Source organism: Diorhabda carinulata, chromosome 9 (assembly GCF_026250575.1).
Source record: "Diorhabda carinulata isolate Delta chromosome 9, icDioCari1.1, whole genome shotgun sequence".
Taxonomy (NCBI): domain Eukaryota; kingdom Metazoa; phylum Arthropoda; class Insecta; order Coleoptera; family Chrysomelidae; genus Diorhabda; species Diorhabda carinulata.
In genome coordinates this window covers 23,616,416-23,755,811 of record NC_079468.1, presented here as the reverse complement: position 1 = coordinate 23,755,811, position 139,396 = coordinate 23,616,416, and the positions used below count along the sequence as shown (strand labels likewise).

Below are 139,396 nucleotides of genomic sequence, written 5' to 3'. Positions count from 1 at the left end.
ATCGTATGTATTCGTATAAGTCAATTTTTGACACTGTTCTGAGATATGCGTTCGCTGGAGTTGATTTTTGACAGTTTTGAAAGAACTTTGGTAAGGTGCGTTCGTTTATATTGATTTTTTTTATGTAATTCGATCAGATGCGTTCGCATAAGTTGTCTTTTGACACCTACTGTGATATACGTTTGTTTATGCTGATTATTTCATTCATTATTTCCGTAACATACCTACCTCCTTTTATGATTTTTTTTAAATAATTTCGTTGAGGTGCTAATTTTTTACTTCTTTTGTAAGATACTGCTGTTTATTGTAGTGTTTGAAGGAACTTAGGGAGAGGTGCTTTCGTTTATAACTAATCTTAAATAAATTTGGTGAGGTGCGTTCGTATATAACTATTTTTTAGAGAGCTTTGTTGAGGTGCGTTCTTCAGTCGGTCAGACGCGTTTGCTTGACATAATTTTTTACACCTACTGCAATATACGTTCGCTCGAGTTAGTTTTTGACATTTGTTGTGACGTGCGTTCGTTCGTACTGTTTTTTTTTCCATTATACAAGATATTTTCGTTCATGAGGATTATTTAAAGAACTTTAGTTCGGTGGGACGTTTGTTTATGACATTCCTTTAGTCAGATACGTTCGTTTATGCTGCTTTTTCTGATCTAATTTACTCACACGCGTTCGCTCGAGTTAGTTTTTGACATTTGTTGTGACGTGCGTTCGTTCATACTGTTTTTTTTTCCATTATATAAGATATTTTCGTCCATGAGGATTATTTAAAGAACTTTAGTTCGGTGGGACGTTCGTTTATGACATTCCTTCAGTCAGATACGTTCGTTTATGCTACTTTTTCTGATCTAATTTAGTCAGACGCGTTCGCTCGAGTTACTTTTTGACATTTGTTGTGACGTGCGTTCGTTTATACTGTTTTTTTTTTCCATTATATAAGATATTTTCGTTCATGAGGATTATTTAAAGAACTTTAGTTCGGTGGGACGTTCGTTTATGACATTCCTTCAGTCAGATACGTTCGTTTATGCTACTTTCCTGATCTAATTTAGTCAGACGCGTTCGCTCGAGTTAGTTTTTGATATTTGTTGTGACGTGCGTTCGTTTATACAGTTTTTTTCCATTATATAAGATATTTTCGTCCACGAGGATTATTTAAAGAACTTTAGTTCGATGGGACGTTTGTTTATGACATTCCTTCAGTCAGATACGTTCGTTTATGCTACTTTTCCTGATTTAATTTACTCGGACGCGTTCGCTCGAGTTGATTTTTGACATCTACTGTGTTCTGCGTCCGTTTATTTCTGACATAAGCGTTCGTTCGTGTCGATTTTCGAAAAAATATTGTTCATATGCGTTCGTTATTAGGAAAAACGTTGAAACTAAGCGCCGAAGTTAGCACTAAAAGATCCAAGACCGAAAAAAGCTCGCATAAGAAAGCGAAAACTCCTCAATTACTTTTTCGACAGTTTCTGGGCGTATTATAAAAAGAAAACGCTCAGAAATCGCGAGCTGTGCGCGTTGAGTATAAATCAGAGTTTTTATCTTCTAGAAAGACATTAGTTTCAACGTATTCGCCGGATCTATAACCTTGCGATTTCTTTCTTTGTGTAAAGAATAGATTTTTGAATAGATCGAGGTCATTCGAATAGTTTACTCAGTCGAATGGATGAAAATAAATATTTTAGGAATTTCGATGAAAGTTTTTCGGTTGACACAACGTATATAAAAGTTTTCTATTGGCGCTGAAAGAATCAGTTTGTTTCGAATGGTAATAACAATGATCAAAAGATAAATTTAAACATTAGTGGGGATTACCGAAACGGCGTTTGAGGATCACTGTATCAACGAAAATCTCGTCCGCCCCTCTATATATACTATATGTTTATAAAAGCTTTACATAAAGGCGACGTCTTTAAATACACTTGCCATCTTGGTTACAACGTCGAAATTTTTTTCCAAAATGGACCGACCTCAGTTGTACGCCAAATTTCAAGACTTGCAAAAAACCGACAACGTCTTCGTTTTGGAAAAGTTTTTCGATATTTCCCGATGGAAAATCGAGGGGGAAAACGCTTTGGATATAGGTTGCGGGGACGGTAGATTTTTATTCGAACATTTGATACCGAAATTACCGAAACATTTCGGGAAAATCGTCGCCGGTGATTGTTCTCAAAATATGTTAGAGTTTGCGAAAAGTAGATATCGCACGCCGAAAGTCGATTTCGTCGAAATCGATATCGGCTCCGAAAATATTCCCGAAGAATTCGAAAATCACTTCCACCACATCTATTCTTTCTACACGTTGCATTGGGTGAAAAAACAAAGGTAAGTCGTTTCATTAAATTCATATAATTCCATTATAAACATTTTTTTTTATCAAAATTTCGATTTTTATATACCAATTCCACGTCGAAAGTGTTTTTGATACAAATCTGATAGATCCGTTTATAACGTCGATTTTGTTTCGAAAAATTAGGATACATCGAAGTAAATAGAGAAAAAAATGTCAAAACTATACAGTGGGAAACATCAAACAAAAATAATTTCGTTAATAAATCGAAAAAAAAATCGATTTGTATTTTTAAATCGATACCAAATTTTTTATTTTAAACACAATCACTTGTATACCATTTATTTTTTTAATTATTCGGTAAACTCCAGATATACAGGGCGATTCCTCGTATGAAATTATTTAAAACAAAATTTCCCCGGCCGAAATATCAATTTTGGTGATGAATCACAGTTTTTTTATCGGTTTTTCAATTTAACTCGTGATATGACGCTGTTTATACAAGGTCTTCATTGATTTGCATTCCGAAATTTCGCTTATAACTCAATAAATCGCGTGACTCACACACAGATGGAGCTGTCATTGTCAAATTTATATGACGTTTACGGAGTACCAACTTTTGAAAGTGACAGCCATTAAAGTGAAACTATTTATGTTAATTTCTTGACGAAAACAATAAAATACTGTACAAGCTCAGCAATGGCTTCAAAAGTGTTAGTTATCCATCGATTTATTATTAATTTGCTGGATTTAAACGTGGTCGTACAGACACCGATGATTAGAAACGTTTTGGTCGTCGAATTGAGGTGGTTAAATGAAGAAGAAATTGCTGAAGCAGAAGAAATTTTGACTTAACATCGTTGTCTGATTTAAACGGAACCAATAGAACCAAAAGAACAATCAAAATAATGGGAGAGTCAGCTCCAAAGAAGTCAAAGATCGTTCCATCAGCAAGCGTCGATTTTTTGGGATTCCCGTGAGATAATTTTCATCCATCGCGTTGAAAAAGGAAAAACTATCAACATCGAGTTATATTGCAACGTTTGAGCGAAGAAATCAAGCAGAAACAACCGTATTTGACCAAAAAGAAAATGTTGTTTCGTCAGAACTAAATTAAAGTTTGAATCGCTATCTAATGCACCATATTCGGCAGATTTAGTCCCCTGGGATTATTTTCTGTTCCCTGACTCAAAAAAACGACTCATCGGACGATGATTTTCCGAAGAAAGTACATTTTTTATGACTCCTTTGTTGAACCAGGTATTTCTGAGACAACGTGTCCGAATCTTTCGTCATAGAATTAGTATTTTTCGAAAGTTTTAGCCGAATATATGAAAAGCACTTTTTTTTTCAGGAGAGCCTTTCAAAATATCTTCAACATGTTGAAACCAGGAGGGGACATATTAATGTCGTTCATAGCAAAATCTAACTTATACGATATCTACGAAAACATGTCCAAACATAAAAAATGGCAACACTATTCAACGAAAGAATATATATCACCGTATCATACACTAAAAAACCCAGAGAAATATCTGAGGAATCTTTTAAGAAAAATCGGATTCGATATAAAAGTATGTAAAATGGTCCAGAGATCATTTTTGTTTCCAAACTTGGAAGTTTTCAAAAGTAAGTCATCTAATAATTCAGTCAACAAAACAACAATAATCGAAAAATCCTCCAGAATAACTCTATTAATAATAATAATTTTATATTACAGCACGTTTTAGTTTTATATCTAACTCAAAGAAAATAAAAAAAACTTGGCAACTATGTAACTCATTCTAATAATAATGTACACGAGAGATTTTTTTTTAAGGTTAAGTTAGTATTGGCGGGAATTCGTTAATATTTTTATTCGACAATCATATTTATACATTAATTATCTATCTATCAAGTTTAATATAAATCACATTATGTTATTTTAAATGGGATCGTTTTATTTTAACAAAGATCAAAATATAATTTTCAATGATTCATCGTCATAATATATTGGTATTTTTTTGGGCAAATTGAAATCGTTTAAATTGGATTAACATATGCGCCCTATTAACATTCCATAGAATGCATTCACCTTTCTAATCATATCGGCCCCTAGTTTGAATTCGTAGAAAAAATAATAACAAAATATTTATTGTGTAAACTTGTCACGTGTTAAAACAACCGCGAATCTAAACCACGAAAGGTGTTCCTTCCAAATAGATAAATCATAATGAATAAATAGACAAAATAAAATTACAATTATTTCATAATAAAACATAAATAATCCCTAAACTTATATTTTTAATCGTTTACTGTAAACAGTCATATTTCAATACAGTGATGCCAAGCTTCAAAGTTTTAATAGGAAAACTAACAAGTATTATTACAACATAAATTAATAATTATAGTTAATTCAACAGTTTAAATCATCTTGTAATTTTTGCAAATTGAGAGTGAATAATGTATAAATAATTAATACCGTTATGATTGATTTGTTACAAAAGTTATCGCAAGCGCCATCTATGAGCCATTAGAAAAATCAAAGTATTCGATTCATTCAATTACCTCACGCGGTTATACAAAGTTTTACAATGTTACCGGGGGACATAAAAAATTTTTATATTTTAATATAGTTATTGATGTCGTTTCGGTATTTGGTTTTAGATACAATCAGCGCTGTGAATCCTATTATACCGAAATTACCTCCAGATGACGTAGAAACTTATTTAGAAGACTTTATAACGGAAGTGGAGAATCTGAAATGTGTAACTATAAAAAATTTAAATAATAACGGAGAAAAAACGATTCGTGAATTCCACAAGATATTCATCGTAGTCGCTTCTAAACCTTTATAAGGAAATTATTACAATTAGAAATTTACCGAAGGAGGATGTACGAGGCTGTACTAAAAAAAAATAAAGTGAATAGCACAAAAATCGTAGTTGGTGTCAGCAGACATTGATAGATGTCATTGATGATGCGTATGAATATTTGAACAGCAAGTCATTTTTTATCGGCTTGTTACAAACATAATTTAATGATTTATTATAATTGTAGAATGAAGTTTAGGAGTTTAATTTTTCAAATAAATCACCTAACTTAACCTGGCTTTTTTATTGGAGGGGAAATCTAACCTAATCGGTATAATTTTTATGTACGAGACGTGTTTTGAAGTACTAGTTATTTTCTGTATATTTTCTGCTCAAAATTGGAAAAATGTTAGCACGAATTTTTATTTCATGCTAATTCATAAAATAAAAACGAATATTAATCATATCCGGTTTTCACCGCTTCCATTTCAATAGGTAAAATAATATTTTGATATGGCAACGTCGCTTTAGGAACGATCCTTTTTTTTTTCATAAAATGCTTCAATTTATAGGAAGTGTTTTGTTTATGTTGCTAGGTTTTTTTCATGAGAAACCTAATATATAATGACCCAAAATTGCATAAAAATCTTTATCTTTAACTTCTAAGTTGATGTAAAAAATTTTCCGTAGCACAAAACTACTTTTATTGTACATAGATAATTATTTCGAGCAAAACGATTATTTAAAAAAAATAGATTGACATTGACAAATTAATTCCCGATAGAGGTTTATCAATTAAAAGTTGTTAGTAATTTAAATAATCATAAAATGATAATTTTACCAATATAATATCGATACATAATACTAATGTTACTCAGAAACACATATAAAGTTATTATTGATGAAGATTTTATGATTTTTGTAGTCATTGTAAGTATTTTCAATGTTCGTACACTGATCATTTTACCAACACACTTCCTTAGAAACATAGACAAACGTGTATTTAATAGAGGTTCATTAATTTCAACTTCATAACCTCATCAAAGTAACATAAGGGTAATTATACATAATTTTTTTACATAATATGGTAGTGGCGTTATATTAAAACGGATCTTTTGGATAGTTTCAATATTCGTGATCATATTACTAACATAATATTCATAGATAAATTTTAAACTGATAGAGGTTTATGACTTGAAAGCTGTAGATAATTTAAATATTCGTAGACATTATTGGTGAGTTCCAATTAAAACCCCCAACAACAAACAATTTGGTGTTTTTGTGAAAATAAATATGTTCCATAGTCTGCGTGTAATTTAATTTAACGTTCAGTGGAACGTACTTTATATCAAATTATTTAGGAACAAAGACAAATTGTAATAATAGAGGTACAGGAATTTCGAGCTGTGTGTAAATTAAATACTCGTGGATTGAATGATATAATTCCATTAGATTCAAGCTAAAAGTAATATCAATATTTGTAGCTTTAATAAAACAACACAATATTCTTGGTAAATTTTATTTCATATTAATTAATATACTTAAAAATAATTCATAAGCTGCTAAGCTGCGTAGTATTTTCGTTGAGAGCTGCAATTCATTTAAAATATCAAATATAATCGTAACCGTAATCGTCATCGTAATCTTCGGGCGTACAAAAAAAGAATTCGATTAAATTCAGTATTGGACCCCTCGAAAATGGATTCAGATAACGTCCTCTCTTATCCCTCAAATAAGGGTATCTCTTGTAATTGAACATTTCGTTAGTTGTTAAATTCATACAAGCATGAAGTATCTAAAATAGGAAGATACAGTTTTGATAATACGAGGGATATTGAGAAAATTCGAGGACTAGGAATGAAAATAAGATACGAGGGGTACGGATAAAAATAATGCCAGGGTTGTCACTAAAATTTATAGGAAATTATGGTTGGAACTAAGATCGGAATAATACGAGGGGCGTTGAGAAAATTTGTGGAATGAAATCCAGATAAGAGTATTGAAAAAAATAGTACGAGGGGAGTTTGTGAAATTTCGGTTCAATACTAGATGGAAATGATACGGGGGGTGAGGGTAAAATTTATAGAAAATATGGAATGAAACTTAGATGAGGGTAATACAGGGGGTGTTAATGAAAAATGTGAAAATCTTTAGAATGAAATCTAAATAATACGAGGGGTGTTGTCAAATTTATGTGAAAAGAAATATATATGAACATAATACCGGTGATATTGGTAAAGTTTATACGAAACGTGGAATGAGATCTAGACACGGATGATACGAGGGATGTCGATAAAATTTGTAGAAACTTCAGAATGAAATCTAGATAAGAATAATACGAGTGGTATTTGTAAAATTGATAAAAAATGCGTAATGGGAATTAGAAGAGGATAATACGAGGGATATTGGTGAACTTACCGATGTGCAAGTAAGTATCCATCCCAATCCCGAAAAAATGAAGGCCTCTAACAATCCGAGTATATACAAAATTCCAAAACCCTCTAATGCTATACAGTACATCGCAAAATAAATAGTAAAAGAACAATTTACCGCTATACTCATTACGAACAAAAAAAACCATGTCCGGTTTCTTAGACCAACGCAATTATATATAAAAGGACAGTGATGATCGAAATATGACACGCATCTATTACATATTCTACAATGTTTCGCTCGTAAAGGCCTAAGGCACCTGAAACAAAGTCCCATTTAACTATTCAAATTAACCAAAAAACCGAAACGTCGTCCGTCCTCTGTTGATAATAACCTAATTTACTAATTTGTTAGGTTAGAAACTTTTCTGATGACACTCGTTTTTTGACATTACATAAATAAAATTAATTAACGGTTTCCTTTAATTTTTTTGTTTTCTTATTTGTATAATCGAATGAAATTTGCGAAATAATCGTACCTGCAAGTATGACACAATCGATTCAAAATCGAATGTCTCTTTTTCCATTTATCGAACATCGGTATTTGTTTTATAGATCTATGGTACGACTCCGAATTCATCGGTATGTAACCGGGATTCTTTCTGTTAGCTACCACCCAACATATCCACATTACAACGTTCCAATATATGAAACAATAATGGGAACCACGTAATATATTCCAAGTTATCGGTATACACTGAAAAAATCATATGAAATTTATAATTTAGGAAGATTTTATTGTATGGTTTTGAAGAACGCGAATTGAAGTAAAAATTTGTAATAGTGGCAACACCGCGTAGATCGAGTAGAGACTAGAATTCCATGCGCTAACAATAAGACAGTTGCCGCTTAACCGCCATTAAAGAATCGGTCATTTTTTTAACAATTTTTGGTAATCAATTTATGAGTATTAAAACAAAACTATTTTCGATTATTTTTCTTTGTGAATTTGTGTAATAGTGTAAAGTTTCTAATGAAAGTGTAGTAGTGAACCGTGTTCTTCGTTAAAGAGTTGAAAAAATACTTATAATAGGTTTTGCTTGTGATTAGTTTACATCATATTTATGCGAAGGAACATTGGAAATAAACGAGGGAAATAATGAAATGAAGAAAATATAATTATTTAAGGTAAGTTTACATTTTTTTACTGTTTAAAATCGCGTTCTAAGTGAATAACAGATTGAAAAACCAAAAGTAGTTGTAAGGAATTAATAGTGACGAATACTGGGTGATATCGATGGAAATTCTCACCTTAATTCATCGTTCTTTAAGAAAAATTTTATTATTAGACACTAATCTAATTATAATAAAAAAAAAATATAAAAATCAATCTATTCGATATTAAAAAAAAGTTTTATTACCCTAATTACATACATGGGATATCCCCATAACAAAACCGAGCTCATGAAAAATATAAGGGGAGCTTTGGAGTTTCCCGCTTTGCCGAAAAGGAGACCCCACACTTCGTTTAATGGGGGAAACCAGCTCGAGCGACGTTTTTTCTCAGCACGAAGTAATTCTACTATATCGTTGTGTCTATGACTTTGAGCAAGCATTAAAGGCGTTTTGTCGTTTTTATCCAATGGTTCCAAATTAATATTACTCTAAAAAACCAAACTACGTTGTAATAAATAAACAATTTACGAAAAAATCGATCGGAAACTTGAGAAAAAAACTCACTTTTTCGCATAGGAGTTTTACGCAAATCAAATTTCCAGACAAACAGGCTAAATGCAAAGGCGTCGAACCGAAATGATCGGGTTTTTGTAAATTACTTCCCGAGTACATTAACAGACGTATCAAATCGGCGTGCCCTTTATAAGCTGCCCAATGAAGGGCGGTATCACCATTGATATCCATCAGATCGTTCGAAGCTCCCATTCCCAATAAGAAAGCCGCCGTTGCCGTTCTACCAAACATGCAAGCCGTCATCAACGGCGTTAAACCTTTGAAATCGGCAGCGTTGACAGCCACGCCGGCTTGTAAAAGAACTTGAACCAGTGCGGCGTGGCCTACAAATCAATATTAAGTTGGTTAAAGAATTTCTGGAACTGAATACACTGTTTACACCACGGGCGTAGCCAGAATTTGGGGGGGGGGGAGTGCGTCCACGTTCAGTATTAGTTAAGGGCTCAATACTTTACAATTGAAAAAAATGCACAATCATTTACCAATTGAAATCAAATCTATAACATATTTTCCCTCATTTCTAAAGTTTTTTTTTTATTTATTAACTGATTACTGACCTTTCCGGCAAGCCCAATGAATAGGTCTCGGTCCTTGCGTGCCGAGACAAGGTAAATCTATGGGAGCACCTTTATCCACGATGTAACGCATAATTTCAACGTTTCCATCGAGAGCCGCCCAATGAGCGGGTGTATATCCCCACTCGTCTCTAGCCCGAAGAACTTCGCATCCCGATTTTTCTACGTATTCAGCGATTTCTGAAAATTCTCTGTAAATAATTCTCAATAAACTTCGATATACTTGAGATTTTAATGTTATTTTAACTATAAAACAGAAATAAATGTCATATGGAAATTTTTGAAGCGCCCCCTGTATATCATGTTAAACATATCGTCGCCCATATTTAATACTACGAAAAATAATTCTATTTGATTGTATTTTTTTGAACACCCTCGTATCAACTAATGTCATAATTAAATTTGACAACTGAACTTCTTCTACTTTTATTTCGGATTTTTAGGGACCGCAGCTTTTCAATACACTCCAAAAAATTATTACAACTAATGACATTCAAATAAGTCATTTTTATTTATTCTTGCGCGTTTATTGACACTCACCCGGATTTGACGAGATCAAATATACTCTTGGAAGAATATTCGTTGAGGTTTGTTTCTGATCCGTCTTTTTCGTGGTTGGCCGTAACCGTAGTGGGGTGATCGGTATCGGCCACCATATTGCAGGAGGCCGTTTGCGGAAGGGCCCATACACTACGGGCTATGCCCGGACTAGGAAACACCTTGCACAGCGTACTGACGTCCGTTAAAATAACACCCCTCGTAAGTTTTTCCTATACGGAAGTCGATTGATTACTTTGCGGATATTGTTACTTTTTCACTTTACTAAATTTAAAATGTAGATTATAATAAACATCTAGGAAGAAAATATCGATTTTCTTGAACTTGCGCAGAAATATTTATGTTGGTACGCGTGTATCATTAAACAGAACCGGATTTATTTAGATGTATGATGAGAGAAATAAATATTTTATTTCGAAAGTATGACGTAAAATCATAGATATGAAAGTCTCCGAGTTATGATTTTAGTTGAAAACATAAACGTAGAAAACAAATATGGCGTCGATATATGACGTCAACGCTCTAACTAATATGGAAGACATTTCATTAAATAATTATCATTATTGGTTATTTCGGATTATAATCAAAAAAATATTTTCTCTTCAATTATCATAATGTGAAACTATAAAATATATTTAAAATAAATTTTACGTTTATCGTTTTACTTGATATATATATTCAGTAGTACTAGTGCCATCTATTAGCGATGTTTTGAACATCGAGCGAGCTATACTAAAATAAATTATAACTATTTAATTTTCATTATTCGTTGTAGATAATTCTTTTCAACCGATAGAATATTTTTAAAAAAAGTGTTTTTGTATATTATTAGATTGATATAATTAGGTTTAGAATGCAAAATTTTTATGTTAAATTAAACTGTTGGCGATAGTGATAAAATAATTAGGTTAAGTTTATAATGTTATGTCATTGAGGTGCTTTATTTTTATATATATATATATTTGTTATTTTATGATTTATTAAATAGATCTAATGACTGATATACAAATTATTACGGAAAGAATCTGTTGAAAATTTTATTTATCCCATAAACGAGAAATAAGTGCATTTAAAGTATAAATACGTTTGAACAAAATGCGATTAATTATTTTGGATTCAGCTGATAAAGTAAGCGAATGGGCGGCAACGTATGTAATGAAAAGGATAAATGATTTCGCCCCATCTCCGGATAAATATTTCGTTCTTGGATTGCCAACGGGTAAACCAATTTTTAAACAATTGTTATTACTTCGTTCGTTATTGCAATCATACAACTTTTTTCAGGGGGCACTCCGTTAGGCATGTATAAAAAATTAATAGAATTTCATAGAGCGGGAAAGATATCTTTTAGGTACGTTAAGACTTTCAATATGGACGAATATGTAGATCTACCTAAAGATCATCCTGAAAGCTACCACTATTACATGTGGAACAATTTTTTCAAACATATAGATATTAATCCAAAAAATGTTCATATATTAGATGGAAATGCACCAAATTTATTCGCCGAATGTTCGTATTACGAACAAGAAATAGTCGAAGCAGGAGGAGTTGAATTATTTATCGGAGGTTTGTATTAATATTTTTCAAAAATTCTCATTATACGATCGAAATTTTTTTATTCACGTAGCGCTTTTTCGAAGGTATTGGACCAGATGGACACATAGCGTTCAACGAACCAGGCTCTTCATTAGTTTCTAGAACCAGGGTAAAAACCTTAGCCAGAGATACTTTAATTGCAAACGCACGTTTCTTCGATAATAATGTAGAGAAAGTGCCCAAACAAGCACTTACTGTTGGCGTGGGAACAGTAATGGATGCTAGAGAGGTACAAAAGTGTTTCAGTTATTAAATTTGGATTCTTGAAAGTGATTTAGTACTAAAGGATTAATATTTATGGGAATCTACATATATTTTCCATCTTTTTTAAAACTTATGAGAAAAGTGAAAATATGTATGATAATCAGCAAAATAAAATTGAGTTTTGAAACCCAAGTGAAATGGGTTGTTAGATGGTTTCGATTTAAAAAAATCTAAAGAGAAAAAAAATTCAATCCTATATCCTGGAGTTTGAACAATAAGATTGAGTGGGAATAAACACAACATCAGTTATGTGAATCCAGTAGGAAGTGGACAAAACAATCAGTTAAAAGAACAAGTTGACGAGGAGTAGTTCAAATGTCACATGTACATATAAACAGTCAAAAGAACAAGCTGATAAGCAGTAGTTCAAATGTCACATGTACATAAACAACTATTAGCTTGAAACAACTGGTAAAAGAAATAAGAAAATACAAGATAGACATAAACTCCACTAAATCAAATTTAGTTTTGAAACCAAGTGAAATTGATTGTTGAGAATTGGTTGCGAAGTAAAAAAAACTGAAGAAAAGAAAAGAATTCAATCCTATATCAGATGGAATTTGAACCATAAGATCTATTGGGATTAAACAAAACATCATTCATGTTAGTCCAGTAGAAATTGGACAAAACAATCAATTGAACAGAACAAGTCGACGAGAAGTAGTTCAAAAGTCACATGTACATATTCAACAGTTAGCATAAAACAACTGGTAAAAAAATAAGAAAATTCAAGTTGTACATAGTGATAAACTCATAATTAGTGAAAAATAGTGAACCTAAACAAATTTTTAATCATTTATTATATTGTCACATGATTGTTTGATTGCCAAGGATTTAGTCTGTAAATTACATGCAGAAGAAATTACTACCACTAGTTTATAAATTCAGTTTCTATGAAACAAACTATTTTTTTTCCCATTTTTTAAGGTAATGATACTTATTACTGGCACCCAAAAGGCTTTCGCTTTGTATAAAGCCGTAGAAGAAGGCGTTAATCACATGTGGACGGTATCGGCTTTCCAACAACATCCTAATACTTTAATGATATGCGACGAGGATGCCACTTTGGAATTACGAGTAAAGACTGTTAAATATTTTAAAGTAAGTTGTTTGTTTCCATCGTTTTTCCAACAGATATTTTTGATTATTTGAAAAATTTGTATATTGAATACACTTTTGTGACTTAATAGGTATGTATATAGGATTTCAATTTTTTACAGATAATTTTGTGCGTTACAAACTCGATATAATTACTTATTATTAACCTAATTATTTTACAGGTTTCATATACTGGAAATTCGGTCAATGAAATTAAAAATATTATCGATAAAAGTGAAAGAGAAAAAATAAAACAATTCGAGACTGTTCCCAGTGCAGAAAAACGAACGCAGCCTATAGAAGATTCAGATTCAGAATATGTTGAAAAAATAATTGAAATAATACAACCAAAACTACAAGATTCAGTTGAAGCTGTAGCTGTTACAGAAGATATCGATGCAAAAGAATCGAAAGTCACTGAAGAGTCAAGTTATACAATATTAAAAAAACACAAATTAGAAGATGAGTCAGAAATAACGACTTTTATGTTAAAATCTACACAAGAACCCAAATTAGAAGATTCTCTCATGCCCTGTACAATCTCATATGATACAAGAATGAAATTTGATCCAGAATCAAAACTAGAAGAAATACCGACCGTTGCTGTGGTTCAAGAATCTGTTCAAGAACCCAAATTAGAAGATTCAGTTATACTCGGAACAATTTCATTTGATACAAGAATGGAATTTGTTTCAGAACCGAAATTAGAGAAAGTTGGGTCAAAATTAACGACGGTGGTACCCAGAAATATGTTAGAATCTGTTAAAGAACCCAAATTAAAAGATTCGAATGAACCTCAAGCAATTCCAGCTGATACAAAGATGAAATTTGTTGCAGAACCAACTGTTAAAGAACCCAAATTAGAAGATTCATATGAGCCTCAGACAATACCACTAGATGCAACTATGAAATTTGTTATAGAACCAAAATTAGGAGAAGTTAAACCAGAATCAACGGCGAGTGTTGCTGAACCTATTAATACAACGTTAAAATCTGCACATGAACCCAAATTAGAAGATTCAATTAAGTCTCGGATAACACCCATTGATACAGGGATTAAATTAGAAGAAATTGGGTCAAAAATATCGACTGATGTTATGGTACCCGGTAATAAAATGTTAAAAGCTGATGAAGAACCCAAATTAAAAGATTCGAATCTACCTCAAGCAGTACCAACTGATACAAGTAAGAAATTTGTTTCACAAACAAAATCAAGAGAAGATAGGCCAAAAATATTGGCCATTGCTGCAGAACCAACTGATACGACGATGAAAGCAGCTGAAGAACCCAAATTAGAAGATTCGAATGAACCTCGAGCAGCACCATTTGGTACAATACCTAAATTAGGAGAACTTAAGCCTAAAGTATTGGATGTAGCTGCAGCACCAACTGGTACAATGTTAAAGACTGTACAAGAACCCAAATTAGAAGATTCAAATGAACCTCGAGCAGCACCATTTGGTACAATACCTAAATTAGGGGAAGTTAAGCCTAAAGTATTGGATGTAGCTGCAGTACCAACTGGTACAATGTTAAAGACTGTACAGGAACCCAAATTAGAAGATTCAAATGAACCTCGAGCAGCACCATTTGGTACAATACCTAAATTAGGGGAAGTTAAGCCTAAAGTATTGGATGTAGCTGCAGAACCTACTGGTACAATGCTAAAGACTGTACAGGAACCCAAATTAGAAGATTCAAATGAACCTCGAGCAGCACAATTTGGTACAAAGATGAAATTTGGAGGAGTGGAACCAAAATTAACGGCAATTGCTGCAGAACCAACTGGTACAATGTTAAAGAGTGTACAGGAACCCAAATTAGAAGATTCAAATGAACCTCAAGCAGCACAATTTGGTGCAAAGATGAAATTTGGAGGAGTGGAACCAAAATTAACGGCAATTGCTGCAGAACCAACCGGTACAATGCTAAAGAGTGTACAAGAACCCAAATTAGAAGATTCAAATGAACCTCAAGCAGCACAATTTGGTGCAAAGATGAAATTTGGAGGGGTGGAACCAAAATTAACGGCAATTGCTGCAGAACCAACCGGTACAATGCTAAAGACTGTACAGGAACCCAAATTAGAAGATTCAAATGAACCTCAAACAGCACAATTTGGTACAAAGATGAAATTTGGAGGGGTGGAACCAAAATTAACGGCAATTGCTGCAGAACCAACTGGTGCAATGCTAAAGACTGTACAGGAACCCAAATTAGAAGATTCAAATGAACCTCAAGCAGCACAATTTGGTGCAAAGATGAAATTTGGAGGGGTGGAACCAAAATTAACGGCAATTGCTGCAGAACCAACCGGTACAATGCTAAAGACTGTACAGGAACCCAAATTAGAAGATTCAAATGAACCTCAAGCAGCACAATTTGGTACAAAGATGAAATTTGGAGGGGTGGAACCAAAATTAACGGCAATTGCTGCAGAACCAACTGGTGCAATGCTAAAGACTGTACGGGAACCTAAATTAGAAGATTCAAATGAACCTCAAGCAGCACAATTTGGTACAAAGATGAAATTTGGAGGGGTGGAACCAAAATTAACGGCAATTGCTGCAGAACCAACCGGTACAATGCTAAAGACTGTACAGGAACCCAAATTAGAAGATTCAAATGAACCTCAAGCAGCACAATTTGGTACAAAGATGAAATTTGGAGGGGTGGAACCAAAATTAACGGCAATTGCTGCAGAACCAACTGGTGCAATGCTAAAGACTGTACGGGAACCTAAATTAGAAGATTCAAATGAACCTCAAGCAGCACAATTTGGTACAAAGATGAAATTTGGAGGGGTGGAACCAAAATTAACGGCAATTGCTGCAGAACCAACCGGTACAATGCTAAAGACTGTACAGGAACCCAAATTAGAAGATTCAAATGAACCTCAAGCAGCACAATTTGGTACAAAGATGAAATTTGGAGGGGTGGAACCAAAATTAACGGCAATTGCTGCAGAACCAACTGGTGCAATGCTAAAGACTGTACGGGAACCTAAATTAGAAGATTCAAATGAACCTCAAGCAGCACAATTTGGTACAAAGATGAAATTTGGAGGGGTGGAACCAAAATTAACGGCAATTGCTGCAGAACCAACTGGTGCAATGCTAAAGACTGTACGGGAACCTAAATTAGAAGATTCAAATGAACCTCAAGCAGCACAATTTGGTACAAAGATGAAATTTGGAGGGGTGGAACCAAAATTAACGGCAATTGCTGCAGAACCAACTGGTGCAATGCTAAAGACTGTACAGGAACCCAAATTAGAAGATTCGAATGAACCTCAAGCAGCACAATTTGGTACAAAGATGAAATTTGAAGGAGTGGAACCAAAATTAACGGCAATTGCTGCAGAACCAACTGGTACAATGTTAAAGACTGTACAGGAACCTAAATTAGAAGATTTGAATGAACCTCAAGCAGCACAATTTGGTACAAAGATGAAGTTTGGAGGAGTGGATCCAAAATTAACGGCAATTGCTGCAGAACCAACTGGTACAATGTTAAAGACTGTACAGGAACCTAAATTAGAAGATTTGAATGAACCTCAAGCAGCACAATTTGGTACAAAGATGAAGTTTGGAGGAGTGGATCCAAAATTAACGGCAATTGCTGCAGAACCAACTGGTACAATGTTAAAGACTGTACAGGAACCCAAATTAGAAGATTCAAATGAACCTAGAGCAGCACAATTTGGTACAAAGATGAAAATTGAAGGAGTGGAACCAAAATTAACGGCAATTGCTGCAGAACCAACTGGTGCAATGGTAAAGACTGTACGGGAACCTAAATTAGAAGAATCATTTGAGCCTAAAACATTTGCTTCTATTTCAGAACCTTCTATCGCACTGTCGAGTTTCGTTAAAGAATCCAAAACAAATTCCATTGTTGGGGAACCAACTGCAACAGCATTGAGATGTAGAGAACCAAAAGCAGACGAAAAATTCGAATCTAATGACAAATCATCCGAATATATCGAAAAAATCAAAAGTAGCAAATCGGTGACTTTCAAAGAACCCGAAACAGAAAAAATTTCATTACCCGATAAAAACGTGGAAATAAAGCGAATTTCCGATAAAACGACGCAACATACGGAAAACGTCGTATCCGCCACACAAACGCGACCGATAAAAACGCATAAAGAAGAATCGGAATCATTAGAAAAGACAATAGACAATAGACAAATCGAATCAACGGTAATAATCGATAGAGAGGAACCACTTCTCGCCGAAAAACATCTAGAGGCAATTAAATCCAGTAGGAGTATTCAAGTGCCGCACGAGAAACCTCCGGAATCGATGAAAACTAACAGATCGATCCAAGTATCTGACGAACCCGAAGCGAAACATTTCGAACCGATTTTATCGAGTAGGAGCGTCCAAGTATCCGGTTCCATACAAATTGGATTCGAAGACGAAACGGTTTCTAGTAGATCGAATATCGATAAACGATTAGAAACTAATCGATCTACTGAAACGTGTCGATTTATGAAAAAAATTAGTACGACGGTACCGAGTTTTAGTGTCGATTCGTCGATTATTAAATCCGGAGGATGTTCCGGTAAAATAACCGCCACCAGGAATCAGTCTCAATGTTCTATTAAGTTGAAGTGTATCGAATCGTTCGCCGCCGTTCAACGGTCTAATAAAAATCGAGACGGAAAATCGAAAAGTGAATCGGCGGAAAAATAATTTTTTTTTTATATATATACATATATATATAAATATGTACCTCTATGACGTTTAAATTTATTTGTTTTGGTATAAAATATTTTTTAAATCTAACAAATTAAATATGAAATTAGCCAGCTGCGGTATCGGTGTATAAAAACAATTTCGTGAAAAAATTTTCCTCCTTTTTAGCCAGGTCAACACTACCCCGGCCCTGCAGAGGGGCAACTCCTATATGAGGACCTATTCTAATTCGTCTTCCTTCTATAAAAAAAAAATCGTGCAACGAATCTCTCCCATTTTTTTTTGAGTGTCTAGTTTTTATTTTTAATTGAAAAATTTTCTAAACAACCCTCGTATAGATTGAATGAAATTGTGTACTTATTAATTGGTTGGAAATGTAATGAAAAATGTGGAGATTTGAAATTTTTGTACTGATTGAATGCAAGGTGTATGATACGGAGGTATTTCGAAAAGTAGTACTAAATCTATTTTTTTGGTTTTGATATGTCTTTTTTTTGTCATTTTGACATTAAAAAAATATGAAAAACTTGCTATAAATACTTTTTTAAATGTAATTGATTATGTTACAAGAAGTTTGAACCGTTTTTTCTTATTGAATATACGAGGATACTTCGAAAAGTAGTATTCAATCTATTTGACGGTTAAAATATACTTTACTTGTCATTTTGACATTAAAAAAATATGAAAAACTTGCTAAAAATACTTTTTTAAATGTAATTGATTATATATCAAAAAGTTTGAACCGTTTTTTTTATTTAATATACGAGGATACTTCGAAAAGTAGTAATAAATTTATTTGACGGTTAAAATATACTTTACTTGTCATTTTGACATTAAATTAATATGGGAAAATTGCCGAAAATGCGATTTTAAGTGCAATTGATTGTATAACAAGAAGTTTGAACCGTTTTATTTCTTTAATATACGAGGATACCTCGAAAAGTACTACTAAATTCATTTGACGGTTAAAATGTACTTTACTTGTCATTTTGACATCAAATGATTATGCCAAAATTGCGATTTCAAGTGCAATTAATTGTATAACAAGAAGTTTGAACCGTTTTTTTTTATTTAATATACGAGGATACTTCGAAAAGTAGTATAAAATCTATTTAATGCTTCAAATATACTTTAATTGTCATTTTGACATTAAATGAATATGAAAAAATTGCTAAAAATGCTTTTTCAATAACAATTAAATTAATGCAAATGGAATTATACTGTTTTTTTTTTGTTATTTTATATACAAAGGCACTTCTAAAAGTAGTCATGACTAATAAATAATATTTGCTCATTAAAAATTATCTAATTTCACATAAATACGTAGTTACGACGTTAAAATTCAATAGAAATAACAAGTAAGTACAGTTTAGATGTATACAGGTTGTCTCAATAACAGTAGTAACATTTATTTTGTTATTTGTTCATATTTTCGCAAACCCTATATTGAAAACATACACTAATTGTATACTTTTTTACGTTACATAATTGTTTTTATATTTTTTTTCCCTAAATTCCCAACGTCTCCAAGTATTTTTCCATTTTCTTTTACCAATGTTCCCTTTTACGACCCGTATAGTTTTATTTGATAAATATCGTGTTTTTATATTAAATTTTCATTAAAAATCTTCCCCTAAACGTTTCATATATATTTTCGCCTTTTTTATTGTGACTAACAATTTTTTTTTTCAATTTTATTTTCGTTTCTTTTTTATAACAAATTATATTTCACTTTGTATTGATTATATTTATCTTACAGGCACTAAGTGACCATCACACCAACCAAATGTTGGCTTCTGAAACTGAACAATTCCAGACATACCATTAAACTACATACCGAATGCTTTTATTCACTAAAATATTCAGTTTAATGTATCAAGGTTACGGGTGGGTTAGATAAGACAATAAATACATATATTCATATAAAAACGTTGTTTATTTATTATAATTTAACATTTACGTACCCCAATCCTCCCTGCTACCCGCCATATTACCCCTTCTTAGCAGCGTTTTCCTCAACAGTACTTTCTATTTGCCCCTCGTATTTTAATTAAATTTTATTATATATTTATCCGTCGTGTCTTGATGGGACATTCTGTATTGAGTTTCATATTAAATAAATAAAAAAAAAAACTCAAATTTGAGGTGGTTCTAAATCAAATTAAATTCTTATTTGAAAATTTATTCACTTAATGTCTATAATATTTATTTAAATAACACAAAAATGTAATTTATTCAATTAATGAAACCATTTACTAATTTAAATTATACGGGGGCTTAACTAATCGATGAAAGACATTTTAGTCACTGACTTTTTGATGGGGTGTTGAATATAATCGAAGCAAATTATTTTTTTTTTCAGGATTTAAGCGACCACCACGCCGCGTTGCTGCAATCAACAGGCGATGGTAAAGAAAGGGGGCGCTTCAAAAAAGTTTCTTGAAAATATATATACTCCGTTATTTCGCTTTACCTGTGCCCGAAAAATTAGCTCGGATAAAGGAATAAATTAAATAAAACTTTAAATAACAATTCGTTTTATTTATAATCCAGTACCTGGAGCAGTTCACGACACAAGTTTGTAAATTTGTGTTAAATTTTTAAATAAATATCTTTAAATGAAAACGACAATTTAAATTTAAACATATTTTTATTAAAATTTCAAGATTTAATAGACAGATACATTTTTCCTTTCAAAGTTTGCTTCACCGGATTGATTTTCTTCAAAATTTGTGTCATAATATTGACAAGTTGTTCGCTGGATAAACCGGTTTTTTTCGATTTGAATTTTTGCAATAATTCCGTTGTGGTCATCGGTTTTCTCATTAAATACTTTCTTACAGCATCTTCCGTGATACCGGATTCGTTGGAACCGGCAATGAACGTGGGCAGATCTAATTTCACCTTTTTTGGACTGGGACCGGCTAGAACGTCGTTTATAAGTTTTCTTTTATTATCCGTAGGAGTTGCAGAACGTGAACTATTCTCACTACTTACTTCCTTTTCCTCTTTCTTTACTTTCTTCACTTCCTCTTTTTTATTTTTCTTAGTTTCCTCATCAGAACTACTATCTGAACTGAAATCATTATCATCGATTTTAGCATCTTTCTTTAGATCCTTCTTAACATCCTTCTTGGTCTTTTTCTTCTTTTTCTTTTTATCCTTTTCGTCTGTTTCTTCTTTCTTTTCAGTTTCCTTTTCCTTATCGTCATCTTCGTTGCTCTGTTCTTTTTCTGATTTTTCACTATCTTCATCGGACTCCTCATCTGAATTCAACAATTTCCTGAGCGCCTTTTCTTCTGCTACACCATCTAAATTGACATTTTCAGGTTCACTATCGCTACTGTCACTAATATAATCGAGTTCTCTTCCTTCTCCATCACCATCATCAGAATCCTCAAAAGCTTCAGCATCTGTATCCCGTTTTTTCTTTTTTGGAACCGCTTTCTTTCCCTTTTTCTTCTTATCATTTTCGTCTGGATCTTCTTTTTCTTCCTCTACAGAAGAATCCTCATCTGAACTATCCATCCATTCGTCCATTTCTGATATTTTGAGATCCTTTTCTTTTTTTGAAGTAGATTTTTTACTTTTTTCTTCACCTGTAGAATTAAATACATATCAGATATAACTTTTTAATGAGATAATAAATAATATTAATACCTTCATCTAAGTCTGCCTCTTCTTCGCCTTTCAATCTCTTCCTCAACATCAAAGAGAAGTAGTTCAAATGTTTATTTCTTTTGCTAAACTCCATTTCTGCTTCTTCTGCTGATAATGCCTTATACCTTTGGATCGGTTGGAATTTATACCATTCTTGTAATGGAAATGCTTCAATTGCACCATCTTCAGCGTGTGTAAAGACATAATAAGCTGTATTATTTGAAACACCACCTAACGGAAGAAAATTTCTATTATTGATGCTAAAACAAACATTTCCTTATTTAAAACTGATCAACCGCGTTGAACTAGACACCAACCTTCTCTGATTCCTTTAAATTTTTTAACTGTACTACCCATAGATTTCAAAATCCACGGTTGATCCTCTACTTTGTATTTCCTAGCGACGATCCCCAACTTTTTACGCCTGGCCTCTTCCTTTGCTTCTCTACCAAATTCAGAACCGGCCCCAAATTTCGGTAGTTCTTCATCTGCTCCTTTATATTCCTTCATATTATTTTCTCGCTCCATACTTACTTTGGTCCATTTTCCAAAATCTACGTCTAAAGTTCCGTTAAATCTCATTACGTGATATCTTTTTTGAACATGTTTAGGAACACGTATAGAAAATTCTTGAACGTTTACGGGTGGAGATTGAGATCCCGAAGCAATAGGGGAAGTCATATCTCTTAAACTACCCCACTAACTTTTAAAACAGATGTTCAAATATGTTAAAATCAAAATGTCTTTGGTGTAACTAAAGCAAATAATGATTTTGACATTGACAAGCTACATAGCGTACTCTACACTACACTAACATTTTATTACTGGCGAATCGCTTCTTCGTTAATAGTATTTAAGAATAAAATATTGTTAATTCATAGATTAGAATATAAATAATCGCGAAAAAAACGTTAATATCTCACTAGATCGTTAAAATTTTGTATACAGTATTGATAATATAATTTTATAGAAGCGATATCTTGTAGAAAAGCGCATTGTAATGTTTTTTATATTACACTATTGGACCGGCCGTATTATGTCTTTTCATTATTATTATTAAATTATAACATTTGCCATTATCTTAGTATAATAATTTCTTCTTCTATTGGTTAAAATATATGCCACAGAATTATTAGTATTAATTCTGTGACTATGCTTTAGTCAAAACACAAATATTCGGTGGTCAACTCAGTTTCGCTGTTGCCAGTTGTTGGTTGAAATTTTTATAAAAATTTAATACTCATTATTTGTTAAATTCGCGCTGTTAAATTAAATAGGTACATTATAAGCTAGTTAATATATGGAAATATATTTTTAGTTTCTATGATATATGAGAGAATATAATTAAAGTGTAGTTTGAATATAAATCAGATGTTTCAATAGTAAAACTGAGCATTTCATTATAAATAATAAATATTTACAACATGGCAAAAAGTTCTGTGGCTGCGTCTGCGCCAGAAAATATTTCTTTGTTGTCTTTTCTTGGTTCTGTTTTCGTTTTTCGTTCGAGGTCAGATTTGCCAGCTGTTTCTAGACAGTTCAGCTGATGTTTGTTTTTGGGTGTTACATTTTGATGTGACACACATTTTATAAAACGTGCGACCACAAACATATTACTACAACTATAAATAAATTAGAATGCTTCTCAAATAATTTGTATGAATTCGTTTTGGCCTAATAAAAAGTATCGTTAATGACGTAATAGATGTATTCGTGAGACAAAGAGCTTAAATATTTATATTTGTTTCAAAGATAACACAAATCTGGAAAGCAAGGGGATCAAGCGAATTTCAAAAATAAGTCTGGATAGTGATTCATCCGGGGACGACGGTGGTGAACCGCCGCGTAAAAAAACCCGAAAGAGTACAATAAACGAGACGATGCAATCGACTAACGGGATGGTCCAAAATGGGGCACCATCATGTAGTAACGGATCAACAGAAAATGGACACGGCGATGCCGAAAATGGTTTTTTCCTCAATCATCCAAACCAAGAAATCGTCAGATTAATCGGACAATTCCTTAAAAATGAAGGCTTGACGTAAGTTAATGACCTCTAAAATCAATGTATTTTGTTGTTTGTTATTTGCATTTCTAAATATAAATATACAGTGAATACTTTAAATTTTTTTTTAATCTTAATTTGCAAGTCATTATATTTTCTTTAAGGAAAAAAATGAATCTAAAATTTAAATGAAAGATTAAGGACTAGAAATATTTTTAGTAGGTGTAGTATTTGTGTCACAACCTTTAAAGAAATTATCGTTTTCAAGGTTAAAACATTGATTATACATGTAAAAGAATAATAATTTTATCAATAAATTTTTGATTCTCAAATTTTAAATTAATAATAAATTTTTTCTATTTGTCATCTTACTAAGGCATATCTTGAAATTATTATGAATCTAATCACTCTTATGTACAAAATATTCTTCAATTCTCAATATATTATTACCATTCATCGTCATAAACATCATAAGCAGCCTATTCGTACAAAATTTATGTATTGGTTCTTCATTTGAGCCCATTGAAGTCTACCATTGGTAAATCAGCCCCAAGTTGTTCCTGCTGGCTTCTTTATATCATGGTCCCTTAGTTTAGGTCTTCTCCTGGGTCTTTTGATGTCTTGTATTGTAATTTTGTGGTCTATCTATTATCAGTCCTTTTTACCAAGTGTTCTGCTCATAGCCATTTGAGGGATTTGATTCTGTGGCCGAAGTCCATTACCTGGGTCTTTTGCAGTATCCATTCTATTGGAGCTTATCAGTAGTTCTAGTTTTGACTATTGATGAGTTTCTATTCCATTCGACAGAACGTTATCTATACTTAGACCTTTTTTGTACCTTTCTAATTTACAGAATATTTTGACAGGGTTTACATACATGATTCAATAATTTAACTGCTTATTTGATTGTCGATAGATAAAGTAACAATTATTTTTATTAAATCACAGTAAAACATGTGAATCTTTGATGGATGAATCTGGATGTCGACTCGATCATCCTGCAGCTGAGAAATTTCGCCAGCATGTAATGGACGGTGATTGGTCTAAAGCGGATCATGATCTACAAGAATTACGTCCACTTTTGGGACAAGATACTAATATTTTGGTGAGTTATATCAAGATTTTACTGTACATTTTTCAATTGGAATTTCTTGTGTTTAGATATATAATTAATTTGCTTATTTCTCATTATTTATTTATTACTATGTACGTGTGTTATCTCAGTGTTTTGGATTTGAATAGGGATTTAAAAAAAAAATAAATTTAGATGTATGTGTTTTAGGAGATGAAATTTTTAATTCTCGAACAAAAGTATCTGGAATTTCTAGAAGAAGGTCGAGTTTTGGACGCTTTGCACGTTCTAAGAAACGAATTGACGCCTTTACAACATAACACTGCTAGGGTACATCAATTATCAAGTTTTATGATGTGTTCTAATACCGATGAATTGCTCGAACGCACAAATTGGTGAGTGTTAAATATTCGAATTTACTAAATGATTTCTGAATACACCGTTTACACTACCACTACACAGATACTCACAATACACAATAAAATTCAAATATTTCGTCAAGTTATTAATTTTTAGTTGTTTTTCTGCAGTTTCGTTTGAAAATCTACCCTGAATAATTCTGTTTATACTCTAGTTTTTTTTGTATATTGTATTTATATACTTTATTTGCTTATTTTTTATTTCTGACTCATTTAAATCAGTAGCAAGTCAAAATACTTCTTAAAATTATTTATTTTTGTTGTTTTTTTTGTGGAAATCTACCCCTAATCAATCTGTTTATATTCTATCTTTATTTTTTCATCTTTATCCATTAGTTTGTTTTATATATTCTTCTCTTATATTACCATTTCTTCTTCTCTTCCTTTCTTGTTTTTTTTTTTAATTATTAAATTAAATTGTTTACAATTATTTCAATGTTTCGATATTCATTTTGTGCCTTTTGATAATATTTCATTAGTTTTTGACATTTTAACCGCAGTTTTCTTTCTTTTTTTTTAGGGAAGGCAAAGGTATACAGTCTCGAATGGTTCTAATGAATAAATTACAATCGTACCTACCTCCTACGATAATGTTACCCCCTAATAGATTACAAGAATTACTTAATCAAGCGTTAGAACTTCAAGTTTTAAGGTGCAGCCACCACAATACCACTCGGGGTGTTTCTTTATCGGAAGCTTCTCTATTGGTGGATCACGTCTGTTTGAAATCCTCTTTTCCCATTTACACGATACAGGTGAGTCGTCGATAACGTTTATATAATCATATAAAAAATAAAATAATTTGTTTTTTAGGTGTTGAATGATCATTGTGACGAGGTGTGGTTCTGTAGTTTCTCACCGGACGGTACCAAACTAGCCACCGGTTCCAAAGACCAGAACGTGATTATATGGGATGTGGATCCGGAAACTTGTACCTTATCTTTGAAAAAAGTATTGGAAGGTCATAATACAGGCGTCGCTTATATATCGTGGAATCCCGATTCGACGCATTTAATCGCCTGCGGACCCGACGAAAGTCCAGAAGTTTGGTTGTGGAATATCGAGACTGAAGTTTTTCTCAAAGTTACCCAGTCGGCGGACGATGCGCTCGTCTGTTGCGCTTGGCATAAAGACGGTACCAAATTTGTAGTAAGTTGTTGATTAAAAATTAAATTTTGTATTAAAATCAAAAATACTAATCAACCAAACTTAATCTAACCTAATTTAACTCAAACTACACTAGTCAGAATCAAACTAAACCTAACCTAATTTGTCCTTATCAAACTGAACTCGACCTAACCTCAATCTAACTAGATAGAATCGATCTAACCTAATTTAACTCAAACTACACTAGTCAGAATCAAACTAAACCTAACCTAATTTGTCCTTATCTAACTGAACTTCGACCTAACCTCAATCTAACCAGATAGAATCGATCTAACCTAATCTGTATCAAATTCAACTCGATCTAATATGATTTATGAATTTTCTCAATGATGTTTGTAGGTTGGTGGTGTGCGAGGTCACTTTTATCAATGCGACTTGAAGGGCAACGTCTTGGATTCGTGGGAAGGTGTAAGGGTGAACGGATTATGGTGTCGACAAGACGGCAAAACGGTTTTGGCTTCTGATACTCATCACAGAATCAGAGGATATATTTTCGAAGAAGTTGCCGATCAACAAATGTTAGTATAATTATTTAGATTCGATCAAACTTTCATTCGATCGATATTCCTTTCCTTGGATCGGGCTAGTACTCGCCGGAAACTAGATCTGGAGAATAAGGTGGTTAGGGAAGCTCGATTTCTTCAAGATCACCACCATTGTTATCAATTTGTGTTGTTTTATTCCTTGATAAATCCGAAAACAGTTCCGATTAAAACATAAATACTCGAAATAGGGCAGGACCATGCGAATAAATGGGAAACAGTTCCAATTAAACCAACAAGGATCTCGATTAAAGCAGGAACAATCTTTAATGATTCAAAATAATGAAAAGGGATCAATCCTAATTGGAGTAAATATATTTTGAAGGAGACAGAAAGAGTCCTAAATGAAAGATATTCGAAATAAATCGGAATCCGTCCCCATCAAAGCCGAATGATCCTAAATAAAGCGGATATATTTGTAAATGAATCTGGAAAAGCTCATATTAAACTTAAAATAGTCTAAATAAAGCAGGAACAGTCCTAAATAAATCGGGAACAGTCCGAAGTTGATCCGGATCAGTTCCTAGGAGTCTAATTAAAACAGAAACAGTCTTAAATAAATCAGGTCGGTTCCGACAGTCTAAATAAAAGAGAAACAGTCCTAAATAAAACAGGAACAGTCCTAAGTTGATCCGGATCAGTTCCCAAGAATCTAATCAAAACAGAAACAGTCTTAAATATATCGGGTCAGTTCCGACAGTCCCAAATAAAAGAGAAACAGTCCTAAATAAAAGAGAAACAGTCCTAAATAAAACAGGAACAGTCCTAAGTTGATCCGGATCAGTTCCCAAGAGTCTAATCAAAACAGAAACAGTCCTAAATAGATCGGGTCAGTTCCGACAGTCCTAAATAAAAGAGAAACAGTCCTAAATAAAACAGGAACAGTCCTAAGTTGATCCGGATCAGTTCCCAAGAGTCTTATCAAAACAGAAACAGTCTTAAATAGATCGGGTCGGTTCCGACAGTCTAAATAAAAGAGAAACAGTCCTAAATAAAACAGGAACAGTCCTAAGTTGATCCGGATCAGTTCCCAAGAATCTAATCAAAACAGAAACAGTCTTAAATATATCGGGTCAGTTCCGACAGTCCTAAATAAAAGAGAAACAGTCCTAAATAAAACAGGAACAGTCCTAAGTTGATCCGGATCAGTTCCCAAGAATCTAATCAAAACAGAAACAGTCTTAAATAGATTGGGTCGGTTCCGACAGTCTAAATAAAAGAGAAACAGTCCTAAATAAAACAGGAACAGTCCTAAGTTGATCCGGATCAGTTCCCAAGAGTCTAATCAAAACAGAAACAGTCCTAAATAGATCGGGTCAGTTCCGACAGTCCTAAATAAAAGAGAAACAGTCCTAAATAAAACAGGAACAGTCCTAAGTTGATCCGGATCAGTTCCCAAGAGTCTTATCAAAACAGAAACAGTCTTAAATAGATCGGGTCGGTTCCGACAGTCTAAATAAAAGAGAAACAGTCCTAAATAAAACAGGAACAGTCCTAAGTTGATCCGGATCAGTTCCCAAGAATCTAATCAAAACAGAAACAGTCTTAAATATATCGGGTCAGTTCCGACAGTCCTAAATAAAACAGGAACAGTCCTAAATAAAACAGGAACAGTCCTAAATTAATCTGGATGAGTCCTAGAGGTCTAATCAAAACAGAAATTGTTTTAAATAAATAAGGAACAGTGCCAGAAGTCTAAATAAAGCAGAAACATTCATAGATAAATGAGGATCAGTCCTTAGGGTATAAATAACATAGAAACAGTAGTAAATTAATCAAGAACAGTCGAAATCTAAGACAAATAATTCATATTAAGACAGGAACGGCCAAAGGTGTCCAAAATAAATTAGAATCGACTTAAAGGTGGCTAAATAAAACAGGAACAGTCCTAAACAATCGGCTCAAAATTTGACAGGTGTCAGTTGACAAAAATTTTTTATGCTTTATTCGATAAACTTCTTCTTCTTTTTTTTTGTACGGCGTTTAAAACGATTTTCGTTGTTTATAGTATCCAAGAAGATCATCCGATAATGTCATTTACGGTGGATAAAAAAGATCGTTTGGCCTTATTGAATGTAGCCACTCAAGGTGTCCACCTTTGGGATATAAAAGACAAATGCTTAGTGAGAAAATATCAAGGGGTTACCCAGGGTCATTTCACCATACATTCCACCTTCGGTGGGGTGAATCAAGATTTCATTGCCAGCGGTAGCGAAGATAATCAAGTAAGTACATCGATATACCGTATAGATTGTTTTAAAATACTTCCTTATCCATCCGGTACATAAGGAAAAACAACACAAACACGGTAATTTTGCGTTTTCTGGGTCGCAGAATCCGTTTATTAATAAATATTCATATTAACAACATGAAGAGATTTGGAGAACAATTATTTTAGAATTTTTCTTTACTGCAGATATTTTTAAGGCCCCCAAAAATGGAACCTTTCAAAATACTAATCTGGCGCGTCGATAAATGGATTCTACGATTTAGAAAACGCTAAACTAACGTGTTGTTAAGGTGTTAAATCGCGCAGTACATCATACAATAATCTTATTCTATTTTAGGTGTACATATGGCATATACGTAACGAACAACCGATAGCTACGTTACAAGGACACACGCGTACCGTAAATTGCGTATCCTGGAACCCGGTATACCATCATATGTTGGTATCGGTATCGGATGATTGCACGATTCGAGTATGGGGACCAAAAGATAAAATGCCCAAACCGACGGGCGTCGCCAGCTGAAAAAATCCGCTTGTAAAATTGATTTTTTTTTATTACTGTGTTTATGAAAAAAAAAATCGAATCAACGCGTGGTTTAATACCAAAAAAATTGAAGTAAATATTTTTTTTTTTTTTTGGAAAAAATATCGTTACGATTTAATTATTTTTTATATATATTTGTGTTTATTTAATTTTGTTTATCGATGGGTTTAGGTTTTTTTTTTTTTGATAAAACAATTAAAATATTTAGAAAATTTTTTGTTTTTTATTGAAAAATTAACGAAATTTTATAATTTTTTTTTTAATTTCGTTGACTAAAATGATAGTGGATCCCCAGTAAAATAATAAAACTTAAATTATTTGATTATTGGCAAAACTATTATTTTGATGATAATTTTCGACTTTCCCGATATAAACTGAGAGTCAATTTCTTTTCGAGGGTATTTGAAGCACCGTTACAACTTTTGATGTACCTTTGGGCTTGAGACGTACCAGACTATTTTAAGGATTGTATTATCCTGGCGTATAAATCGAAATTTGCATTTTTTTGACACTTGTAAATAAATTGAAAAAAAAAAATTAAAAATATATAAAATAATAATCTTGAATTAGTACTAGATATTTACAATAAATATTTTAGGTTATATATCGACATTATTTTTATATTATAAACTAGATTGTAGCGTTCGTTATCTGTACTGTAACTTTTTTTCCATAAAAAACTTGATCTTATACAGGGGATTGTTGTTTTTGTATTAATCGAATACTATATTCGACAAAGAAACTTAAAATGTTTACTATCAACGATCAATTTGAAAAATAAAATTCAAAAAATGGTGATTTACAATTTTTTTAATGGATATAATCAATAAAAATGAAAGGTAGTCCTAATCGAAACTAGAAGTTCCTGAATACAAACAAATAAATCATTAATAGTACTAATAGAAGAAGAAATATAAGAAAAATGAATCAAGGGCAGTTCTAATCGAAGTTAAAGGATACTAAATAAACTAGAAACAGTCCTAAATAAAAGTAGGAGCACTTTGAATAAAACAGGAATGATTTAGACGAACTAAAAAGTTATTTTAGTGAAGCAGGAAAGTTCTAAATGAATTAAAAACAGTCCTAAGTAAAGCAAAAGCGTTCTGAATAAAGCAGGAACACTCCTAAGCACTTCCAATAAAACAGGAACGATTTAGAGGAACTAAAAAGTTACTTTAGTGAAGCAGGAACGTTCTAAATTAATTGAGAGCAGTCCTAACTAAAGCAAAAGCTTTCTGAATAAAGCAGGAACACACCTAAGCACTTCCAATAAAACAGGAACGATTTAGAGGAACTAAAAAGTTACTTTAGTGAAGCAGGAACGTTCTAAATTAATTGAGAGCAGTCCTAACTAAAGCAAAAGCGTTCTGAATAAAGCAGGAACACTCCTAAGCACTTCCAATAAAACAGGAACGATTTAGAGGAACTAAAAAGTTACTTTAGTGAAGCAGGAACGTTCTAAATGAGTTGAGAGCAGTCTTAAGTAAAGCAAAAGCGTTCTGAATAAAGCAGCAACACTCCTAAGCACTTCCAATAAAACAGGAACGATTTAGAGGAACTAAAAAGTTACTTTAGTGAAGCAGGAACGTTCTAAATTAATTGAGAGCAGTCCTAACTAAAGCAAAAGCTTTCTGAATAAAGCAGGAACACACCTAAGCACTTCCAATAAAACAGGAACGATTTATACGAACTAAAAAGTTACTTTAGTGAAGCAGGAACGTTCTAAATTAATTGAGAGCAGTCCTAACTAAAGCAAAAGCTTTCTGAATAAAGCAGGAACACACCTAAGCACTTCCAATAAAACAGGAACGATTTATACGAACTAAAAAGTTACTTTAGTGAAGCAGGAACGTTCTAAATTAATTGAGAGCAGTCCTAACTAAAGCAAAAGCTTTCTGAATAAAGCAGGAACACACCTAAGCACTTCCAATAAAACAGGAACGATTTATACGAACTAAAAAGTTACTTTAGTGAAGCAGGAACGTTCTAAATTAATTGAGAGCAGTCCTAACTAAAGCAAAAGCTTTCTGAATAAAGCAGGAACACACCTAAGCACTTCCAATAAAACAGGAACGATTTAGACGAACTAAAAAGTTATTTTAGTGAAGCAGGAACGTTCTAAATGAGTTGAGAGCAGTCTTAAGTAAAGCAAAAGCGTTCTGAATAAAGCAGGAACACACCTAAGCACTTCCAAGAATCCAGGAACGATTTAGACGAACTAAAAAGTTTTTTTAGTGAAACAGGAACGTTCTAAATGAATTGAGATCGGTCCTAACTAAAGCAAAAGCTTTCTGAATAAAGCAGGAACACTCCTAAGCACTTCCAATAAAACAGGAACGATTTAGACGAACTAAAAAGTTATTTTAGTGAAGCAGGAACGTTCTAAATGAGTTGAGAGCAGTCTTAAGTAAAGCAAAAGCGTTCTGAATAAAGCAGGAACACACCTAAGCACTTCCAATAAAACAGGAACGATTTATACGAACTAAAAAGTTACTTTAGTGAAGCAGGAACGTTCTAAATTAATTGAGAGCAGTCTTAAGTAAAGCAAAAGCGTTCTGAATAAAGCAGGAACACACCTAAGCACTTCCAAGAATCCAGGAACGATTTAGACGAACTAAAAAGTTACTTTAGTGAAGCAGGAACGTTCTAAATTAATTGAGAGCAGTCCTAACTAAAGCAAAAGCTTTCTGAATAAAGCAGGAACACACCTAAGCACTTCCAATAAAACAGGAACGATTTAGACGAACTAAAAAGTTATTTTAGTGAAGCAGGAACGTTCTAAATTAATTGAGAGCAGTCCTAACTAAAGCAAAAGCTTTCTGAATAAAGCAGGAACACACCTAAGCACTTCCAATAAAACAGGAACGATTTAGACGAACTAAAAAGTTATTTTAGTGAAGCAGGAACGTTCTAAATTAATTGAGAGCAGTCCTAACTAAAGCAAAAGCTTTCTGAATAAAGCAGGAACACTCCTAAGCACTTCCAATAAAACAGGAACGATTTATACGAACTAAAAAGTTACTTTAGTGAAGCAGGAACGTTCTAAATTAATTGAGAGCAGTCCTAACTAAAGCAAAAGCTTTCTGAATAAAGCAGGAACACACCTAAGCACTTCCAATAAAACAGGAACGATTTAGACGAACTAAAAAGTTATTTTAGTGAAGCAGGAACGTTCTAAATGAGTTGAGAGCAGTCTTAAGTAAAGCAAAAGCGTTCTGAATAAAGCAGGAACACACCTAAGCACTTCCAATAAAACAGGAACGATTTAGACGAACTAAAAAGTTATTTTAGTGAAGCAGGAACGTTCTAAATGAGTTGAGAGCAGTCTTAAGTAAAGCAAAAGCGTTCTGAATAAAGCAGGAACACACCTAAGCACTTCCAATAAAACAGGAACGATTTAGACGAACTAAAAAGTTATTTTAGTGAAGCAGGAACGTTCTAAATGAGTTGAGAGCAGTCTTAAGTAAAGCAAAAGCGTTCTGAATAAAGCAGGAACACACCTAAGCACTTCCAAGAATCCAGGAACGATTTAGACGAACTATAAAGTTACTTTAGTGAAGCAGGAACGTTCTAAATTAATTGAGAGCAGTCCTAACTAAAGCAAAAGCGTTCTGAATAAGTTAGGGAGAGTCCTAATAAAAGTAGGAACATTCGAAAGTAGTCCTAACCAAAGTAAACATGGGGATGAATGTAGACTAGATACTTTTGGAACAAATCTCGTGTACCATTATTTTTATTTAGATTTTTGTTAAAAAAAAAAAAATTATGGAGACTGTTTATATAGGAACCATACTAAAATTTAGGTTATAGAGAGGAAGATAATATTTGCGCTTGAAATGGAAAAAAAATCCAATGTGGTATCGAAGCCGTTTCTTGTAAATAATTATTTCATTTAAAAATTTGTAATATTTTCAAAAATTTCTATTAACAAAGAAAATTTATTTAGCGATTTATGATGTTTAAAGTGGTGAGCTTATGTTTCTGTCGTGTAGCAATAAACAATATTTTTCATTTAATAAATTTCAACACATTTTGTTTTATTTACTACCACTCACTACCCTTCGGAATCAATAAACAAACAAAGATAAAAAAAAAAAGGAAACGATACGGAGAAAACAAGTCGTGTGGCTAAGACACAGATGGCGCTACCATTGACAAATGACGTTTATGAATTACCAACTTTCAAAAGACTATATGTCAAATTTAATGACATTTCTATTAGTCAGTAAAAAGTGACATCCACCTAAGTGGAGCTATCAATGGAGCACTAATCAATGCATACATATTCGATACGTGGCGTGGGGTGGCGTAACGTGTCGCGGCCTTAACCCCCGATTTCGATGGAATTTTTGCGATTAAAATCGATTTGTTTCGGCATTTTTTACAAATTCGAACATACAGACATTCTACATATATATATATATATATATATATATATATATATATATATATATATATATATATATTAATAGTTTGAGGGAGTTTATGTAGAGCGAATAACAAATATTAAATTATGTAATTAGGTCCTACAGCTACGGCATTTGTGCGTTATGGGAAAATTGATAACAAGGATGAAAAAAATTTTTATTAGAGGAAAACTGTACACGTACATTTTGCCTGATTTAACAATTTATCATTTTTTTTATCTTTATCAGATTTTCGAAATTTGATTATAAAAATAAAACTCCCATCGGTAAGTTCATGAAGTTTCACTGGCGTTGATCCTTAAAACAACCGGGACACTTGTACAAGGCAAAATAGCGATTTCGGTAACAACAGCCGTAACTAAATCCGGAGGAGTGACATCGTACAAAATATTCAAAGGTGTCAATTTTTGTATATCCTTCCATTTCGACAACGAAGTAGGCTTTTCGTTCACGTGAGTTACACTCAATTTATCCGGATCACCTGAAAATCAACGAACATTATTAAAAAAAAAAAAAAAGTACCACAAGTTAACGAAATGGCTCCCCCTAAGCCGGCCCTGTCCAAGTACAATCGAAATACTTGGTATTATAAATTTAGTTGGATGTTTTATAGCAGGCGGATTATTTACATTGTTTCTTTGGAATAATTTCTAAAAAGATCTATTTAATTATTTGTTTTCTTTCTTTATTTTCGACCTTAACCCCCCAATTTCGATTGATTCAATCACTTACCGATTTCGTTGTACACAAACGAATCTGTTTGCACCCTTTCGCTAAATTTGTAGGTTTCGCAACAAACTAGCACGGGTTTATTGTATTCCCTGGCGACTAGAGCCACTTGCGCAGTACCTATCCGGGACATAACGTAACCGTTCGTCAAAATAGCGTGCGCTCCTAAAATAACTTTAGTCACCGTATTCATAACGTAGCTAATTGCGTTTATGAGAACGTAGCTGCAATCCAATCCGGCTACGACTAATCTTCTCAATAATTCCCTGCCTTCTAGAAGCGGTCGACCGTCTACTATTATCACTTTGAATTTTTTACCATCGTTTTTGGCTTCCAATAAAATTTTCGTAATCAACGAAGAACTGGAATAAATAATTAATTAATATATTGACGAAGTAGATGGTGTTTATTACCATCCGTATGTTAAAATGACATCTCCGTTGCTAATTTTCTCTCTAACTTTCATACTTATAGCGTCGCTCGCTTTACGGATATCGTCGTGGATATAAGTATCGATTATTTCTTGTAATTTAATTTTCTTTTCGGTATCGTTTAGATTGGTGTCAATCTGCGTCAGCTGTAATTTGAAGTATCTCAAAGCATTCGTCATTGACACTGCTAAAGGTCTACAAGAATGTAGATGTGCCGCCGAGGTCTGGAGTACGCTTTCTAAATATCTACAAAATTCTTGTTTCGGGGGAGATTTAAGATCTGCTATTACGTATTTGAGAGCAACTAGTAGCGCTAAACATCTAGCGTTCGAACCAAGTACTATTTGTTTACTATATTGCACACCTGTAGGAACAAAATCTATTAATTAATAACGTGGTGGGTATACGGATAATAAGTGGGGTTTAAGTTTGGAAAAAATTATTTATTCGTTTATTTTACTAGTAACCTTTGGGGTAAGCGCGCTTGTTAGGCCTTTTTTTGGTCTATACGAGTCAAAATGTCCCTACTGGGATAATCGACCATTAATTTTGATATAGTTACTTTATACCAATATTTATCCACATGTGAGTGATTCGGCATCACCATTGACTTGATTTTGTGCTTCCTGTACTATTTCTAGTCAGAATACAACATGTTCAAGCCACTTAATGCACCAACAACATCATCGGTTTCTAAACATGAAGATAGCAAACTCAAAATATAAAAAACTTAATGTATTATCAAGTTTTTTATATTTTAATAAATAATTGTTATTTTTACTTACCTAATTTGATGAACACCGGATGAATTTCTGGATGCACTGCTAGTATTTTATTTTCAACTTTTAACAGTTTTTCGTTATACAAATGCTGCACCAGCTGCACTTTATGAGAATCATTCACTTTCCTACTTTCCTTTTTCGGTATAAACTTTTTTTGAGGAGATTTATTACTAATTTCCTGTTTCTGTACTAATTCAGGTTTAGTTGTGCTACTTTCTTTCGCTGGTGATAATTTCGTAGCAACTAGTTCGCTTTTTTTTTGTCTTTGCGCTTCTTGTTGTTCCCGTCTTTTAGCTTTCAGCTCAGCTTTACTCATATTTTTTTCATTTTCCTTTGCGTTTTGTTCTTTTAGTTTTTTTGCCCATTCAAGTCTTCTCAGTTCTTTTTCTGTCATAACTTTAGTTGAACTTTCCTTATTATCACTTATATCGGGCGAAGTTGTACTTTGTGCTGTTAATTTTTCATTATTACTTTGATTTTGCCGCGCGTTCACTTTTTGGGCCCTTCTTTCTTTTTTTGTTAAACCATCAGCTCCAACTTTTTCTTCTATAATACGATTAAAAAATAAAATAAAATATTTAGAAAATATTTTAATAGCTTACTTTTATTTTCATTTTGTAGGTTTTCCATTATTTTTTTTATATTTTGAATGAACATATGAAAATCTTAACCTAAAAATTAAATGTCATATAAATATGTCACTTGCAATCACAAAGCAATAAACAATTTTTTTTTACAAAAGTGCTATTGACTCGGAGCGGTTATCGAGCACTAGATCACAAAATTATATGTCTCAAAAATGATTAAATCAAAATTTTATGAGCTTTTTAAACTCTAATTTAATGCCTTATACCGCCATAATCCATTTAAAACTTTCAAACTTCGAATATAAACCAAATTTTAGAGTTTTCGTTGATGAAACTGCTCTATCGTTCTTTTACTGTGTTCCGAAATAAATAATAATCAGTATACAGCGATTTGTTTAGACTTTATATAAATTGTAATTAATAAAAAAAGATATTAAAATATTTAGCCTAAGACCTAATTATTTTCTTTAATAGTATACATATTAAGAGTTGTAAAGTAGAAGTGAGGTTTGAAGCATTTCAAAATATATTAAAAACATTTGAAAAGTGTAAAAACATGTATCAAGTAAGTAAAGGTTAAATTAGTCATATTTTTACTAAACTAATTCACATAAAGGAACCTTTGTTGAATCGTTTTTAACTTACGTTAAATAACTTTTAATGAATAACTACTGGTAAATTGCTTCTTATAACTTGTCATTTATTCAAAATATAGCAAAATATTAAATACACTCGTCATTTATTATTTTTACGTATCAATTTACTCATAACTTCATATAAATATAAATTTTGAACAGTTCTATCTATTTATAGAATCCAGGAGGATACGGAGGTTATAATCAAGGAGGATTCGCCCCTAGAGGATACACTCCTCAACCACAAGGAGGTAGCTTTACACCTCCAGCTGGTTATGCTCCTCCAGCACAAGCAGGCTATGGACAAGCCCCCCAGGTACATCCGGATGTACAATCTTGGTTTCAAGCTGTAGATAAAGATCGTTCCGGTCAAATTACATGGGAAGAACTCCAATCTGCCTTGATAAACGGACAAGGGGAACGATTTTCACCGACAGCTTGTAAACTCATGATTTCCATGTTTGATTCGGACCGTAACGGTACCATCGGCGTTAACGAGTTTCAGTCGCTTTATAATTATATTAATCAGTGGTTGGCGGTGTTTAAGAATTACGATAGGGATCAATCGGGTAGTATAGACGAGCCTGAACTCGCCCAAGCATTCCAGCAAATGGGTTTCAGATTTTCACCCGACTTTATTAAATTTTTAATCGCAAAGAGTGATATAAAAACGCGCAGCAGAATGTCAGTGGATCAATTCATCGTAATATGCATTCAAATCCAGCAGTTTACAGAGGCCTTCAAAAAACGCGACACCGAAATGAAAGGGGTTGTGACATTGGGTTTCGAAGATTTTTTGAGTATTGCTTTGAGTTGTTCACCGTAATTTTCATAAATTTAATTTGAAATGTCGAAATTATATTAAACTTTAATATTTTTGCCAATTTTTTTATTGAATCTTATTATTTATACACAACAGGAAAAATATTTCAACGTGGCAACAGTGTAAAACATCTGTCATATGTGAATGTTTACATTTTATGAATCTATGTATTTAGTATGAAATTGAGATTAAATAAAGTATATTTACATATTGTTTTTTTTTAATAAAAATTATATTAATCTAAATAAATGATATGAATAAAAATTAAGAAAATATAAATACTAGTGTTTGTTTTCGATTCACCAGTCATTTGTGTTACTAGAGATGGAAGAAAACGTTCCTAAATAACGTCGCTATTTTAAATTCGTACACATTTACTTACTAATAAATATAGAGCATAGAACAAACTGTGTATATGAAAAGTGTCCATTAAACAAGGGTGGCGTCCCATTTTTTATTTAGTTCTATTAACATTATTTTGTACAACACAAGTCATTGAAATTTTTACTGCGTTCGGCTGTGTAAATCTGAGGACTCTGACTGTTCGATATCGTTCGGCAATCCACTTATTTCGATCTTACTGTTCGGTTCGTGTTTGGTTATATACATTTTTGAACACTCTGCTCTGAATATTGAGAGAGATCTCTCCATTTGCAAGGTCCCAACTCTAACCTTCAATTATTCGCTATTTCGCTCTTTATACCTAGATAGGTTTATAGTTCCAACTAGGTGTGGAGATTCTTTCCAAAAAAGATCGATTTTTAAACCGATTCGAATCGTAACCTCATGAATGTTGGATCAAGTTTTCTTCGTTATTCGTTTACTTACTGTTCGGCAATTATCACGATCATTTCGTTCAACCTATGATCACATGATATAAACCGTTCTCTGTTCCGCGAACAAATTAACGAACGCAATTATTCAATAACTAAGAAATATAACGAATTGTCAAAATCAGCTGGTGCCCATTTAAAAATGGTCGCCGTGGGGTAAGCAATTGCTTTTGCAGTAATTTTTTGTGTATTGTGAAGGGTCACATCAAAAGCTTCAAGATTCGGCTGCCACTAGGTTATCATTTTACATCCTTAAAAAGTACTAATTCATTCGATAAAATTGAACGTAGGAATGGAAAACAATCTCCAAAAATGGAGTGTTTTAAATTTCGTGTTTTGCTTGTAACCCTATAAAAGCAGCAAAAATACTCGGTTTCATCTGTATTAGTTTCAATGAAAGAGATCTAAAAAGTATCAACTAAGTCCTGTTAGCATTATTAAAACAAAAAAGCAATACACTACCAACAAAAAAAAACTTAAGAAAAACTACACGGGTACATACAAAAAATTTATTGTTTACCCCACGACCGCCATTCTATGTAGATCAGCTATTTTTTTAGATTGCCTAATGAACTGATATTAAATTTTATAACTTAAACATGTAGGGTACGTAGTCTCAATTCGCTGTTGCCAGGCAACTGTAGTATTTTTTATTCAATTCCACGGAAAATTTTAACTCTTATCAGTTTCATTTAATTATTTTCACCTAATTTATATTTATTAATAATATTTTAATGATGGTCAGACGTCTTAATCAATTATCTAATATCTTATGTCGATTAGAAATATTTGAAGGTCATAATATATGAAATTTCTAATAAAATACTTTTACCAAACACCAGAAAATTATTTTATTGTGACAACTGACAATTGAAATATATCTATTTGACAACAATGTACATCACAATTTAGTATAAAAATAAACACGTACGTAATATTTAACTAGTAATGTGGTAAACTAATGGAATTAAGAATATTTATTATAATTGTGTTAATAAAATTTGTGGCTGTTAAATGTTGAGTGCCTTGTGTGTTGCCTACAGTAAATATTGTGTTAAGATATACAACGAAAGTTGTATATATAGTTCCTCATTAATATATAAATTCCTTGTTCAGTGATTGTTTGCGTTGCTAAAAATCTAATACGATTATTTGATATAATATCGTCGATTTAGATAATAAAAATATAAATTGTACATGTTATGCAGCATCATCTGAGATTGGTAAGTACCTAAAGCATATTAATTTTTCTAAATCATGTTTATTAATAAATAATAATCACATTACATCACATCACATATTTATAATAGAAAATGGAAATATCAAGTTTGATTAACAATAAATTGTTTTTTACTGTTTATAACCTCAAAGTTAATTTATTTGCTATTTTTGATATAGAATAACATTAACGTGAACATGGAAAAGTTTTTAAAAACAATGCTTATTTTGCAATTGAAATAGATTTGATTTATAAATATTGTTAATTAAGAATTATATTGAGTAGGTTACTGATCATATTAACATTAAATTTATGTATGTACAGGGATATTCGAAATTTGAATAGGGGAAATTGGGGCGATTGAAGGTGAAACTTAATAAAACGAAGAATTAAAATCAGTGGTTAGTAAACGAGGAATAATTGCGATAATAATTTAGTTTATTTAACGGTACCGATAAATGTAGACTTTATGACAAAAAGATCCTTTTGGACCCGTTGACAATGTTAATTGAAATTTTTTTGTATACCACCCGCACATACTAAAATTGTTTACATACGAAATACCTTAAACATAATATCTAATAAAACAATAAAAATAATCTACAGTAAACCCAATTTGATTGTATTCTCCCAATAACAAAAAAAAATATAATTTAAGTATATTTCATAAAGCAAATAAATCATAAAGTAAAAATTTTTGGAAATTAAAGGTTAATGGGGTTTTAGTGCGTAGTCTTAAATAAGGGACACTTTGAATCATTTAACTATACGATCAACAAATTTAATAGTACCCATAAGGGCAGATAATTCGGGATTACTAACCACAAAATTAATTATTTTTATCGTGACAAAGGGTATATCAATTTAGTTCTCAAAATTCTTCAACATATCTTCAAAATAAGATTAGATAAAGTAATACAGAGACATAGTTTATAATCTGTTATGCTATATAATAAAAACAGTTATTAAAATCCATGTAACTGTTTGTGATATCTAGAAAGTTTGAATCTTGAAGTGGACCTTGATTTATCTATTTGATATTGAAATGGTCTGATGTATTTGTCACTTTCACGTGTTCTATCTCGAGGAGAAAGTAATAAAAATAAAATTTTTTAATATAATAATAACATAAATAATAGTATTTAGAGGTGCCCACGGCTAATCCAGACAAAGAGAGGTCACCGATTGATAAAACTGGAAAACAATAACAAACCAATGGACGAAATATACAGTATGTTCGATAAACATATCCATTATAATTAATTACTGTCAATAAAGATTATCTGGAAGCCCGAAATGTATCCGTCTGGTATACAGATGGTTTGAAGCTAGCATAAGGAGTTGGATTAGACTTTTTGGACTCTCCATACCACTATAAAAATCATTTTTCAATTACCACCAATAAACAAAAGTGCTTGATTAGAAACCTATCTAGAAAAAACATCCACAATCGATAGTCAAGTGGAGTTGAAGGCTATTCGGTGCTCATCGAAACTATCATGGGGGTGAAAACAAAGTAACCCCAATGTGGATACCAGGCAATGAGAAAGCAGACAGTTGGATAAAGCCTCCATGGAAGTGGAGCATGTAAAATCCCCCAGAAAAACTATATTTTGTTTTTGTTCGACTTAATATATGAAATGTCAAAATCAGGTGGTACAAGCCTCGTATTATACAAGGTCAAAAGGTTATTGGATGATCTGCAAACGCATTATGACTAATATGTTTTGTTAATGATAAAAATGATTCGTAATAAATGAAGTTTACATTGATTCCTATGAATAAAATTAGTTTTTAATTTTAGAATTGAAATATGGGTATCTGTAGATGTCATTGTACGCCAAAATGTAAAAAATGGACGACGTTCGGATTTGCGATTGCGTTTATATTATTAGGTTTATTTTTTTCCGTTTTCTGGACTATGATTTTTGACAAGATTTTAAAATTTGTAAGTATTCACGTGCTTTTACACATAATACATAATTACAATAAAAATTAATTCAGTCAATAAACTCGTATACCTCGTATATTTATGTAATAATGTCTTTTATATCGATTAATCCCATATTTTCACCCATATCTATCCAACTAATATATTAATGACTTGCATACCACCCTGTATGACATATTACGATTGTTTTATATCCCCCACACTAGTTAAACTAATACTTTTTTGACAACAAATGTATCAACCCTGTATAATCTTTCATACCAACGGTTTTAATCCAGGCGTCTTTTTGACTTTGCAAACTACCCTGTATGATATTTCACCATTTTATATCCCATACACTAAATCGACTTATACCTTTTCGAACTATCAACCCTGTATAATATTTTTCGTCAATTGTTTTAACCCAGGCTGCGTCTTTTCGACTTTGCAAATTACCCTGTATGATATTTCATCATTTTATATCCCATACACTAAATTGACTTATACCTTTTCGAAAGTATCAACCCTGTATAATATTTTTCGTCAATTGTTTTAACCCAGGCTGCGTCTTTTCGACTTTGCAAATTACCCTGTATGATATTTCACCATTTTATATCCTCCAAACTAAATCGACTAAAACCCTGTATAATATTTTACAACAACCGTTTTGCAAATTACCCTGTATATTTTACGACACCTCCAATTTAATGGACTCTAGCCACGTTACCCGAAATGGCTTTTTGATGAGATCATAGAACATATGACATATAAAACATGGCTGAAGATAGGTGACATATGACATTTGACATCATTTCCGTTACATTAATGGCTTTGATAATACATATAATAATTATTGTATTAATATTATTGGCAGTATATTAAATATGTAAATATTCATACCCTATTTTTTTGCTACAATTTCTTGACGTTTATCTCCGTTGTGATGTCTACGTAGGCGTGTATTATAATGAAAAAGTAGATTCGTTTATAAATTTTAGCAATACCCTCGTATAGTCAATTATAATGAAACTATTATTTGTTTCAATCTCATCAGATACGTATTTTATCTCCTTTTCCGTATATTAATATTCAAAATAACATGTTTTTTTTAAACTGTTGTTGAATGTCAAGTTTATTCAATGCTTTGTTTTTTGTTCGATATTCAATTACATTTACGCTGATAAAAATTAATCTCCCGACGAGATGATTCGATATGATTCATATATTGCTGGTAGAAAATCTTTGGAACTGTAATTTAGTTTAAAATAAAATATCTAGTTCAAAGTTTATTAAAGATAACTTATAAAACTATAAATAGTTATTATTTATCTCTGAGTTTTGCTGGACTTTAACCTACTTATGACTTATTATATCTTTCAGTTTTTATTGTGAATTACAGCTAAAGAATATAACGATTTTATTATTATATAAAAAAAATATTTTTCTTATCTAATTTAGACTACGATTGGAATTCAATTTTATTGTTAAACAGCACAACCTAGCGGATGGTTATTGCTTTAATTATTTTATAGGGTTGTTCCAACTTGCTAATCTGAATCGTTCTCGGAACGGTTATTGGAAGTGTTTATAGATATTTTCTGCGCAATCTCCGGCTATGTAAAGTTCTTGTAACAGTACTTGCTATCAATCAAGTATCAAAAACGATTCACAAAAAATACGCAAAACAGAATTGTTTGTATAACAGTAATTTTTTGACGGGTTGGAACGAACCTTACAAGTCTAAATATTGGAACAGCTGTTTCAAACGAAAATGGCCGCTGACATTTGATGTTATTTGAAAATTTCCCGCTGTTACATTAGTCAAACCTTAGTACCAAAACGTTATTAACTTTAACCTTTATAATAATAAATACATTTCAAGAATTTCATTTAATTTTTCGTAGGAATTAAGTATATATAGTACAAATTCCGTAAGTTACCAAATGTGGAAAGAAACCCCTATACCAATTTACATATCGTTTTATCTTTTCAATTGGACAAATTCAGAAGAAGTTATAAAAAATTCGACGATAAAACCAATATTTGTAGAATGTGGACCTTATACGTATTACGAACATCACGTTAGAGACAATGTCACTTTTAATGATAACGGAACTGTTTCGTTTTATACGAGAAGGACGTGGAAATATTTACCAGAAAAATCAGTTGGAGACCTCACTGATAAAATTACGACCTTCAATCCCATTTTGGCGGTAGGTACTCGTCTTCATAATATTTATAATAAAACAATAACATATCGCTCCATTTTATACAAGATGATGAAAAACTTGTGACAAAGTTCGTTTTATTTATACAGGGTTTTCTAGAATTAATGTTATTTGTATGGTATGGTTTGATTGATTTTATAATAGCAATTCAAATATAGAGGTATGTGTTTTTCTAGACTGTGGGGGATCTAATTAAATACAAACACGTTATAGTACAATTGGGCGTTAATTTTTTTTTGGAAGAAAAAAGGGTACAATTAGCCATTACTAAAACGGTAGACGAATACATTTTTAAAGGTTACGACGATCCTTTACTAGATTTAGTTCGTAAATTGAATATAACCGCTTTTCAAATACCTTATGGGAAATTTGGTTGGTTCGTAAATGTAAGTAATCCACGGTATATATGCTCCTAAAGGTTATTCTACTAACTTATTACTTCATAGAGGAACGATAGTGCCGAATACGATGGATTTTACAACATGATCGATGGGGCTGACGGTATTAATAATTTAGGTATTATCAAAAATTGGAATTATCAAAGTCGTTTACCGTATTATGAAGGCGAATGCGGAATAGTGAACGGAAGTCAAGGAGAACTCTGGTATCCACCACACGATCAACAAAGGATTAAAATTTTCTCCAGTGATTTGTGCAGGTGATAATTTTTTAAAATTTTCCTTTTCTACATATTCCATTTGCCAAAATTTGCAACTTTGATAGCGGTTAATTAACTTGCTCTTTTCGATTTGTATTATTCGTTAAGGTTAATACAAAAGGGCATACATCTGACAAGTATGGAAGCTGTTACTCAATTTATGCCCTTTTTTACCATTTGTTAATGTTAAATAACAAGCAAGGGAAGAAGAGTTGTGAATAAGGAAACGGCTGCTCAATTTCTAGCTTTTTATTTGTCTTTTTTGTAAAGTCACTATAGCCATGACAAAAATCAAACATTCCAGTATAAAAGTCGTTAATTAATTGTGTCTTTCAATTTTTACTATTAATTCAGGATATAAAAACCAAAGGTTACTTCTTTGGCTTTGTTAATTGGTTTACAGCTCTGCGAAGGAAAATATTTGTAGTTGTGAAAGATGTTGAAGCAAAAATGATGGATTCCTACTATGGAGACTTTATATGGGGTAGTCGAGAGGAATTTTTTTTTTATTTTTACAACTAATAGATTTTGCCGGTTTGGGATATTTGTTAAGAAAACATTTGTGTCTTTTAGCTCATTAGATTTAGATAGGAGTGAAGAATTTACACAGTTCGGACTTAAGGGATACAAATATGTGGGAACAGAAAGGAATTTCGATAACGGAACAAATTATCTGGAATCTCGTTGTTTCATAAGCAAAGATTTCGTCGGTGAACAATATTCTGGGGTGAGAAATGTATCGTTGTGCAAGTGAGTAATGTATATATAAATAAATCTCGTGGTTTATTCCGATTTATGTATATTTGCAGGTTCAGAGCCCCAGCGCTGGTTTCGTATCCTCATTTTTATCTAGCGGATCCTTCTTATTTGGAAAATATCGAAGGATTGAAACCTGATAAGGAGAAACATGAGATGTATTTGTCTTTGCAACCGGATACAGGTTTACCTCTGTCGGTTAGAGCGAAAATACAAATAAATCTTAAAATGGAGCGGCTCAAACACATAAAGTGAGTTCGAATAATTTATTAGCCTTGGATTTTTTAATTTAAGTTTATTTCAACATAAATTTGAATGGTTCAATAGTTTAAAAGTATTTTATATCATTTGGGGGGTCAAAAATAATTAAAAATCATCAAAAAAATATTTTTTCTTAGGAAATATTTAAAAATATATAAAATTGAAATTTCCTACAAAGTATTTACTACAAAGTTATGAGATATCATACAGGGAATTTAAAAAGTTATAACTAAAATTTAATAAAACGATTTCAACGCCCTGTATAAAGAAAAATAAGCACATGAGTATAGATATATTGTGGGTACAGCTTCTAATAATTGAAAAAAAATAATTGGTATGGTTAATATTTGTTAAAATTAATACAGGGTGAGTCGAACCATTTCTTTTTTATTTTTCATCGGATCACCCTGTACTATATTTCAAAATTAAAATTTCAATCACTCCTCCTCCATTATTATGATAATATGAATATTAATAATTAACTTGTATAATATAATGTTATAATATACAGGGTATTAAGAATTTTTAACGAAAATCGCCCCCTGTATATGATTAAAAATATGTGATAGAATATTTTTCTGAACATATAATTTTAAATCCTTGTCGAAATTTCAAAAAAAAGAAAATATTTCGTTAATATCTGTTGAATATAATACAGGGTGAGTCAAAATACTAATAGAATTTGTTTTATTATATTTAAATGGATCACTCTGTACTTTATTTCAAATTTATATTTCCATTCACTTGTTTTCGTATAATAATAAATATTTGTAATAAATTATACAGGGTATTCAAAGTTATATGATGGAAATTTCAACTATTTCATTTACACCCTGTATATTTAAACAGATATACAAGCGAAATAATCTATTGTGCCTATAGTTTCGTAAGATTGTCAAAATTGAATAAAAATCAGTAACTTTGTCAATATTTGTTATATCTAATACAGGGCGAGTCAAAATATAAATAACGATTATTTTTTTACTTGTTTTAAAGTAATCACCATGTATATCGTTCGAAATTGTAAACTTTTAATCACTTCCTGAGAATTCTAGTCACTAATTTTTCACTATAAAGGAAAGTTGTAATATATTATACGGGGTATTTCAAGTTATTAGACAAAAATCATAACTATTTCGTTTACACCCTGTATATTCAAATAGATATACAAGCGAAATGATCTATTGTGCCTATAGTTTCGAAAAATTGTCAAAATCGAATAAAAATCAGTAACTTTGTTAATATTCGTTATATCTAATACAGGGCGAGTCAAAATATAAATAACGATTATTTTTTTACTTGTTTTAAAGTAATCACCATGTATATCGATCGAAATTGTAAACTTTTAATCACTTCCTGAGAATTCTAGTCACTAATTTTTCACTATAAAGGAAAGTTGTAATATATTATACGGGGTATTTCAAGTTATTAGACAAAAATCATAACTATTTCGTTTACACCCTGTATATTCAAATAGATATACAAGCGAAATGATCTATTGTGCCTATAGTTTCGAAAAATTGTCAAAATCGAATAAAAATCAGTAACTTTGTTAATATTCGTTATATCTAATACAGGGCGAGTCAAAATATAAATAACGATTATTTTTTTACTTGTTTTAAAGTAATCACCATGTATATCGATCGAAATTGTAAACTTTTAATCACTTCCTGAGAATTCTAGTCACTAATTTTTCACTATAAAGGAAAGTTGTAATATATTATACGGGGTATTTCAAGTTATTAGACAAAAATCATAACTATTTCGTTTACACCCTGTATATTCAAATAGATATACAAGCGAAATGATCTATTGTGCCTATAGTTTCGAAAAATTGTCAAAATCGAATAAAAATCAGTAACTTTGTTAATATTCGTTATATCTAATACAGGGCGAGTCAAAATATAAATAACTATTATTTTTTTACTTGTTTTAAAGTAATCACCATGTATATCGATCGAAATTGTAAACTTTTAATCACTTCCTGAGAATTCTAGTCACTAATTTTTCACAATAAAGGAAAGTTGTAATATATTATACAGGGTATTTGGAATTTTTAGACAAAAATCATAACTATTTCGTTTACACCCTGTATATTTAAACAGATATACAAGCGAAATAATCTATTGTGCCTATAGTTTCGTAAGATTGTCAAAATTGAATAAAAATCAGTAACTTTGTTAATATTCGTTATATCTAATACAGGGCGAGTCAAAATATAAATAACGATTATTTTTTTACTTGTTTTAAAGTAATCACCATGTATATCGATCGAAATTAAAAACTTAAAATCACTTCCTGAGAATTCTAGTCACTAATTTTTCACAATAAAAGAAAGTTGTAATATATTATACAGGGTATTTGGAATTTTTAGACAAAAATCATAACTATTTCGTTTACACCCTGTATATTTAAACAGATATACAAGCGAAATAATCTATTGTGCCTATAGTTTCGTAAGATTGTCAAAATTGAATAAAAATCAGTAACTTTGTTAATATTCGTTATATCTAATACAGGGCGAGTCAAAATATAAATAACGATTATTTTTTTACTTGTTTTAAAGTAATCACCATGTATATCGATCGAAATTAAAAACTTAAAATCACTTCCTGAGAATTCTAGTCACTAATTTTTCACAATAAAGGAAAGTTGTAATATATTATACAGGGTATTTGGAATTTTTAGACAAAAATCATAACTATTTCGTTTACACCCTGTATATTTAAACAGATATACAAGCGAAATAATCTATTGTGTCTATAGTTTCGTAAGATTGTCAAAATTGAATAAAAATCAGTAACTTTGTTAATATTCGTTATATCTAATACAGGGCGAGTCAAAATATAAATAACGATTATTTTTTTACTTGTTTTAAAGTAATCACCATGTATATCGATCGAAATTAAAAACTTAAAATCACTTCCTGAGAATTCTAGTCACTAATTTTTAACAATAAAGGAAAGTTGTAATATATTATACAGGGTATTTGGAATTTTTAGACAAAAATCATAACTATTTCGTTTACACCCTGTATATTTAAACAGATATACAAGCGAAATGATCCATAGTGCCTATAGTTTCGTAATATTGTTAAAATATAAAATGATTTTGTTAATATTCGTTATATACATATACATTATACGGATTGTCCCATATTTCAGATTACTGTCCAACGTCCAAACGAGAGTGATGCCTTCTTTTTGGTTTTCCCAACAAGTCGATTTGACGGAAAACTTGGCAACCCCCGTTAAAACATTATTAGTACTACCTTCGGCTGGACAATATACCGGTTTCAGTTTACTAGGATTGGGCGCCGTAATAGCCATTATTGGGTTTACGGTAACTTACAGAAGAGGATGGCACGATAGTGAGGAAGAACAATTATTAGATCAGAACGCAATTTAACCTTTAATCAATATATTGTTTCAGCAAATAAAGTTAGAGGAGTGGATAGCTGGTAAACTAAAAAAAAATAAATTTTTTACATATTCTTATAATCTGTTTAAGTACTGTTTTCATTTTATTACCGTATCGTGTGAACCGGGCTTAAATTTTCTCAATTCACGTCGTTATTTCGACGTATGAAGGAAAGCATCAATCTTAGTTGCATTTTTTTTACGACCTCGTGTGTGCCACCCTTAATTCCATCAATTATTCGTCTATAATCCATTCAAAATCGACTGTTTCCGTTTTAACCCAACTTAATTTCCTTATTATTCCATAGCCTTATAAATTATAAACAGAATCGTTGTATCGACTTTTGAAAAGAGCGGCAGTCGTAGTTTCATTTGTTTCACCGTCTCGTGTGAACCATACTTAATTAATTTTTCCACAGTATATTAAACCGGACCGTAATCTTTTTTATTTTGACTTTTTTTATAAATTGGAATCAAATTATTTGATTAAATTTGTTCAAATAACAACATTCAGAAACTACCCTGAAGCACCATTTTATATAAATTGTTGTAAATATTAATTTATCCAAAGTAATAAAATATTATGCCAAAATTCCTCAAAGTACATTGATATTTAGCAGATTCATTCAAAATTAATATTAAAATACTCACTCATACGATTTATTGTTACAAATAGACGGACAATAATCTAAAGGCCGGGTCACACGTGACGGCACCGCGCGGTATTTCCTACTGTGATACGTATTACATTTGATCAGTTGTAAAAATTCGCTTTTGCCCGTACAATGTTCGTCAAGAAACTAAATTGAATATTTTTATAACCAAATTTATTATTTAAAATCATTATTTAGTAATAAAACTAGTTTCCCGTTCAAATTCTTAGTACCGCAAAAGTTAATTTATTAATTGTTCAACAATTATTGAAATTTTTATATAAATTCGAGCGAATTTTTCGCCAACTAGTCTATGAACGTTATTATTGTGGGATTGAGGCGATGAAACACCAAAAAAATAACAATAGATATTTAATTATCGAATTTAATATTTCGTAAAAAAAATTCTAGAACATTCGGTGGTATTCATACTGAACACGCGTTTCGATAACCAAATTACCGTCGTCAGAGACCCTTTAATTGTATAAACAATCCTAGGAGGTTTTCCCGCTGGAATTAATTTTCGTTTATAGGCGGGAAAATTCAGTATTGAACAGGTCAAGTCAAGTTAGTAGGTTTTAATTTAATTTCGGTCTCTGAAGACGATAACTTGGTTATCGAAACGCGCCTCAGACAGAGTAATTGTGAGTGTTAGTTATTTGAAAGCTTGATTTACATATTAATTGGTGTTCCATTGCCACAATCCCACAATAACAACGTTTTTATGTATATACAGGCTTAGAAACTATAAAAGTGATCGGATTCGGATGCGGTACTGTTACGTGTGACTCAATAAATTGTTGATGTACGTTTTTTTTGAAAAAAAAAATTAAATTTATCAATTTTCGATTAAATAAAATTTGTTGTACTTTGTGTGATAAAACGTATATTAATACTGTGATATTGTTATTCTATAAAATGGGTGCTATGACCATTAGATTGATTTAATTTGATATTTTTAGTTGCCATTTTGAAAATTTTCTAATTAGTACTTATAATTATTATTATAGATATCGTTGACTTTATATAAAAATAAATATTTTTTTGTTATTTGAAATAAAATACATATATTCTACAGGGAGTTTCAAGTTCCATTATTCACGTTTACCGTTGACGTTCGCGGATGACGTTTACCGTTGACGTTCGCTGATGACGTTTACCGTTGACGTTCGAGAGTGACGTTTGACGTCTATCGACTCTATACATAAACTTGAAACTAAAAATTTTGACGTGTGTACTGCCATTTTGTTTCGTGACATTTCTTTGTGTGTGATACCATGATTAGGTCTAAACGTGGAAGATGCAGTAGGTTCCGAAAGATCCTGGTATCTGATTTGGCACGAAATGGAGACTTTATCAATAGTAGGAATCATTTTTGTTAATAACTTTTTCATTTTTGATTTTACAGTAAAAAGTCATTGAAACAAAATTGTAGACAAAGCGATTTACTACAATTTATGCCTTAACAAATTTTTCGTGTGGTTGGTAGTTTCGAAGTTACATCAAAAAGAGTTTCCATCCCTTTTTCTAATATGGGACAAGGGTTGCGACTCCAGAAACTCGTTGTTAAGCTCCTAGTGACCTAGGGGAAGATCTTGAAGGATCCCAGTATTCGATTTGGTACGAAATGTAGTCGAATTGACTTCGACTACAACGGAGACTTCATCCGTAACAGGGAATTGGTTGTAGCGATTAATGATTGAGGAAAGTTGTTGTTGGTAAAAGGAATAACAATTTTCAATTATGTTTTTCGTTTTATATATAAAAAATTCATTTTTTGTTAATACACAAATAAAAAAAAGAACGTTTAAAATTTCATATGTACACAATTAAATCGAAATCCTTATATACAAGTCTGATTAATATTAAATAATATACAACCAATTTGATACTGGATTTACTAGTTTATCACTACAATAATTTAATTATCGACACTTTGTACAATTTTAGGGTAAAATCGATGAAAATTTTAGCTTCACTCGCCTTCTTGTGTAGGGAGAGTTATTTCGGATATCTTTTCCGATGAAATGGTTGAAGTTTGGGCAGTAGATTTCACTGCGTTCGGATTGACGACGTGAGCTAATACTTGCCTACTCTGGATACCTGAAAACACACAATTTTAATTTTTTTAAACGAATCAATACGAAGATTCTAGAATGTGATGATAATATATAAAAGAAGGCTCTAATAGCCGGAGGAAGTCAGTGAACTCATTTAGTTTAGTGACAAGTAAACTAAATGGTACTTTCAAATAAATTAGTGTTAGTGAATAGTGTAAGTGTTGGTGTATAAGTGTAAAGTAAGTTTATTTATTTTCAAATAACAGATATTTTTTTAAAAATAAAATTTAACTATCACATTCGAAATATTTATGAAAAAAAAATAATAAAATTAATTATTCCTGCGATTTACCTTTATTTTGTCCCGTAGTTTGAGTGATCGGTATCACTTTGACCCCTTGAAGTGCCTTAATATTAATGGCAGTGCCTTGAAAACCCGCTGGTAGTAAAATTTGCTGAGCTAGTATTTGTCCGCCTTGTCCTTGACTCGCCAAAACGACCCTTTGCGTATTAGCGGCGTTACTCGTCTGTAACCTGACGGGGTGACCCCCGATCATTATGTGTCCCTGAGATACGGTTTGAGTTTGACCAACTTGACCGCTTTTCGTAGACGTAAACATCACTTGTTGAGGAGATTGCACTTTCACTTGGGGACTAAAAACATAAAATTGAAAAAAATTAGATGATGGATATTATTTTACCCGAAACTATGCACATAATAGATAATTTAATGAAACGAGTGTTATCAGTCGTTCAAATGTACTCAGAAATTGAGATGAAATTAGATATCAAATTCTATTTAGACGAAAAAATTATAAACACAATATTTTAGAAAAACATTAATTGTCGTAGCCAGTCCGGCCCTGCTGTTTTTTAACATTTCTAAGTCAATCGAATTAATCCCTACTTTGGTATGTCATATATTATTGTCAATTAGGCAACGTTGCCGAGACATTACTATGAAAATATGAATAAAATAATTAATAACAATAAAGTGAAATTTATTAATCCCAATCTAGATAATATTTTTTGGAAAAAAAAAAGAAAAAACTAAACCAATTAATAATCAACTCAAATTTGACGTTAAAATAATGAAATATTGTAAAAATATGTCGGAAGACACAAAATCAATGCGTTTATTAAATTTTTAAAATTTGTCGCGTTCGAACCAATCCGGTCCTGCTGTTTGTTTACATTGCCCAACTAGTAAAACCGCAACGTTGCCAAGACAATTTTTTGTATGAAAGTAACACGGAAATGTTAAGGTAAGTATTGAAAATCAAATCTGAAAAAATTTATGAAAGTTAATATAAAATTTAAATTAATAATAAAAAATTGGAAGTTATAAAATATAGTGAAAGTATAAAAACAAAAAGTGAATTTGATTTAATTATTATTCATATTATTGTTCCGGTCCAAGCCACACCGGTCCTGACTAATGACAACTATGTAACGTCACATTACCAATATGAATAACGCAACATTGCCAAGTCATTTTAATTGTACGGATATTTAGAAATAAATTTAATAAATATCAACTAACCGTTAAATGAAATTGACTGATCCAAAATAAGATGGAATTTGGGTAAAGTCGAATTATATAAAGAAAATTAACGATAATGATAAAAAATTGAAAAAAAAATAAGAAAGACAAATGTTATTATCGCATCCTTAACCAGTCCGGTCCTGCGGTTTATTTACTTATCCCCTACCGATTTCATTCATTTACATTAACGATATAAATAACGCAACGTTGCCAAGTCATTTTAGTTGTAGGAAAATATAAAGATGAATTTTTTTATTTTAAAATATAACTTTGGAAAAAAAGTAAACCTTAAAGTATTGATAAAAAGTGCCAAAAACATAAAAATCCGAATCTATAGAAATGTAATACAATTAACGATAAAAAATTCTAAAAAAAAAAAAATAACAAAGACAAATGTTATTATCGCATCCTTAACCAGTCCGGTCCTGCGGTTTGTTTACTTATCCCTTACCGATTTCATTCATTCATTTACATTAACGATATAAATAACGCGACGTTGCCAAGTCATTTTAGTTGTAGGAAAATATAAAGATGAATTTTTTTATTTTAAAATATAACTTTGGAAAAAAAGTAAACCTTAAAGTATTGATAAAAAGTGCCAAAAACATAAAAATTCGAATCTATAGAAATGTAATACAATTAACGATAAAAAATTCTAAAAAAAAAAAATAACAAAGACAAATGTTATTATCGCATCCTTAACCAGTCCGGTCCTGCGGTTTGTTTACTTATCCCCTACCGATTTCATTCATTCATTTACATTAACGATATAAATAACGCAACGTTGCCAAGTCATTTTAGTTGTAGGAAAATATAAAGATAAATTTTTTATTTTACAATATAATCACACCCAAACGGGATTAAATTAATTATAAAATCGAATTAAATACGTACATACCTGAAAACAATGTTGGGTTGATTAATAATATTAATATTATTACCAACCGATTGTTGACCGCCGACGTTATTTCCAGTACTCTTCAAAGCGTTCTGCAGTACTAACGAACGCGCCGAACTACCAGACTGAGTTTGCAAAATAACGTTCTGTCCTTGTATATTCTGAATGGCGCCGCCCTTGCTGCTGGCCAATAGAATCGGTTTACCACCCAAATGTCCCAAATTGAGGTTAGCCGCGTTCACCATCCTAATGGTGTTGGTATTCCCGGTAACGTTCAAAGTTAGAGACTTGGGGGTATTCTTCCCGGCGGGTATCCGTATTTGATTCGATTGGCCCACCAACAGTTTCGGGTGAACGGTCTTTTGACCGTCGATTCCTTGGATTAATTTGGCGTTTATCAACTGTTGGTTGGTTTTCGTGTTGATTTTCGTCAGGGTTTGAGTTTTGTTGATCGATCGCGAGGAACTTTTCGTAACCGTGGCGGATGATGTCGAAGTCGTACTCTGGGATGCCACGACGAATTTCGGTTGGGTCGTTAATGTCAGTATATTATTTTGAGATCCTACGGTTAATTGATTCAAGGCGTTCGATTTCGAAGAACCGGTTAAATGGATCAAATTTTGTTGACCCGATTTCGAACCTGATACTCTTAGAGTAGTACCTGTAGGATAATTGAGGAAAAAAAATTTTTTTAAAATCACTTATATTCGAAAAATGTCATTAAAAAATACAAATCTACTACCATAACGAAAAATTGACATTATGTTATTTTTCTCATAAAACTAGAACCAACAAAAATCGGTAAAGCCTCAAAATTAATGAAAAAACGCTAAAAATGTTTCAAAAAGCGAATTTTAATTTCAATTATTATTATAACATCCAAGTCGGTCCGGTCCTGTAGTTTGTTTACATTCTGATTCATTAGGAAATACGTCACATTAAGAATACGAGTAACGCAACGTTGCCAAGTCAATTTTAATTTAGGGAAAAAAGTGACAAATAACAAAAAACGAAGGAAATTGCAAAAAGCTGGAAAAAATGGAGATTAAATAAGAATTAAATTCACAAAAAGCTAGATGAACCAATTGAGAACTGATAGAACTATAAAAAAATTGGAATTATGGGAAAAAGTCTCAGAAACTAATAAATTGAATCAATTGCGCATATTCCAAAATTAAATTTGATTAAGCTTTTATTTATTATTGAAATTATCATTTTTCAAGTTATACTCGCTTTGAAGTCAGTCCGATCCTGTTGTTTGTTTACATTATCGTTGTAACATGATTCGTTAAGAAATACGTCACAATAATACAAGTAACGCAACGTTGCCAAGTCAATTTTAATTTAGGTAAATATTATTAAAAGTTAACTTTTAACAAAAAAGGTAACAAATTACACAAAAAAACGAAGGAAATTGCAAAAAGCTGGAAAAAATGGAGATTAAATAAGAATTAAATTCACAAAAAACTAGATGAATCAATTGAGAGCTGATAGAACTATAAAAAAAAATTGGAATTATGAGAAAAAGTCTCAGAAACTAATAAATTGAATCACTTGCGCATATTCCAAAATTAAATTTGATTAAGATTATATTTTTTGTTGAAATTATCATTTTTCAAGTTACGGTCGCTTTTAAGTCAGTCCGGTCCTGCAGTTTGTTTACATTACCGAAGTAACGTGACCCATTAGGAATTTCGGTAACGCAACGTTGCCAAGTCAATTTAAATTTAGAGAAATGTTATGAAAGCCAGTTTTAAACAAAAAAAAGTGACATAACAAAAAACCAAGGGAATATTTGAAAAGAATCTCGACGAAGCAACGTGGCCAAGCAAATTATTTAACCGATAAGTTGAAAATTTAAAATAAATTGATATTTATTTACCTTGACTTAAAACACTCGTTTGTTTCTGTTGAGGCAATAAACTTTCCACCGATATAACTTGTCCTGCGGCGTTAGTCAATACTTTAGCCACTACGGGCGTTTGAGCGGAATTGCCAGATTTCGTCAAATCTGAAATTAAACATTAACAACAACAACAATAATAAATTTTAAATAAATAAAATAATCGAGTACCTGCTGTAATTTTTTGATGGGCGACGACGTGCGTACTGACCGGCACCATTCCAGATTTTTGCACATTAATCAATCCCGTCTTCTGCTTCAATATGATCTGTTGCGGATTAGCCAACAAACCGGAATTCGGCAAAAGTTTCTGTTTTATAGTTTGCAGGATTTGTTGTTGTTGCGCTTGACTCAAATTACTTTGCGATTTGATCTGCAAACTCGGTTGACCGACTATCTGATCCGATTTGGTCACCGATACGGTCACTATGTTGGTCTGATCGACGCCCGGATCCCCCGGAGCGCCGGTTAGGGGACTCAGACCGACGTTACTCGTCGGCGAGGCCCTCAACAGAGTCACGTTCTTCACGTTCTGTAATTGCAGGATCTGTTGTTGGACGCTGACCGGTACTTTCATTTTCTCCTGTTGGTTTTCCGATGATTCTCCTTGGTTCTGCTTTTGGACCAGGAGTTGCTTCTGTTGAGCGGCGATCGTTTGGAGAAACTGTTGGGTTACCACTTGACCTATTTGTTTATTTGGGGCGGTACGTTGATCTTGGATTTGTTTTATCAACTGCGCGTTCGTGGTTGGTATTATAAGGGACTTTCCGTGGGACGGAGATAGGATTTTAACTAAACTTTTACCTAGAATTAAAAAAAAAAACGTTATGATTAAGTAATAGTCCGGGAGACCTAAGCTATTGTTGGAAATACCTCAAAAAATAAAATTGATTGATAGAGGACCAAATTTTAAGCAAAAAAAAATGTTTTTTTGAAAAATTGATAATTTTTTAGATGAAAACTTGAATTTTCTTGAAAATATTTTATCAAAAAAGTGTAAGAAACAAAAATGAGGCTTATAAAAAAGCAAAGAAATTGATTTATTTTAAATTTAGGTATAACACAAACAGAATTATGATTTGAATATTTTTATCGAACGAATATTTTTTTAAAATTCAAATAAAAGAAAATCGGTCAACTTTTCGAGGTATTTGCATATAATCTTTTTCAAAGTACTTTTAAAAAGCTTGAAAATGAGAGTTATTAGAACTCCCTAGCATTAAAACGTACCCTAACGAATGACCGATACAATTTTCGAACCCTTTAAAAGTTGCCCCTCACAAAATAGAGGGCTAAAAAAATTTATAAACTTATAGGTTATAAAATTCCCTATAAATCTACGTTTTGAGCGACTAATTTGCTTGAAAATTAATCGAGATAAGGCCAAAAAACTAGATAAAACGCTTTTCCGGATCCTTTCTAACCTCTTTTGATACTCGAAGTAATTTTTCCATCATCATTTATATTTTTAAGGACTTTTCATTGTTTTCATTTCATTATCCTTCTGTAATAATCACCAATTGGAAATATCCATGCTGTCATTAATTTTTTTTGTCTTTTCCTTCCATTCTTCCATTTTATTCACTTCTGACTCTCTTTTTTCACTTTTTTTTTCTTTGAACTTGTCCGTTCAAATACATTAACCACATTTACATAGTTTTCCATCCAGTAAGTGATTTTTCTTATTAATAATCCTCTAGGATCTTTCTCTATCGGTACAACCTATCCTCAACACTTTTCCGGTTCCTTTCTAACCTCATTTGATACTCTCGAAGTAATTTTTCCATCATCATCTATATTTTTAAGGACTTTTCATTGTTTTCATTTCATTATCCTTCTGTAATCATCAACAATTGAAAATATCAAAGCTGTCATTATTTTTATTTTTTCTTTTCCTTCCTTTTTGCTTTTTCTTTCTTTGAACTTATCCGTTCAAATACATTAACCACATTTACATAGTTTTCCATCCAGTAAGTGATTTTTCATTATTGAAAGACCCATTATCCTTCTCCAGCGGTCACCAATTGGAAATATCAATGCGGTCAATATATCTGTTCACTATTTCTCATTATTCACTTCCATTTTGTTTCTAATTGATTATAAATCGTTTCATTACTTTTACAATTTCCACTTACTACCATCAAACTTCTTCTTTATCTAAAATAAATTGTATATTTACCACTTTTCAATGTCGGACTTGCCACCCTATTCTGGATAATTGTCTGGAAAGTCTTGTTGATATCCGTATCTTCTTTGGTCTGTTTCAAAGTGATATTCGAAGCTGCTGCAAGCGGTGGTGGTTCGTCTGATATCACAGGTTTAGATTGCAGGACACTTTCTTGAATATGAACTTGAGTTTTGGGTAAATTATTGCTTAACAACAAACTCGTACCTAAAAAATAAATTATAATAACTAGATTTAATGTAATACGTAATTAACTTACCCTTCTGGGGTGCTGTAACGGTTATTAAATTTGGCAGTGGAGGATTTTGAACTTGCGCCGTTGTCATTGTGACGCTAGTTCGTCTTTGGGTAGTTTCTTGCAAAGGTGGTGGTTGTAGGGGAGCTGGAGGTGCAGTCGGGGTTGTTTCTGATTTTACTGTTTTTACAGGTTTCTCCGGACTCTGTTTTCCTTTAGATTTCGAACTAGGTTTCTTATGTACTTTCTTATTCGTTTTATTAACTCCTGAAAATAAAATATTAATTTATTCATATATACGGGGTAGATAAAAATATCTAACTGACAAACAAGTTACTCACTCTGTATATACCGTAATCTAATAATAAAAATTACCTTGATATTGTTGATGTATTCTTTCGAAATCTTCTTCTGTTCTATTTCTATGTAAATAAATCCAAATTTTTTTCTTTGGATCATATTTAACGCAAGGATCCCATTGAGTGTGCATCCTGTCTAATGCTCCGGATACGACTGATTGTAGAACGTTATCCGGTGCGGTGCTGGAAATATACTGAGAGGATTTTAATAATTCACAAATTTCCGCTCTGGTGCCTTCGCCGTTTGGAAGTCTTGCAGCCGCGTCTCTAACTAATGACAAAATAGTTACGAAATTTGGTCTATCGGCAGATAACATGGTATGTCCTCTGGCTTTACTGTTACCCACCGCAGGATTATATATGCCTTTAATTGGTCCTACCACTGATTCATAGTTGTTACAACGATATGTGAATGCCTTGTGAGGGTTGTCGTATCTAATAATAAAAAATAATAATATGTAATATGTATTTTACAAATTTATCATCCTGTATCTCAGAAACTAACAGGATGAAAAAAATTGTTTTTTTGTAAAAGTAAAATACTACAATACACGAACCTATATACATATCATGTATTTTTTAAAAACTTGGAGAAATAACAAAAAATCACTATGGTACATTTGAACTACTGATTATTATGTTTCAAGTTAAGCATAAAAAAATAAATTAAAAAAAAATTGGTGATGATGAAATGAAATATTTGATGATCTCTAAACTAATACACAGTTAAAATTATGAAGATAACAAAGATTCTAAGACTCTAGAAGCAAGATAATCGAAGATAGTGCTATACTCAACTCGGTTTTGATTAAAATGAAAATGTAGGTGAAAGCGGAAACAGAAAAATATATTTTACAAGATTCAACAATTGAAATGTTCCCTAATGCAAAAAATAAAAGGATCTATAGATGAGAATGCAAAGAAAAAATGTAGAAAGAGAACCAGTTCTGGATCTATAAGAACCAATATACCAATACATGAATAAAATAATGATTTTGAACGAAATGAAGAACGATATATAAGAAAATTAATTCAAAAGAAAAATGGAAGAGGAAAAATTGATTTGATAGGACGAAATATTTATAAAAAGAAATAAAACTCACCTTCTCCGTTCTTGTTCCCTGAAAGTTTTAATTTCCTCCGGCGTAGCCTTCCTAACTGTCCAAGTTGTGGGGTACCTCGGCGGCGGTGGACTGCTAGATCTATCAGTTATATCCACGTCTAATTCTTCTTTATTCGACGACAAATATTTACCGTCAGATTTATGTTCCAACCAAAAACTACACAAACAACTCAACAGATTATCGGAATCCCTTCCGGCCCCTATCCATTGATAAACGTCCAAATTGGATTTGTATTCCATGTAAGGAACGAAATCGTCAGGTTGTTCGGAAGCGTTACCGCACAAAAAAGTTATCGCCGACGGTAGTATCCCGATCCAATTGTCGGTGCTGCTGTACCAATCGTTCAGAGGACTTATGGGGTTTTCCTGCCAAGTTTTTAGTCTTTCCTGTAACGTGTACATGTTCATTCTGTGATCGCAAGTCGAACATATCACGTCTCTAATTAACGAAAAGAAATTGGCGTGCGTATCTTGCATCAATTCCGGTTTATTATTCAATTCCAATATATCTATATCGGAATTATCTAAATCTATTGGTATATTCATAACGTCGATTCCGTCTAGATCTTCCACGCAAGCCGGGGTGATTTTACCGTATTGAGTAATACTGTTTATAGGTTGGAGTACGTTTGAACTACTGGGCATCGATTCGTTGTTATTAGTAGTTGCAGTTTCTTTTTTGATATCGGTTTTGGTGTGTTTCAATTTGATTTTGTGTTTTGTTTTAGATACGGTATTATCCATAATAGAGTCGGAATCCGAATCTGAATTAGAACTGTGATCATCGTAATTCGATTTAAATTTATTGTTAATACTGTACGACGAATGTTCCGATGGTTTCCTCGATTCCTTTTTGATTTTTTTCCTGTTGATCGATTTCGATTCCGGTAAGTGTTTAGTAATCATCGGCATATTTTTATTATAAGGTAATTGTGTCCTATTGATTATATCCGTTAACGTAAATCCTTTTATGTTCAATTCGGGATCGTCAGGAGAGTTCAATTTCCTTTTTTTGTGTTGGTAAATCATGTTTTTATAAGATTCGTCATTTATATAAAACGGATTGAAATTGGGGGTGATGTATCTTTCTAAATCTACTTGTGAACCATTCAATTTCGTAAACATGGTGGAACAATGGAATTCTTCCTTCGAATTATTCAAACTATTCCTAATACTATTGAGATGCCTTTTTTGTTTCCTGGATAACGATGTAGGCGGTCCTTCTGGATAATTTTCGTCCGAAGAACAACCTGTATCGTCTGTTTTAGATTTAATCGATTGCAAAGTTTGAAAATAGCGCCTCTTCGTTCTATACGAAACGTAGTCTACGTTAATCTTTCTCTTTTCTTGCTTGGGATCCACTCCCGGTGGTAAATTTCTTACTTGAGAAAGAAGTTTATCTCGAGATTCTATTATGTCATCTTTTAGCTGCTTCCTAAACATCTTGTACCTAAAACAACAATTTTATTAAAAATTTTTGTATTTAAACAAAAAATCATTGAAAAGTTACAGAAAAAAATACTCCTCGCACAATATTCTTGACAATAAATGTATCTGACTATAGATATAGATGTTAAACATGGAAAACGATAAGAAAACAGACACAATATGAATATATACAGCTGAAAAGAATCATAAAATGGAAATATACCAAAAGTAAGACCTAGTAAATAAAACACTAACAAATACTGGGCAAAAAAAGATAGTAACAACTAGAAAACGAATACTGAGCCATTTTAAATCATGAAATAAGGATCCATATGGAGGGAAAATACATATAAACACTTATTGAGGGGGAAACATCCCTTAAATATGTTGAAACAAATCATAAAATGAAAATATATCAAAAGGAATACCTAGTAAACAGAAGACCTGCAAATACTGGATGTAATGGATTGGAGAGAAATAGTAAGACAATGAAATGGTGATAAATGTGACAAAAATTACAAGAAAACCAATTTTGATCATTCTAAATCATTAAATAAGGATCCATATGGAGGGAAAATACATAGAAACACTTATAGAGGGGGAAAAGTCCCTTAAATCTGTTAAAAGAAATCATAAAATGAAAATATACCAAGAGGAAGACCCAATAAAGAAACACATGCAAATACTGTAATGAGAGAAATGGTGAAAGAAAGAAAATAAGGTGAAAATGTAGAATAAGAATGAAGAAATTAATAAGAAAAGCACATCAAGCGGTTTATGCTTCTTTAAGAATTATTTATATTAAAATACAATGAAAAAAGTGATTTTTTTAAGCAATATTATCAATAAAAATACCTGTATTTAGATTCATTTCTTTCGGCTTTCCTAATAATCTTCCTCATACGTGCAATGTCCGGTCTAAAGTATCCTGCTTTCAAATCATCGTGAAATTTAACTAATGGACTAGTAAATTTGAAAACTTCAAAATCAAACAACCTCTGTAAAGTTTTCGTTTTTTCCAGTTCATCATCTTCGGGAAAATTTGGTAGGAAAGTTTGTAGATGTTGTCTATTTTCTTCGGAAAGTGAGTTCCAAGTCTCAGTAGACAGGATTTCCCTAAATAAGTCTTGTCTTTCACATAAACCTTGCGGTAATTGAATTTTTACGTTTCCTATTTGAGCTATTTCCATACCATCATCTTCGGAACTTTCTGTACTGTAATCTGATGATGATGTCTCTTCACTACTTGAATTATCCATAGTTTTAATTTATATTTTCCTAAAAAATGGTTCCATGGAAACGAAAATATAACAACAATTAGATTAGTAGAAACATAATCTATTAATAAATGAAAAAATTTATATTTAATCCCTTCCAATTCACTTTTGGTGATGAAAAATATTTAGTTGTGATCATGTAAATAAAAATAAAGTAGAAATTGATGGTAGAATAGTGTACAAACATTATGATTAACCTTTGGTTGTAAATTTCAATAATATCATATAAAAACACAAAATCCAAGTCTATTAAATGAAATACTCACATGTATATGAATATTATTACCGTGTAGTTACTTAATATAAGACCATTTTATCTTTAATTCAAATGAATAGTATGTACTTGTAAATATTAATGAGAATCTTCAACAGTTTCCGCGATACCTTTCACATTACATAAACTATTGCACCGATTATTTATTGAAATTCAATCTAGTTCAAATTCCAAGAGAAAAGTTCCACATTTAAACGCCGTTGATAAAAAACTCGTACCTACTCACATTGATTATAGATATTTTTAGGTTAAGTAAAACATAGGGCTTTTCGACCCTATCGTATTCAAACTTATATAAAACGATATGCCAGAGTAGAATATATATAATAAAATTTTGATTCATAGGTTCATGACCCTTAAAAACGAATTTTCCAAAAAAGTAACAAATCCGCGATCTACAAAATTAGAACATTCATGACTGAAAATAATTTAATACTTAATCAAGGTCACCTTTAATACGAAACAGGCAAAATTACAGTTAAATACGCTTTGAGTGTAATTCAGACATATTAATTACTAATTTTATATGACGATAGAGGTACCATCAATAAACAAACGAGTTTGATTTGAAAAGGCGGGGGAGGGGACGCGAAGACATTTTAAAAAATCCACTCTACACACCTAGTTGTTGAGCTATGTTTTTTCCCGAAATATCTCAGCCGCACTCACTTTTAACTCGTAATATACAGGCACGCCTGCATTGCGGATATAGATATACCAAAACAACGCATATTCACCTCTAACGACTCGCCGCGAAACCATTTTGGTAGAAGCCATCAAGAGCAAAACTCGATTATGATTACAATAAATTTACACCGAAAATAACGATAATCTATCATAAATAGCAAACTGGTGGATTCCTTAATTCTTATAAAACTGTTTTATCAATAAATCATAAGTTTTAAATATATATTTATATAAAAAAATCATGAAATAAAATAAGTAAATTCCGGCATTTAAATAACATTTAGGGTTTTGAATAGTTATAATGTTGGTCACATTGAAATTTGACATGCTGTCAGACGATTATTTATGCGCATGACATTTTATTTCTTTATCAAAATGGCATTAAACGTACAAGTAAAAGTACATCCCGTTGTATTATTTCAAATTGTCGACGCTTATGAAAGGAGAAATGCCGATTCTCATCGAGTTATCGGCACATTACTCGGTAAATAATTCAATTATGTATAAATAATTTTTAATAAAACGTCGCAATATGTTATACATAACCTACAATTTGATATAAAAAACTTTACAGGTACTTCCGATAAAGGAGTAATAGAAGTAACAAACTGTTTCTGTGTCCCTCATAAAGAATACGCTGATCAAGTAGAGGCCGAATTATCCTACGCTATGGACGTTTACGACTTGAATCGAAGAGTAAATTCCACTGAAACAATCGTCGGATGGTGGGCTACTGGTCACGAAGTTACAAATCATAGTGCTGTTATCCACGAATATTATTCCCGTGAGTGTAACAATCCTGTTCATATAACAATCGATACTAGCCTACAGAACGGTCGTATGGGATTAAAAGCTTACGTTTGTGTTCCCCTTGGAGTCCCAAATGGAAAACAAGGTTGTATGTTTACATCAATACCAATCGACGTGGTATGTTACGATCCCGAGGTTTTCGGACTACAACTTTGTCAAAAAACGATGTTGGCAGGATCTACAAGGCCGAGGAACGTTAATCCCATGCTGGATATTAATCAAGTATCAGAAGCTGGTAGTAAAATGAGCGTGATGTTGGATCAAGTACTCCAATACGTCGAGGATGTTTTAGCCAATAAGACAGTTCCTAACAACGCTGTTGGTAGATCTCTATTGGATCTGGTCAATTCTGTACCTCATATGAGCAATGAACAGTTTTCCGAAATGTTTAATAGTAACGTTAAGGATCTTTTAATGGTTATCACTTTATCTCAACTTATTAAGACCCAATTACAGCTGAATGAAAAATTAACTTTATTAACAAACATATAAATAAAGGTTTTTCATGATTTGTATTTTATTTGGAATTATTTTTACCTTTTATTACCTTCAATGGGGAACATTTGGGAAATGTGCTTGATCAATAAATGTTTAAATGAATTATTTGGGTGTTTTGATTATAATTTCTAATATTCGGTGCTTTGTGAAAGAAAAGTGGTTAAATCAATGCAATAAAACTTTGTAAAAAGTTGACATGAAGTGAAACTTTTTGAAAGATGCAACGGAGTGAAATAAAACTGCAAAATTTTGGTAAAATGAATAGTGCAGCAAAAAACTTAGCATGAAGTGAAAATTTTTGGAAAATGCAACAGAATGTAATAAAAATATGTGAAACCTTGATGTGAAGTAAAAATTTTTGAAAAAAAGGAATAGATTGGCAAAGAAAAATTAGGTGATGTGAAAATTTTTGGAAAAATGCAACAGAATGTAATAAAAATATGTGAAACTTTGATGTGAAGTGAAAATTTTTGGAAAAGTGCAACAGAAGGTGAAAAATTGAGATAAAATGAAAATTTTTGGAAAATTGCAACCGAATGTAATAAAATTTTGTAAAAAATCCATATGAAGTGAAAATTTTTGGAATAATGGAACAGAACGTAATAAAATATGTGAAACTTTGATGTGAAGTGAAAATTTTAGAAAAAGTGCAACAGAATGTAATAAAAATATGTGAAACTTTGATGTGAAGTGGAAATTTTTGAAAAAAAGGAATAGATTGGCAAAAAAAAATAGATAATGTAAACATTTTTGGAAAAATTCAACAGAATGTAATAAAATTTTGTAAAAAATCGATATGAAGTGAAAATTTTTGAAAAAATGCAAAGACCGGCAAAAAACTTTGCAATTTTTTTCTTCCAAATAAAAAATCTTACAGGGTGAGGTATAATAAACGACTTGAACATTTTTTTTCCTTTTAATGACAAAATTCCATACATTTTTTGAACGTAATACTACAGCTTATCGAAAATTCAAAAACATATACAGAAAAATATAATTTAGGCGGTCGTTTCAGCTTCGTTTTTAATATTATGCACCTCTTTGAGATGATTATTCAAAAATTCCGATCCGGCGAAAGCTTCCGAACAAATTTCGCATTTTTCCGTTTCGTGTAGCCTTTCGTGTATACTCAACGCGTAATTAGTAGCGAATCCCTTATCGCACACTTTACAAAAACATTCTTTGGCTTCCTCGATGCCGTGTTTCGATTTCAGATGCGATCTCAAAGACACCCTCTGCCTGAAACCCTCGAAGCAATATTCGCAAACGAACGGTTTCTCATTGGTGTGTTGTCTCTTGTGGGTTTTCAGGGCGTACGTCGACGAAAACCCCGTACCGCAATATTCGCACACGTGCGGCCTCAATTTTTCGTGCGTCATCCTGACGTGCGTCAATAAATTTCCGTTGGTGAAGAAAGCCTTGCCGCACGTTAGACATTTGAAGTTCCTCAGACCCATATGGGCTTTCTTTTTATGCAACAAAAACTTATATTTTATCCGGAACGCTTTGCCGCATTCTTCGCAGACGTACTGCTCGGCGGCGTGTTTGTGTTGATAGAATATGTGGCCGCGCAAACTTTCGATGTTCTTGCAAGTGACGCCGCACAAAGAACACACCGAAGGACCCGCCGTATGCAGCATCACATGTTTCCGTATGTTGTCCGATCTAATCAGCCGACCGCAGATGTGACATTTCGTTTTTTTGTGCTTCAAGTTGTGCAAATTGAAACTCGCTTTGTCTGAAAATCAAAATTAAATAATAAACGTCGCCGGTCCCATTTATAGTTACTGTAGAACCACCCCTAAGTCTACAATGTCATTTGCTAAACAGAAATCCATAAATAACTTTTTTTGTAATGTAAAATATAATTAAAGTTTCGAAGGTGACGGATTAGGGAGGTTCTACTGTACTTAGGCGATTCGGTCGAACTTTACTCTTTTAATATAAATCTTTTCAATTATTACAACGATGTAGCCTCTTATAAACTATATTCGTGAGAAAAAAAATCGACTCAGGTAAAACCAAAGGCCCCATTTAACGTTACCAAAGGCCATTGTCCTTTGAGAAGCTGATCAGACGCTTTAGCTTGAACTAACCCCAATCCACTGGGCACCACGTCTGTGGTAAGAAACAGGAGGCCAAGGTTCTTTAAGTGCCGTTTCCCAATTGATAAGAGACCGCGATTTTTTTGCTCACGATTTAATTATTGAGGTTTCCTTTAACCAAGAGCATAGCATCATAGTATAGCTAGTTTTAACATAAAAACTAACCTAGACAAAGTTTTTTTTTATTTAGACTCACTGTATATTTGTTATAGATGATAATTGAAAGAAAAGATTTATCAAAAAAAATAATTCAATAGGGTAAACTTTTAATAATTACCTGAAAAACTCAAACTACATGTTTCACATGTAAATCCTACAGTTTTTATCTGATCCTGTACTTCATCTATTATATCTTGCAAATTTTTATCGTCCAAATCTCCTTTTTGTTGTTCTTGGTTTGGTTTTTCATAATCTGATTCTTTTTCTGTTTTTACATTTTTTTGTAAATATTTCTCGTCGTTATTAAAAGTATCTTGAATATTTGATCCCGAACTTTCTCCAATCTCAACATATGTAGTAGTTTTAAGAGTTCTTACAACTTTAGATTTATTTTGAATAACTTTATTTTTGACGACATTTGTTGTTGTTTGTTTCGGTTGAGTGAGTTTATTCGAAGTAATTGATCCCAAAGTTTGTTCTAATAAATGTTTCTTTTTTTTTACAGCTTCTAAAAGAAGTTTATGTGCTTTGATGATACGCTTTTTTACCATCAAAGCCATTTGAACTTCTTTAGCACATTTTATACAGCTGTATTTTGGAAGTCCATCGTTTTCATGTACCTAATAGATTGGATTAAAAATATGTCGAAAAGTTTTTGTAATTTTATTTACCTTTATCGAAGTTAATACGTCCAACATTTTTGGAAAATCGCCTCCGAAGATACTTACTCTAGTAGGGGTTTTATTTAAACATAATCTACATTGATATAATTTCACTGGCGAACTCATTTTTTCATATTTTTGACTCAGTATTACAATAAAATTTATAGAATATAATTACTTCTCTATTTAAAAAAAAAATTTATTATATTGATAGTTTATTCGACTCGGTTAATCACTATCGAACTAACCTCAATCTTCAAAGAAAACTAACACGAAGCTATTTTAAAGAAAAAAATTGACAACTTCAATTTCTTGAAACCATAGAACACAAAAGATTATTATATAAACGAACGTACTAAGAGTAGTAATTACAGGGATTTTCGATATCTATGATACGGTATCAAGTAAATTAGTTGATCAGAACAATTATGCTGCTCATAAAACATGACCAAATATTGGGGATTAGTAGCTTGAGTTTCGTTAAAAATTAAAAACAAACAAATAATCAGTTGATAGAATAATATAGCTATGACCAGTTTAGTAAGTTCAGAATCAGAAGATCAGTGATCCCGAATAACAAGAAAGAATCATAAATCTATATCGAATATCTTTAAAGATTAGTGAATGTTATATAAATATTATATTATGACACTTGACATATGACATTTCTTCAATATTAATGGTGGAAAATGTAAATAAATATGATTGGAACATATTATTTCGTAATAGTAGGACATAATGATAAACCTTTATTTGAAATGGAATTTACAAACAGTAAGGACCCAAAGGTATTTATAGTCGCGATATTTTATGCAATCGAATACTAAATTTTTCTTTTAGAAAGAAGATCACAGACATTTGAACCAATTCATCGCACATTCCGCTTTGGATTTGATAGATGAACACAAATGGAAATCTCACGCTATGAATTTAAAATCTATAGATAAATTCAATCAGTGGTTCGTTTCGGCTTTCATAACGGCGAGTTTAATAAGATTCGTTATCGTACACGATAATCGAAATGACGACGGTATTAAAAATTTCTTTTCGGAAATATACGAAGCGTACATTAAACATTCCATGAATCCTTTTTACGAGGAAGACACCCCGATCAAGTCTCCAGCTTTTGAAAAAAAAGTGCAAATATACGGAAAGAAATACCTTTCAAGTTAATAAATAAATAAATCTATATCCATTATTAACGACTTTTATTTGTGGTATTACGATGAATTGAATGTGTTCTTTAATTTGTTGAAAAACCACCATAAAGTCGTCTAATAGGTGTAAATCAATTTTTTATAAGGTTCATTTGAATGTAATTTAAGACATTTACACTATTATCAACATTAATTATAATTTTTCTGAGGATTTCTGTTGGATTCACAAAAAAAAGAAAAGAGGTCAGAGGAAAAGACTAAATAACCAAAAAAAGGAAAGAAAAGCACAGGAAATTTGAATAAAGGTGGTCAAAAAAGATTTAAACTGATAGTCTGGAGAATCTTTGGGCTGCAGGGTCTAAAGAAGGTATATTTATGGAGAAAGATCCTACAGGGACTAAAGAACCAAAAAATGGAAGGAAGTCACAGAAAACTGAAACATCACTGGTCAAAATGGACTTTATTAATGGAGAAAGATCCTACAAGGACTAAAAAATCAAAAAGCTGAAACAAAAATGGCCAAAGGGGCTTTTCAATATCCTTTATTCCTACAGTGACGGAAGAAACAAAAATATAGAAGGACATCACAGAAAGCTGAAACATCAATGGTCAAAATGGACTTTATTAATGGAGAAAGATCCTGCAAGGACTAAATGATGAAAAAGCTGAAACAACAATGGTCAAAATGGGCTTTTCAATGTCCTTTAATATCAGTGAATCTGCATGTCAAAAATCGAAGCTCATGATAATGACAACACCACAAAAGAAAGAATCAATGAGAAGTATTTCTATAAAAGTGAATGAAGCAAAAGTAATGAGCTTAGAACAAGTTCAAAGTTATATATATCTCGGGGAGGTTATCAAGGACAAGGGAGGTAATCTAGAACCAAAGATGGCAAAGGGAAGTTAACAATTGAGAGCACTGAACTCTAGAGAAAAAATCTCTAGTAAGACTGAACTACATATGTACAAAACAATAATAAAACCAACATTGAAATGTGGATTCTTAAAAAAGCAGAGGAAGAGAAGTTGAGATATGTCTTCTTCTTTCTTTCATATTGCATTTAACGCCTATTCCTTCTTCAATATCTTTAGATTTATAGGGAAGGAGGATACTAGGGGGTAAAAAGGAGGAAGAATTATGGTTGACAATTTATATGGAGAAGTAGAACTAATCAAAAGAATAAAGTGGCTGACTTACACACCGAGAATGTCAGATTTTAGATCAACGGACATAGATACAAGAAGGAACGAGAAAAAAGGAAAAGACGGTACGCAGAGGTGATGGGGAGACCTGAGGACACTGGAAAAATAAAAGAAAAAACTAGAAATAAACAAATTTTTAATACTATAACTCTTGTCCTAATAAAGATAATTGTTTTAGGAATTGTTTGGCATTATAAAACGTCGTAGAACCGTAAGAAATCCTCTTCGTGTTACCCGCAGTTGTTTTTTTCTAAAATTAAAATAAAATTATCCCTGAGAGATAATATAATATAATATAAGATACCTTTGCGTAATCCATTAAATTTTGATACTCGATGTAGTTTCCTCCCCCTACAATGAAAACTATAGCTTCCTGAAACGATGATCTGTTTCTAGGAGTTTCTGATAATTTCGGTTGTTTCGGATCCATATAACGGTACTCATCCATTTCAGAACTATTCTTAAACTCCATCAAGTTATCGACTATTCTAGTCACAGGTAAATTCTGTAAAATCAAGTTACAAATTATTTTTTAAAAAAATTATGGTGTGTTTTCATACTCACATGCCTCGACAAGGCTAAATTTTTAACTTCGGCAACTAAACTTGATCCTTGGGACACCAATTTCGAAAACATATTCACAGTTTTTGTTCCAGCACTTTCGTAACGATTAACCACACTACTTGCCATTTTCATATAACTCCTAAAATATAAGGTACACTTGAAAATATTGATATTTCAAATAAAAACATTTTAAATTTTTCTTTTAGGATAGTAAATGCAAAACAAGATCATAGCTTCGGAGCTGTTCCAAGATTACCGTACGAAACTAACATTTAGGTTCCTAATCATCCGGAAATCAATATACTTTGACAAATAAGAAGCGTAAAAGATTTTTACTGACCCACAACCTTTCTGTAGAAAGAAAATTACTTTAATGGTCACTTCCAGCATTGAATTATACAAAAAAGTTGAAAATATGGTACATTTCCACCTCTAGAAAGACCTAATTAGAATAATTACGCATAGAAACAACGAATTGTGGTAAATAAGAACCTCCAGATCACCTTATTACAGAATCACATCAATAACCAATTCAGAAAATGTCTTAAAACCATTCTTACCACTATGGTTCATTAGAACTACTGCTACATAAATCATCCTACGACGAGGGTTTTGCTTAATAGGAGAGTTACAAATAGATCATGAAGATCGACACATGGTTCATTAGAACTACTGAGATATAAATGGTCCTAAAAGAACCTCCAAAACAACTAATTACAAAATGGCAACGAAAACCAATGCAGAAAATGTCTTGAAACCATCCTTGACACTATGGTTCATTAGAACTACTGAGATATAGAAAATACTATGAGGAGGGTTTTGCTTAATAGGAGAGTTACAAATAGATCATGAAGATCGACACATGGTTCATTAGAACTACTGAGATATAAATGGTCCTAAAAGAACCATTTTGGTTATGAAAATAGTGTAAAAAAAATCAATTATACAATATAAAGAATGTTATAAGACCGCAAGTTGCTATTTTTTCAATATAAAGAAAATATCACAGCCCGGGCGCTTGTTAAGACTCCCTCAAACACCTGAGGGTTCACCTGGAGCAATTCGGATATAAAAAAAATGGAAAAAATAAATTATTACAATGAAAAGGCTCTTGTAAGACCTCAAAATTCTTTTTTATTGATAAGAGAAAGATCCCACAGCATAAACCTTCATTGAGCATCCTGAGGACACCTAGGGATTGACCTGGACCATTTTGGGATCCTGAGGCCCAATTTTTTTAGAATAATTACATGAAATAGAAACTTAAATGTACAAAAAAGCCATTAGAGCATAAATTTTATAGCAAAACCTGGAATAATCACCTCAAATATGGGCTTAAAAAGAAAATGCGGGAAGCAATGAGACTTAACACGAAAGTAGAACCTATCTACATGATAATTGGAGGAAAACTGGTTAAAACATGAGGAAAATAAGATTTGTGAAGGAGAAATGCACAGAAAGTAGCTAAGACATAAATTAAATAAAACTTAGATCAATAACAAAGGACAAAATTTCCGTGGGTCTCCAATTGACTTTATAATCACGAAAAAATTGTAAAAACTACAGGGTGGATTATTATTAATTAGAAATACTTACTTCCACCTTTTTATATATAAAAGCGGCGATAAATCACACCCAGATTCGGTTAGAGCAGTTTCATATTTCCTCATATCTTGATCGGTGATGTTTTGCGTACAAATAAAATAAATCATGAATAATCTCAATTTATCTTCAGGTTGTCCCATCTCCGGATCCGTTATCACGTCCATAAGCTGTTTTTCCAAACCCTGAGCTTTACCCATAATTTTTTCTTCCAATTCGTAAAAAGTATCCAATTTTCTAGACTTGATACAATTTAGAATAGCTACGAATATAGAAAAAATTGAAAAAAAAAGCCGGCGAATTTGAAAAAAAATACTCACCCGTCGCAACGGACGTGTGCATGTCAATGAGACGCTTCTTTTCTAATAGCTGCGGCAATGAATTTACAGCCGACGTTATTTTTGCAGTATTATCCGATACCATGGTTATCGCGAAATCACTTTCCCCTTCGATTCCCATAGAGCTTTTCAATTTCTTAACTTCTTCTTCCGACGATTTATACTGCTCCAATTCTTCTTGGATCGCTTCGGCTACTGTAAGAAACGAACTACCCTTATGCGTACACCAAAATTTGTCTTTTGAATCCAATTCGCAAGATCTACTTTTCGCCCTAACACCTGTATAACGAAAAATAATAGAAAAATTTATTTAAAGTTATTTAATTTTCAATTTATTACCTCCGCTAGGAGTAGATTCTTCAATTATAACTCGATTTAACGATAATTCTAATAAATCGTGTGCTAGAGCTTGATAAGTCCAAGTATGGTGTAGAGGTGTTGCAACATCTACGTTTCTATCCAAAATTATCAATAGAGGTCTTTGGAAATTGAAATTGCCAGATTGAGCATCCGAGATGAACAAATTATTTCTAGTATCAAACAGATTTTCGGTCAATTTGGTTTTTAATTTATCAGCAACCATTTCGGCTGCATTACCTTTAGGACATCTAATTATGGGTACTGTACCTAAATATAATTAACGAAAATACTAGATTTTTGTATTACTATCATCAAATTTGGAAAAAATCCTCACCTAACGTGACAAATACGGAAAATAGTGACTCAACAATGTTATTCATTATAAAATCAACTTCAGAATCTTTTATATCGCCCCTATTTATATCTAAAAATTATCACTTGTAATAATTATTATTTTTATTAACAATAACTTACTATAATAAGAAATAACATCGCTATTTTGGTGTTTCAATACAAACAAATCGTCTTCTAACGAAATAAAATTAACATATTGGTCGTAGACCTAAAATTAAAATATACCCTATTCGTTTATTACCCTAATTTAATTAAAAAAAAAATATTAACTAACCTTATGTATATTAGCGACACTATTAGCAGTTATCGCAGAAGAAGCTAAATCCTCCAATCTTTCTCTCGAAATGGGAGATATAAAATTGAGATGATAAATGTCGTAGGTTCCTTTTTGAAAATCCTGACTAATTCTATCCAAATTTTCTTGTGTTGGGGTACAAAAATAAATCGCAGGAACGTCGGGAATGGGATCTCGATCTGAATGTAATTGTCTAAAATAATTAATAAAATAAAATTAATATAATTACGAAAAACAACAAGGAAACTTACACGAAAAGCGTTACACCTTCTTCTCGTAATTCTTTTACTGAAATTAACGGTGACATTATATCTTGTCCTACTCTATCGTAAATTAATATCTTCCAAACTGGATCAGACGCTGTTAACTTTGTCTGGGGTTGATTTAAATTCAACATTTGTTTTATTGCACCTAATAATGATAATATTAAATTATTTACTTCGTTTTGATTTTTATAAGTACTTACTTAGTTGTTTTAGTCTTAAAGACGTCATATTATCAGATTTATTATATGTTTAATTTTAAAAAAAATTATATATTTTCAAAACTATACTTTGACATCAATTAAAACAACATACGTGTACTGATGGATTTAAATACTGTCATAATAATATTGACATTTATTAAACAATTTTTCATGCACGCACTATACTGATACGAAAATTGCTAAAATATCATAATTGTTATTAGAATTAGTGAATATTTGAGTATATTAATTATTTTACTTTTTAATATTCAATTTTTCATTTAATTTATCGTTATTTTAAAAAAAGTACTGATATCAATTGAACGCGCTTCTTGTCACTAATGTCATAATTGTCGTTGTACGTCATAATGTCATGTGGCAATAGACGTGTACATAGTAAAAGTATTAAAAGTAATAATTAAACAGATTGGTTATTTTCAAGTAATTATGCCTGACATATACTAAAATTTATTACACGAGTAATACTTAAAATTCGGTTTATTTTTTTATATATTTAGAATATGATAATTCGTTTAAAAATTATTTTGTAATGGTAATTTAATAATGCAATGCTCCCTAGACGTCGACGAACTGGCTCAGAAAATGAGCCTCAAATTTTAATAGGAAACGATAATTATTGGTCTAATAGTAAGCCTAAAACAATAAATCAAATAAACTCTGTGTATCCGAACAATGTTACTACTGAATATTATTTAGACGAGGATTATATTGAAGATTATACAGAACCAGAATTAGTCATGACCGCGAAAGATAGAACTACTGAATTTGTGAACACTATACAGACTTTACAAGGAAGAAATATCGCTAGGGCGGTGGCTGCGAGGGATCCCAAAAAATCGTGGGCTATACAAAGTCATTCCGAATTTATGTTAATCGCTAAAAATGTTGGTAAAAATATCGCTAGCACCTATACGAAACTTGAAAAGTTAACTTTACGTAAGTAATTATTTTTTTCTTCTTTATTTAATTATATGTTAGTACATTAAAATTTGTGAATAAATCTCGTTGTTATAAAAAAAAGTGATGTACAATTCTAGTGGCGAAAAGAAAATCGTTATTTGACGATAGAACGGCCGAGATCCAAGAACTTACTTACATAATAAAAAGTGATCTCAGTAATTTAAACCAGCAAATAGCCCAATTGCAAGATGTATCTAAGAAACAGAGGCAAGGATCTGGTGGTAAACATCTACAATCCCATTCTAGTAGTGTCGTACTAGCGTTACAATCGAAACTAGCTAGTATGTCGACAGATTTTAAACAAGTCTTGGAAATTAGAACTGAAAATTTGAGACATCAAAAGAACCGAAGGGACCAGTTTTCTCAGGGAGGTTTACCGCCACCTAACATAGCCCAACCTGCACAGGGTAAGTATTTTTGTTTAAATGAGGGTTATCAGATAATGTGAAATTTTTAAGGGAGTTTGTTGTTACAAGACGAAGATCGAGTTACTATCGATTTAGAAAATACAGCTTTACTCCCTAGAGGACAGACGCAAATGCAAGCGGCTCTTATGTACGATCAAACGGATAATTATCTACAAAGTCGAGCAGAAACAATGCAAAATATTGAATCGACAATAGTGGAATTAGGAGGTAAGACAAAAAAATTATTTATTCATAATTATTTTTGATATTCAATTTTTTATTGTTTCTGGTATTTCGGAAACGACAAATCGTTGTTGGGAAAATGATTGATTTGAGATTTTCTATAGGGATATTTCAACAATTGGCACATATGGTGAAAGAACAAGACGAAATGGTGGAAAGAATAGATACCAATATAGAACACGCAGAAATGAATATAGAAGCAGCTCATGGACAGATAGTTAAATATTTCAAAAGCATTTCATCCAACAGGTGGTTGATGATCAAAATATTTGGAGTTTTGATTCTATTCTTTATCGTATTTGTTGTATTTTTGGCATAAATTGTTTTATTGTAAGTTTTGTATAAAGTATATTATCAATTATATATTTTAAACAATCTTTTTTTAACGTTTACACCACAACTAAACCATTTTAACTTTCCCCATTAAATATCTTGTCTCAAAATAATAGATAACCTTCCTATTAGCCTGAATTGGCATCAAGTGCACTTTTTTGATCGGTTATTTGAATAATGAATTGTTTACAAAGGATATTGAGAGGGATAATAATCGTACAAACCTCGTATTTATATTAGAAACCACTTTGTTCTAAATTCAAAATGAAAAAAATATAAATCATATATTAAAATAAAAAATCTGATCAATTTGAGCCTTTTGACGAATATGATACCTGACCAGGGGAAGACTTTGGTTCCTCTGCCCGGGGCCCCACTGCGGATGCAGTTTTATTGCATTTGGAGGCAACTAGTGATTCAATAGGGGCTCTTGGTCTCTTAACAGACATCCAGGGTGGAAATACTAGATGGAGGAGGGTTGGAAGTCGAAACAACTTTAGGATCTGAGGGTGCCCTTTGAAATCGATATTCCAATAATTAAAATTCTTGTTTTTGAAAAAGGAAATCGAAAATATTTATTTATTGGTCTTAGTCCTAGTAAATGTTGTGTCACTTTCTTTTCGCTGAGGAGAATAGGAGGAGTAGCGGTCCCACTAGAAAGAGGTTAGGAGGAAATCAAACAATATGTTCAAGTATTGATTATTTTTTATTTTTAATCAAAATTATACTAATCCAATAAAATTATACTGAAAATGTATCAAGAAAAAAATAAACGAAATTCAAATACCAACACAGTTTGTTTTTGATTTCTATATAGTAACTTTTACTTCCGGAACGTAAAATGACAAAAACTGCAGTCAGTCGACGTTGCATTCATTTTCTATTATAATCAAGAGAATAATTGATCTAACTAAAAAATTACAGAAAATCACATTTCAAACATTGGCAACAGTGTACCAATGTTCGCATAAACTAGAAGTTAAATATTCACATCCCAATATAGGAATGTAACTGAAAGTATTACACGTGTATCAAAAAAATCACATTCTAAACGTTGGCATAAAAAGTGTAAGTCAAATCATTAATCAGATAAAAGGGGAAATCATATTTAAACATTGGTAACACTGTGGCATCAAAAGTGTCAGAATTTCTCGTGTTTGCGTTGGTAAAGAGATGGGGGAAAACGTTATTAAATAACGTAAAAACGTGACGTCGAAAAGTAAATTATAATGCAGTCAAATTTTGAAGTTATCTACAAACCTAGCAACGTGGCATTATTTTCGCAATTGTACGTTTACCAACGAAATAACATTATAACCGTCGGTATATAAAGTGTAAGTGAAATCATTAGTCAGATAAAAGGGAAAATCACATTTAAACATTGGTAACATTGGGGCTTTAAGAGTGTCAGTTACTTGTGTTCGCGCTACTAAAGAGATGGATGAAAACGTTATTAAATAACATGAAAAATGTAACGTCGACAAAAATTATACTGCAGTCAAATTTTGCTTATACCAATAAATTAAATAAATCTGATACATGCGCATCTTGAAATCAACAAATTATTTTACCAAAAAATGTCACACTTCTCACTATTCAAAAAAAAAGTTTCTAATTTCGTTTCTTTCGTTATTTTAGCAAAATTGAATTCCGAAAAAAAAAAAAATTTCATTCATTTTGAATGATATAATTTACAAAAAAAAAATGCGACAATCGACCAAATCGAACAAAAAACGTTATTATTATAATCTTATATTTATTTTTAATTAGTTTACATTAATATTCGAAATAGCAAAATAACATTTTCCTGAAAAACACAAGACGCGATTTTTTTTCAAATCAACGTAAACGAAAAACGTCCATACTTTGACTTATCGAGTTGAAAGAAGAAGAAAAAAAAATGATAACATAATATCATATCATACTTTTTGGTAATCACCATTACGCGTGCCTATTGGCCGCCGGTCTGGCGTTCCTATTCTGATTCTGCTGTCGCGGTCTATTGTAACCGTTATTTTGGTAAAATGACTGGTTATTGGTAGGCCTAGGCGGTCCTCTGTTAGGCGGTGGCGCGCCTCCATCTTTACCCAGTTGAAGAGGTTCTTCGGTTGTTCTCAACGTATCGTCAATACCGTTGTTGCTCATTTGAATTTGTGGAGGAACTTGATGATTGGTCGGAGTCAAATTGTTGGGTAAAGTCGCAAAATGAGGCGGTACGGCGACCGGATGCGGTGGGTGATTATTGAAATTCTGATTCGTGAACGTCTGGCTGGGTATTTGCTCAGGGGGATCTATCTCGGATTCCTACAAAAACAAAAATATTATCTTAAAAAAAAAATAACAAGAAATTTCGTACCTGTAAGAAGTAGAAACTACCGGTTCCTAACATTTCGCTGATAGGTCTTGGTGGAGGCTGTAGTTGCGGTTGTTGAGGTAATTGTTGGTAAAACATAGTCGGTTCGGCGGTTAATGCTTGCTCTATCGGGGGAGGTTGTTCAACCGGTATCTGCTGATGAACGGTTGATCTATTTTCTATCGTCAAACTTTCTATTAATGGTACTGCAATGGGTGTAACGTTAGCGATTGGGATATCTTGAGGTTGAGGTGGTGGTACAATCTCCACAGTTTCGTTGGTACTTTCTACAGGTTCGGGTTCAGTAACCACCTCGGTTTCTACATATTCCTCATATACCTAAAACAATAATTCATTATATGAAAGGTATATAAATTATATTGATAATATTTACCTGTGCTTGATCAAAATAGCCGCTTTCGTGTATTTTCCCCAAGGTTTCTTTAATTTGACTATAAGTACCACCAAATACTTCTTTAGGTTTACCATCTACTGCCGCCAAAAGATGTTCAGCAGCAGCTTGTACTTCGTTCATAAAAGCAGTAGGATTTCCAGCTTCATGTTTAGGCGTCACGGCTGGATAAAGATCATCCAACAACCTAAATAATTACCATTTTTTTTAATTTCTAATCTACTACAAATATTTGAATTAATAATAGAGCTTACTTTAAATCTGTTTCTGTTAATTGAGCAGCGCCGTTTCTGCCGTTCAAGAAATCGTCTCTAACTGTTTCGTTGCCCATTTGGTTGAGAGCATCTTGGACCAACAAAATTTCCCGCAACCTCGCTAATTCTGCTTGGTATTTGGCGGCGGCTTCTTTTTTAGCAACTTTTTTTGCTTCTTTTTCCGATGCCACCGCTATACCTAGGAACTGTTTACACAAATCTCTCGCAAAGTCTAATGTGCTTATCACCTCGTTGAATTTTGCAACTGCAGTCTTTTGATCGGCGTTCAGTTCTTTTCCGGCATTTTGTAAATCTTTATATGATTCTAATTTTGACTAAAACAAAATAAAATTCCAAATTTCAATTTAATGAATGACACAAAAATATCTGGTTGTCTGGTTCTAACCTTACACCGACTGAATAATTTTGAAACACTGAATTAAATGAAAAAACAGCCGATGGGATGAATAATGATGGCATTATCTTCATATCTTCTACATTCAAAAAGGTAAAATAACATCATTGCTATGGAAAACTGGAAAAAATGCTTTTCCGTCAGGACACCACACCTTTTTGCACTTCGATAATCGCCATGACTAAAATTTAACTTCGAATTGCGCAAACACCCGCCGTATTTACCAGATCTACAACCAGCGATTTTTTTCCTTTTCTTCACCTTAACTTTCCACTTGGTGGAGAGAGATTTTAATCAAACGAGGACGTTAACGCATATCTAAGCCCCTATTTTTATGATACAAGACTCAAAAATTGAAAAAAAAAATGTCTTGTTTCTGTGTTAGATCTAAAAAACTTGTCGGACAATCCTCGTATAACATAAGTACCAATGCTTTAATTTTAATCTTACAATAATTATCAATTGAAATTTGAAATTGCACAGGGTACTTAGGTAATCGTTTTTCTTATCATAATTCGATATGAAATAAAAAATAGTCATACTCAAGCTATCATTTGATGATTGCTGATGATTCAGTAGCAATTGTAATTAATAATCAAACCCCGTGACTGATATTTAATTATATATATATATATATATATATATATATATATATATATATATATATATATATATATATATATATATGCAAGTTAATAACAATCAAAGAAATAGCCCAGCAGCACTTGAATATAAAATTAAAAAAGTTCATTCAAGTCTTCTCTAAACAGTAAAAACCTTAAATGCTCCACAAAATACAACATATCTGAATAATATGTGTCCGTTGTTTGTCAAATAGTATATTAGTGATAAAATAAACACTAAAACTAGAAAATTTAGCATAAAAATTAGAAGAAAAGGCTCTGGAAAGTTGTAGAAACTGTAAACATGAAATAGCTGTGCAAATACCAAAATTTAGTCAAAATTGAATGAAGATATTCAAAAAACTAACTAAAATTGGTTATTCTAAATTTATATTAATGTAATTAATATCAAATTGATTTAATACGAAAATTATAATTAAACGAATTAATTCGAGATTCGATTTCTTACAAATAAAAATGTCGCTGAATCGGAAGATAATTAATAAATTTATAGATATACTACTAAAAAATTCAAAGTCGAATAAACTTTAATGAATATAGTTGTTACAAATAAAAGGTATTCGATTAATTTATTAAATTGATATTTATAATTCGCATAAACAAAAAACATTAATTGAACCTTGACAGTCTGATAATCATACTTAATGGAATGTTACAATATTTAATTAGAACTGAATGTACACTTCTTATATTGGTAAACAACAATGTGAAATTAAATTTTCACCAATCCCCACGTCATTCGAGAAACCACCATATCGACATAAAATACCTGGATTCGTTATTGAAATGAGGACAATGTAACAGATAAAAACTATGCGGTAAAAACATGTTTCGTTAAATATATCACGTTAGACTTACCTTCCTCTTCTCCAAATTCCTAATTTTGTGTTCAATAATTGTTATAGCTTGTCTAAGAGGGGTTAAATTTTGCGAAGAATCTGCTAATGCATTTTCCGGGTTAATTTGCTTGTCAATCTTGACACTAGCCGCTGAGGGCATTTTAACACTAATATTGGGAAAATCCAAGTAACAGAAATATCTCTCAACTATTAGAGAGATGAACAATTAAATTTCGCTGTTATTTTTGATACAAAGAACTCGGTGTGTTAGAAAACTGTTGACAGCACAATGAAGACCTCCATTGAAAAGCCGACAACTTATAAAACCGGAAACAGCCATTCCTTTCGCCTGATTGGGTACAGAACGGAAACAATAATGACGAAAAATTGCGGTCTTTTTGAATTCTTATTAATTTTACCATACTATTCAATTTATGGATTGAATCAATGATTATACATTAACAATAGGAAAAAAGTTGTTTTTTATATATATAATCGAATAAACCATCTTTCTTTCTTTCTAAATTATATCTATTTCAAAAAGATATAGCAAACCTCACAATAATAAAAAATATCAAGTTAAGAATACATTATATTTCTATTGTTTGAAATAATTAATTCTCCTTTTATGAATTTTTCAACTAATTGACTAATTTTCTATTGTAAATTGATATTAAATTATTTTTTTAATTTAAAAACATTTGCGCCATCTATATTGTACCTAATAAACTTCTTTCATAATTCAACAGTCAACTATATTTATGACGGGTCTAGTAAACATCATCATATTTAATACAAGTCTCGTTCAATAGATGGCAGCTCGGTAAACATGATATTGAACAAAATTAATTTAGTTGATGAATCTCCTGTTCGACGATATCGCTTTCAAATTTACTAAAACTATATGTATACTTTTCAATGATGTTGTCATTAAATTCATATGCACTGTAAATCAAAATTAATAATAATAATAAAAAAAGCGGAAACTGACGCCATGTCCCTATCATGTGATTCAATGATGGAATGTTCATTTATACCGATTTAATTTTCATTTCATAACTTATATTTGTTCGTATTCAAAGTTTAAAATTGATATTTTGCCCGAAATTTTTCTTTTCAATAAAAATAAATAAGGATACATTTTAAAACTTCATATACAAATAAACTAAGATTAAAAGTAATTTTGTTGTTTAAATTATTCTTTCCGATCTGCTGTTTTAGAAATTGCACCATTTACAAATAAGCTGTCGTGTTTTTTTTCTGGTAAACTTTTTCATTTATTATTTAAAAAAAATAAATAAAAATTTATTATACAATTATGTTATAACAATATCTTTTTTCCTCTTCCGTAGTATTAAGTTTTGGTTAAAGAACGTAACCACTAATAATACATCTGTTTACATTTGATCAGTTTCTCCAGACACACGTACTTTTATTGTTATTTATTTATTACGAAAGAAAATTGAATCGAAATCATAATTATTTAAACATGAATCTTTTTTAAGAAATACATTTGAAAAGCCACTTTGAAAATTCAGTTAAAACATAACCTAAAAACAACGTACTTGCAATCTACGTCAAAATGACGGCCGTGGGGTTTCCACTGACAACCGCTTCAAAAATAACTGTAGAGTTGGGATTCTTCAATAGAAAAGAACAACATTAAAGACGACATTGCATAGACCAAAAAAAAACAACTAAGCCACGTTTTCGAGAGTAAATTTCGAACTTCTTTGAGTAGCAACTTTTTAAGAAGTTATTTCGCAAAAAAATTACAAACTTTATTTACCCCCCGGCGGCCATTTTCCAGCTGATTTTGACAACTACAATTAGGTAATTGCTCAATTACCTAATACTTCTAAAAGGACATACAGTATAACATGCCGTTTAACTAACTTTTGGAAATTGATTCGAGTCATTGTTTATTACATAATATATTTCCCAGAGATCAATTGTATTATCATAAATATTTTCGTAATGGCATTGATCCCGTGATACGTGTGTAATCACATGCTAATAACCGAATACACACATCAAAACAATTAATCTGAAGTGAATGTAGAAAAGACCCAAATAGCATTCTAATGCTTTTATGAGTGAATATGAAAAATTAAAAATTTCCTAATTTCACACCGCCCATCTATTTTTACATAACACTTTTATTTTCTGCAATTCAGTATCGTAGTTTATTTGTTTAAAAAGTTGCAAATTAAAACCAAATTTTATCTGTACAAATTTATACGATTACGTCTATTATTAACAATCAGAATACGTGGCAACATTAACAGTTCTCTAGAACAGACATAAACAGTGGTGTACCATCTCTAACAATATAATGTCAAACTCTCTAGTAAATATAATTTTTACAATTTCGTAATCACTGATTCACGCCTGTGACATTCTCAATTTATAAAATTTACGAGGACATAATACCACTTGCTTAACGCCCATGTATTTTTTATTTAACGTTGGTTTGGAAACCGATGGAAGACGGAATTATCTCCCTCTATCGTCGGAGTTTCGAATATTCTCGATTCGAGGTTCGAGGTTGCCAAATATAATTTTTAGTATTAGATACTATGACTAAGTTGGTAGACAATAAAAACAATCGACCAACCCCTTGAAGGTTATTCAAAACTAACCTATTATTTAGATCAATACATATATACAGGGTATTTATGAAGTAAAATAATTCGATTTTAGTCGAAATGTTTTTTTTTCAATCTACATTGTAAAACCAATGAACTATTTAAACTGACTAACAAGATAGGCAACACTGTAAAATGAAACGATTAAAACTTAAGATTAAATTATAAGTCAAAATCGATGTTTCTTTATAAAAATCATTAATAAAATGATAAAATTGAATAATACTTAATAGTTGATGAATAAAGAAGGTTTTAAGGTCTTTTATAAGTAAAAGCAATTGGTAATAGGATAAGATAATATCACAGGACCGTAATGGCCCAATAACTATTATCTATGTTATAAAGGTATTTGCAATTTTCGTTACAGAGTGAAATACGGGGGTTCATCGATAAATATAATGACATTTTATTTGAAAATTAGTATTATTCGGAACAAATAAAAAGTAATATAATGAAAATTTCACTTTATATAAATGTGCAATGATTCTATGACAAAAATAGTACATATTAGATCATAGCCTATAGAGAAAATTACGAGAGAGTGGTATCATCTCCGTAGATTCGTCAGTTATCGAGAGGGAGTACTGTAAAAGACGCGGCTTGTACTCTTCAGCCGTCTAGTACCATCTTTGACTACGTTCGGTGCAGTGAACGCGATAATGAAAACTCCAAAGAACTTCTTGACGTGTTACTTATTATTATTGTGCACGCGATTCGATCATTTAGAGGCGCAAATACTCGGAACGCACACGGTAAGTACCGAATTGTACTACTCTCGAGAGAAAGTAAACTATTGTTCATTTTTTCACATGAAGAAGTTTATTAAATATAAAATTTTTCTTCTCTTTCGACTATTACATCCTATATTAAATACGAATACGTTTTTAACTATTAACTATAATATAATCTATATCTAAATCGTTTTATATCTGGCAACAGCGCGTCTACCTAAATTTCTTATGACATAAAAAACTGTTTATACTTAAGATAAATCCAAAACAAGTTATTGGTATAATGAGAGTATAAATTACACATAGTAAATAAATGACAATTATTATTTGTATTAATTTTTTCCTACATATATAACATTCAAAAATATTTATAACAATTTGTTGATAACATTCATAATTAAATTAATAATCAAAGCGGATTTTCAAAAGCAGACAACTTGACAGCGCGATGTTGCCATATTCATTTTAAGAAACTAATTTCAAATATTATTCTAGAAAGTATACATTTTCATTTAAGTTCAACGAAACGTATTTTTCAACTTTTTAAATTTTCTTTTCGTCAATTTATATATATTTTCAACACATTTTATTCTGTATAATTGAATTTTATTAAATATGCACAAATTAATACCTACTAACGAAAACGTTTTCGGGTATTAGATACACTTGGCAACACCGGTCGTCTGACAAAAATTTATTATAAACATTTCATGGAAATTTTTTGTATGAATGGGACAGTCCAACGAAGAAAATAATTTCTACGGGTTGATTCAAAACTAAGTATTGAAAAAATGCTTCTTTTATTATTATATATGTTACATATAGATATTCGAACGTCATAAGTTAACAATAAAATTACGGAAAGAAAGTTTTAGGAAATTCCTAAGAGAATTGTGCGGTGGCAAACTTAATTAACCACGTATAACAATAAATTAATTTTTACATTGTTACATTAATATATCTAGTTCTAGTATATAATTTTTCATACTAGAATGTTTAGTTGATGGTATCGTAGGTAATAACAACGTGCACAGAAATTCACAGTGAGAAACAGAGATGGCGTGCATTATTTCTTTTTCGTTCTATCGCATGTAATAACGAACATGACTTTGAATATTACATTTTCAATATTTATATACAAGGATGTTTTTGGTGAATTAATAAATAAGAAAACTATGTTGTTTATTTCTTCTTGTGCTAATTTCTATTGACAAATTTTGATGGTTGTGAAATATTTTAATCGTAAACTCTTCGAAATAGTTCATGACGTAAATCAGTTATCATCATAAAGTAAAATTTATTCTATCTTTTTCTACTAACAATCAAATAGTAATTGAAAAGAGATGGCATCAAGAATATAGATTATTTCGTATTTACCTGTTCATTTTCAACAATCAAATAGTTTTTAATATTTAGATATTTTATCTTTTACTTTCAATATTCTAAGTAATTTTAATTTTACTGCGAGTAATTTCGTAAATATGATATATGTTTAAAAGACAACGTTAAATAATGACAGTTTAAAACCTCTTTTGTTATGTCTAAGACTCCATGTAACGGGAATTATTCGAGCAAAAATGTGACAATATTTTTTTTAAACAAACTACGTACAAAATCTCTTAAATATCTAAATTGATGTGAAACTATTTTATTGAAATATACTACGAAAAGTTATTCAAATAGTAAAAATCTTTACGCACATGATAATGTAGTAGTAGCCATTTTGTTATGTCTTCCAAACACGTGTGATTTTATTTGGGTATGAAAAAAAAAACAAAAATTTGTAATTAAAATATCCAATGATGCATTAAAATTCGAATCTATTATTAAAAACTCGTACCTTTATGACGTAATCACATATCTGTGCTAAATCTTTTATATTTATTCAATCTTAACGTACTTTCCCATACAGATTTGTGTAATGAGAATAATACCTTATTGGAAGAATTGTTAAGAAATCCACTAATCTGTGTATAGACAGGATATGTATGATTATTACGTATTTTTAGAATCGAAATTTTTAAGATGAGATAAAAATTGGTCAATAGACATGAATACTTATAACGTAACAGGATCGATACTAAAAAAAGAAGAGAATACGTCAAATGAATTTTTATGAATAGATTACCGTAGATAGCTATCTCTTTTCAACATTATGAAATTATAATAAAGAATCCAAATGTCATTACTTAAAAAAAAAGAGTACGTATGTATTTTTACTGTGAATAAAAAAGGATAGAATGAATAGAATATTGTACTATTGAAGATTTTGACATAATAATTAAGCTATTTGTGGGCTTTAATATAGTTAATTGCTTATATTCTACTATATTGCATAATATATTCTCATAAACTTCTATAGATAAACGTATAATTAGTTAGTAGCAGAACATGTCTTTTATTGTTCTTTCATTACAACTGCTTCACGCAGCTTTACGCCACTGATTCATTCAATGAGTCTACTAGTTTTGAATTTTAATCTTTTATAATTACATTCTTAATCATATTTCTCAATTAGGACGTGGATAATTATATTCTAGCTAACATATTTACAAGACAAGTGTGAAAATGTTCAATTAATTTAATTAGAGAAGAGTTAAAAAAAATCTTAGACAGTTATGAAAATAAATCACGCGCGACATCTTCACTTTCAAGTATGAACTTCATTATTCCATGATAACCTACTAAACTGTAATTATGTTTATATCAGATGATCGTTTTTTTTTGATAATAATCTTTTAATAGTTTGAAAGTCTATTAATATTCTGCCTTTTCGTACGGAAATATATTGCTTTTGATACTACATTCACAATATAGTATTAAGTAAAGTAATTTCATTATGTAAGCTAAATTTGCGTACTATATAAAGTATTTATTATCTAGATAGATAATTTCAACTTCCCTGATTGTAACAAGTTGTTTTGATAGTTCAGTTACTATAATATAGCGTTATAAAAATGATAAATTACGATCATCTAGCTAAATAATGAAGACGTTCATTATACATCATTGAAGAAATAATTTTTCATATAAAAATGATACATATGTCCAACGAATATTGTCAGTCACTGTATATTTATTATTTATAAATAAGTACCATTAAATTTTATTCAAAAAAAAGAAACAAAATTGTTTTTAATCTTCCCGCGGTTGATAAAAATTTAGGTTAAGTAGGGGCGTATTATTATTTTAAACATATGATATGCTGTGTTGCCAAGCGTAACTATCCTTCAGAGATAATTTTATAATTGGAATAAATGAAATAATTTAGTTAAATTATTAATAAGGAATCAATTCCAAATAATAAAAATAAGAATGAAATAAATAAAAATAAGTCGATCATCAAACATCATACCTCAAAAAAATGAAGTAATTTATTTGATAATTTAAAATAACTTTCTTCGTCACGACATCGGCGGGTTCTTAACCTTAGATGTTACATCCTTGTTAAGAAGAATCTTATCGCAGTTTCTTCAACCGTTTTTATTTGTTCTTGAACTTGATTCGAAAGTGAAAATACGAAACAACCATTATGTAGGTGGCTATAAGGGACATTTTTCTTAGTTTCTCATCCATTGTGTGACGACCTTACTTCGTCTTCACTTTCTCCAAAGGTCACGTTCGGTACGGAAAGTGTACACGGCATTTTCTTTCACATGCTGTTAGGTAATGACAAAATAAATTGTGTAGAAGTTTTTAAATTTAGTTTTACCACAAGACCTACATAAACTGAATAAAACTTTATTATTATAAATAATAATATGATGATTATCGATTCTATGTTAATATTATTGAATTACTGCATTCATGGTCATTCTCATCATTAATTTTGAAGAACACTATATGCATAATAGTCATTTCAATGTTGTATACTACGATAAAAAGTAAATACCCATTATTTGATAACATTTTTAATAATGTATTTATGTATAAAAAATAATACTTATGTAGCGTATTCTATTATATATAAAACTGGGAAATATCACTATCACTACTTTAATTGTGAACTCAAAATATATTTTAAATTTTTTTCCAAAAACTCTAGAAACAATAGTATAAAGTTTGGCAGATATAATTCAAAACGCCATCTAAAGTTTTACTTACGAGTTCAAAAATCATTTATTCAAACGTATTATAGGTAACTGTAAAGATCATATAATGTAAAATATTTATTGTTTTATACAAAAAAGTAGTAGACTATCAATAATATAGTTTATAATAATAAATAAACCTCATATAAACAAAAAAAACATTTAATATTACGATAATGAAACTTTTGATTACGCCATCTTCATTTATAACTCCAAACTTAAAGTTCATTAACAAGACGTATTGCAGATTACTGTAACAAGAATATTTATCTGTTGATGTTTTCAATATTGTATATTATAAGTAATATATTACATTTTATTTAATTTAGTTAAAAGTTCATATTAGAGAAATAATAACGAAATATATGTCTATTTTATAAAAAAATCGTTAATTGCGCCATCTCTCTACGAATTTTAATAATGACAGAAAACTGTGAAAATAATATTAACCTTGAGATATACGTGAAGGTATAGAGATGGGCTTGTTAATAAAGATCAAAGTTGAGTTATATCGAAACTTGTAGAGATGCAAATAGAAATTCCATTTTACCAAATAAAGTATTATTGCATTAAAAATAATTACTATGAAATTATATCATATCTAATTACAAGTCATCTTGCAATTCTCAATTAGGCCGATCTTAACATAAAATATAATTTTCTATTTCAATTATATAGGTAGGTCAATTAGTCTACATTCACTTTTAGTCATCAGATGCAGGTTATCGAAAGCGCAGATTTATTTATTGCACTTGAACGTTAAAGTGGAATAATGTTCAAAAGCTACTATACGGGGTATACGAAAAATATCGTCTACAAATGATTTTTGATTCATTACGAAACTTTTAATAATTGTGAAATGGATAATTCGTAGTGTAAACAAAACCTCCTTTCAGTTAAGAATTATTATTTAAAAAGATCGAGGTCGAAACGCTCAAGCGATCCACTATTCTTTTATATAAAATTTTCCTTTCGAATATTTATGTCGCTGACAACCTAATCCGTCCCTGTGTAACAATACACATCAACTTTCACTTATCTCAGTGGAACGTTTAACTCCTCTTCGAACTATCACTTTTATTTTGAGGTGCAAAAAATAAGAAGCATTACGCACGTGTGAAATACTCTAAGAAAAATGAAAGTGATGTGAATTCGTGTATCAATGAACTCTTTGATTTTTAAATTATATGATTGTTAAATTCAGAGGTTATCTATTGTTATTTCAAAGTATATGTTGAATAATAAATATATAAACACTTCTTAAACGTGTTCAATTACATACTTATAATGTTTTATTTATTTATTTTAATTGAACTATATTTTGATTAGCTACCTTAAAGACTTTAATACTCATCTCCTCTTCTTTTTTGTTGATAAGTCAAATTGTAACTAATTGGAAAGTAGACAATTTAAGATTATGAAAAACGTTACTTCTTCTTTTTTATACGCCAGCTGTACGGTCCATTAGGTGAATGGCGCTGTTGTCAGCTTGTATAGAAAAACAACAGTACTGAGATAATGCATTACGTTACATTGTATTAATAATAAATTATTATTTAAAATATATTCAGATTATCGTTCAGTAATAAATTTTCATATATGTAATGCATCTATTTATTTACAAACATAATTTTAGTAGCGACTCGATATATTTTGCAATCTGATACATAATTTCATTAATTTCTCTATTTGTTCGTACGCAATAATATTTTTATACAATTCCAGTTCATCAGACATAGAGTTTTAACCTTTTCAATTATATTGCAACGAATGATTATATAACTGATGTAGGAGCTGATTTCGTAAACCCAGCAATAAAAATTTTCTACTCAGTAAATTTTTTAATTGATTCTAAATAAATAGAAAATTTAAGTAGTAATAAAATGGACGTGAATAAATTTGACCTCTTTCGTTTAATTATAATGTACCTGTTGTTATATTACACAAAAGTCTGCTGAAGCAGGAACGTAATTGAAGGTTATAAATCAATTGTGAATTGATTTTCTGTTAAAAAAAATCCAAATCGTAGTAAAAACAATTCCATAATTTTTTTAAACTCTAGTTGTATCATGTATCTCTTAAAATAAACAATAATTATAAATACTGATTCAAAAATTACCAAATATTAATGTTTTGCGTCTGTGTATGTTGTGTTGCCTATGGAAACATAATACAGTATTTTGTGTAGTCTAACTACGAGGGAGGATTAGGGTGAAAAAGTTATATATTATCATGTTTATGTATGTGGCGGCACAGCTATGAGATAAATATATAATTGATGACCTATATAATACAATGATAGATCGAATGCTACATTGCCGATTTTTAAGTATATGTAAAGAAATAGTATTTCTTTAGTTTTATGGTTTACTTTATTTATCTGTGGGTTATGATGTCTATGATAGATCTGTCATGGATGTCACAAATGTCACTGTCACGAGTGTCAATTTAGATTCATAATAATAGAGATTAATTAATGTAGGTCAAGAAATATTGTTTATTTAAGAAAGAGTCGAAGAAATAAACATTAAATGTCGTTTTTTTTTATTTTTAGGTGAGATTTAGTTATGTAATATAAAATAGTTTATTAATATCACTTATGTAGTGCATTTGTCATAAAAATAAAAACTTATATATATATTTAATGGTTTTAAAGAAATATATTTTAATTGAGGAATTTTTTACAGCACTTTGCTCCTAATGCCGATAGAAGCAGTCAGCTTTCACCTCAACAACAAGGACAAATATTGAGCGATATCCAGCAACATCAACACAGATTTGATTTGCCTCGAAATCAACAACAATTCGAACCTCAACATTTCCAGACAAATCAAAATTTCCAGTCGACGAAAACATTACAGACATTTTTGAATCAGCAGCAGTTTGTTTCTCAGAGCCCTTTACAACTGAATACGCAAGAAAGTTTTGCTCAAAATGAATTTTTGAATAATTTGCCTTTATTAAAATCGATACCAACGAACGTTGTCCCCACGCCGCAGCAAGCTTATCAACAAATATCCCCACCAACTAATCAAGTGATTTTTCCAGATCAAAAACCTTCCGAAAGGACGAAAGTCATTCAACATCATACGCAAACCAGTTTCCAACCGGCTCGCCAGTCACTTCCGCTAGGACCACAGTTCATTCAACCCAGACCAACAACTGATCCCATTTCCCTTATAGAACAACAAATCAAATCGTTAGATCCAGAAAAACACAAACAAAAAATTAAAGAACTAAGAGAAAAACAAGCTATAATCGAAAAACATGCTCAGTTCGTTGAAAAACAATACGAAAAAGCGCTTAAAAAAGCACAAGAGGAACATCAAGCTTTCATCGATAGACAGAGGAACCAAAAGAAGCAACTTTATCAAAAATTGTACAAAACTTCTGCGGAAACAGTTTCGTTACCACAAACAGCACCAAGATTATTATATCCAGAAGAAATTAGTTTATTTGAACAAGCCGTTAAACAATATTACGACGAACATCCAACAACTACTTCGAGTCCTAGTACTAGTAGTACCATTTCACCAACATTTCTACCTACAGCGTTACCACAATCTAAAGTTAAATCGATACAAACTTTAGAAGACCTGAATCAATTAAAAAACGAGTACAAATCGCAAAAAATACGAAAAGATGATCTCCTCGAACAACTGAGATTAGCAATTGGTAGAAGACAAGAAGATGAAAGTGAAAAAACTTTGAGTTCTAGGGAGATATCATCATCTAAAGCAAAAACAAATCAACTAAACTCACCAGGTGATCAAGCAAACGCTTCCAAAGGGAAAGAAGATGGAAATGTCCTACTACCAAGCGGTCACCAAGTGAATATATTCGGAACCACTACTATTCCGAAAGAAATAACTTTACCGAACGGACAAAAAGCTCAGTTGATCGCCAGTACCACCCAACCGACGCCTATAGAAGAAATAATACTTCCAAACGGGGAAAAAGTCGAATTGATCAAAACTTCGGATCCCAGTTTGGTACCTGATGGTGTTAAAGTCGAACCTGGTAGCGATTTAGAAAAATTAGTATTTTCTAGAACAACTACAACAACGGAAACACCACCGAAAGCTATTTTAGACGAACTTACCAAAACCGTACCGTCTTCTAATTACGAATTATTAAAAACAGGCGCGAGTGGAAGTTTAGAATCCATCGGGAAGAACCTCCCTGATGAAAAAAAAGTAACGTTCGTACTTTTAGAAGAACAAAGTGATGGTACTTTGAAAATACAAGGCGTCAAAGGAAACGATAAAGATAAACCTGTCGATGTCGACGCCATTTTAAACAAAATTAGAAAAGGAGAAATAAAATTACCAAATAATCCTAATATAAGCACAACTACACATACACCCGATATAATATCCTCAACTTTACGCAATGATTTTACAACGTTAGGTGAAATACGTGCTACTATTACCCCAAATTCGTTCGCTACCGAAGAACCCCGATTCGTTAGTACCATAAGTGAATATAACGAAGAAGAAACTGGAATACCATCATTAAAAACCAATATAGGTACGCAAATAATCTCGACTTCAACGCCATCAACTTACTTTTCAAGTACACCTCGTATATTAAACAAGGATTTATTAAATCAAGCGTCTAGTGTACAAGAATCGCCGAGTAAAAATTTGCTAGCTCCCAAACCTACGGAAATAACGATACAACAAAATTTTTCTCAATTAAATCCCATACGAGAAGTAGAAAATTTAAAATCTGAATTACCAGAGATATTAAAAAAGAACGGATTGTTCGCTATGGCGAAGTTTTTAAAACAATCTGGTCTCGATACGATTTTGAACGAGACAGGTCCATACACGATATTCGTACCGACCGATAAAGCTTTTAGAACTTTGTTGATTCAATTAGGGGGGCCCGAGAGAGCGGAGGAAAAATTTAAAGAAAATCCGAGGTTACTAAGTGGGGTAAGTAATTTCTAATTATTGAATTTCATTTAAATATGGAAGAGATAATCTTAGTAGGTAGGCAACACTATTAACACTAGCTTTTAATATAACCTGTGACGTAATCAATAATTTTGTTGTACAGTTATACAACAATCACATCTTGGCAACATTGTAATTACAATAATTAACGCGGGATCATTCAAACATCTGTTAGGAAGTGTACATGAAACGAGAACACAGTTATAAAAAAGTTTTGAAATAAAAATAAATATATCTCACAATTTAAATTACTGTAATATTTCATTAAACGTAAAATGAAAATTCATTATAATAATGAAAAATAAAAATACATTCTTCTTCTTTTTTTTGTACATTCAGTTTCAACATAGACAAACAAATAACGTAGAACAAATTTAATTATTGAATCTTCATATCATGACAATAGAGTAGTTGACAAAATTTGAAAATTAGTTTAAAACGATAATTTAGCATTTATTCCAACCAAAGAATATTTTTACGTTCGAATTTTGAGGTTTTAGAAATGAACTTGAAATTGACCGCGAAAAAGGCCAAAATTGTAATGGCGTCTAGAATGACGGGTTTACTTATGACAGTCAATTGTGTTTTTTAATGAATAATGAATTTCTCGTATTTTAAATAGTGTATAGTGCCCAAATGTGAAAGTACAATGATAAAAACACCAGACAAATTATTCATATACGTTTCAAACAATAAAGAAATACGAAAAAAGTGGTTAAAAATGACAAGATGCTTTTACTTTATCAACTAATTCCACAAATTATTTTTGTGAAGATCATTTTGAGGTAAGTATCAAACAAAACTAGATGTATCTATTTATAAATGTATAGAAAAAGGAAATTTGCAAAATATACCACACATAACATATAAAATGTTAAGATTTAATTAAGTTGAAGTTATTGAAATTTTGTATTCGTTAACCTCAAAATCAGAATTTTCATTCCACAGTGGGTAAATGCGACTCTCTGACTGGTAACTGCTAATTAAATAAGACCTTGTTTGTTCTTCACATAATACTTACATATATGTTTTAATACTACGATGAGCGAAAGTAGGTGTTAATAGCAAAAAATTTGTCGAGCACATCGGCGTCAATTTTGGGCAAAATGCTGTAGTTTGCTTTGTTAAATCGTGATCAATGGCAAAATATACCTGTCTTACAAGATTAATGTAAAAACGAACTTTATTAATTTAATATTAATTGCTGAGAAAACTCGATATAACCTTGTCACTTTATAGGAAAATGACAGTTACAACATAGCGTTTCGCGAGGTGTGACGTCGCCCTTTTATGATTGGTGTTTAATGTCACGTGATTAAACGCCTCATTTTGTCGATTTTATTTTCCAAAAATATAATTTTTGTAGAAAAGTTGTTTTTTTTTTATCTACTAATTATAATTGTTAATGATTAGAAACCCAAAGCCATCCAATTCTTAGTGAAAACAAGCCTATTCGTATCTAAATTTTCACATTAGTTATAGACAAAATTATTTTAATACATTTCTCGTTAAACAAATTTCTTATTTTTTACTTCCCGACTTAAAATTTGTTATGTAGTATTAAAATTTGTTTCAGCTATTGTTGCATCACGTAATACCGGGTGCGTTTAAAATAAATTCTCTACAGGATGAAATGACAGGTGTGTCTTTGGCGGGAACTCAATTACGAGTGAATCAATATGCTATGCACGATAAAGAATGGAACGATATCAAAGTAAGTGATTATTCGGTTATAGAATGTAGTTTTTTTGGAAACGAAATTATTTCAGATTACTACTATAAATGGAGCCAAGATATCAGAAGAAAACCAAGATATCGAAATACCACAAGGTGTCGCACACGCTATAGATAAAGTTATGTTTCCTTTACCAGTTGGAGATATCGTTCAAACACTGCAATCAGATCGAGAAAGGAGATTCACTAGTTTATTAAGAGCAATATTTGCTTCTGGACTCAATGAAATGCTTCAGAGTAAGACAATATTATTTAAAAAAAAACTATAGAGTGAGATTATTTTGTTTTAGGCTCAAAAATTTTCACGTTGATCGCACCGACAGAAAAGGCGTTCGCTGCTTTATCCACCGAGGATCTAAGCAAATTAGTAACCGATAAAGTTTTAGCGCGAGAATTGGTTCTCAGACACGTATTATCAGGGACTCTTTATACCAATGGTATGAGATACTACCAAATTAAAGATAGTCTACTACAAGATCGACAAATTACCTTCAGTAAACAAACAGGTACCACTAAATCACTAAATTCACTTGTATGGTGTTTAACTTTTGTTTACAGTTTTTCATTAATGTTTTCGATTCACTTTAATAGACTTTACAGTAAAAATATTTCATTTATTTGAGTTAAACTAACACAAACTGTTCCTCATATCAATAAACTTGTAGTGGAAAAAATATAAATATTTCGACTTGTGTATATACAACTAAATAAATATTTGCAAAACCAGGGTTGCCACATTTATTATATAACTTTCCTTTAACTAATTAATTTTTTTTATATCAAACGAAATAGTACTAGGTTACCGATATAACTAAATATTTTACCAAAAAAAATTTTTTAGGTATAAAAATTTTTTAATAAGATCGAAAACAAAACCAAAAAAATTATCAGTTGCTTTAAAAAAATGGCGTTGTATATTTTATTTTAAGTAATTAGTTAATTAAGTTTAGTAAAATGAAAATTTCTTGTTGTAATTGTAGGATATTTGATTAAAAATAAATAATTAATTAATTAAATTTGAAAAAAAAAATCAAACTACCCATAATTTCAGTTAATATATAAGAAAATCATTCGATCTGGCAACACTGTACCAAATTGTAATCTGTCATCTTTTCTTCTTTACGGACTCGATTATAGACTTACTTATAGTTTTAAAACATTCACATTTTACGAGAGATAAAATAATTAATAATTAAAAATAACAAATTTTCAATTATTAAATTAGCTCTATAAATAGTTAATATATGAAATATTTTGTTATAGGTAAAGTGAAGGTGAATAACAATCTTCTAACAACGCAGAACATTCCCGCTACGAACGGTGTTATCCACGCCATCGACAATCTACTTTGAATGTATTTCGATGATATTTTATGATTTTTCAATCTGCGATCGCCGTCATAGAAAAGAAGATTTGTTAGTGTAATAGATAAACAATTATCATTATACAATTACTTTTAACAATGCAGGACTCGATAAAGGTACAAAATTTGTTAAACTAATTCCATTTATAAACTAATTGATGTTAAAAGGGTTCAGGTAAGCTTTATATTAATCATGTCAATACATTTTTATTCCGGATTTTTTTTACATGACATATATTGCAGTATTTTGAAATTTTTTTTACTTAAAGTACAAGAATTTAGTTTCTGTATTACTTTTTACGTAAGGCAAAGTTGTTTTTTCTATGACCTGCATCAACAATTTTAGTTAAACGAAACTTTTGAGTGCAAACTTGTTTGATTTACTAAATTAGGTTTGTCATGGTAGTTTCCAGTTTTCGAGAAATTTTATTGAATATGACACTATGTGATATCCTATAAACACCATAAATTCGACCGAAATTATCAAAACTGACCACAAGACTAAGTTGTATATATTTAAAAAACATTATTGAATGTTTAATAATACCTCTATCAATATTGTAAATTATTTAAGTAACTAATAGATTAGTTTGTACATTTATTTGTAATATATGATTTTTAAAAATATTTTATTTTTTATATAACTCCAGATCCAATCGAAAACTCGTTTTTTTTATCGAAGAAAGTTGTTGACATTCTTTTTAAAAAGCGTATTATATCTATTAAAAAAAGTATTTGGAATTTTTCCCCTAAAACCATATTAAAAATAGAATACTTTGGGAAGAGAAAGAAAGAGAATCGGTTAACCACCATCTATTTCTTTTTACACGCAATTCACAAACAATTATCTCTATCACTGCGAGGAGTAGCAGTCTGTGTAACTGATCATAGGGGGAGGTTTTAGTTGGCAATCCTGTAGCTTTCTGATTGACAGTACACGTCGATTATAGTCAGTAAAATTGACATGTTATGAGTAAATAAATATTTCATTCATTTACGTTTTTAAATGTATATTATTCACTACAGTATATTTTCATTTATCCCCAAAACGATTGTTGGTATCACTGCTTTCTTTTTAGTAATTTAAATAAAGTTTCTTTAACCAACATAACCTCAATACTATTGCCCTCTTTGTCTTATATCAAACACGAACTGTCTTTACAATTGTTGCCACCTTAAGATAAACATCCCCCAAATATCACTAAATTTTAATTCTATCAATTTTTTTGCTAAACACATGGACTTAAGTTGAAGATTATTTGAAAAAATGAATTAAATCAATTCATCTCACATAATTTTAACCTTAAAATAAATTTTTCTTACCTGCAAATTACTTTTATTTGAATCAACCAAAAAAATCAAAAGTACATACTAAAATTAAATGGGGATATTTATACCCTAGCTAAAAAGGATGAGGATTAAAAAAATGAAACCATTTGAAAAAATTGATTTTTATTCTTAAAAAATACGAGCCTACTTCTTCTTGGACACACCAACAGTACGTCCACGACGTCCAGTAGTTTTAGTGTGTTGTCCTCTTACTCTGAGACCCCAGTAATGTCTCATACCTCTATGGGCGCGAATTTTCTTCATCCTTTCCAAATCTTCACGAAGTTTAGAATCAAGACTCGAAGAAGTCAACTACAAAAATCCTTTCTCAATTGTGTAATCTAATAAAATTAACATAAATGTCGTGAATCCTCATATTTCTAAAGAAAAACCCGAATTGCTTCTCGGATATCACATAAGAAGTGACCGATCTACAGAATCGGATACATCTTTTCGAAAACTTTGAAGATTTACTTTAATTTTGCACAAGCTACCAGCACTATTTATAAAGGGAGAATAAAAAATGCCGTTTAATTGTGCTACGACAAAAATATATACGAAAAAAATCCTAAGTTATACGTAAAAACAACAAACATATTAATAGAAAATTAACAAAGATTCAATTTTAATAAAGTTGAAGAAAAACTTACCTGACTATATTTACCATCAATAATATCTTTCTGTCTATTCAAAAACCAATCAGGAATTTTGTATTGACGAGGATTAGACATTATTGTTATGATTTTTTCTACTTCTTCGTCCGAACATTCCCCAGCACGTTTGTCCAAGTTTACGTCGGCTTTTTTAAGAACAATATTGGCGTAACGTCTACCGACTCCTTTAATAGCCGTAAGGGCGAATTGTACTTTTCTTTTACCATCGATATTCGTACCAAGGATACGAAGAATGTGCTGAAATTTCTCTGGTATAACCAAAGACTAAAACAAATATTTTTTTAGATTAAATTGAATGTTTACAATATTCCTTGAAATGATTGATAAATATCATTATGGATAGTTTTTATTTAATATATATTTGATACTTTTTATCAAAACACATATTTTAACTTAAAGATTACTATTAATTTTAAGGATTTCAGTAAATATCGTAAAAACTCACCATTTTGACGAATTGACTTTTACAGAAAAGGAACTAAGGAAATATTTTAGTTGGTGATATCAGTATGACCAACATAAATCTTCTGTCATATATTATTTGACCTACTAAAATACGAGTTATATATTTTTACATATAAAACAATTCAAACAAGTATTTCGTTATATTCTAATTAAACAAATCCTCATTATACTACCAGAAATAGTTTTAATCAATTTTGTTATTTCTTTTTACGATTGAAAAGTGTAATTGAATTGAGTCGTGAATTATATTTGAACTAATAAAAACTTTTAGATAATATGTACCATGACATATGTCATATATGTCATTCACCAATCATTTGTTTTTGTCGTTATCACAATTTTATTAAATCCCTTAGTTTTTCCTAATAATCTAAGAAAAATGACTTCACCAAATAATAAATACATTCAAGTTGCTGGTAGTACCGAAGGAATTACGAGTAGCGACAAGGTTGTGCAAGATATTTTAAATACATTTACAGATTTACGACATTACTCCAGGGAAATCGAAAATGAACTAAAAAGCACAGAAGATGAATCGATTAAGGTTTGTACTCTCCTGTACGACGTTCTTTATTTACAATAAGTTATTTTTCAATATCTTATGATCAGTCTTATCCTTTAAATTTCTAGAAATATTATTTTGTGTAACAGGTATATATGAAAGAAAGTGAAAACATAGCAAGTTTACACAATCAGATATCTGCTTGTGATCAAATATTGGAAAGAATGGAAAATATGCTTCTCGATTTTCAAAACGATCTCGGTAGTATCAGTTCGGAAATATTAACATTACAAAAAAAATCGATTTCGATGAGTCAAGAATTGACAAACCGTCAAGCAATCAGAGGTCAACTAAGCCAATTTATCGATGATATTAAAGTACCGGAAACTTTAATTATGGGAATAATGGATTTTAATGTTACAGATAAAGAATTTTTGACACAATTGCAAATTTTAAATCACAAAATCAGTTTTATCAAAGAACAGAGTTTCAAAGATACCAAATCGTGTTTAGATGTAAAAGATATATTAGAAAAACTCAGGATAAAAGCAATGACAAAAATCAGAACTTATTTATTGGAACAAATTTCGAAATTTAGAAAACCGATGACAAATTATCAAATACCGCAAAACAATTTACTCAAAAATAAAGGGCATTACGAGTTCTTACTCTCCAACGAAAGAAACATTGCTGAAGAAATCGCAAACGAATATATAGATACCATGAGTAGAATTTATTATTCGTATTTTAAATCGTACGATAGCAGAATAATGAAATTACAATACGAAGAAAATATAACAGGCGACGATCTCATGGGCATTGAAGATACAGCGACTAGGGGTATCTTCAACAAATCACTTAAACATAAAACTACAGTTTTTTCAATTGGTAATAGAGGAGACGTATTAGCGCAACAATTGGAAGCGCCTATTATTGTACCGCACGCAGAAACAAAAAATAGGGTAAGTTCAAAAATACACAAAAATTTTTATTATAAACACAACAATAACCAACTGATATTGAAAATAGTTCATAGCTTGGTAATTTCTTTCCATTTCTTTGGGTCCCTCGCTTTTTCTTTCCAGCTTTAGATGTTTTTCTCTTTAAGGTCTTCTCCTACTACATCCTTTCACCATTTTTTTGGTCTACCTCTTAAGAGTGACCTAGCCATTGTCTATATAAACGCGCTGATTGGTAACTCACCCTAACCCTGCCTGCTTTCCTCCAAGACAGAGTCGGCATTACAATTTTTAATTTTCAGAATCAGTGAATCATTTGAAGGTATAGATAAACAACATTACACAAAAAAAATTATCAGGTTTCATCCTCCTCCATGCACCAACGACACTCCGGATCGTCCGTAGGCTTATGGCTTGTAGCAGTCGGATTTTAGTTGGAGCATTTCTATTGATTCCACTATCGGATTTTGTTTTTTATTTAATTCTACTGACAATAGTTTATGGCGGGAAGTTAATACTATTAATAAGTTTTTACTTCACTACCAAGCCATTAATTTGTGTAAAATTTTTTTTCTTTGCGGAAAATGAAGAAAAAATATTTTTGTTGTAGTTTCCTTTCGAGGCTTTATTTAGGAGTGTACAATATGCTTTAGTGGACAATGCTTGTAGGGAATATCTTTTCATTAGCGAATATTTTATGGTAAAAAATCAGGCGGCACTCGATTTATTTTACAAGATTATGGAAAAAACTCTCACCCTACTTCAGGTAATTGAATTTAATTAGTTTATAAAATTTTTATATATATATATTCGGAAAGGTTACCGCGGTTGGGACGTTTTGGCTCCAATTACCAAGGGAAGGGTAAGGATAGGGTGGTTATTCATTCGTTGGTAAAAAGTGATCAGATTCCTAAACGCGAAATAATACAATTTTGTAATATACTTTATTTCTTGAAACGAACACATCAGTATTCAAAACCTCGGAAATATATTAGAGTACACTTTGGTATTTAGTTTTGCCACAATGCCACTACGAAAACTCTCATAATCCAGCTGACCAAGATTTTTTTGCAATATATAAATTATTGGAATTTTTTTTATTGTAGAAAAACCTAAAAACGTACATTTCATCTTGCTACGATTCAATAGCGATATTTTTGTGTTTCCATTTGGTGCTGAGGTATAAAATAATGTGCCACAAAAGGTGTGTACCGGCATTAGATACACATTGGGATATTTTGGAGGGTATACTTCTCCCGAGGTTTGAATTCGTCGTACAACTTAATATAAAGAGTATTAGAGATTGCGACGTAACGAAATTTAATCTCGAATTAGGACCACATTATGTGAGTTTTTCAAAAATTTCTTTAATATACAATTTTAGTAGTAGTACAGCGTTGTCAAGTATGGTATATTTGTAGTATTTGCAACAAATTATTTTTAGATCGCTAGAAGGTACGCCGAATTTAGCGCGGCGTTGGTTAGTATAAGCGAAAATTTCCCCAACGAAATAGTTAGTAAACTTTTGGCCGAGCTCCAAGAAGAAGTGGAAATGTTTATACTGAGAATGGCGGGGGCGTTTACCGACCGTAAAGATCAACTAATATTCTTAATCAACAATTACGATATGATTTTGAATATAATCATGGAAAGGACGAGGGATAATTCGAAAGAAGCCGAAATATTTAAATCGAGATTGGCCGCCCGAAGCGGGGAATACGCCGAACAAATTTTATTCCCGCATTTCGGTGAAATGATTCAGTACGTTAAAGAGTGCGAACATTATTTCGAGAATTCAAAGTTGAAGGAGTTGAAAGCTTTGGAACCGAAATCTGTGGATATCGTACAAAGTTTTACGAATAATTGGAAAAAATCGTTGGAGGATCTTAATAGAGAAGTTTTAATATCGTTCCCAAATCTCGTTACAGGGTCTAGTTTACTACAATTGGCTCTTACTCAATTAGTGCAATATTACCACAGGTTCCATAAGTTACTCACCCCGACAGTGCGATCGCAATTAGTCAATATACATCTCATAATGGTCGAAATGAAGAAATATAAAACGTCATTTTAAATAAAATATTTTCGCTTACCCAACCTTATTATTTCCCATTTGTTATTTTTTTTTATTGAAATATATATATATTAAATTAATGTTTTAATACCTGTGTTTTTTTTTATTTTCGTTCCCTACAACCCTTCTTCCCGAATAAACCATCTAATCACAAAAAAATATCACTTTTATTTACAGTAAAAACACCAAGTCAGGAATCCTAATTAACGAAGTGATATTCCCTTCATTTTATTCCTTTAACTCAAAAAAAAATAATTATATTCTTGAAGAATCGCTTTTTAAGTATATAAGCATAACTTAATAAATAATTATGTTACTGAAACTCTCTTTTTATAAAGTAAACACAAGAAACGATAATCAACTGTTCTTTAAATATGTCAAATGTCAATAATTTGACTTCTTCAATGTGGCCAACATTATCCGTAAATTTGGTATAGCCAACATAAATTTTTACATTATAGCGATTTGAATCGCTCAATTATTTTATTAAATAACTGCTAATAATTGAAACAATAACGAATTATGTTGACTTTAATAAAACATTTCGGCTACACGACAACTTTGTGAACAAAAATGACGTCATTAGTACATCGATCTATTCCACGATATTAACTATGATCATCCGATTTTGTCACGTCATAAGCTTGTAGCCAACCTATTAAAATTTTCATCTTGATGAGAATAGCATACGATGGTCATATTCACTCCAGTTAATAATCGTAATACGAATTAGAATATATTTCGAAATACTTTATTGAATATTCTGAGTAATGCCATTGAAGCGGTATAAGTCGTTTTGTAACAAGATTTGAGTACTCAATTGAGCATATTAGTGCGATGCTTCAAACCCCTGTTTCAAATTCTCGTTTCTAAGATCTGTGCGTCGAACACAGCTGCGTTTTTCCCTTGCCCCTCGAACCCAAGATAAATGGTATAGTTCTATGAGCTTCAAAATTGTGTTTCAAAACACTCTAAAATTGACATGTGGATATTTATTTCAAATTCATTTCGATTTATTTAGATTTACATTTGTGTTTACTTAGAACAAAGTTATATTACTAGTCACTAGTCTACAGAATAACCAACATAAATTCAAATCGCTTCAAATTTAAAAATAGGGTAGAGGAATTAGATTTGAAACGCACCTATGAATACAAGAACAGAGCATAAAACGCTACTAGCGACGATGCGGATGGACTGGCTATTTCAGCGCATTGCATTTACGTACAAACCAAAGTTTATGTTTTCAAGTTGTCAAAAGATCAATACAATTTATAAGGATTATATGAATTAACTATTAAAACAAGTTAAAAAAAGTATGGATTTCAACGTTAAAAAAATGGTGAAAGATGCCGGCGCTGCTTTAAGCAGAGCAATACAGGTAATCTCTGAAGCCATTAATATTTCAGTTTATTTTAGAAAATATTTTTAGCTGACTGAAGAAAAATTGGGTACTTCGGAGAAAACAGAACTGGATGCTTATTTTGAAAATCTTTGGAGCAGAGCAGAGAATACGAAGAACTTTACAGAGAAAATTGTGAAAAATACAGAAGCGGTTTTAATACCGAATCCTGGTAATAGGATCGAAGATTATATCTACGAAAAAATCGAAAAGCAGAGACCGTCGAGGTTAAGTAATTTGGAATATTTAGGAATGGATATGGTCGAAGCTGGTACAGTTTTGGGACCTGGAACTGCTTATGGAAGTTCTTTAATAAAAGTTGGTTAGTATAAAATTATTATTAAGATCCCTCTTTATTTTGAAATGCTGTTTGTTTGCTCAATTTTCCAGTGTTTGTGTAGTGAAATCTGTCTCGTTTTCGTAGGGCAATGGGAGCAGAAATTAGGGCAAACGGAAAGAGATTTTATCGGTTCTGCTGGTATGTGTTTTACTCAACCGTTGAGAAAATTTCTCGAAACTGAAATGAAAACCATTATTAAAGAAAAGAATTTATTGGAAGTCAAAAGGTCTGATCGAAATTTTGGGTTTGGTGTGATTTTAATGAGTTTTTTGATAGGTTGGATCTGGATGCTTGCAAAAACCGGGTCAGAAAGGCGAGGAGCATGTTAGGACAACCAACTGTAAGTTTTTCTCTAAAAAAAGTCAATAATACAATCAAATACAGAATTTGTTTGAAAAATTATTCATTATTCACGAAACACCTTTCCAATGTGGATAGGAGAGTTTAATTTATTCGAAATATTTTCATGCATTCAACAGAAGGATGGAGTTTCACCTGAAGTAGCATTAGAACAGGTATTAGAACTGTTTTAACACAAAGAGAATACATAACATGTCGCAGGCACTTTTTAGATTCACATTTTAAAATTATCCAAAAATGAACACCCTATATTATATTCAAAAGTTAAATATCGCCTTTTTCCCCTATAATCGTGTAAAATTTTGATATTTTATACAGGGTATTTGAAAACTTAAGATGAATCCTTATACAGCGAGCCGAAATAAAAATACAAGTTTTTATCAATATTTTTAAACGGATCACCCTGTATTTTATTTCAAATTCGAGTCACCTCCATTTTCTCGTTTCAGCATTGTGAAGTTGTGACTTTTATACAGGGTATTTCAAAAGTTATAACCAATTTTGACATTAATCTTGATAAATTCGACATCCCCCTGTATAATTAAAAAAAGTGAACAAAGGTTTTGATCTATTTGAACCAAATTTTCCCAAAATTCCTAAATTTGATCCATTTCATTGAAATTAATTGAATCTAATACAGGGCGAGTCAAAATAGACAAGACAATTTTTTTATTAATATTTTTAAACGGATCAGCCAGTATTTTATTTCAAATTCAAAATTACCCCTTTTCTACCGTTTCAACTATATAAAAAATTGTGACATTTTATACAGGGTGTTTAAAAGTTATGTCTAATTCATGATATCTTTAGTAAACGCTCTGTATATTCAAAAAACATTAATCAATGCAATGTGTACTTTATTACCGACTTTAATGAAAATGATTCGATTTTGCAAATAATATAAAACAGGGCGAGTCAAAATTACCCAAAATGTTTATTTTATCCAAATTTAATAGTTTTTGGGATATTTCAAATCGTGAGTCACGTATTTTTTCGTACAATAAATTTATTGTTTTCATTTAAATTCTCCATTTCCTCGTATATCACTACTTTCTATATCTACGATAACAAAGTTTGATCACCCTATATATTATAGTAAATATGACGTTACTTACAATGAACATGAAGGAATAAAAGCTTTATACATTCTATCCTTTTCTACAATAGATACAAATATATGCATTTTATCCTTATCTACAATAGATACACAATATATGCATTAACCTTTCAAGTAATGAAATACATTTATTTAGACTTAGTAATATTAAAAAGAGATAGCAACAAACAACATCGGCGTTCTATTCAAAATGGATCATTTCGATATCTATTGACAGCTGTCACATTCATCTTATAACCATAACAAAATTATTAGAATACTGACGTTTAAGCAAATTAAATTACTTAATGTTGGATTTTGTTGTTAAATATGGAAACGATGTTGAAATATATATATTAAAATATTTTAACTGGTTTAAAAATTATTTTTGGTTCATACTATAACACTAGTTTGATGGGATACATATTTTTTTGATATGAAATTTCGTTTAAATGACAAGTTGTTGATGATTATTCGTATTTAGGCCGAAAGGGAATTAAGAATAGCCCAATCTGAGTTCGATAGACAAACGGAGATAACTAAACTTCTTCTAGAAGGCGTAGGCAGTTCACACGCCGCCCATTTGAGATATTTGTATGAATTCGTCGAGACGCAGGCGAGATTTTATTCACAATGCACAACTATTATGACAGATCTTCAACGAGAATTGACAAGGTAACTTTTTTTTCGAAATGAATCATTTTCTTTTTTATATATTATAGAATACGAATTTTTTTGTTAACGATTCAAACTCGGACTTATTTTAACGTCATTAAAGGTTATGTATATTCGCGTCTTGAAGATATACCAGGTGTTGTAGAAACTTTTAAAAATAATAAAAAGCGAAAGAAAATAAAATGAAGATGAAATCTATTGGAAAATAAGGAGAATGTAATAAAAATGGGAGGAGAAATAATTTGCTGGTGACGTGGGGTCGGGAAAAGAAAGAGGGTGAGTTTTTAAGGGTGAAAAACGGTTTATTTCGATTTCCGACAAAACTAAAAGTCTTATGGAAAAAATTGAAATAACAAAGTTGTAGGTAATAAAAAGATCTACAACTTTTCTATTCACAGTTTTTTCACATAACCTCAAAATTTATGCGAAAAATTCAAAAAATCAAGTTTTTCGTTTTTAATTTTTATCTTTTCCAAAAAACTTTATTTTTTCACGAAATTTTGTGTAAAGTTGCCTTTTTATGTCCCGTATATACTGTAATTTATTCGATTTGAAATATTTTATTTGTTTCGAGTTATTTTGACATAATATCGAAAAACGCTCTAATTTTCGAATAAAAATTTTCCTGTCGAAATAGCAGATTTTTTTAAACAGTCATTGAGACTTTGGTTCGTTGAAATCTCTATTTTCTGATGGTATAAGAAAATATCACCATCTCCATGGTAAAATTTCTCAAAAAAGGTAAAAAATGTAACGAAAGAATTCGTATTCGAAATTTTTTTCATCATCAAGTACAATTTTGGATGTTTATTGAAATTTTATACTCTAATTACTTATTTTTATCAATATTATACGGAATCTTAAATTTTTCGTGTAATTGGAGTGAAAAATTTTTTAGCATTTTATGAGAAAATTTACCATGGTGATGGTAATATTTTCTTAAACCATCAGAAAGTAGAGATTTCAGCAAACAAAAATTTCACCGACTTTTTAAAAAAAACGGGAGAATTTTCCTTTGAAAATTGGGGGGCTTTTTCGATATTATGTCAAAATGACGTGAAAAAAAATTAAATATTTCAAATCAAATAAATTACAGTATATACGGGACATAAAAAGGTAACTTTCCACAAAATTTCGTGAAAAAATAAAGTTTTTTGTAAAAGATAAAAATTAAAAACGAAAAACTTGATTTTTTGAATTTTTCGCATAAATTTTGAGGTTATGTGGAAAAACTGTGAATACAAAAGTTGTAGATCTTTTTATTACCTACAACTTTGTTATTTCAATTTTTTCCATAAGACTTTTAGTTTTGTCGGAAAACGAGATAAACCGTTTTTCACCCTTAAAAACCCACCCCCTTTCTTTTCCCGACCCCACATCGCCCGTTAATTATTTTTCCTTCTATTTTTATCATATTCTCCCCCTTTTTCAATGGGTTTCATCCCACTATTATTTTTTATTATTTCGAAAATTATCTACCCCTGGTCAACTAATTAAATTAGTCCAGTAAACAACCCCTAATTTCCATCAAGACGCATCGCAAATTTTAACAACGGATTATGTAAGCAAAAACCACCCTACGCCGATATGCGGGCTCTTATTCTGGGGGGTGAACACCACCCCAACTAGGGGGTGATATTTTTTTTTTGTTGAAACCGATTTTTTTTCGGAATTTTTCGGAAAAAAAACATTTTTTCACAAATAACTCAAAAATTTAAATGTTTTTCGAGTTGATTTATTGAATTTTGAAAAAAAAATCTTTTTTCGAAAAACAATTCAAACGAAATTTTGTAAATCGATGATTAACACGATGTTTCAGCTTGTCTAAACCCGGTCCTGTGTTGCGACTAAACAGCGAAGACCTTGAAACACTCACCCCTAAACAAACAGAAAACACTAACGACAATTACACGTCAATTAATTTAGCTTACACTAATGATAGTAACGTCACTTCCGTTTAATTTTATTTTTTTTTTAATTTTTTTCGCTTTACAAATTACCAATTCAACAAAAACATCGGAGTTTTCCAAATTTCGTTAGAATCCACTTTTTATTATAAACTCGGCAATCTTGCTTTCATCTGTCATCTGTCATTAATACTTAACAGCTGAATATACAGTGAAAAGTTTCGTTTTTTGAGGTTATGTTTCATCGTTTCCCAATTGAATAGCTCAGGAAAATCACAGTTTCTGATCTTTTACCGTTGTCTTCTCTCATCGACACCCAACAAGCGATTTCGCTGGTGATATGACCAAATCTTGAGCTGTTGGGCATTCGGACGATCATCTCCCAAATTGAGGAAATCCGAAACAAAAGTTTCAGCCCATCTTATATTTTACGTGACGGGCAACTAATAATTTTATGTCCAATTTGTGTCGCGACAACTCAATAGGGTCTAGGTCGGGCGATTGTGACGGCCGAATCTTCTATTTCAACTCTTCGAGTTTCGAGTAACGTTTGGGATCGTTGTCATGATGGAAAATCAATTATCTGCTGATCAGGTGTTTGTCAGAACGTACTTCTTCCAAAAAAATCTTTCGCGGTCGGGTTTAAACATGTTTTTTTTTATGTTATTTAGCCCACTGCAATCTCTTAATTTTATTTGGACGTCTTAGAAGAGGTTTTTCCAAAAAAATTAAGCTCCTTTCTATTCCAGAAGTACCCAAAGACAGATCCTTAGATTCATCGATCTAATTTACCATCTCTGAGCCAGTGATTGTTCTATCCCGTTCACTGATCAATAGAACACGTTTATCTTTAGCGATTGCGTTTTTTCGAGGCTGTCCTGAACGTTTTCTATCGCCAAAGTTCCTCGTGGACGCATATTTTTCCGTTCCAGAAGTACCCAAAGACAGATCCTTAGATTCATCGATCCGATTTGCCACCTCTGAGCCAGCGATTGTTCTATCCCGTTCACTGATCAATAGAACACGTTTTCGACCGTTAAAATCCCGGTATAACCCATTTTAAAACTGATTTAGGGTAACGAAATTCAGTTTTTGCATTTCGCGGGGACTAAACTACAATCATAAACAACAAATCGGTCGGTGTTCGCGAGTTTTAACTCACCGACAAAATATTTCGATTTATATGGCGCTGTTACGACAATGTAAAAGAGAAATTTGTTAAAATGATATTTAACGGAGGGGTTGCGGAAAATTTCGACCGGTATTTCATATCCGGGTTGTTGTAGTAACAGCAAAATCGAATTTTTTTTTATTACCTCCTTGCGCCGAATTACTTTTTGTGTTTTTTTAATTATTTTTGTGTAGTTTATCCAGTAGTCCCTCTGTTAGTCCTACTCAAAATAACACTATCCCGGACGATATGAAAAAAGCGAAGTCCATCTACGATTACACAGCTAAAGACAGCACCGAATTAAGTCTTAAAGCTAACGAGGTAAGTAAATGTTTAATCGAACTTTATTTCTTCGAAATTTGGCAACGTTGTCCTCTAACCCACAAATCTTCTATTTTTATCGATCGTGGATGTCCGTTCGGAATCGTATATTGACGTTAGTCAATCCCACATCTGTTCGTTTCGTTTTATCATCGGATCGGATCAGTTCGTCGAATCGTTCGTACTTTTTGGCGCGAATTATGACCGTTTTGACCGGAAATACGTGAGAGACAAACATTTTTAGTGGCAAAAAACAACTGATCAGATAGCGGAGCTGCCATATGACGACCGAAAAGGCTAGTTCTGGATTGCCAGAAAGTCCTAGAGAATCCGGTGAATGAAGGCTGCAAGATCCAGTTCGTTTGGGTGCCCGGTCACTCGGGCAACCAACTCGTCAGACTGACATCGAAGACAGACCCAAAACCAGTTAAAAATGTTGCTATCATGTTTTTCAACGGTCAGATTGCAAACGTCTAATCGGATATTGCCATATCCACACCATGGGTTCATCCAGAGTGCCGTTGGTGCATGGAGGAGCTTCCCAGCTTGCCTAATGACATCAAAGGGTTAAATCCAAAGCGCCCGTTCGGTTCCTCGAAGGACATCGGCCTTTGGTAACGTTAAATGGGGCACGACGGGTCTGAGTGCTCAATGGACGTTCACCGGACACTGCCGTTTAAGACGCTATGGGCGTCGAGGACGATCCGGAATGCCTTTAGTGCATGGAGAAGGACGGAACTGCAGACCACGTCATTTGTGAGTGTCCTGCATTTGGGCGAACCCCACAGTTTGCCTACTGACATCAAAGGGTTCAGGTTAAAGCGTCTGATCGGTTTTTGGTAACGTCGAGTGGAGCACGACGGGTCTATCTGTTTGAAAATGTGTATCTTTATTGAACGAATGATTTGTTATAGGAATTGTGACTCGATAAAATACGGAATTGAATCAAATTTTATATTTTCAGGTGATATACATAAAAGAAATTCAAAATTCCGATTATTACCTCGGGAAAAATAGCAAAAACAACCAAGGTTTAGTACCAAAAGCGTATTTAGAAGTGATCACTTAAGTGATGGTTCTTCGGCTTCTCTCTATTCAATTATTCGACTCCGTATGAAATAATTTATTGCAAAGATACATTTTCGAAAGATATTCGTTTCACAAAAATATATTTTTTTTTTAATTGACTTGATTCAATGCTTAAAATGGACACGACACTGATTTTGGTGAAACTATTCACCTGCTTCTGTATATTTTATTCCAATATCAAAAACATTCCGAACTACTGAGATATTTATATGATTAACGTAAATTTTTTATTTATAAATATATTGTTAGAAAAAAATTTAAAAAAAAAACAGTTTATCAACGATCCGATCTTTTTAAATCGTTATTAGGTTGAAATTTTTGGCACCGTTGGTGATATTCACACTGTATACACTACCGCTACACCGACACGGACGATTACACCGTTTCGACGAGACTGAAGACTGTTTACACCAAAACAACATCAACACTCACGATTACACCGTCCGACGCGCGTCCTCAGACTCGTTACTTGTTTTATACTAAACTTTCCCGCCGATAAACCTTCTCCCGCGAAAATTATTTAAGCGGGAAAACCTCCTTGGCGGGAACCTTAACATCGACTACTTAACTATAGAGTGGGCTGTAAGGATTAAGGGCCGTTTGTCCTTATTTAAGCTGTATATTGGACAAACTAAAAGATTTGTTAATGTCCGGTTTAAACAGCACATTTAAAAAAACGAATATTGCCGGTCATAATCATGACATGAATGTAACATCGACGAAAAATGTGTCCAATAATAAGTTGGATGCATCCGTAAGAGCTAAATAAGGACGAAGGGCCCTTAATCCTTACAGCCTACTCTATAGTTTAGTAGTCAAGGAATAAATGTGAAGTTTCCCGCCTTATTAATTGTGAGTGGTGGTGTAAACAGTCTTCAGTCTCGTCGAAACGCGCGTTGGTGTAGTTGTAGTGTAAACGGTATGAATATAACCAACGGTTCCCAAAAATTCCTAATTATTGAGTCGATTGTGGTCGGAAATCATTTTATCAGTCTTCCAGTATGCTTTTATTAGTTTTAAAATCGAAAATTACTACATCGGATGTTTTTTCAAAGATATTTCACGCGAAATTTGACAACGCTGTAACGTATTCGACAAATGACACGTATCAGTTATAGACTTTAATTCGACTTAATGCAATAATATAATAATCAATTCGATACTTTGTGCAATTACAAAAAGCTTTTATTATAAAATATAAATATATATATATATATATCATAAATTAATCTACGAGGGTAAATCAAAAATTACTTGCCACGAGCTTCCGGTAGAAGTCAATTTTGCTCTTTGAGCGAGGAAAGCGTCGTCCTGTAGCGAATTAGTGTACGTCGCTGGTAAATTAACGCATGCGCATAACCATCGCTTTCTAACTTAATTTGATGACGTTGCAGAATAAAAAATGCGAGTAATTTTTGACGTACCGTAGTTATATTGTTATTGTTAATAATCCACATGTTGAAATAAACAGTTTTTAAATGAAATCGCTGTTGTTGTTTTTTTTTATCAATATAATTGAACGTAGATGATAATTTTAATCGACAGTATAGTGAGTGTAGCGAAAAACTGACGGAAAGAAAAATTCTAAATGGAAATTTCGCAGATTGCGACACGGATGAGAAGAGGAGCAGCAGCAGTTGTACCTGCAGAATCCCACACAGACAATATACTCACAGAACCCCGCGAGTAACGTACCCGCACGTCCCTACACGCAACGTACCCTTAGAACCCCCCCCCCACACACACACACCAAAATACAACCCGAACCCCACAAAAGTACCCTCAGAACCCAGCACGCAATGTATCCGCTGAATCCCATATACATAAAGCACCCTTAAAACCCCATGTACACAAATACAACATGAACCCCACAAAAGTACCCTCAGAACCCCCTACGAGCAAAAAGCCCTCACTACCCCCCATACGCAATTTATCCACGGATTCCCACACACGTAAAGTACCCTCAGAACCCCCTACGAACAAAAAGCCCTCACTACCCCCTACACGCTTAGAGCCCTCACTACCTCCCACACACTTAGAGCCCTTACTACCCCCCACACGCTTAGAGCCCTCACTACCCCCCACACGATTAGAGCCCTCAACCCCCACGCTCTTAGAGCCCTCACTACACCCCACACGCTTAGAGCCCTCACTACCCCCCACACGCTAAGAGCCCTCACTACCCCCCACACCCTTAGAGCCCTCACTACCCCCCACGCTCTTAGAGCCCTCACTACCCCCCACACGCTTAGAGCCCTCACTACCCCCCACACGCTTAGAGCTCTCACTACCCCCCACACGCTTAGAGCCCTCACTACCCCCCACACGCTTAGAGCCCTCAATACCCCCCATACGCAATTTATCCACGGAATCCCACACACGTAAAGTACCTTCAGAACCCCCTACGAGCAAAAAGCCCTCACTACCCACACACGCTTAGAGCCCTCACTACCCCCCACACGCTTAGAGCCCTCACTATATATTATTATAAAAAATTTACAACAATAATTGTTTGTAATTTATAAAAAAAATTACATACTTACTGTTTTCCTAGTGTAACTCTGATATACTACTGTTCTCGACTAAACTGCACTAAACAGAGACGGATTCGGTACCTAAGGATCTTTATTAGGATCACCGGGATGGAATATTTGGTTCGTTAAATGAATAAATTCAATAATTTGGTTTCATTGTATGTATAGGATGAGAAAAAAAAACACATTTTTAAGAACTGTTAATGTTTAATTCGGTTCGGATGATTCTGTTTCTTTATCATCTACTAAATATGGATCAGAATCAGTAACCTCAATTTTTATCGATTCGAGCACTGAAGCTTTCGATTCTTTCCAATCGATATCACTTGTTTCTTTGACTGTTTCTAGCGTTGTCTGAAAATAATAGGAAAATCAGTTGTCGAATTCCATTTTCAGACTAGAATATAATCGATTAAATTTCATTTAATTATTTAACGAAATAAAACGATCTGAATTAGTAGATCCATAACGAGGACTCTAAACTTCCATAAAAGCCTTACGTACACGCAACATAACTAAGCCTCCGAGTGATCCAACGTCCCAAATAGTTTCACCAACTTCAATCCAACATGCTTTCCTCACGACCCTGTATAATTAAAGAACGCATCTTTTTGTCCGTCTTACCTTGTGTCAACCGGATACAACCCTGTATAATATAATTATCGTATATGTAAACAAACCCAACTCTGTGCATCATATATCACTTTTTTCAATCCAATCTTACAACCCTGTATACGTCGGAGTAACTAAATCTCTATACATCATAGTTTCATCCACTCTAACCAAAACATGCTAACCTCACGACCCTGTATAACAAATGATTGAAAAAAATAATCCTTATCATGATCATAGACCAAAAAGAACACAAGATAGAGATCGTATGTGACATAGAATATATGACATTGGTGTGACATATGACAGGTAGCTCTGATGACAATTAATAATCAAGATGGTGAATTTGTAAACAAAACTAATTATGTTCGACCTATTTATTATACATAATTTTATGCATTAAATCTGGAGCAAAAGTTTCAGCAATGTTAAAGATATCAAATAATATGGAAATTTTTACTTACCCCTTGTTTCAATTTTTTACTTTGACGTAATAATTCTAATTTCGCCCTTTTGCCACAAAGTAGTTTGGTTAATGAAGATGTCGATTTTTGGGATACCATCGTTAAATGTTCCAGGGCTCCTTCGTGTCTTAAATCGGGAAATAAAAGTAATAACGGCGTCATTGGGCTCAACGATTCCAAATCTATTAATTTAATTACACATTCTTCTTCCACAGAACCTGGCGAACATTTTTATTTTCGAAAGTCTTTCAAACCATTGTAATCAAAGATTATATAAAAATTCAGAAAATCATCGTTGAAAACACTAATAATTTTTACCACTGACGCTTAGTTCTTATTAATATGAAGAAAAAACTTTACACACCTTGTAAATGTTCGATATTATTATTTTGCTGCTCTTTAAAAGTTATTCCTTTCCATTTTGAATCTTGTGCTGCGAGTGGAATGTAATAATCATCATCGATATCTTTATCTGTTTCAAGGGAGCTCTATAAAAGAGACACGTAAACACATATTTATGTAGAAACACTTTAAATAAATTAAGAAATAATTAAAAACAGTTCAAAAGGTTATACCATAAACAAAATGATATGTCATTTCTTCTTCTCTTTTATCGTCAATTATATGGTCTTTTATCGTCTAGCACTAGTAGATCTCTCTACTGGGTAGGCAATACACATTACACGTTATTTTACCGTGGTTATAGCAGAACACACAAAATAAAAACAAATTGAGATTACATTCATTAATAATATCGATCATTGGGACATCAATCTTCTATTTTTGGTTTTTTTTCAACACCTCGTTCTATGCCAACGCTCTAGTATCGGATCATTATTTAAATCAAATTGAAATGTCTACTTACTTTCCTTACTTTAATTTTCTTCTTTAATTGTGACATAAGTAAGTTTATTTAACTCTTGTTTTACGAATTATATCCATGATTTACGTATTTCAATTTTATAATTTTCTTATCTTCAACGATTCCTCATTTGATAATTTAGAAAATAATTATGACAACGAATTGACGTAACTGTCAATTATTTTAAGTAAGATTTATAAAATGATTATTAAATTTTTTTGAGGTATTTTACATACAATAAATTCAATTGAATCGCCTTGTTTTTATTTTATTCAAATAATTTGAAATATAATTTCAACTCACCTTGGGTGACTTTCGGCTGAAGATTCTCTACTTAATACAGCGTTGCCAAGATTATTAGTGAATATTCCTATTTTCACACAGACGAATTTCAACATTTGGTAGGATGCTTTTAACAATTTCTTCTCAATATTTTTATTATTATTATCAACAAAATGAAAATGAAAATTTGCAGGAAATTAATATGTAAGAAACTTCACGCATAGTGCACGTGATCAGGGTTAATAAACGCCAAAGCCGAGCATGTAACAGGACCGTACTTCGCACTTAAGAAATATTTTGCAATTTCATACATCAGATTAATAATATAAATTATGAATAATTATGCACAGTTATTATTACAAAAATGTACAATGTAAACGTGAGGTTTGAATCATCATTTTCTTACAATTTATTTTTATTAATATTCATAAGTGCAAATACAAAAAATTTCACTACGATTCTTCGAAAATACAAAAAAAAATCGCACGGTGCCAAATCGGGCGAATACAGCGGGTGATCGAGTACTGGAGTGATGCCGTTCTCGTTTTCGCAGTGTTGCCAAAACTGACAAATAGTAAGACCAAAATTGCCTCGATTTTTGATTTGCTCTCTAGGACCTCACTAAAGCGCTTACACCATTCAAAAACACGCGCACGAGATAGAGAAATGTCCCCATAGATCTCTTACCAACAATTTACAGCACTCAGTCGGAGTTTTTTTTCAATGTAGTGACAAATTTGAGATTGATACGTTGATGGCCCCTCCCACGAGTCACTAATTTGGACAGATAACGATGCCGCCACGCGTTTCGCCGTGATGCTCACGTGCTGATCACGCACTGATCATTGTTTCGTTTTACTATTTTTCTTATATAGATAAATACACTTTAGGTATCATATTTTTTTTATATACCACGCTAATATTTGAAAATTCATTTTTAAAAATTAGTAAAATTGCTGAGATTTTTTTATTTAGGTGATTGCGTTGTGCGTTGAAAGTATCTTAAGCATCAAATTTGACAAAAACGAACCATTTAATAAAATAAGAGATATAAACTGAGAATAATATTTTTTCAAAGTACTGCCCTGGACTATTAACTTATTTCTTCAACATTAAACGATGTTTAGCAACTTTTATATCAAGTTTTTAGTTTAAGTCTGAAATATACACAATTTTACAAAATTGAAGTATATCTTCTTATACATTAAAATAGTTGGCAACGTTGTATAAAATGTCTCATTTCGAGATCGTGTGATTTAATTTCTAGTTTACGCTTGTAATCATTAATAATTTTATTTTATAGTGATATATAACTTTTTCGTTAAATTTATGCATACGTTATATTCAAAACGATCATTATTACGATTCTCGAGTGTATTCGGTCCTATATTTGTTTTTATCTTTGGATGATATGTTGTGGCTGTGGGCCTCTACCGCAAGCGACCGTGACCAGAAACAACGAACGGCAGCTACACACGTTCGAGTTTCAATACATCTGCGAGTATGAGAGAGATACAAACACCCCCCAAAAAAAGCGAGACGGATAGGGCGCATCGTACGCAAAAGCGACTATTACAATCAAATCCCCGATCTTGCGTCCTATGTAGTACAATGGAAATTGTGTTCGTATTACAGGTAACGTTTTATTAGACTAGGAATATCTCTAAAAATTATTTTTTCGTTGAAATTTGTTTGCAGTTTATCAAAAAAAAAATGAGTACTTTATTCATAATAAAACGGATTACGTTATAAAAAAGAAGAAGTTATATTACGAATTTCATAGTATCCAGTACTTTATAAGAATATTGTTATGAAGCTTGGCAACGCTGTAACTTCTACTAATAATTTTTTATAACTTGAAGTAGTATTTGCAAGAAATTTAAATATAATTAATTGCGATTTGTCGAATCAAAAGATTATTAACTTAAATTAGTTTATATTTGTCATTATTTGTATTATTCATTTATAAAAATGTATTTTATAACCTATCAATTATACAAAGTATTAAATTTCTTCAACTTTTTATTTCTTATACCTTTTTATATGTTTATCTTGGTTAATAGTATTGATTTTAGATCTCTTTTGATATAAAATTAGTTATATTTTTAAAAATAGCGAAATAAATCGAAACGTCAATTATTTGAATATACTTTTCAACCTAAAATAATTAATAAATACACTGTAACCGTGTTGTCAAGTTTACTAACATAATTTCCTTGATTAAGTATTATAAAATATTTGATTTTATTGTTCTAAAATATATTAATATCGTTCATAAATTAATAAACTAAAATAAAATAGTACAAAATTAATATATCTTCGAATCATTTTATAAACCAAGTATTTTTACAAGATGGCTGACGTTCCATATCTATTCACTTTATAATGTAATATTTAATAATTGATTTATTCAAATTCAAATTAAAACAAACAAAAATTAGAGTAGCTCTAACTTATATTTAATTTTCCATCTAATAACCGATTTTTATAATCCGACTGTACTATAAGAACGTCAAATCGCCGATGCCGTGCCCGATGACTACCGATTACGACGAAGACGCCGGGAACGTCAGTGCAGTGCCAGTATCTGTGGTGCAACAGTGTAGAGGCTATCCTATTGACTGCTCTTTTTAACCAAATCTTTTGCTACTATGTTAAAATAAACTTGATTGTGTCTTCTCGACGCGTTTTTTGATAAATTCGTTGTGCTAGTGGTGGTTAATGGTAAGTTGTTCGTAATTATAACGTAGGTTTCAATTTCGAGGTGAATTTTTAGTCTATATAAAGATGAAGCTATATCTCTTCCAACGACTAAGACAAGGAAAAATCTTTTCGGTATTATATTCGGGTATTTTAACATATAATTTGGGAATTTTAATCGAAAAAAATTTAATTAATTAATCCCGAAAGTCTTTTCACCTTGTATTCGCTTCCGATGTCTTTAATTTGAGGTTAGTGTTAAATTAAATAAAGAAATATACGTAGTTACGAGGGTTGTTTAAAAAGTTTACAAATTTTTCCAATTTTTATACTCAAAATCTAACTTTTAATAACTAATAATGAAATATTAACCAATTCGAAGGTTTTACAGTTTTTTTTTTAATAAAAATGAAATTTATTTTGTTTTCTTTCGTATTTTAACATTAAATTAAATATTTTGAGAGCTGCTTTCATTTAAATAAAGAAAATTACATATTCTTGTGAAAAACCTATACGCTATAAGCGTTTAGAAGTTTTTACCAGGTTCGTTCAATAAATAAACACATTTTGACCTTCAAGTTACTTCTTTAATAAATTCTGACATAAACTAGTGTTTCAACTTTTTTTATAAAGATTGAAAATGATTTAAAATAACGTTAAATTAGTTCAAGAATTGTGTCATTTGAATTTTCAAGGTCAAATTACTTGAAAAAAAAAAGTCGACCTTGAACTGAAATATGAACTTGTACCAATAATACCCACTTTACAGAGATAATAAATTAATTTTTTCTTTAGTTTTTTTTAAATTGATCAACAAAGTTTTCCAGGAAAATTTCCCTCAAAAAAAAATTCGTTTTTGACGAAAATACCTAAAAATTCACGAAAAAATTTTTTCAACATAATTAATAACTTCATTCCCATACAATATCCCCTATTTTCCGTGAAATCTTCATTCAAATCTATTTTCTTTCACTAATTTTTAATATAAACATTTCTATATCACCCCGTATAAGCTTTGACATACTGCTGTTATAATTTTATAATTATCTTTGTACCTGCACTATGAACACAATTAGAGTAGACTGAACAGGAAAAAAAAACGTATCTCAATGAATGTTTGCTACGTTCCAGTTATTTGCTCGAGTGGAAATCGCCGCGTTCGTTTAGTCGTTCTAACGAATGATTTAATTATAGTGTTAATTCTTCGCTTTTGTAGCCATCGAAATGATCGATACAATTTGTTCTTAATCAAATCACTTGTAATGACATTTATAAATTTATTAACCGGTTCATAGAAATACCGAATATTATTTCGGTAAATTTATAGTTTTGTATAATATATGTAGTGTGATTGACATTTGACAGAAATATTATAAATCTTGAAGCTGTATGAAATAATGCCTAATTAGTAAAAGGAATTGTAATTTTCAAAGTAGATAATTAAAGATGAAAACTTGATAACAAAAAAAACAGCTTATTGCAATAGCTTATATTGTTGTGATGCATTTATATTTAAAAATGGTCTGTTGTTATGTACAAATAACTGTTTCCATCTCTATACATGCACGTGGACAAGAATATTATTTAAGAGAAATACTATTTTACATAATTATTATCCTTCAAACTTTATTTTTACTTTGTAATTTAAAACGAAAAAACGTATTTTTTTATATGATAAATAGAAACGTGTTTTTCAATGAGATGAAACGGCAAAATATAAAAATCCGCCATGATAGAGACAAATCATATCACAGCTCAGGAAACGTTAAACTGTATCATTACCGCGGCGTTGTCAGACTTACTAATCATTCAGTAGATTATATATTATATAATCTTAAGATGTTTCAACTTTGATTTTTTACTTATTTCGTGTTATTTAGAAATTGTTAATGCCTACATCAAATTATTCAACTATGATAATTATATATTTTTATGAAAATTTCTTCATGATGTAACGTTTTTTATTTATACTATTTTAGTGGAAACATGTAAGGCGCGAATTCGCCGAATTTAAAAATTCGGACAGGGCCGGCCTAAGGACTCATTTCGAAATGTAAAGTATTTGAAAAGTAAATTGCTCGGTGTCGTTTCTGGTCACCTTGTATTTTGATTTGAATTTTCAATAATTGTTATCGATTGTGAAATATTGAATTTACATTTACTGGGGTATAGAGTGGAAAGGTATTTTTAATAATTCATGGATATATCCAGACGTCCCTTCCACTATTTACGTTTTAATCAACCGGTCCGATCGTATTAGCAAAATCATAGCCAATAATTAATTCATTGATTTTTATATGGAGGTTGTGACCTAATTTTGATCTCGCCACTCGAATGTACAGGAAAATTATGAAAAAAATCGTCGGATTATATTAAAAAAAAATGTGTACTGACGCACCGGATTATTTAAAAGTGTAGTACAAGTATTGAAACCGAAAAAAATATTTCGTGCTTCGCGTCGGCGGAAAGAAAAATGGAGAGAAACAAAATCGAATTAAATCCAATCGTCCAAACGAAACAAAACTCGCGAGATGCGCAAACTATAAAAGGAACCCAGTCGGCCTTACAAGACGTACGTGTTCCGATGTTGCCAAACTTCAAATATATTCTTTATATCTGATACAACTCTTTTTATCATTTACGTATATGGATAAATGTTTAGAATTTAATAAACTAATCAGTAGAATGATGAATTTTCGTGTAACTAATTAAAAATAAAAAATTTTTTTATTTGATCTGAAGCATTTTTTTGAAATTAGTAGTTACTGAGGGCTAGATGTGGATTATACGGTGGATGAAAAAGCGATTCCTTCAATTTAATTCAAAAGATAAATAATATATAGTGAGTTGCACTCAAAATAAAAAAAATTATATTTGTCACTGTCAAATGTATAACCCTGTATAATTCGAAAATACAAATTGACTTATCGAAGCTTTTTTTATAACAATTAGTCATTTATTTATGAACGAATTAACTCAATTTCGATGTTCCATACTGTATAGTTAATTTGAATATAGAAATTTCCCGAATAATCAAAAAAATAAATAATATACAGTGAGTTTCACATAAAATAAGAAAAATTATATTTGTCACTGTCAAATGTATAACCCTGTATAATTCGAAAATACAAATTGACTTATCGAAGCTTTTTTTATAACAATTAGTCATTTATTTATGAACGAATTAACTCAATTTCGATGTTCCATACTGTATAGTTAATTTGAATATAGAAATTTCCCGAATAATCAAAAAAATAAATAATATACAATAAGTTGCACTTAAAATAAGAAAAATTATATTTGTCACTGTCAAATGTATAACCCTGTATGATTCGAAAATACAAATTGACTTATCGAAGCTTTTTTTATAACAATTAGTCATTTATTTATGAACGAATTAACTCAATTTCGATGTTCCATACTGTATAGTTAATTTGAATATAGAAATTTCCCGAATAATCAAAAAAATAAATAATATACAGTGAGTTTCACATAAAATAAGAAAAATTATATTTGTCACTGTCAAATGTATAACCCTGTATAATTCGAAAATACAAATTGACTTATAGAAGCTTTTTTTATAACAATTAGTCATTTATTTATGAACGAATTAACTCAATTTCGATGTTCCATACTGTATAGTTAATTTGAATATAGAAATTTCCCGAATAATCAAAAAAATGAATAATATACAATAAGTTGCACTTAAAATAAGAAAAATTATATTTGTCACTGTCAAATGTATAACCCTGTATGATTCGAAAATACAAATTGACTTATCGAAGCTTTTTTTATAACAATTAGTCATTTATTTATGAACGAATTAACTCAATTTCGATGTTCGATACTGTATAGTTAATTTGCATATATAAATTTCCCGAATAATCAAAAAAATATATAATATACAATAAGTTGCACTTGAAATAAGAAAAATTATATTTGTCACTGTCAAATGTATAACCCTGTATAATTTGAAAACACAATATGACGTGTCGTACCATTTTTTGCGAACAAGCCCTCATTCATTTATTCGGTGTTCCATACTGTATAATATATTTGCATATATACATTTTATGAGTTACGATAAACACGTTTTAAATCAAATTTGAGGTTACCTTGTTTTTAATAGTATTTTATTGATCACAATGTATTGTAACGATTATTTTTAATAACATCGTAAAATAAATTTTTGAATTTACGTCTTGACACGAATCACTCTTCTAGAAGTTCAAAGAAATTGCTTTTACGACCGTTATTGTGTTTCATTTTAATTTCGTGGCTCTGACGTGGCATATTAGCTGATAATATAATATTGAGTAAAACTCAATTTTAGGTATAATTGAGTAACGTCTACCAATACTTTTGATGAACATTCATACTATTTTACGAGTTTTTGTCGAATTTGATTGAAAATAGTTAATTATTTCTCATTTTTATAAATTACGCTTTAACTACAAAATCTTGCATATCACTAGTTTACCACTAAATTATGCAACCATTTAAACAACGACATGTTTAAAATATTGCCTACTTTCGTATTTTCTAAACAAATACATATCATTATGAGTGTTTTATTGATGTGTTTAGATAATAATTTTATTATATTCCATGTATTATTACCAATAAAACACTGGAACATTCTATTATTGATCATTTATTTGATTGAATTAAAGCAATAAGCAAGTTTGACGTCCCACGTAACCTACATAATTTATTTACGTCAAAAAAGATATACGGGATATAATAGTTAGGCAATACACATTACAACAATGTATAATACGTAATATACATTTTGGAAATGATGAAATTATTGTATAATTCATGTCAAATATATTTGTTTTTGAATTATTGTAATGTGTTTTTCTACATTACACTCATGATGAAATAAATATTTTGAGTGATTGAATTTTTTTAATAAAGTTTGAATTTGATATTCAAAACTTTTATCTATGTACGTATTGAATCGAAGACGATCGTACAGACATAGACAAACAGTTGAACTTCGTTTCCATCGATGCCACAATATTCAAAAAACTTTTAACTGCATTAGTGAAAATATCAAAGGTCAGTGGGTCACCGGGTTGCATAAATATCTGGCAACTGACAACGATCTGCATTAAGTAGAATTGAACGAAGGGTTGATGTGCTTTATTGCGTCATAAACGAATACAGGTAGAGACTGAAATATATGCAAAAATATGTAAACTGAACAGGGGAAACAGATAAGTTCGTTGATAGATATACGAGGTAAAATGAAAAAATACGATGAATTAGTTTATTAAAAAGAGAAGGAAAGAATGGTAACGTAAAATTTGAAGTATGTATCCTAACGTTATATCCATATCTGATATACAGGATGTAATAAAGAAAATTGAAGAGTTATTGAAAGAAAAAAAAAAGGTAACGCAAAATTTAGAGTGCGTATTCCAATGTTGCGGCCATAACTGAAAGCATTTCTTTCGGTATTGCTTTGTGCGACTAGATATACGGGGTGTAATAAAATAGAAAGATTTATTTAATTAAAAAGCAAAAAAAGGTAACTCAAAATTTAAAGTACGTGTCCCAATGTTGAATCTATCACTAAAAGCCTTTCTGGAAGAAGTCCTTGGGTTTAGTTTTCTGCGACTAGATATACGGGGTGTAATAGAAAAATAGGAAGATTTATTTAATTAAAAAGCAAAAAAAGGTAACGCAAAATTTAGAATACGCGTCCCAATGTTGAATCTATAACTAAAAACCTTTCTGCAAGACGTCTTTTGGTTTGGCTTTCTGCTACACATTGCAGTAGTGCTAATAGACATACGAGGTGCAATAAAAAAATTGAGGAGTTATTTAAATAAATGAAAAAAGGTAACGTAAAAATTAGAGTAGGTATCCGAATGATGCATCCATAACTGAAAGCATTTCTTTCTTTATCCTTTTCTGCGACTTTATTTACAGGGTGTAATAAAAAATTTGAGGAGTTATTTAATTAGAAAGGTAACGCAAAATTTAGAGTACGTCTTCCAATGTTGAATCCATAACTGAAAGCATTTCTTTCTTCGACTAGATATACGGGGTGCAATAAAAAAATACGAAGATTCATTTAATTAGAAAGTAAAAAAAGGTAACGCAAAATTTATAGTCACAAACTTCGACGCCCCTCGTATATGTAGACCATTAATTTAAATTTTTTCAATTCAGGTCTTATGCAGTTTCTACTTAACGTGAAAAAATTCCACCTGAAATCTTTTGCAGAGAATTCGTTGTTCCAGAATGCTCTAAAACGAAATGTGGTAACCAATATAATTGCGGTAAGTTTATGGTATTATCCAGATAATACAGCTGGTATTATTGAGAAAACGATATAGCCCTACATCAACATAAAATACGCAGTTCAATATGAAAAAATTTCGATAAAATCGACTTCCTATAATCATTATAGTGGTTATCTTTTTTTTTTCTGCCTAAGCAGACAATATGACAACATCGCGGTTTTAGTCCACCATACTTCATTGCGTCAAGGTCGGGCTGTAGCCGGGCAACGAGTGGCACGGAGTGCGACTGTTCAGTCATGTTGATTGGACGTAAACACGCCAACTCGTAAAATAGTTTAATTGTGCTATCCCCAAAGATAACGTTATAAATTGGAGATTCCCTAGATACTCGACGTTAATAGGGATTTGGTCAACGCGTTATCTAATAAAAAAAAAGAAGCGGAATCTACGAATGTAAACAATAGTAATGTTTCGCGGTCTCCCGTTCGGTTTCACTTTACAGCGTTGCCTATCTAAAACAACTATAAATCTTTGCAGTTATATATTATACAATAATAATAACGAATTGAACCATAATTAAACGTTAAAAATAATAGAATATAAATATTTTAAATGGAAGTTAAGACGCCACTAAATACTGAAAATACTAATAAATATATTAGAAACTAGACTGAAATTTATATTTGGCAATTTCGCTTTCATACATCGAATGTCAATGTCAAATTCTTATATGACAGCTAGGAGTCGTGTGCCTTCAAACGTTATATAATAAAAAATAAATAATTTGATTTGATATTCAAATTAATACCAAATACGTTAATTTATTCTTATGATACAAAAATAAATTGAATCAATGATAAACTTTAACCTTTAGAAAAATAACTAAATACGTTTAAAAACAATAAAATAATCTAACTCAGACTATTGTTTATAATTACGTCTAGTTTGATGGTTACTTTGTCTTATATAATATGTTTTCGACTATTCTCGTAAACATTTAATAATGTTTCAATATCATTTGACCGTTTTATGATAAAATATATATAATAATTAGAATACATACATATGTTAAAAATTAATTATCGTGTTATAAAAACCTGATGGTGAGTTTTAATACGTTTAATAACCATAAATCTTTTCAGTTTGCGGGAAGCTTTCACGTTTCCATTCAAACTAGAGCTGCGTTCGATGTTAGAACGATTGCGGTGTTGTCACGTATTTAAATTTATCATAATATTAAAATAAATATTTCGTTATCTCATAATCCCATATTGTTCATTAGGTTTTTTTTTATTCTTAATATTTCTATAATTCGAAAAATTATTTATCCTCCTTCCAGTGTTCAAGATTAAACACAACTGTGGAAGAAGAAATGCCGCCATCGAATTTACATTGCTGACAGTTATTTAGTTTCGTAAGTGCATGTATAATTAAATTCCAACAATGAAATCAATTATTACAAATTGATTCTCAGGTTAAAATAATAAACGATAATGCTTCCTTGGACAATTTGTATATTGACAAGTCTTCTTGTCCCGTCATGTCAACCGACGCCTCATCGAGGTCGACATCATCCCTCGGAACCACACGCCGAAGCTTTTCATATATCACGTGACACATTCGATCCGCACAGAGACTCCGAAGAGTTTAGAAGGGACGGTACCGATGAGAAAAGGGATTTTACTAGAAGGGATTCAACGGAAGACGATCCTTTAGTTATAGAAACTAAAAAAGGGAAAATTAGAGGAATGACAGTTACTTCGGCTACTGGTAAAAAGGTAAGGCGAAATATTTACCGTTTTAAAATCGAAAATGTTTTTGTCTATGATTCATTTTATCTAGACGCAGGTGTTAGTTCGAACATTGCGGTGTTGCCGTTTTGATTTCTTTCTCGTGAAATTTTACTACTACGTAAAAACTGATTATTATGGAATTGAAATATTGGTATTTATAGGCAGAGCCGTACTGCGCCACGTGTGATCAATGTGGATTTTCATTTTTATACAGGTCGTTACGGAAAATCGAATACGAAACCTCCTAATCGAATGAAAATTTATTTTAACGAACTATAATTACGATAAAACTCGATTTAGAATTTGAAAAAATTTTTTTCGATCGGTAAAATTGTGTTGGACTATACGAGGGTGGTCCCAAAAGTAACTCATCCTACAAAGGAAACAAATATTTTTGAAAAATCGTATATTACACTACAAGGGATGGAAGTTAAATTTTCGAGATCGAGATTCAGCTTTCGGTTCGTGTAGTGTACACGATTTTTTCTTCATACCTCGGTCGAAGGTACGTACTTTCGACGTATGATGTAAAATCTATTTAATTTTCAACGTAAACTCATTTTAGCCCCATAAACTTTTCCCTTCCCTATCTTTTTTATACTAACAATCGTCACGCTTCTCAAAATAGCCGAAATTACCTCTTCATTGTTGGTGAATATTCGACCACCGAGCCATTTATCAAAATCTGCGAATAGAAAATAATCCGAGTGGTCCAAATCTGGCGAATAGGGTGCATTAAAGATCAATTCAAACTTTAATTCATCAATTTTGACAATTGCAATAACGGATGTCCGCTCACGTTAGTCGTAAAAAGCGATCGGATATATTTGAAGATCTCCCGATAGCCTGCGGATTGGTTCGGTTGCTCGACCAACGCCGGCGGCGCTTTTTCCATATTTTCGTCGGTTGTTCGATCGGAACGCGGCGCGTCGTCAACAGAGCCCGTGTTTAAGAATTAAGTTGATGATTTGGTAGCCGCGAATTCGGAAATTTTCGATGAAATTCTTTTTTTCGCATACGTTGCCATATTTATACCGGCGGCATGAGATTACTTACTTTTTTGCAGGTGGACGCTTGGTTGGGAATACCGTACGATCAAAAACCGTTAGGGAATTTGAGATTCCGCCATCCGCGACCTATAGAAAAATGGGAAGGCGTTCTAAATACGACCGAACAACCGAATTCTTGCGTACAAATAATCGATACGGTGTTCGGCAATTTCGCCGGTGCCACGATGTGGAACCCCAACACGCCAATAAGCGAGGACTGTTTATATATAAACGTGGTGGTACCTAAACCGAGACCGACGAACGCGGCCGTAATGGTATGGGTATTCGGCGGCGGTTTTTATTCCGGTACCAACACTTTGGACGTGTACGACCACAACATTTTGGTATCCGAAGAGAACGTCATATTATGTTCGATGCAATACCGGTTGGCTTCGTTGGGTTTCTTGTATTTCGGTACGTCGGACGTGCCCGGCAACGCCGGTATGTTCGATCAAATGATGGCCCTGCAATGGATCAAGGACAACATCGCGACTTTCGGCGGCAATCCCAATAACATAACCTTATTCGGCGAATCCGCCGGAGCGGTGTCGGTGTCGTTGCATCTCCTTTCGCCGCTCTCGAGGAATTTATTTTCGCAGGCCATAATGCAAAGCGGCAGCCCCACGGCGCCCTGGGCGATAATATCGAGGGAGGAGAGCGTCTTAAGGGGGATCAGATTGGCGGAGGCGGTCGGTTGTCCTCACGATCGCGACGATTTGAATTCCGTAATCGATTGCCTAAAGAAGAAGGACCCCGTCGAGCTGGTGAACAACGAATGGGGTACGTTGGGGATATGCGAATTCCCTTTCGTTCCAGTTATAGACGGGGCGTTTTTGGACGAACACCCCGTCCGCGCGTTGGCCAACAAGAATTTCAAGAAAACGAATATCCTGTTGGGTTCCAACACCGAAGAAGGCAATTACTTCATCATATATTATTTGACCGAATTGTTCAGGAACGAGGAGAACGTTTACGTTAATAGACAGGAATTTTTGCGTGCCGTTACCGAACTAAATCCTTACGTGAACGCCGTCGCGAGACAGGCGATCATATTCGAATACACCGATTGGTTGAACCCCGAAGATTCAGTCAGCAACCGAAACGCTTTGGACAAAATGGTCGGCGATTACCAGTTTACGTGTAACGTTAACGAATTGGCGCATAGATACGCGGAAACTGGTAATAATGTGTATATGTACTATTACAAGCATAGGAGTGTCGCTAACCCTTGGCCCTCGTGGACAGGTCAGTATGCTAAATCAGTTTTTTTGGTATAACTCGTAAACTAAACGTTTTTTCGAAAAATATCCTCTATACTATATTAAAGTAGACTTGAATATCTACAATTTGATACTAGATCCAAATCTGTAAGTTCGATAGTTACCGAGATAGTATTTCAAAAATTTTAAAATGAACATTTTTTGTTCGTCCTCTGTATTACAGAAAATGCTGATTTATGTGAAAAATAATGGTAAAGTACCCCTTGGGTCGTGGAAATTCATTAATTTGTTTTTTTTAACCGATCTGGCCGTCATGGACAGGTCAGTATTAAAAATAGATATTTTTAGTTTTTTCAAAATAACTCGTAAACTATAAGTTTTTTCAAAAAATATCTTCTATACTATATTATAGTAGACTTGAATATCTACAATTTGATACTAGATCCAGTTCGGTAGTTACCGAGATACAGTGTTGTAAAAATTTTAAAATGAACATTTTTTGTACATCCCCTGTATCACAGAAAATACTGATTTATGTGCAAAATACTGTAGATACCTCTACATTTAGATAACGTTTATACAAATCATGTTTTCTCAGTGTATTTTATTATTCTCCTTGGTGAGTAAACTAAACGTCATCGGGCGTGCTTGCCTCACATGTAAATAAAAGCATTCCAGCGTTGCCAGAAATTAAAATATTTCCTTTCACATAAAGAAATTTTATATTATTCAAAGTTTTCTATCCGAAGATGAATAAATTCATGTAACTATCGAAATCTGGCAACGCCGTTCTTATTTCAATCCGCGGTTTCTCTAAATCGAACGCTACGTTGCCGCTTCCACCATTCAATATTCATACATTTACAATATTGTGATAAATATTTTTTATGAATAGGTGTTATGCATGCCGATGAAATAAACTACGTTTTTGGAGAACCCCTGAATCCAACTAGAAGTTATACTGCTCAAGAAGTAGATCTCAGTAAAAGAATTATGCGTTATTGGGCTAATTTTGCAAAAACAGGTACCAAATTACCTATTTTAACAATTTACAAATCTTCTAACGTTTATTTTTGACATTCTATTCGACTCTATATCGAAATCACGTCAATACAACGTTGCCGGGTTGTATACTGTATACGAACTCGTCCCCGACACGAGGCCGGTTCTGTCCGGTCACAACGGAATGCCAAAATTCGGACAGGACCGGCTTCGTGTCGTGGACGAGTTTAAAACGTCGATAGGCTCATTATACTCGTTAATTCTTATAGGTAATCCTAGTTTGAGTCCGAATGGTGCGTGGACGCCAACTTTTTGGCCTCTACACACGACTTACGGTAGAGAATATTTGACTTTAGACGTGAATTCGACTGCGACCGGTAGGGGGCCCAGGCTAAAGCAGTGTGCCTTTTGGAAAAAATACCTTCCTCAGCTGCAGCAGATGACGGGTAAGTTTATAAACGAAACGAAACGGATTTCTGCGCAGTACGATTTCTACACGGGTTTTTATACGCATAATCAAACTGATAATATTAATAATAACGCTATAACTAAAAATTCCGTCGATGAAAATTACGTCATTATAACTGAAAATGTAATTTCAAGTCGCAATAACACGAAGGAAACGAATTTGTTAAAATCCGATGGCGTAAATCCAAATAATTCATCGTTAAATAATAATTCGTACATTGTTGCCAAATAGGGTATCCAAGAAATCACAATTCCAGTGTTGTCTCAATGGAACAATTGTGAATTAAAATTTTTATTACCCCGAAACGTTGAAGGTTTTTTTTGGTCGAAATTTGATGATTTTAATACCAAATTACACTTTTCTCAGTGTATTTCACTGTCTATGTATTTGGTCGGTTCTTTTTTTAAGGCAGTGTTGCCAGTTCAAACGGATTTCCTTTAATACGAATATCTCGGAACAAAAGTGGAAATTAAAGGTTTTTTTATTGATTTTAGAAGAAAATCGTGTAATAATATCGTTTTTATTCAAATACAGGTACAATTTCCCCCTAAAATCTACAAAAAAAATATAATTCCCACTTTTGTTCGGAGATATTCATATTTAAAGAAATCTGATTGAACTGGCAACGTTGCAAAGATGCGGTAAAAACGATTTACTTCCGGAGATACCGGAAGCGGCCATTATATTTTTTTTATTTTATATATTTTTTAATCATGTATTGAAATTTTTGTATCGTTTGTTTTTGTTTGAAACATGAAAGGGGATTTCGACTCCATTTTGTTTACTTACCAATTTCGAAATTTACAAACTAGCGAGTCAAAAAACCCTGTCATGTGAATTTGATGTTTATTTTTTATATTTTAACATTTATTCTATTTTTTTGTTTTTTTTGTCTCCCTCGTATATTGTTTCAATAAAATTCATAATTTACAATTTGTTTTATTTTTGATCCAACTTTTATTGCAATAAGGTATTAATACCTAAAGTTTGTTCCTAAAGTAAGTAATTGCTAATACCTGTATACTGGTACGTTTTTATTCTTATAATGCGCATGTGCTGGTTCAACGCCGACTTTATTTTAGGCAATGATTCATTTAATTTCACTTTACACCACAACACTTATATTTCACACAAAACAATAAGTTTTAATTAGAAGTTTATTTATAATTGTGCCGGACTAACTTAACTCGAAAATGGCGGCGAACATCGGAATGAATTGCTCTATACCACGATTGTTGATGGACTGTCTATGGCCGCCTAATATGGCTGGTTTTATACCCTACACCTTCCACTTCACGCTTTACGCGCGTAAAGCGCTGATTGGCTGGTGACCGACCGCGTTAAGAATTTGCCTACCTTTCTATAATATAGAAAGGGAAACACTTTGTACATGGTGACAGATTCACTTCAATGTCATCAAAATATTAATAACTATATCCAAAAAAAGGCAATATCAAAAGTACAGTTTATCAAAATATTTTTATTTAAAACAAGATTTTAACCTCCAAAAATCAAATTGACTTTAAACTAAATAATCAAAAGAAATTAATTAAAATGTTGAAATGTCAATTAACGCAGTGGCTACTATTCCTTTGCCGTTTGCCTTCTATCAATGAAATATATTTTTCAATAATATTACAATAGTTATTTCCATTAAATAGTTTCACATTACTTATTTCAGAATTCAATTGATTTTTATACAAAAATTGTAATTTTGTATCTGTTGCTCTAATCTTAAACAGATTTAGTCACCTTCACACAGATTTTTAGACATAACATGAATGTAAAGGAATTATGACAAACTGAACTAACCTGTTATGACATAAAATTCTTCTTTTTTCTACAACACAGAAATATGTGTCGTTAGCTCATACAATTACATTGACTACATTGTATTGGCCGAGAAAGTGGCTAGATATCTTAAAGGACTAAGTTCAAAACGATTTAGGCAAGATTCTTTATTCTCTTTGCTGTTTTTGGTGCTTTTTTGATTCTTTTACAAGTTTTAATAATTTTGGAAGAATCGGAAAGTGATATTTACCGTTTTCAAGAGAGCGAATTGAGAATTTTCTTTAGACGTTGATGGTAATAGATATTTTTACCACTTTCCTTTTACTGCCAGTCTTTGTAACTGAATTACTAATAAATCCACGTTTATTAGAGTATGAATAAAATCAATAAAATAATTTGAGGTTAGGTATTTTTGAAATTGGACGATTTTAGCTTATTACAAAGTGTAAATGAAATAATTTTACCACAATTTGACAATAATTTGATATATCCACTTGAAATTTGTTAATTTGGTGAAATATTGATCAAAATCTTGTATATTTATTTAAAAAACTTGATTCCTTCGGAACACAAACAATTATCTACACTAACTTTCCCTGTTACACTAATTAAGTATCATAAAGTGTGAATAAAATGGGAGCATTATACCCTTAACAATCATTATAAGGAATCAAGGCATACTTTAAGTGTACAGAACTTAATATCAAAAGGAAATATTCATTTGAACTTAAATCGGAGACAATCTGTATAAAACTTAACATGTAGTGGAATAAATATCATATGTTGAATAAGATATTTTATTGGACACGTGGATATGACACTGTGGTGGTAGATGAGCATAATGAATATTTTATCGTTTCAGCCGAACTCCAAAATACACAATCCAGCAAGGATTGTACAAACTTAGGAATCTCAATTGCCAGTTCGCGGTACCTGATAGTATCCTTCTTCCTGCTAGTTATAATTGAATTGAGATGGGAAACCTTGCAACAGTCTTAAAGCTTCGAATCACCGACAAAAATTACGAACTAAACGGCATAGAATTTCGCTTTTTCGCTAAATATATAGAGTCAATAAAACGGTAGAAAACCGATAAATAACATGGAGGACAAGGTTTACAGTTAGGTTGAGGTTTCTACCTCGTCACGAAATGTCGATAAGAAAAATATTTTTGTAGCAGGCCAAGAATGGAATTAGAAGAATCGAAATATTAGATTATTGAAAAATAAAAACAATACTTTCACTTTTTAGTGACTTGTATGATTGTGCACAAAGTAAACAATCGTAATACTTTATATGTAAAACACTTAGAATAAAAATAAATGCTTACGAATACTTTTTATAATAAAGTTTGGTACTTTCGACTCCAATAAATAATATAAACTTTGGATTGTTTCGGGGGTATTCAAAATAAATGTTCATGCTCGTCGTCGGTGTATATCACACTATTAATTAACGAATTATATAATTTATCATCATATCTTACCTTGTTTTTAAAAGCTTTAACTCATCACAACCAAAAACTAACCTAATTTCATTTCGACATTACTGTCAAATAATACATGAGAAGTTTTCATTCTTTCCATAGAATTTAGTGCTTTTCTTAATCTATGGATAGATCAGGTTAACCCGATCATAATCTGATTGTTCGAAGAATAATTCGGATCACTTTTGTTGTAGATCTGAATAAATCTTACTGATGTGATAGATCCTATCTTTTGTGCTAATCTCTGAAAGTGATCAGCTGATGTCTGTGAATTTTCTTTTAAATTTATTGTTGCTTAGATTTGTGGTCTGAATACCGTTCGGTGATTTCATAAAAGTTCGCTACGATTCCGGAATCAGTTGATTGGTGATATCTATCTGATCCAGGTTCATAGTTTACAAAAAGTTCTAATAAATTTCGAATCGAGGCAACCAACTACACGTATTTGTGTATATTCTTGTCTATAGAAGATATTTTGTTTTTATATTATACAGTATGTCATTAACTGAATAATTTCGAATTTAACGATATTTTCATGTTCCTGCTAATGTTGTGATGAATAATTGAGGACTGTTTTCAGTGGCCTACGTTCTATAAAAGTTATTTAACGCGTCTCGTACTAGATCTCAGGGGCATTAAAACATTTATGACTTAATTGGACATATCTTACTTGGAGATATAATAATTGTGAACGATAAGGAATTGTTTTTATTTTTCAGTAATCAGTATCAATTTTGTTGTTTTGATTGAAGCTTTTATGGTTATTTATATGTTGAAAAAACAAAAAATTTTATTCATCGCCACAAAAATTTTAATTTACTATTTTGTATTATTATCAAAAAGTGAATCATAATTCTAATATTTTAAAACCTTTAGAATAATAACTATGAAAAGTCAGCTGTTTGCAAAAACAATCATCCTTGTAGACACATACAAAAACAAAAAGATGGCCGACTGTCATAGACGCTGTGCTTAAGGTTACGGATAAAGGGAATTAGCAACTGATTAATGTGTAACAATAATTTCTTGTTTTTACTTAATTGAATGTATACGGGGCACAATGTAGACTAAATTAACTAAATTTGAATTTTTTACCTCGAATAAAATTTTTTGTGAAATTATAATGATACCTATTTTTTGAAGTTTGCAAAACTAGACCAAAATATTTATAATAATTTTGCGTTGTATGCTAATAGATTGACGAAAATTTCTTACATCTAAGGGATAGTATAGTTTATAGTTCCCTAGTGCCTCTGTTATAGTTTTAGCGTATTGAGCTTTCAAGCTTTCAACGAAAATTTTCCCACCTCAATTTCGAGTTTGTGAAATTTCAACAAATGGAAACATGAATATTTCAAGTTGAAAGAATGTCATAGGAAAAATTCGGGCCTACCAACTGAAATTTGTATTGAAAGCGTGTGCTATCGTCACGTTGAACGTAACGTTTGACATAATCTTTTATGTAATCCGCAGCTGCATACCAACAATCCCGAATATCCAAACGTTTTTTATTGTATCTAACATGAATCATATCAAATATAGATACTTTATTTCGAAATTCAGAAAATAAATGACGGATAAAAAACATAATGACGGAAGATATTGAAAATCTTTTTCCATATTGAAAACACTACAGACACTTACAATGTTGCCAAGATAGAAGTTTTTTCTCTATATTTAGAAAAAAGTATTTGTAAGGGTATTTCTTTTGTTATTTTATGGTAAGAAAATTTATAATTTCTTAAATAAGAATTTATTCGTTTAATTGAACAAGCTCAAAGCAAATACTAGCTCAAAATAATAGTCTAAAAATAATCATTTCAAATACAAATATTCCATAATTTTTATAATTCCATTAATAAATATTAAAAATCATCATAGGTTTATTGAAAATTTTATAACGTTTTGAGTTTTTAGTAGAAATTAAGGATATTCTAAAATAAGTTTAGGGAAAAAAATTGAAGGTTTGGCATCACTGTGTTTATTGCCTTTACGCGATGTTAATGACCTGTCATGACCTCAAATGAATCGTCTCAAATTTCACGTGAAGATTTTTAGCGCAAATATAAAGAAAATACGAGGATGCATTTTAATTCAATTAAATCATCCACAATTTGAAATAATTGCGGTTGTATCCAATCGTTGAAATATACGAAACTCGTTATTTCTTATTGAATGTATGTCATCCCCACCGCGTTCTACTAATACATATCCATATGATGGTGCAAATACAACCTAAAATTAGGATTTTACATTTAATATTGTATAGCGTAAGTGTACTCAAATTTGACAACATAGCGTATCTAGATATTATTTTGATAATTTCCTGTCTGTCTTAACAATGATAGCAATTTTAAATATAGAAAGAAATGTCCAGGAGGAATCTGCGCATGAGTATCGAAAACTATTTCATCCCAAATTTTTTACGCAAATTACTCTACTGATGATGTAATTTTATGTAGCCGTTAATATTTTTAGAGATATGAATTTTTGAAGGTTAGAAAAGTCTCAAATTTGGGTACTTTTCATCCATTCTTTTCAAAGTATACGTCGTTTATCTTTGAGTATCGCCGTCTCTCTCTGTCTAATGCGTTGCATCAGTCTCTCTGCGTCATGAATTATTTTTTATCAATTATCTTAAAAACCATTAACTTTATCAAAATTTCTTTTCTATAACGCAGCCGCGAGAGTTACTAAATTAGTAGCGTTGCCAAATATTAACGATGTTTTCAACGACGTATAATCATATGCTGATGACTCTAAATTTAATTATTTCAATACCATCGAATTATATACGAACAGACAATGAAATGAAGTGGTGGTTTACAGGATTGGGTTCAAGGAAACAAAATTCTCGTAAAATTTTTTATTTATTTTATTTTTATTTTTAATTGTTATCATTCTAATTGGTATTGTGTTGTGTGTGGTTCGTCAAAATAATCGAAATACCTGATAGCTGAATTGCTATTTTAGCAAAAAATGAATAAATGTGTCGGAGAAAAAAATGACAATATATCATTGTTATAGACAGATTATTGGCTTGACATTATTTAATTTTATATACCAATTATCCTACTAGTCGCCACGTTTTATAGAAATATTGATAAAATTCAATTGATTTCATCAATTTAGACCGTTCAAATTGATATTTAATGTATATATGCAACATTTGTAAATTATTAACAATATCTTAATAACATAAACGGAAATATAAAACTAGCACCTTGTTGATTTAAATGTTAAGGCCTGTTTACACGGTTTCTACTGTATTAGATGATAATATTGGATATAAATAGACAGATACTGCAAGAAGTAATTGCTTACGACGTGATAGGAAAACCAAAAATCTTGTCCTACTCGCATTTTCTCACATGATTCAGTAACATAAAGCGTGGTCAACTGGTATAACGGTTTCGCATCGTGTAACCATGCCCTTAGCGATCGGAGTTATCTCAATAATTATACGACAACTCCAAATATACTAACATGTTAATTATAGTGTGAAATGGGACAAAAAATGTTTATTTTTATAAATACGATGATTATTTCAATAACTACTATTTAACTTTTGTTTATTATGAGATAAATATCCTTTTTTTTTAATTATTATGCTTGCCGTATTTTGTATTTTTCTTAATTATTTTTCACAGAACTTTTTTGTCCCACTATTTTTGTAGTTAAGTAATTATCTAACGAGTGATCCAATAAATTATTATTTTTACGATTCCAATCCGACAAAATATAATTTTAATCTTATCAAGTTATATTCCTTGAGCCGACCCTGATCGTCTGATTCGTACCGCGTCAGCCATTGCAATCGATTTTTAACGCATGTGATCGATATTGACCAATTAGAATCGTGTTGCTATGGTTACTTGATCGAACCCCCGTCAAAAACTTCATTAACTCATAAGTAGACAAAAGATAATCAGTTAATAGTGTATGTTAAAAATTACATAAATTTTCGGAAAAATAATCAAATATAACTATATAAATGTGTTAAATGATTTGTAGTGTTATAAAAATTCGAAATACATCGTTGAAAATTGTTTATAACTAAGTGAATAGTGAAAATGAACTAGAACTAACTTCCCGCCAGTCTTCTGTGTGGTTTTGTGAGTTTTAAGTTAATTGCATTGGTACGTGTTATAAAATTTCAATATTTTATTCCATAATTAGTTTAATTTCAATTATATGACTCGATAAATTAATCTGCTGAGTTAAAAAATTCAATAAAATAAAAATATTCAAGTTATAACCTCTCAACTTGTGTACTATATATTTTTATGCTTCTAAATTAAAAAAATTTACTACAATATTTAGATATTGAATTGATTTAAGACAATAAACACTATTTATAATTGAATAAAACCGGAAATTTGACTGATTTTGAGCCAGCCAACTAGGCATAGCAAGTTTAGGAATCAGGTTCAAGATCAGTACTTTTCTTCTATGTTCTTATATCACGCAAAAACTGTTTTGCAAAATCTTGTTTCAAAGAAACTGCTTCACATCTCAATTGATGTACCTCATGCTTAGTTAATCCGTCTTCTAAACGCTGAAGATTCTCAATTAGCATTCCAACTATTCCATATGTAATGGAGTAGATGATTTTTGGTTAGTTTTTTTTTGGTTGAGCTTTAAATTTGTAAAAAAACAGAAATATCTTTGGAGTTACCTGAACTACCTGATCCAGGATCGTAGTTTCCAAAAAGCCTCGTCATTTAAATATATATCGGCCTATTTTTCACACCATATTGTTAATAAATTCATCGTTAGGTTCGATTAAATATTTATATGAATTTAGTTTATCGGATCACTCGATTTTTTCTTAGAAATAAGTTATCGAATGACAAATCTTGAAAAATTGTACCTATTTGACCAATGTTGTTCTAGCAGGATACGCTAGATAATTTTTCAAATTGATTATATTGTAGTAAAGCGTAATAAGAAAAAAAAATCATCGAGTAGAATAAATGATAGTGTAAAACAAATTTATATAGCACTTTGTATATGTATTTCAAACCATTGTAGTTTATTTTCAACCGGAAATGTGTGCCATATATTTTGGTAAGAAGGAAACAGTTAAAAGGCAAAAAAAAATACTGATTTTGATCGTTCTGTTTTCAATAGTGCCAATTATAACCGAAAAACGTTTATTTATTATTAGAATTTCAACTTTTAAAAACCCCGTATCTCAAAAACGGTGGCACCTAGAAAAAAAAGTATTGAAACATTCTTTATAGAACTATACGATCCACAATTTTTGTCTTATCTATTTTTCCGATAAAATTTACTGGTTTTTCCAAAAAAAAAACGCGAAAAACTCATTTTTGAGACCATAAACTTATAATAAAAATTTCTCCATATACGGAATCGTTAATAGTATTCATTCATACCAATTTTTAGCTCCATGCGTCTTTTCATACTCTCTTATGTCTAATTTAACTGGACTATTAATATATAAAAATAGAAAATTCGATTAGGAATCATTCAAAAATGAATAAAGTGAATTTTATAGTAATTAATGATAAA

General features: G+C 31.5%; 22 protein-coding genes across 38 annotated transcripts; 13 read left to right on the top strand and 9 right to left on the bottom strand.

Moving 5' to 3' along the window:
- Positions 1–1,907: 1,907 nt before the first annotated feature.
- On the top strand, positions 1,908–5,381 carry LOC130897839 (juvenile hormone acid O-methyltransferase-like). Its single transcript, XM_057806763.1, has 3 exons — positions 1,908–2,331; positions 3,651–3,925; positions 4,943–5,381. Exons 1-3 carry the CDS (start codon positions 1,967–1,969, stop codon positions 5,131–5,133), a joined length of 831 nt encoding a protein of 276 aa, XP_057662746.1. The 5' UTR covers positions 1,908–1,966; the 3' UTR covers positions 5,134–5,381.
- Positions 5,382–6,591: 1,210 nt separating this feature from the next.
- LOC130897819 (uncharacterized) lies at positions 6,592–10,756 on the bottom strand. 2 transcript variants are annotated; one of them, XM_057806737.1, is made up of 7 exons: positions 10,325–10,756; positions 9,767–9,975; positions 9,201–9,532; positions 8,882–9,124; positions 8,000–8,217; positions 7,507–7,780; positions 6,592–6,883 (listed from the first exon to the last, which is right to left on the bottom strand). In XM_057806737.1, exons 1-7 carry the CDS (start codon positions 10,438–10,440, stop codon positions 6,698–6,700), a joined length of 1,578 nt encoding a protein of 525 aa, XP_057662720.1. In that variant the 5' UTR covers positions 10,441–10,756; the 3' UTR covers positions 6,592–6,697. The 2 variants fall into 2 exon arrangements, with proteins under 2 accessions (XP_057662720.1, XP_057662721.1); XM_057806738.1 differs by having other exon boundaries at positions 7,507–7,771.
- Positions 10,757–11,086: 330 nt separating this feature from the next.
- On the top strand, positions 11,087–20,533 carry LOC130897980 (glucosamine-6-phosphate isomerase). Of its 3 annotated transcripts, none has more exons than XM_057806980.1 (5): positions 11,087–11,561; positions 11,627–11,911; positions 11,986–12,170; positions 13,133–13,306; positions 20,369–20,533. In XM_057806980.1, exons 1-5 carry the CDS (start codon positions 11,438–11,440, stop codon positions 20,447–20,449), a joined length of 849 nt encoding a protein of 282 aa, XP_057662963.1. In that variant the 5' UTR covers positions 11,087–11,437; the 3' UTR covers positions 20,450–20,533. The 3 variants fall into 3 exon arrangements, with proteins under 3 accessions (XP_057662963.1, XP_057662961.1, XP_057662964.1); XM_057806978.1 differs by lacking the exon at positions 20,369–20,533 and adding an exon at positions 13,486–19,759 and having other exon boundaries at positions 11,190–11,561; XM_057806981.1 differs by lacking the exon at positions 20,369–20,533 and adding an exon at positions 19,766–19,935 and having other exon boundaries at positions 11,238–11,561.
- A 104-nt stretch (positions 20,534–20,637) lies between these two features.
- LOC130897981 (general transcription factor IIF subunit 1) lies at positions 20,638–22,430 on the bottom strand. Its single transcript, XM_057806982.1, has 3 exons — positions 21,984–22,430; positions 21,667–21,897; positions 20,638–21,605 (listed from the first exon to the last, which is right to left on the bottom strand). The coding sequence occupies exons 1-3, from the start codon at positions 22,345–22,347 to the stop codon at positions 20,668–20,670; spliced, it is 1,533 nt and encodes a 510-aa protein (XP_057662965.1). The 5' UTR covers positions 22,348–22,430; the 3' UTR covers positions 20,638–20,667.
- A 700-nt stretch (positions 22,431–23,130) lies between these two features.
- LOC130897767 (WD repeat-containing protein 26) lies at positions 23,131–31,906 on the top strand. Its single transcript, XM_057806657.1, has 8 exons — positions 23,131–23,707; positions 24,620–24,776; positions 24,954–25,138; positions 25,683–25,917; positions 25,976–26,311; positions 26,669–26,847; positions 28,880–29,096; positions 29,439–31,906. Exons 1-8 carry the CDS (start codon positions 23,547–23,549, stop codon positions 29,622–29,624), a joined length of 1,656 nt encoding a protein of 551 aa, XP_057662640.1. The 5' UTR covers positions 23,131–23,546; the 3' UTR covers positions 29,625–31,906.
- A 2,306-nt stretch (positions 31,907–34,212) lies between these two features.
- LOC130898037 (translation initiation factor eIF-2B subunit delta) lies at positions 34,213–36,726 on the bottom strand. Its single transcript, XM_057807072.1, has 5 exons — positions 36,617–36,726; positions 36,018–36,560; positions 35,215–35,596; positions 34,805–35,163; positions 34,213–34,553 (listed from the first exon to the last, which is right to left on the bottom strand). Exons 1-5 carry the CDS (start codon positions 36,669–36,671, stop codon positions 34,345–34,347), a joined length of 1,548 nt encoding a protein of 515 aa, XP_057663055.1. The 5' UTR covers positions 36,672–36,726; the 3' UTR covers positions 34,213–34,344.
- Positions 36,727–36,873: 147 nt separating this feature from the next.
- On the top strand, positions 36,874–38,265 carry LOC130898036 (peflin-like). Its single transcript, XM_057807071.1, has 2 exons — positions 36,874–37,166; positions 37,415–38,265. The coding sequence occupies exons 1-2, from the start codon at positions 37,158–37,160 to the stop codon at positions 38,060–38,062; spliced, it is 657 nt and encodes a 218-aa protein (XP_057663054.1). The 5' UTR covers positions 36,874–37,157; the 3' UTR covers positions 38,063–38,265.
- Positions 38,266–39,741: 1,476 nt separating this feature from the next.
- Positions 39,742–51,091, top strand: LOC130898339 (protein croquemort-like). Of its 3 annotated transcripts, none has more exons than XM_057807580.1 (8): positions 39,742–40,115; positions 41,916–42,059; positions 43,946–44,254; positions 44,446–44,655; positions 44,716–44,927; positions 45,501–45,677; positions 45,737–45,934; positions 49,109–51,091. In XM_057807580.1, exons 2-8 carry the CDS (start codon positions 41,925–41,927, stop codon positions 49,350–49,352), a joined length of 1,485 nt encoding a protein of 494 aa, XP_057663563.1. In that variant the 5' UTR covers positions 39,742–40,115; positions 41,916–41,924; the 3' UTR covers positions 49,353–51,091. The 3 variants fall into 3 exon arrangements, with proteins under 3 accessions (XP_057663563.1, XP_057663564.1, XP_057663565.1); XM_057807581.1 differs by lacking the exon at positions 39,742–40,115 and adding an exon at positions 41,072–41,204; XM_057807582.1 differs by lacking the exon at positions 39,742–40,115 and adding an exon at positions 41,072–41,342.
- A 669-nt stretch (positions 51,092–51,760) lies between these two features.
- Positions 51,761–64,233, bottom strand: LOC130898337 (nuclear factor related to kappa-B-binding protein). 5 transcript variants are annotated; one of them, XM_057807577.1, is made up of 12 exons: positions 63,926–64,233; positions 63,297–63,522; positions 62,609–63,031; positions 60,306–61,775; positions 59,219–59,637; positions 58,868–59,110; positions 58,603–58,815; positions 56,595–57,227; positions 56,403–56,531; positions 54,521–55,181; positions 52,429–52,730; positions 51,761–52,119 (listed from the first exon to the last, which is right to left on the bottom strand). In XM_057807577.1, the coding sequence occupies exons 3-12, from the start codon at positions 63,010–63,012 to the stop codon at positions 51,992–51,994; spliced, it is 4,602 nt and encodes a 1,533-aa protein (XP_057663560.1). In that variant the 5' UTR covers positions 63,013–63,031; positions 63,297–63,522; positions 63,926–64,233; the 3' UTR covers positions 51,761–51,991. The 5 variants fall into 5 exon arrangements, with proteins under 5 accessions (XP_057663560.1, XP_057663559.1, XP_057663558.1 ...); XM_057807576.1 differs by lacking the exon at positions 63,926–64,233 and adding an exon at positions 63,755–63,877 and having other exon boundaries at positions 63,297–63,699; XM_057807575.1 differs by lacking the exon at positions 63,297–63,522.
- A 90-nt stretch (positions 64,234–64,323) lies between these two features.
- Positions 64,324–65,316, top strand: LOC130898010 (eukaryotic translation initiation factor 3 subunit F-1). The gene is made up of 2 exons (XM_057807030.1): positions 64,324–64,475; positions 64,566–65,316. The coding sequence occupies exons 1-2, from the start codon at positions 64,337–64,339 to the stop codon at positions 65,291–65,293; spliced, it is 867 nt and encodes a 288-aa protein (XP_057663013.1). The 5' UTR covers positions 64,324–64,336; the 3' UTR covers positions 65,294–65,316.
- An 883-nt stretch (positions 65,317–66,199) lies between these two features.
- On the bottom strand, positions 66,200–68,499 carry LOC130898009 (zinc finger protein 470-like). Its single transcript, XM_057807028.1, has 3 exons — positions 68,235–68,499; positions 67,682–68,183; positions 66,200–67,037 (listed from the first exon to the last, which is right to left on the bottom strand). The coding sequence occupies exons 1-3, from the start codon at positions 68,349–68,351 to the stop codon at positions 66,298–66,300; spliced, it is 1,359 nt and encodes a 452-aa protein (XP_057663011.1). The 5' UTR covers positions 68,352–68,499; the 3' UTR covers positions 66,200–66,297.
- Positions 68,500–68,885: 386 nt separating this feature from the next.
- LOC130897902 (probable trafficking protein particle complex subunit 2) lies at positions 68,886–69,423 on the top strand. Its single transcript, XM_057806852.1, has 2 exons — positions 68,886–69,013; positions 69,066–69,423. Exons 1-2 carry the CDS (start codon positions 68,927–68,929, stop codon positions 69,396–69,398), a joined length of 420 nt encoding a protein of 139 aa, XP_057662835.1. The 5' UTR covers positions 68,886–68,926; the 3' UTR covers positions 69,399–69,423.
- Positions 69,424–70,707: 1,284 nt separating this feature from the next.
- LOC130897901 (protein sly1 homolog) lies at positions 70,708–74,710 on the bottom strand. Its single transcript, XM_057806851.1, has 11 exons — positions 74,568–74,710; positions 74,353–74,512; positions 74,081–74,294; positions 73,927–74,014; positions 73,787–73,876; positions 73,432–73,719; positions 73,075–73,371; positions 72,749–73,016; positions 71,153–71,291; positions 70,893–71,093; positions 70,708–70,838 (listed from the first exon to the last, which is right to left on the bottom strand). Exons 1-11 carry the CDS (start codon positions 74,593–74,595, stop codon positions 70,731–70,733), a joined length of 1,881 nt encoding a protein of 626 aa, XP_057662834.1. The 5' UTR covers positions 74,596–74,710; the 3' UTR covers positions 70,708–70,730.
- A 212-nt stretch (positions 74,711–74,922) lies between these two features.
- LOC130898336 (syntaxin-5) lies at positions 74,923–76,575 on the top strand. Its single transcript, XM_057807574.1, has 4 exons — positions 74,923–75,524; positions 75,626–75,955; positions 76,007–76,183; positions 76,303–76,575. Exons 1-4 carry the CDS (start codon positions 75,137–75,139, stop codon positions 76,515–76,517), a joined length of 1,110 nt encoding a protein of 369 aa, XP_057663557.1. The 5' UTR covers positions 74,923–75,136; the 3' UTR covers positions 76,518–76,575.
- A 643-nt stretch (positions 76,576–77,218) lies between these two features.
- LOC130898335 (caprin homolog) lies at positions 77,219–81,803 on the bottom strand. Its single transcript, XM_057807573.1, has 5 exons — positions 81,468–81,803; positions 79,551–79,885; positions 79,279–79,483; positions 78,888–79,223; positions 77,219–78,835 (listed from the first exon to the last, which is right to left on the bottom strand). Exons 1-5 carry the CDS (start codon positions 81,606–81,608, stop codon positions 78,473–78,475), a joined length of 1,380 nt encoding a protein of 459 aa, XP_057663556.1. The 5' UTR covers positions 81,609–81,803; the 3' UTR covers positions 77,219–78,472.
- Positions 81,804–89,338: 7,535 nt separating this feature from the next.
- LOC130897748 (uncharacterized) lies at positions 89,339–93,539 on the top strand. The gene is made up of 3 exons (XM_057806630.1): positions 89,339–89,386; positions 91,606–93,448; positions 93,517–93,539. Exons 1-3 carry the CDS (start codon positions 89,339–89,341, stop codon positions 93,537–93,539), a joined length of 1,914 nt encoding a protein of 637 aa, XP_057662613.1.
- Positions 91,346–97,603, top strand: LOC130898019 (transforming growth factor-beta-induced protein ig-h3-like). 2 transcript variants are annotated; one of them, XM_057807044.1, is made up of 6 exons: positions 91,346–91,472; positions 91,606–93,858; positions 95,456–95,593; positions 95,649–95,850; positions 95,904–96,119; positions 96,877–97,603. In XM_057807044.1, the coding sequence occupies exons 2-6, from the start codon at positions 93,691–93,693 to the stop codon at positions 96,963–96,965; spliced, it is 813 nt and encodes a 270-aa protein (XP_057663027.1). In that variant the 5' UTR covers positions 91,346–91,472; positions 91,606–93,690; the 3' UTR covers positions 96,966–97,603. The 2 variants fall into 2 exon arrangements, with proteins under 2 accessions (XP_057663027.1, XP_057663026.1); XM_057807043.1 differs by having other exon boundaries at positions 95,904–97,603.
- Positions 97,604–98,411: 808 nt separating this feature from the next.
- LOC130898008 (40S ribosomal protein S18) lies at positions 98,412–99,523 on the bottom strand. The gene is made up of 3 exons (XM_057807027.1): positions 99,425–99,523; positions 98,956–99,243; positions 98,412–98,617 (listed from the first exon to the last, which is right to left on the bottom strand). The coding sequence occupies exons 1-3, from the start codon at positions 99,425–99,427 to the stop codon at positions 98,450–98,452; spliced, it is 459 nt and encodes a 152-aa protein (XP_057663010.1). The 5' UTR covers positions 99,428–99,523; the 3' UTR covers positions 98,412–98,449.
- Positions 99,524–99,738: 215 nt separating this feature from the next.
- On the top strand, positions 99,739–102,997 carry LOC130898007 (vacuolar protein sorting-associated protein 52 homolog). Its single transcript, XM_057807026.1, has 5 exons — positions 99,739–99,988; positions 100,096–100,908; positions 101,516–101,671; positions 102,012–102,251; positions 102,350–102,997. The coding sequence occupies exons 1-5, from the start codon at positions 99,824–99,826 to the stop codon at positions 102,977–102,979; spliced, it is 2,004 nt and encodes a 667-aa protein (XP_057663009.1). The 5' UTR covers positions 99,739–99,823; the 3' UTR covers positions 102,980–102,997.
- A 1,186-nt stretch (positions 102,998–104,183) lies between these two features.
- Positions 104,184–112,824, top strand: LOC130898024 (endophilin-B1). 3 transcript variants are annotated; one of them, XM_057807050.1, is made up of 8 exons: positions 104,194–104,360; positions 104,412–104,703; positions 104,806–104,947; positions 104,998–105,061; positions 105,201–105,236; positions 106,662–106,852; positions 110,125–110,251; positions 111,216–112,824. In XM_057807050.1, the coding sequence occupies exons 1-8, from the start codon at positions 104,298–104,300 to the stop codon at positions 111,318–111,320; spliced, it is 1,020 nt and encodes a 339-aa protein (XP_057663033.1). In that variant the 5' UTR covers positions 104,194–104,297; the 3' UTR covers positions 111,321–112,824. The 3 variants fall into 3 exon arrangements, with proteins under 3 accessions (XP_057663034.1, XP_057663033.1, XP_057663035.1); XM_057807051.1 differs by lacking the exon at positions 105,201–105,236 and having other exon boundaries at positions 104,184–104,360; XM_057807052.1 differs by lacking the exons at positions 110,125–110,251; positions 111,216–112,824 and adding an exon at positions 108,672–110,083 and having other exon boundaries at positions 104,204–104,360.
- A 1,237-nt stretch (positions 112,825–114,061) lies between these two features.
- Positions 114,062–117,793, bottom strand: LOC130897742 (uncharacterized). 2 transcript variants are annotated; one of them, XM_057806621.1, is made up of 4 exons: positions 115,816–117,793; positions 115,315–115,438; positions 114,951–115,168; positions 114,062–114,228 (listed from the first exon to the last, which is right to left on the bottom strand). In XM_057806621.1, the coding sequence occupies exons 1-4, from the start codon at positions 115,849–115,851 to the stop codon at positions 114,082–114,084; spliced, it is 525 nt and encodes a 174-aa protein (XP_057662604.1). In that variant the 5' UTR covers positions 115,852–117,793; the 3' UTR covers positions 114,062–114,081. The 2 variants fall into 2 exon arrangements, with proteins under 2 accessions (XP_057662604.1, XP_057662605.1); XM_057806622.1 differs by lacking the exon at positions 115,816–117,793 and adding an exon at positions 115,526–115,553.
- A 792-nt stretch (positions 117,794–118,585) lies between these two features.
- On the top strand, positions 118,586–136,849 carry LOC130897741 (acetylcholinesterase-like). Of its 4 annotated transcripts, XM_057806620.1 has the most exons (8): positions 118,586–118,818; positions 124,978–125,087; positions 126,391–126,465; positions 126,526–126,829; positions 127,911–129,138; positions 130,009–130,137; positions 130,385–130,561; positions 133,238–136,849. In XM_057806620.1, exons 4-8 carry the CDS (start codon positions 126,545–126,547, stop codon positions 133,372–133,374), a joined length of 1,956 nt encoding a protein of 651 aa, XP_057662603.1. In that variant the 5' UTR covers positions 118,586–118,818; positions 124,978–125,087; positions 126,391–126,465; positions 126,526–126,544; the 3' UTR covers positions 133,375–136,849. The 4 variants fall into 4 exon arrangements, with proteins under 4 accessions (XP_057662603.1, XP_057662600.1, XP_057662601.1 ...); XM_057806617.1 differs by lacking the exon at positions 133,238–136,849 and having other exon boundaries at positions 130,385–131,517; XM_057806618.1 differs by lacking the exons at positions 118,586–118,818; positions 133,238–136,849 and adding an exon at positions 123,840–123,858 and having other exon boundaries at positions 130,385–131,511.
- Positions 136,850–139,396: the final 2,547 nt, after the last annotated feature.

Coding starts and splice junctions, on each gene's coding strand:
- LOC130897902 (XM_057806852.1), top strand. CDS start 68,927: ATGATTGGAACATATTATTTCGTAATAGTAGGACATAATGATAAACCT. Junction 69,014..69,065: donor CAAACAGTAAGGACCCAAAG/GTATTTATAGTC, acceptor TTTTTCTTTTAG/AAAGAAGATCACAGACATTT.
- LOC130898010 (XM_057807030.1), top strand. CDS start 64,337: ATGCGCATGACATTTTATTTCTTTATCAAAATGGCATTAAACGTACAA. Junction 64,476..64,565: donor AGTTATCGGCACATTACTCG/GTAAATAATTCA, acceptor AAAACTTTACAG/GTACTTCCGATAAAGGAGTA.
- LOC130897748 (XM_057806630.1), top strand. CDS start 89,339: ATGACAGAAAACTGTGAAAATAATATTAACCTTGAGATATACGTGAAG. Junction 89,387..91,605: donor ACCTTGAGATATACGTGAAG/GTATAGAGATGG, acceptor AATTTTTTACAG/CACTTTGCTCCTAATGCCGA. Junction 93,449..93,516: donor ATCATTAAAAACCAATATAG/GTACGCAAATAA, acceptor ATATTAAACAAG/GATTTATTAAATCAAGCGTC.
- LOC130898009 (XM_057807028.1), bottom strand. CDS start 68,351: ATGAGTTCGCCAGTGAAATTATATCAATGTAGATTATGTTTAAATAAA. Junction 68,184..68,234: donor ACGTATTAACTTCGATAAAG/GTAAATAAAATT, acceptor CCAATCTATTAG/GTACATGAAAACGATGGACT. Junction 67,038..67,681: donor ATGTAGTTTGAGTTTTTCAG/GTAATTATTAAA, acceptor TTTGATTTTCAG/ACAAAGCGAGTTTCAATTTG.
- LOC130898019 (XM_057807043.1), top strand. CDS start 93,691: ATGGCGAAGTTTTTAAAACAATCTGGTCTCGATACGATTTTGAACGAG. Junction 93,859..95,455: donor ATCCGAGGTTACTAAGTGGG/GTAAGTAATTTC, acceptor AATTTGTTTCAG/CTATTGTTGCATCACGTAAT. Junction 95,594..95,648: donor AAGAATGGAACGATATCAAA/GTAAGTGATTAT, acceptor AAATTATTTCAG/ATTACTACTATAAATGGAGC.
- LOC130897767 (XM_057806657.1), top strand. CDS start 23,547: ATGCAATCGACTAACGGGATGGTCCAAAATGGGGCACCATCATGTAGT. Junction 23,708..24,619: donor CTTAAAAATGAAGGCTTGAC/GTAAGTTAATGA, acceptor ATTAAATCACAG/TAAAACATGTGAATCTTTGA. Junction 26,312..26,668: donor AAGACGGTACCAAATTTGTA/GTAAGTTGTTGA, acceptor TGATGTTTGTAG/GTTGGTGGTGTGCGAGGTCA.
- LOC130897742 (XM_057806621.1), bottom strand. CDS start 115,851: ATGTCACAATTAAAGAAGAAAATTAAAGTAAGGAAA. Junction 115,439..115,815: donor AGAAAATTAAAGTAAGGAAA/GTAAGTAGACAT, acceptor TCTCTTTTATAG/AGCTCCCTTGAAACAGATAA. Junction 115,169..115,314: donor TAATATCGAACATTTACAAG/GTGTGTAAAGTT, acceptor AATGTTCGCCAG/GTTCTGTGGAAGAAGAATGT.
- LOC130898335 (XM_057807573.1), bottom strand. CDS start 81,608: ATGCCCTCAGCGGCTAGTGTCAAGATTGACAAGCAAATTAACCCGGAA. Junction 79,886..81,467: donor GGAATTTGGAGAAGAGGAAG/GTAAGTCTAACG, acceptor ATTTTGTTTTAG/TCAAAATTAGAATCATATAA. Junction 78,836..78,887: donor GTAGTTTCTACTTCTTACAG/GTACGAAATTTC, acceptor TTGTTTTTGTAG/GAATCCGAGATAGATCCCCC.
- LOC130898024 (XM_057807050.1), top strand. CDS start 104,298: ATGGATTTCAACGTTAAAAAAATGGTGAAAGATGCCGGCGCTGCTTTA. Junction 104,948..104,997: donor AATTTATTGGAAGTCAAAAG/GTCTGATCGAAA, acceptor GTTTTTTGATAG/GTTGGATCTGGATGCTTGCA. Junction 110,252..111,215: donor TAAGTCTTAAAGCTAACGAG/GTAAGTAAATGT, acceptor TTATATTTTCAG/GTGATATACATAAAAGAAAT.
- LOC130898037 (XM_057807072.1), bottom strand. CDS start 36,671: ATGTTCATTCAAAATATAAAAAAAATAATGGAAAACCTACAAAATGAA. Junction 35,164..35,214: donor GTCATTTTAACATACGGATG/GTAATAAACACC, acceptor TATTTATTCCAG/TTCTTCGTTGATTACGAAAA. Junction 34,554..34,804: donor GTTTGTGTACAACGAAATCG/GTAAGTGATTGA, acceptor GTTGATTTTCAG/GTGATCCGGATAAATTGAGT.
- LOC130898337 (XM_057807577.1), bottom strand. CDS start 63,012: ATGGATAATTCAAGTAGTGAAGAGACATCATCATCAGATTACAGTACA. Junction 61,776..62,608: donor AGAAATGAATCTAAATACAG/GTATTTTTATTG, acceptor TTGTTGTTTTAG/GTACAAGATGTTTAGGAAGC. Junction 59,638..60,305: donor AGGGAACAAGAACGGAGAAG/GTGAGTTTTATT, acceptor TTTTATTATTAG/ATACGACAACCCTCACAAGG.
- LOC130897901 (XM_057806851.1), bottom strand. CDS start 74,595: ATGACGTCTTTAAGACTAAAACAACTAA. Junction 73,372..73,431: donor AGAATCTACTCCTAGCGGAG/GTAATAAATTGA, acceptor TTCGTTATACAG/GTGTTAGGGCGAAAAGTAGA. Junction 71,094..71,152: donor ATTTAGCCTTGTCGAGGCAT/GTGAGTATGAAA, acceptor TTGATTTTACAG/AATTTACCTGTGACTAGAAT.
- LOC130898007 (XM_057807026.1), top strand. CDS start 99,824: ATGACTTCACCAAATAATAAATACATTCAAGTTGCTGGTAGTACCGAA. Junction 101,672..102,011: donor AAACTCTCACCCTACTTCAG/GTAATTGAATTT, acceptor TTTTTATTGTAG/AAAAACCTAAAAACGTACAT. Junction 102,252..102,349: donor TCGAATTAGGACCACATTAT/GTGAGTTTTTCA, acceptor AATTATTTTTAG/ATCGCTAGAAGGTACGCCGA.
- LOC130897980 (XM_057806978.1), top strand. CDS start 11,438: ATGCGATTAATTATTTTGGATTCAGCTGATAAAGTAAGCGAATGGGCG. Junction 11,562..11,626: donor CGTTCTTGGATTGCCAACGG/GTAAACCAATTT, acceptor AACTTTTTTCAG/GGGGCACTCCGTTAGGCATG. Junction 12,171..13,132: donor CAGTAATGGATGCTAGAGAG/GTACAAAAGTGT, acceptor CCATTTTTTAAG/GTAATGATACTTATTACTGG.
- LOC130897839 (XM_057806763.1), top strand. CDS start 1,967: ATGGACCGACCTCAGTTGTACGCCAAATTTCAAGACTTGCAAAAAACC. Junction 2,332..3,650: donor CATTGGGTGAAAAAACAAAG/GTAAGTCGTTTC, acceptor TTTTTTTTTCAG/GAGAGCCTTTCAAAATATCT. Junction 3,926..4,942: donor AAACTTGGAAGTTTTCAAAA/GTAAGTCATCTA, acceptor ATTTGGTTTTAG/ATACAATCAGCGCTGTGAAT.
- LOC130897741 (XM_057806617.1), top strand. CDS start 126,545: ATGCTTCCTTGGACAATTTGTATATTGACAAGTCTTCTTGTCCCGTCA. Junction 129,139..130,008: donor CCCTTGGCCCTCGTGGACAG/GTCAGTATGCTA, acceptor TTTTATGAATAG/GTGTTATGCATGCCGATGAA. Junction 130,138..130,384: donor GGCTAATTTTGCAAAAACAG/GTACCAAATTAC, acceptor TAATTCTTATAG/GTAATCCTAGTTTGAGTCCG.
- LOC130898336 (XM_057807574.1), top strand. CDS start 75,137: ATGCTCCCTAGACGTCGACGAACTGGCTCAGAAAATGAGCCTCAAATT. Junction 75,956..76,006: donor CATAGCCCAACCTGCACAGG/GTAAGTATTTTT, acceptor GAAATTTTTAAG/GGAGTTTGTTGTTACAAGAC. Junction 76,184..76,302: donor GACAATAGTGGAATTAGGAG/GTAAGACAAAAA, acceptor GATTTTCTATAG/GGATATTTCAACAATTGGCA.
- LOC130897981 (XM_057806982.1), bottom strand. CDS start 22,347: ATGACTTCCCCTATTGCTTCGGGATCTCAATCTCCACCCGTAAACGTT. Junction 21,898..21,983: donor ATTTAAAGGAATCAGAGAAG/GTTGGTGTCTAG, acceptor TTCTTCCGTTAG/GTGGTGTTTCAAATAATACA. Junction 21,606..21,666: donor AGAGGCAGACTTAGATGAAG/GTATTAATATTA, acceptor TTAATTCTACAG/GTGAAGAAAAAAGTAAAAAA.
- LOC130898339 (XM_057807580.1), top strand. CDS start 41,925: ATGGGTATCTGTAGATGTCATTGTACGCCAAAATGTAAAAAATGGACG. Junction 44,656..44,715: donor AATTTGGTTGGTTCGTAAAT/GTAAGTAATCCA, acceptor ATTACTTCATAG/AGGAACGATAGTGCCGAATA. Junction 45,935..49,108: donor GAGCGGCTCAAACACATAAA/GTGAGTTCGAAT, acceptor CCCATATTTCAG/ATTACTGTCCAACGTCCAAA.
- LOC130897819 (XM_057806737.1), bottom strand. CDS start 10,440: ATGGTGGCCGATACCGATCACCCCACTACGGTTACGGCCAACCACGAA. Junction 9,125..9,200: donor TAAAACTCCTATGCGAAAAA/GTGAGTTTTTTT, acceptor TTGGTTTTTTAG/AGTAATATTAATTTGGAACC. Junction 6,884..7,506: donor GGATACTTACTTGCACATCG/GTAAGTTCACCA, acceptor TTCCTATTTTAG/ATACTTCATGCTTGTATGAA.
- LOC130898008 (XM_057807027.1), bottom strand. Junction 98,618..98,955: donor TTGATGGTAAATATAGTCAG/GTAAGTTTTTCT, acceptor GGATTTTTGTAG/TTGACTTCTTCGAGTCTTGA.